Source organism: Jaculus jaculus, chromosome 6 (assembly GCF_020740685.1).
Source record: "Jaculus jaculus isolate mJacJac1 chromosome 6, mJacJac1.mat.Y.cur, whole genome shotgun sequence".
Lineage (NCBI taxonomy): Eukaryota > Metazoa > Chordata > Mammalia > Rodentia > Dipodidae > Jaculus > Jaculus jaculus.
Genome location: NC_059107.1, coordinates 76,973,959 through 77,094,193, shown reverse-complemented (window position 1 = coordinate 77,094,193; position 120,235 = coordinate 76,973,959). Strand labels below are relative to the sequence as shown.

At 40.6% G+C, this 120,235-nt stretch overlaps 2 protein-coding genes and 1 non-coding gene across 4 annotated transcripts; all 3 read right to left on the bottom strand.

The window, feature by feature from the left end:
- Positions 1-6,830: 6,830 nt before the first annotated feature.
- Positions 6,831-83,299, bottom strand: Ero1b (endoplasmic reticulum oxidoreductase 1 beta). 2 transcript variants are annotated; one of them, XM_045153239.1, is made up of 17 exons: positions 83,003-83,299; positions 73,089-73,208; positions 61,744-61,827; positions 60,837-60,878; positions 59,023-59,105; positions 55,526-55,599; positions 36,309-36,429; positions 36,161-36,207; positions 25,193-25,204; positions 21,698-21,724; positions 18,646-18,738; positions 18,270-18,516; positions 17,463-17,532; positions 16,357-16,443; positions 13,326-13,459; positions 9,525-9,581; positions 6,831-9,231 (listed from the first exon to the last, which is right to left on the bottom strand). In XM_045153239.1, the coding sequence occupies exons 1-17, from the start codon at positions 83,102-83,104 to the stop codon at positions 9,186-9,188; spliced, it is 1,446 nt and encodes a 481-aa protein (XP_045009174.1). In that variant the 5' UTR covers positions 83,105-83,299; the 3' UTR covers positions 6,831-9,185. The 2 variants fall into 2 exon arrangements, with proteins under 2 accessions (XP_045009174.1, XP_045009175.1); XM_045153240.1 differs by having other exon boundaries at positions 6,831-7,117.
- A 10,431-nt stretch (positions 83,300-93,730) lies between these two features.
- Positions 93,731-93,837, bottom strand: LOC123461822. The gene has a single exon (XR_006637887.1). It is a non-coding gene; the product is annotated as a U6 spliceosomal RNA (small nuclear RNA).
- Positions 93,838-102,847: 9,010 nt separating this feature from the next.
- Positions 102,848-109,418, bottom strand: LOC123461517 (thioredoxin-like). The gene is made up of 3 exons (XM_045152204.1): positions 109,396-109,418; positions 103,316-103,589; positions 102,848-102,910 (listed from the first exon to the last, which is right to left on the bottom strand). Exons 1-3 carry the CDS (start codon positions 109,416-109,418, stop codon positions 102,848-102,850), a joined length of 360 nt encoding a protein of 119 aa, XP_045008139.1.
- Positions 109,419-120,235: the final 10,817 nt, after the last annotated feature.

The window sequence follows — 120,235 nt, the reverse complement described above, 5'->3', positions numbered from 1 at the left end:
GTCCCCAGCCCCTGGTGGTACTTTTAAAAGGTGTACTTGCATTTAAAAAAAGTGTCTGGGGGCTGGAGAGATGCCTTAGCAGTTAAGGCGCTGGCCTGCAAAGCTAAAGGACCCAGGTTCAATTTCCCAGGACCCACACAAACCAGATGTATAAGGTGGTGCATGCTTTTGGAGTGTAGTATGCCAATCCTCTCTATAAATAAAAAATATTTTAAAATGGGTCTGAGTATTTGTAATTTTATCAGGATTTCTAAGTAAAGCTTTATTTTTTTTTTAAACTGTTTTTACTTTAGATTGCTGCCTGATAAAAGCATAGGTTTGCGTAGAAATAACGTGAGAACTGCAAAGAAAACATTCCCAGGGACTAGGCTGTAGCTCAGTTGGTAGAGCGGGTTTGATCCCCAGCACTATAAACCAGATGTGGCAGCACACGCCTGTAATCTCAGCACTCAGGAGGTGGAGGCAGGAAGATCAGAAGTTCACGATCATCCTGAGTACACAATTCAAGGCCAGCCTGGCCAGTCTCAAAAAAGCCATTTCCAGGTGTGTGCATGAGCTGCTTATGACTTCTGATGGGTCCATATGGGGCTGTTGTAAGGGAATAGGCAAAAAATCACAGAATTTTCATCAAAGACTAAATTACTAAGCCAGTTAAGTGAGAAAACAGCTATTTAAAGTGGGTGGTGTGGGGAGCCCCTGGGATGATGGCTTAGTAAAATGCTTGCCACATAAACATGAATATGAGAGTTCAGACCCAAACCTGCATGTGCTGTAATCCCAGTGCTGGGAAGGCTTGCTGGCAAGCTAGTCTAACCAAATTGGTGAGTTCCAGGTCCAGTGAGAGGTCCTGTCTCAAAGAAACCTTGGACAGCGATTGAGGATAGCTGACATCATCTCTGGCTTCCACATGAATGTACCTGCACAGGTACACATGCACAAGTGTGAGCCCATATGCATCACACACAGGCAAGATAAAAAAAAAAAAAAAAAAAAAAAAAAAACCAATGGGACTGCTATGCTGGACCAGGCAATTGTCACCTGTCTGGATTCTAAACTTGGGAGTGCACATATAACTCTTCTCTTAGCCCTTAGCAGGGTAACGTGTAAAACCCTATCTCCTAAGGGCATCTGCTGCAGATGTCCCTATGCCTCCACCTGTGCTTGAATCTGTACCTTCTATCCGTGGCCTGGTTCCTTGGCTGCTGTGTGGTGCAGCACATGTCCACTATGAAGTCAGGTCATCAAGTCCTTTCAAGTCTAGGCACTCAACAGCTCCTGCCTCCACACCTTGAAGTGCAGCTGGGCCTTGCCCCCTGTTCCCTAGTGCCAACACTTTGCCAATGACTTCTTTGCCTCACTACTCAAAACCCGAGTCTGTATATCCAGATCAGAAATTTAGCCTAGCCAGAACCAGAGTTCAGAGGTGCGTTTTGTTTTGCCCATGGTCCTCAAAAGTCCTCCCATGCCACTGTTTGTATGATCATGTGATGATCTCTGGTCACCAATTTATTAGGGTTTACAATCACCATGGAACCAAATCTCTGGGAATGTGAGTTTTCTAGATTAGTATAACTGAGGTGGGAGAACTCACCTTAGCTGTGGATGGCATCATGCCATAGGCTGGGATCCTGGACTGAATAAAAGTGGCAGCAGCTGTTGTCATTGCTTCCTCATGACAAACTAAATGTGACTGGCTGCCTTCCCTGCCAAGCTGGACCCTAACTTCAAATGGTAAGTCAAAATAAGCCCTTAAATTGCTTTGGTCAGGGACTGAGTCACAGCAGTGAGAAAGGTAACATAGATCATGACCCATGACTCTTAACATCTTAACAGTCCCTCCCCAGTCATGGTGCGCCTGGAAGGCTGTAAGGAACAGGGATTCACTTAGCTATTTGGACTCTTGATTGACCAGGATACCTGCATCTGTAACTGAGCATCCTTTGGGTGGTTCCCCTCAACTCCTCAGCCCTGAGTTCAGGCTTACGGTCTGCAGCGGAAGGACCTGGAAGGTTTCAGGACACTAACCCAGCTAGAGGTACATCCTGGGCAGAGTGGCTAGGCTGACCATACCCTGACCAGCAGGTTTCAAAGATGTCTTTCTCCATGTCAACCTACTAGCACTGTTAGGAGGCAATTGAGATGTACCTTCATAGAAGGCATTTGTACCACTTGTTTCTAGGTGGCACATCTTGAGCATTTTTTCCCCCTTCAGATGCATTCTCATGAACAGAATGGAATCTGGTTAGGCTATGGAAGTCTGGTGGCAGGATGATTCAGTTTTTCTTCACTACTACATTACTAGCTCCTAAAACAGTGAAGGAATAGTCTGATCTTGTTTATTCTTTTTAACTTTTACAATAACACTTTTTTTTTCCTGGTTTTCCAAGTTAGGGTCTCACTCTAGCTCAGCCTGACCTGGAATTCACTATGCAGTCTTGGGGTGGCCTCCAACTCACGGTGATCCTCCTACCTCTGCATCCCTGAATGCTGGGATTAAAAACGTGTGCCAGCACACCCGCCTTACACTAACACTTTTATCAAAAGAGCTCCCCCACTTCTTTAGCATATATCCAAATTTTGGTCAAACAGGGAAGAATTTTTTACTTTTTTCATAAAAGCTCCAAACCATTCTTATACACTGGCTTAGAAAATGAATCTTGACCACATGGGCACTGCGCCATGCCTATATGCTGTCTAATCTCAAGTAGTTAACACCAAAAGAATCTTTACTGTGAAGAGTTAAATTAGAATGATGTAAGATTAAAAGAGCAGCCCTTCTGGTAGCCCTGGCGCGCCCATTCTCTCTCTCTCCTTCTATCTGTCTTTCTCTCTGTGTCTGTCGCTCTCAAATAAATAAATAAATAATTAAAAAAAAAAAAAAAAGAGCAGCCCTTGACTGGGGATGTAGCTCAGTTGGTGGAGTGCTTGCCTATCATGCATGAAGCCCTGGGCTTAATCGCACATAAACCAGGAGTGGTGGTACATACCTGCAATCCTAGCACTCAGGTGGAGGCAGCAGGATTAGAGGCTCCAGGTTGTCCCTGGCTAGTGAGCTTGAGGGCAGCCTGGGCTATGACAGTATGTGATGAAGTGAATGAAATGTAATCCTTAAAACTGAATGATTCTGTCCTTGCAAATAAATAAAAACTTTTTTAAAAAAAGGGCTGAAGGGATGGCTCAGTGGTTAAGGTGCTAGCCTGCAAAGCCTAACAACCTGGGTTCAGTTCCCCAGTACCCATGTACAGCCAGATGCACAAAGTGACACATGTGCCTGGAGTTCTTTTGCAATGGCTAGAGGCCCTGGAGCACCCATTCTCTCAATCTTGTTCTCTCTCCCTGAATGGGTGTTTCAGCATGTTTCAAGGATTTTTTTAAAGATCATGTGAAACCATAAATGAAAACTGCTATGAAAATTATAAAACAAATGAGTATGAGCAAAAAGAATGAAAGGAACAAGGTCCTAGGTGTTAAGAAAATAAATCCATTAAAATACTGTGGTACTAGTACATATGTAAGTAGATCGGTGAGAAACAGGCCTACATAATGAGCTAAACCATGTGGATTTTAGATATCTGTTGTCTAAAATGTAGCCTCAAATTAGTGAAGAAAAGAACTATGAAAGCAACAGTACTGGAAAAACTGAGCCATCATCTGGGGAAACATTAAGCTGGATGGGGCAGAGGAAATGGCTTAGTGGCTAAAAGTATTGCTGAATGGCTTCAACAACCCAAGTTCAGAGTCCCAGATCCTACAAGCCACACATGTAGTGTCTGTAATCCCAGTGCACCTACAAGATGGGTGGTGGAGACAAGAATCCCCACTGAGCCTGCATACACACCCAAACACACAAGATCCCGCCTCCAACAAAGTAGATTGTTGTCCTCTACGTACATACATTCATACACACAATTTAAAAAATTAGGTTGCATCCTTAACTTACCTTTTGTATTAGGATACATCCCAAAGGATCCAAATTTAGATATAAAAAATTAAAGTTCTAGAAGAAAATGTTAGCTCTATTGCTTAGAGTGAGAAAAGTGTTCAATGATCAAAAAAGACGACAACAAACTGGGCGTGGTGGCACATGTCTTTAATCTCAACACTTGGAAGGCAGAGGTAGGAGGATCACCCTGAGTTCCAAGGCCACCCTGAGGCTACAGAGTGAATTCCAGGCTAGCCTGGGCTACAGTGAGACCCTACTTTGAAAAAACAAAAACAAACAAAAAGGGCTGGAGAAATGGCTTAGTGGTTAAGCACTTGCCTGTGAAGCCTAAGGATCCCAGTTCAAGGCTCTATTCCCCAGGACCCACGTTAGCCAGATGCACAAGGGGGTGCACGCGTCTGGAGTTTGTTTGCAGTGGCTGGAAGCCCTGGCGTGCCTGTTCTCTCTCTCTGTCACTCTCAAATAAATAAAAATAAACAAAAAATTTTTTGAAAAAAGAAAGAAAGAAAACACCCGAGAACTGAGACATCTAGTACCATTAAAAATAAAACAAAAAACTGGATGGTAAGGTCATAAGCAAGACCAAATGGCAACAAATTGGAAAAACAATAGGTAACTCAATACACTTGAAGGATTAATATTCTTAACAAAGTGCTCTTAGAAATTGATGGGGCAGGAGAGATGGCTTGGTGGTTAAAAGTTTTTGCTTACAAAGCCCACTTGCTGGCCTCGATTCAATTCCAACCACTTAACTACAAGCTGAACACAAAGTGGTGCATGCATTTGTGATTCCTATACACTGAACAATGGGAGGTGGAGCCAGGAGAATCTAAAGCTAGCTGGCCAGGTAGTCTGACTTGTTTGCTGTCTGGCAGTTCCTTTGCAGCACCAGGAGACCCTGTCTCAAAGGTAGAGCAGACACCCACCTCAGTTTTCCTGACATCCACACGTGTGCTATGGCACACATATCCATAAATGCACACATACACAAATTGGTATGATGGCTCAGTGGTTAAAGGCACTTACTTGTTTGTGAAGCCTGTCAGTCCATGTTTATTTCCCCCGTACCCATGTAAAGACAGATGCAAAAAGTGACATATGTGTCCCAGTACTCATGTAAAGACAGATGCTAAAAGTGACATGTCCGGTGTTTGTTTGCAGTGGCAAGATGCCCATACATACACATACAAACACATACACATGTACAAATATTTTAAAAAAGAAACTGATAAATAACCATGTGTTAGAAAAGTAGGCAATAGATATGAATACAAAGTACATATATTTGGTTCTTTATTATGTTAATAGTTAGCCAACTTTATTCATAATAATTTAAACTAAATATATGTTAAATGGATCAGAGTAGTCCAAGGTCAACATCTGAATATAATCTGTGATGGTGAGAATATTAAGTTTCAGATGTTTCATAAACTGATACAGCCCCCTATACTGGACAGAATCTTACTCAGTACCTCTTAAAAGCTACAAATGAGCCAGGTGTGGTGGTGCACGCCTTTAATCCCAGCACCTGGGTGGCAGAGGTAGGAGGATCACCATGAGGCCAGCCTGAGACTACATAGTGATTCCAGCCCAGCGTGGGCTAGAGCAAGATACTACCTCGGAAAACCAAAATTACAAAAGTACATGGTCTTTGACTTTTGGGTATTTATGCTATCACACACGTGAAATGACAATGAATAGTGTCATGTGAAACCTTGGGGAGACATGAGCGCATCTGTCTTGACCCAGTAGAGCACAAATGGCAGACCAAAGCATGATTGTCTGAAAATGAGTTTTGGTGAACCACTGGATTTATGGGAGTCACTGACCGAGCACAGGCATGGGGATGGTACAGGAATGATGATGCAAAGGCAGCTGCATCACCAAGAGGCCCACTCCAACACAGGTGATGCGCCCAAAAGTTGCACCCCCGAAGCTCGCTGCACACCCTGCAGGCAGCTCAGCTGGCTGCAGTCTCGCCCCCAGTAGTTGTTTGTGGCTTCTATAAGTTTGGGGAAGGAAGGGTCTTGTGACCTAAGTTTTAGCTCTCCAAACTTGTTTACCTCCTTAATTTCCTGAGCTTCCTTTCCCTCTTCAGGAGGGAATATTTCAATTTGGAGGAATTTGCTATACAACAAATAGAAAATTAAATGCCCATGATTAAATAATGGCCCCTCCATATAAAGACATACCAAGCAGCCACCCAACTAAAGTGAAAAAAAAATCTGGTGATATGTGAAGGCCACTTAAATATGTAAAATAAGCAAACAGTATGTGTATGAGGCCATTTTGAGTAAACATGAAAGAAAAAAATAAGACTATATTTGTGTACGTTTGTGTATACTATAAGGTACAGGTGGAAATACAAAAAACCAAGAGCAAAGGTTATACATTAGAAGGTGTGGGTGTGTACACTCTTCGAAGTTGGGCAACTTAAAAGAAAGACATCCACTGTATGTTGTTATAGTTGTTTTTTAAGCTGTGAAACTGTTCAAAGTTAAATAAAATAAGCAAATTAAAATCAGAAGATGCTAAGTCTACACGTTTAGATTTTTAGACTAAGTTCCTCCATGATACAGCATCATTTTCTGGCCTCAAATTCAGGCACTACACCTGGAATTTGTGACTGTGTGCAAATTACTGAGCTTCTCCTAGTCTCAATTTTGTGTTTATGGAAGAGAACTGTACTTACACACCAGTGCTCTGGTGAAGATGGGCAGATGTGTATAAAAGCCCTTGTCACACACCTTCCAAAGCATGCCATTGTGATAAGAAACCACCTCGGATTGTACATAAATATATTTCCCCTATAATCAGATCCTCATCTCAAAAGGGCACTTGAAAATGGAAGAACAACCACCACAAAAAAATCCACAAGACAAAAGACTGCAGAAACATGTACTTTAATTCACATTTTCTAGAATCTGCTCCAAATCAAAGCTGCTTCTGTAGATGTTATTTAACACTGAGAGCAGAGACTTGTAAGGAGTTTCCATGACACTGTGACCGCATCTGTGGTTGCTGGTGAACAGCTGCAGTTCTGCAGGCACTTCAGTATGCAAACCACTGGGAGGTGTATAAGACTGTGCTCACGTTTCAGATGACCAGATGACGGCAACGCTGAGGAAGACCAACACAGCTGTCCCTTCTTACATACAGTGGCACGAGGCAAAGCTGAGAAACACGTCACAGTGTTTTATACACACGGTTACAAAACTGACTCACTCACAATTCAGTGTCCAAACAGTTGACTTGTCAAATTTCAACACTGAAATCTATTATTTTGTCTGATCTTCCTTAGAAACTCAGAACCAAAGCAGGAGGAATGATGAAACCTACCAGTTAAAAGTTTGGTTTGTCTAATGTCTGAAGATACTACTAAAGGAAAAAAAAAACCCTGCAAGTCATTGAAAAAAATACTTCCCTTTCTTCATGTTCATGACTTCATCAGCAGGTACAATCATTTTGGTCTGTTTACCATCAAGTGCTGTATTTTTATATCAGGTGATGAGATGCAGACAAGATACCAAGAGATGCTCTCCAGCCAGCCAAGCATTTCCACAATGCAAATAGCACTCTGGTGTCCCTGCCCAGCAGAGGTGAGAGAACTAGAAAACAGTCCATATCATCACAAAGGCCAGAACCTGCTACAAAGGCTCATAAAACAGGCTCCTATGGTTTGCACAATCCTTAGAAATACACACAAAAAACACAGGCTACCCCTACAATCCCAGTTTGTAGTAAAATGAAGTTAATCAGATGAATTTCAGTTTAAGAATACTGTTTTCTTAGCCATGAAAAAAAAACCTTGAAACTTTAAACAGAACATTTTGCCCTACCTATTTAGTTCTTTTAATTTTATAGAACACAATCTAATTTAATGCTATGTTTCCTAAGCTTGAAACAAATCACAGTGAAGAAACATTCAACAAACGGAAATGACCAAGGGTTTTCTCTAATAAGTAGTTTTAAGCACTAGCCTTCAGTGGCAGGAATGGCAAAATGACACTAGCAAAAAGATCTTTCAATTTCTAATAAAAATAGACAAAGTGCAAATTTTTCACATTTTCCTAAATTCTGAATGAACACTAAGAATAGCTCTTACTATGTGCCTTTAGGTCACACTCCCACATGACATAATAACTGCAACCCTAAAACAGCAAAGAAAAGGAGGAATCCTGAAAGCTAGCTTTTAAAAATTCAATCTACAAAACCTACCGCCAACATGAACAAAATCCCACATTTAAGAAGGGTAGAAATCAGAAGACGAAGTAAATAACTAATGAGATCTCAGTCCTCCCGCTACACCCCTCTAGCAGATGGATGATATTTTTAAGAGAGGAGTGAAACAATGAAATAGACTTTGAAGTAAGCCATGAAACTGGCAGGCTTTGGCAGGATAAGACGTGGGTTTAAGAGCACTTATTATTTACTTCAGAAAAGACAGAAGTTTAAGGAGAAGCTAGACTTTGTTTTTGCATTACTTCCACACAGACAAAACCTTTCAAGCAATCCCATTACATTCACTACTACCTTTAAAAGAACCAAGACTTTTTAATAGTGTGTAAAGTCTTTAAATCCTAAGTTTAGAAAATGACAGTCTAGGCCTGTGAGTCTACCCCTGCTCTGAATCACAAAAAGGACCACCACATGGGATGAACTGGAGATGGAGAGGAGGTATAGAGACAATCACATGGAGAGGTAGAGGATTGCATAGATTCTATTCAAATTTAAATCCTTTTAAAAATGCTTACTTTAAAACAGCAAGGTCTGCATACATAATGCTTTTAATTAGCATTATAAATCCATATAATCCCATCCAAATTTCATTAAGAAGTAGTCCATTAAATAAATAGCTGTTTCCCCCGCCCCCATAAAGTAACTGAAAATGTCTACAATTAGGAGAGGAACAAAGGGGAAGTCAGAGGGAAGCTTTGGGCTCTAGTTAAGAATGCCCTTGGGCCAGCCTTATGCATAGAAGACATCTGTCTAGTGAGCATGTGGAAAGCACATATCTACTTCCACCTAGGCAGGCCTTTCAGACCAAAGCCAAATAGCAAGAGCAATGAAAAATCCTGGAGAATCTTCCAGAACCTCTGTCACTATTCACTGAAAGGATCATTCACTGCACTGAGAGCCTTGTATTCTACAAGGTGACACACTATGCCAGTCACTGACAAATTTCTGTCACACAGACCAGCCCTAGGCAACACCGGTTCTGGAGTTCTGGTTCTACAGCAGACTAAACAGTCTTCTCAGGATGGAGATAGTTGTTTAAAGTTTGACAACTAGAAATAAAGGAAAACACAATACAAATAAACCAGTTTCAAAGAAGAAACACATGAAATTAAGCACAGGATTAGTATAACTTACATATCTCAAAGTATATACTTCCTTTATAAATATCTCTAATTGACAATCTATTAAGGATCATAAATATTCAAGTGAACATTTGAATTTTCTCCTTTAAGAGTTCAGAATCCTTGAAGTCTTAGATTAGTCCTTCTGCTGAATGTCCAAGGCTAAAAGGCTTAGCACAGTCCTTTATGTCTTTAAGTAGACATAGAAAAGCTTTTATTACCTACTGTGTTGTAATAAGACTTTAAAGTTCTGTAATTCTCTTATACTTGTAGAAAGCCTATGGGGAGAAAGAAAACATATTAGTACATAGAGTGATGCAATGTGCGCACATTTCAATTTGTCATTACTGCTACTTGAGCTATTATTTGAAAGCAGAACAAAGGAAAAACATGTAAGTAATATTGAGCACTGAAGATTCGAGTTTTAAATGGTTCTGATTAAAACGACAGAACAAGGAGCTGTGGAACTTTGGTCTTGGCTTAGAAGGGGCAAAAGAAAGACTGATTGTTGTACAGCAGTGAGAGAAAGTGAAATGAATAATTTGGGAAGAATCTCAAGCCATATCTTCATTTATGTTGGCCTTGTAAATAAATTTGTATACTCATGTCCAAATGACCACCGCCTTTCACTGTTCCCTAAACATGCTAACTTACTTCCTGTTTTTAGCTCCTGGAGGGTAAAGAGTCCCTCCCTTGTCGTCCCCCCCCCCCATATACATACACATATGTACATACACACACACGTAGATATATTTATTTGAGAGAAAGAAGAGTAAGATAGAATGGGTGCATCAGGGCCTCCAGCCACCACAAACTCCAGACTCACATGCTACCTTGTGCATCTGGCTTTCCCTGGGTCCTGGGGAATCAAACGTGGGTCCTTTTGCTTTGCTGGCAGTGACTTAACTACTAAGCCATTTCTCCAGCCCCAACTTCCCCATATGTATTTACGGAATTCCAAAAGTGATTGTTGACTCCATGAGTAAGGAGCTTCATAGCCTAGGCCCAGAAGTAAAACTCTGGGATAGGAGCTACAACCATGCAAAAAACACAAAACAAAAAAGAACAAACAAACAAACAAAAAACCCTAACCTGCAAGCTTAATTCTCCTTATGTACAATTCAGAGTTAATGTAGAAAGAATTCTAGTATTTCTCTCCTACCCAGAGTGATGTAATACTAAACTCCTTTCTTTACTCAGTACTTAGAAAATTAGCATTTATTGAGAGTCAGGCAATGATATGAGCCCATCGTAGGTATAATCTTAATAAATTTAAATAATACAAGGTATATACAATTAACCTTAGGTTTCTATTTTTTGGTAAGATGAAGGTTAAATAAATCAAATATTTTCCTTACAGATGGGTTCTGAGAGCTTTTTATCCTCACATATCACAGGTAGGAAATTCACTAGCAGAGCAGCAGGGATTTGCTGAGTCTGCCAGCAAATGGACAGACCTGCTTTGGAGGTCTGCACTCCCTAGAGAATAGAGGAAACAGAGTAACAGCTGCAGGAACAAGGGTACATTTCTTTTTTTTCTTTTTGGTTTTTTTTTTTTTTTTTTTTTTTTTGTTTTTCGAGGTAGGGTCTCACTCTGGCTCCGGCTGACCTGGAATTCACTATGTAGTCTCAGGGTGGCCTCGAACTCTCGGCGATCCTCCTACCTCTGCCTCCCGAGTGCTAGGATTAAAGGCGTGCACCACCACGCCCGACTTCTTTTTGGTTTTTTTGAGGTAGGGTCTTACTCTAGCCCAGGCTGACCTGGAATTCACTATGGAGTCTCAGGGAGGCCTTGAATTCACAGAAATCCTCCTACTTTCTGCCTCCTGAGTGCTGGGATTAAAGGCGTGCGCCACCATGCCCGGCAAGGGTACATTTCTGAGACCCAGGGAAAATGTGATCAAACATTCACTTTATTTTTCTTCTTTCTCAATTTACTTTTATGTTTGAATTATTTAAAATCTTTTCATTTCAAATAATTTACATTTCATTCAGTTTCTCCTAGGTTATTTTCCTAGAGGCCTCATAAATGTGCTGACTAAATTTTCATGAAATCTAAATTAATAATCAACATTCTTTTGTTTCAAATTTCAACTAGTGTAATAGCCTTTAAGTACAGGGAAGAAGTAGGTACAATATTTGCTATTAAGATGTAAATAGGGACTGAGAAGATGACTCAATGGGCAAGAGTACTTGCAAAAGAAGCATGAAGGCCTGACAGGGCATAAGTTTTATCCCCAGCACCCACATAAAAAATCGGAGTATAGCCAGAAGTGGGTGGCACTGTGGCTTTAATCCCAGTACATGGTGAGGCTGAGCTAGGAAAATCTCCATGAGCCTGGAGCTACAGTGAGTTCTAGGATAGCTAGGATAAAATCATGCCATAAAAACAAACCTAAGTGTGGCCATACACAGCTGTAACCCCAAACCTGTGGAAGGTGAAAACATGAGAAATGCTGGGGTTTGATAGTCAGCTAGTCTGCTTAAAAACAACAGCCAGGCATGGTGGTGCCCACCTTTAATCCCAGCACTCGGCAGGCAGAAGTAAGAGGATTGCTGTGAATTCAAGGCCACTCTGAGACTACACAGTGAATTCCAGGTCAGCCCAGGCTAGAGCAAGACCATTCCTGGAAAAAAAGCAAAAGAAACAAACAAAAAGCAGCAGCAGCAAAAAAACAGTAGCTCCAGAGTCAGTCTATATGTGAGGAATGCATTTATGTTTATCTGTATACACATGTGCATACACATACCACACATATTATACACAGGCATGCCAAAAAAAAGATGGGACATATATAATTTATCTCTAAGTGATGCATCTTCTTTTAACATCAAATAATATTTATAAAACAATACCTATAACTTGGTCCCAGTTAAATTTTCCTTGAGTTGACTGCTCAAAAGCAGCATATATTATTTTCTGTAATTCTTTTCTTTCTATTTCATATCCTCATTTAGTTAACACTTCATGTATAGGTTAATTCAAATCACTTTTAAAGCCATTTGTAACATAACAAAAAAACAAACTCTATGTATATTGAAGAAATACCATATATCTAATGCTTCTAGCTTATGTTAGTTTGGATGGAGTATAATCAATGTATCTATAAGAAATGTAAATGTTCCTAGGACTTTCAGTGAAGCAATAGACGTTGCACTTCCCTCCTCTGAACCTGCAGTGGGGGAGATTCCTTTGATGGTAGCTAAAAAGAATTCTGTGACTCCAAGCCTGACCCCTTTGGACAGTATGTAACTACCACATCTCAGGAGACTGCTCCCTATACTTAATCTTGTTTGACAGAACCCTACATTCATGGATGTAAATCTCTCCCCTCTGCAAGCAAGGGAAAATTCAGACAAAGTGTTGTAAAAGTTATATAAATCTAACACAATTTGAGTTTAGGGCCTCTGTCTTTCTGGCGTTAGCTACCAGATGTCTGCATGTGAATTACAAGGCTCTCTTCCTCTCTCTGGAGTGGATTTTTGCCTGATTTTGCTCACTGACTCAATTATTTCCTATAACATGTACACAAAAAGATACACAGTAGAAATAAATGGGAGGACTCTTCAGTTTACTGAACAGAGCAGACACGAATGGTTTTCTTTTTCATTGACCTCGCTCTCAAACACATTTTTCTTACACCCCTCATGTACTTGAACATGCTGTCACCAGCTAAAGACAAGATCATTCCCCAGAAACTTGAGAAGGGAAACTGAGAACTTCAGGCAGCTAGAAAAGCAATCCTTCCTATGACCAACAGAGAAAGTGAATTGTCAGCCTTGAGGCCACATATGGGCGAAGCTTGCTACATAACCCAGACCAGACTGGCCTTGAGCTTATGATCCTCCTGCTTCAGCATCCTGATGCTAGGATTACAAGTGTGCACTACCACATCCTGCATTATTTTACATTTCTGTCAACAAACCAAATCAAAACATATCATGTTAGCAGAGAAGTCAATCTTTGCAGTTGGCTGTAACCTGCAAGGGAGTCAGTTCTTGGCTGGTGATCTGATTCTTACCTTCCAAAAGCATTTAAAAGAGCAACTATTTCCTGCCGAGTGAGCTGGAAGCCTTTAGATGGACTGTTCTCCGGGAGTTTTTGGATTTCTTTTTCAGAAAAGAGTATCTTCAAGGCAGTTCCTAAACCCTGAGTCTAAAGAAAATATCAAGAAACTTTACAATTAACTTTATATAATGATACCTACTATAAAGATCTGAGGGCTGCGGAGATGGCTCAGCAGTTAAGGCACTTGCCTGCAAAGTCTTAACAACCAGGGTTCAATTCCTTAGTAAGGCAGATGCACAAAGTGGTGTATATACCTGGAGTTCATTTGTAGTGGCTACAGGTCCTGGTGTGCCCATTCTCTGTCTCTTTCAAATATATAAAAAAAAAAGTTAAAAAAAAAAAAAAAGATTTGAAGGGCTACTTGGCCACTGTGATGACAGTCAAGAAATTCCTATGAGTTTTTCAATGAGTGACAAACTATGCACAAAACACTGTCTACTCCTTTGTAGGTTACTCTCATGGTGAACATAGCAACATTGTTGGACAATCCTTTAGTCTGATGCTTGTTAAACATACACGATTTCAAGTTACTAAAATGGTCACTTATTTATTTACTTGAGAGAGAGAGAATGGGTGCACCAGGGCCTTCAGGTGTTGCACACAAACTCCAGAAACATGTGCCACCTTGTGCATCTGGCTTATGTGGGTCCTGGGAAACTGAACCTGGGTCCTTTGCCTTTGCATGCATTCACCTTAACCGCTAAGCCATCCCTCCCCCTCCAGCCCTAAAATGCTCATTTTTAACCTTGAAAATATTATATCAGGACAACAATGTTCATAATCTATAATCTTCAAAGTATTATTTTTGCAGTGCTGGGAATCAACCCAGAGTATCATGCATGCTAGGCAAGTGTTTTACCCCAACCTATACCCTATCTCCAGTAGAAAAATTTGTTATAGCAATTTAAAAATCAAGACAGAATAAATAAGTGAGACCTACACTGAGTAACTTCTCAATTAGCAAGAGGGGAAAAGAAAATTTTGATTTCAGCACAACCCCCATTAAAACAATTAAGTGCACACCTGTAATCTTAACACTCAGAAGGCCAAGACAGAAGAATCAATGAGTTCAAGGCCTGCCTAGGCTACAAAGCAAGATTCTCATCTCAAGCAAACAGAAAATAACAATTCTGACTTCTGATTTTTTCTATAGCTTATCATTTTTGGAAGAAAATAAGACATAAAATATCAAGCAATCCTTTTTACACTGTATATTCAGGCTTGTTCTACAAAGGCTTTTGTATTTTGTGCCTATGAGACCTTCAGTTGACACTAAACCAAACTCAATGACAAAAAATTGGTATTTAACATTTATATATTTTACCATATGTATAATTCTCTATTCATAACAATTTCAGAAATGAATCTGAGGTGTTATCAGTAGACATAGATCTACAATAAAATTCAAAGCACTGACATAGAATACAAGAAAATAGCCTTATGCATGCACCATGTATATGTAGCACAGAGTTCAATATTTATTTTTTTCGTCACTAACACAGGAAACCCACACTTTGACTCTGTTTATAAACACTACTTCAAAGGACAATGAGATTATTTGTGTAAAAATTTTGAACTCAGTGGAAAAACTTAAAGTAAGTAAGTTTCAACAACACAGTAGTTATTGCCACTGTGCTTGGCTGCCCACTAAAATTAGATGGTAAGTCTCTAATGCTGAAGACATTATACATCTTAATTGCGTGACATAAGAGAAATCAAGTGGAAGCATCATTCCGGCTGGCTAGTTTTCACAGTGATAGAAGATGCTAGGTAGGTTGCTGGGAGAGAATAGTTATCAACAGTCTGACCCAGCTGAGGGCCCTGCATGCTACGCAACTGATCTGTCAAATCAAAAATGTGCCCATGGGCTGGAGAGATGGCTTACCAGTTAAGGTGCTTGCCTGCAAAGCATAAAGACCCATGTTCAACTCTCCAGATCCCACGTTAGCCAGAAGCACAAAAGTGAGGCAAGCGCAAGGTCACACCTGACCACTAGATGGCGCAAGCATCTGCCATTCAATTGTAGTGGTTGAGGCCCTGGAATGCCAATTGTCTATGTCTCCCGCTTTCTTAAAAAAAAAAAATTAAAAAATGTGCCCACTAGTATAATAGCATCATGACTGTTGTGGGAGTAAAAAACTGCTTTCTGATTAGATTTAGAGCTTTCTCCACAGGAAGGAATTGCATACCTTCTCAAAGGCCCAAGTCTGAGGAAATCGTAGGTCTTAGGGGGGAACCTGTTGTTTTGCTGAATGTGCACAATGCCAAACTGCCCTCTAAGTATTTATATTTGTACCCACATATCAATCTGCTGTCAGCATATTATTGCAGTGGGGACTGGCTAATGCACAGACTCAAAACTGGTTTAATTTCTGAGAATAAGCAATTGTTGATGAATAGCACTAAATAGGACATTTATATCACCCCCTCCAAGGATTAGGGACCATGAAGAAGAGAGGCAGAAAAAAATCTAACAGCCACAGGATGGGGAGGAGTGCTGTGGAATGCTGTCTTCTGGATATGCTGTGGACACTGCACTCAGAAGTCGCTGCAGCTGTAGTTACCTGCACAAGACCTGTGCAACTGGGCATATCAACACTCCATCACTGATGGAGAAAGGATTATGAGGCTCCAACCCTCCACAAGGAGCTATTAGCAGTTAATGGTTGCTTGGAGAAGGGAAGTCATTTGCTTCAGTAGTGGAGCCACTGGAATGTTGGCCCATGCTGCAGTAAATAACCCCCTTCTCATGGCATTATTATGCAAGCAACCCCAAAACCAAGTTCAGTAGGCTATCCCCACCTCACCCCAACCCAAAAAAATCATGAAAGCGGGAGGGGGCTAAATAGAAAGACAAAGGTGTTTAGCAACAGTGGAAGGGAAATAAGAGGATAAGGGTTGTGATCAAAATATATTACTAACATGAATAAAATTGTCAATAAATAGAAATATAACTGTAGCAAAAGGAAAGATAATACACACACCTGTAATTTCCCCCACAGCCTGCACTTGTCACATCCAACACAATCCATAATACGGGAGATATTCTTGAAATGTATCCGGAATTCCTCCTAACATGAAAAAACATGTTCAGACTAATTAGACAATTAAAATTAAGTTGTTTTGGGCTGACCTATACCTAAGTTTTGAAGTTTATAAATAAGTTGTTTTACAACAGTAAAAATATTAAAATTTGTATAGTATATTACAATAGACATTAGTAGATATTTATAAATTTCAATCACTCTGCACATTAATTCAACAAACTTTTTACCGTAGGTATGCAAAGCACCAAAATATGTAATATGGGGGAACTCAAAAGTTAACTATATGTGGTCTTTTAATTTTTTTTTTTTGTTTGTTGTTGTTGTTGCTTTGTTCTGTTTTTGAGGTAGGGTTTCACTGTAGCCCAGGCTGACCTGGAATTCACTGGTGGCCTTGAACTCACAGCAATCCTCCTACCTCTGCCTCCCAAGTGCTGGGATTAAAGGCGTGCGCCACTACGCCCAGCTTTCTTTAAAAAATTTTATTTGGAATATGTTTGTGTGTGCCTACATGTAGGCATGTGCATGGAGGTCAGAGGACAACTTTTAGGTTGGTCCTCACCTTCTATTTTGTTTGAGGTAGGGTGTCTGGTTGTTTACTGTTCCTTTTGGGAGATTCCCTAGGAAATTTTCTTCTGTCTCCCGTCTCACCTTGGTTACACTGGGATTACAGAAGTCCACCACAGCTTCCAGCTTTTATGTGGGATCTGGAGATCTAAACTCAAGGACTCAGAGTTGAACAGCAAATGCTTTATTTACTGAGTCATCTTCCCAGCCCCATTTGCTTTTAAGAACTCAACTGCTACTTTCATCTGAAGTATATATTACTATGCTAGTTGCTTCTAATAGTTTGTTCTGTGTGAGCTAACCCAGCATGCTCAAGTTTCAAACCATTCCCTAGTGACACACCAATCAATCAACACCAGTGATCACTGCATATAGCAAAATCCAGAAGGACTAACATTAAAAAGCTGGAAAACTAGAAAAGATTTTAGAGTAAGATTAAAGCACAACCAGTAATGGCTCCTTCCTCTGAAAGCAATTACCTTTAATGACTTGGCCCCCTTTTTGTCACCTGCAAACATGGATTTCTCATCAAAGTGCATGGGAAAGGACCTGATGAAATGATAGGATTGAAGTAAGTTACAAATGAAACTTAAAAGTTTTATATTAAAGCTTTGGTAGAACTTTCTATCCTTACAAATATTTAAAATCCATTATTTAATAAGGTAAGAAGGGGACAAATATTTCACATAGAAACTATTTAATGTAATACTAAAGCAAGCTAAATGTGTCTGTAATTTATAAGACTATAATGTTTTTAAAAATGAATGATTAAATAATCTAAAAGTGAAATACAAACTAGGAAAGTATGTATTGTTCAACATTCTTTTAAAATTTAGTCCATAATTTAGGTATTCCCTGATCTTAACTTCTCTCCCATGCTTGTATTATCATTCAGCAAACCTGAATTTACAGTGAAACATGTTTTTAATGGTTCATATTCTGGAAGGTAAGGCTAATGATCTCTTCTGTATTCTGTGTAATGCTTATATACTTATTGGAAGAATGCAAAATTGGTAGTAATAGCAATAAGGTACCATTAAATTTTGACACTACATAAAATCTTATGTCATATATTAAAACATAGCTTATTTTCAGGTATCAAAGTTTCTGAAACCAAGCCCAAGACAGCCTTTTGTCAGCATTTTTAGAAATACTTCTGTTCTGTTTGCTCTTGTGCCTTCTGGGTTCTGCTTCTCCTTTCCTAACTTGAGTCAGGTTTGGCTCACTTCTAGTTCCAAGTCATCTGAACACAGTGAAGGAGTGAAGATAGCTGAGAGAGTCCTTACTTCGTATCCTGAAAGATGCTTAGCAGAAGGGTCTTGGTGTCTGCATCATCTTCTCCATTTCCAGTGTAAAGATCGACAATTGATCGCTCAAAATAAGGGGCCACCTTTGACAAAGCACGAAGCTCAATCAAGTATAAGAAGTACAGATTCTTCAGCCTTCTTGGACCTTCCCCTTTGGTTTCCACAGGGTCAAAGCGGCGTTTAAATTCTTTGATATTAGGCCCCCAACTAGGTTTACCCCAGGTTTCTGAAGACAGAAATGCATTTATCTTTTTTAGTAAAGAGGATTTTTTTTTTTGCTCTTCAGAATATGTAATTCTTTCCTAATATTTTATTACACTATAATAGAAATAAAAATATTAAAAAATTTGATTACCTTCTAGAAGATAATTTGCACACAGATGTAAATTAATGCTGGCATGAAGTCCTGATATCAGTTTATAGAAGACTCTCTTCTCCAGACACAAACCTACTCAGAAAAATATTGGAAATCATGCCTATTATATAACAGAAATATTTAGTCAAGGAGATTCAGGACATAGGTTAAAGTTAAGATTCAAGGAGACTATAAGGTTTGAATATGAAATGTCCCTCACAGACTTAAGTTCTGGATGCTTATGCCTTAGTTTGTGGCATTATTATGAGAGGTCCTAGAAACTTAGGAGTAGGGTCTTACTGCAGGAAGGTCACTGAGGACAAGTCCTTGGGAGCTTATTATCTCAAGTCATTTCCTACCACCCTCTGCTTCTTATCTGCAGGGATATAAACAGCTATCTCCTACCATACACTCCTACTGCCTTGATGTTGTGCTCAATTCCTGGGGCCAAACAATCATGGACTGACCCCTTTGAAACTGTAAAATAAATGTTTCTGTCAGACATTTTGGTCACTGTGACCTAAAAGTGACTAACACATACATTAAAAATAAACCAAGAGGCTAATAAAAATTTAAAAATTAAAAATAAATAAATAAACCAAGAGGGGGCTGGAGAGATGGCTTAGTGGTTAAGTGCTTGCCTGTGAAGCCTAAGAAGCCCGATTCGAGGCTTGATTCTCCAGGACCCACGTTAGCCAGATGCACATGGGGGCGCATGCGTCTGGAGTTCATTTGCAGTGGCTGGAAGCCCTGGTGCACCCATTCTCTCTCTCTCTGTCACTCTCAAATAAATAAATAAATAAAAATGAACAATAAATAAATAAATAAATAAACCAAGAGGTATGTGAACTGTTAGATGGATATTCTTCCACGAGAAATCAAACTAAGATTCTTGCTTCAGAATGGACTTAACTATGATGGAAACTCAATACAGAAGACAAAACTGAAGGAGGGAGGTCCAAACACTATGGATGCAGTTGGCTAGTTCCTGTGTTACTCAGAAAGCAAATGCACAGGTTCTCTATGGACTAGACTAAGAATGCACTAATGCAAATGTAACAACAGTCACTGCTCTGCTCTGCACCTTTCCTCTATGTGTTCTTTCCTGGACCCTCCTAGATTGCAGGGAAAGAAGAGCTTTGAGCCTTTTACCCTCTAATTCTATCTAGTGATAAATTATTCTATTTAAAAAGAAGTAAAACTTGGAAAACAGACATCTAAGAGAGTTAATTTTAAAAATATGTTGACTGTTGATAAGTAGAGTACTCACAGATGAAATTCAGGGATGTGATGAAAATTATTTTATGTAGCTTCCTTAACTCAGCCATACAGGCTTTTGCTCAAAATTCATGGCAGATACCAAGAAAATCCTACCATCCTACCTACCCCTTCCATCCTTATAAAAGACTTTCTTTTAAAAAATGGTTTATTTGCAGCACAGGCAGAAAGGGCAGAAGAGGGAGAAAGTGCACACTGAGCTACTTGCCTACACACTCCAGATGAATGCACTGCTTTGTGCATGTGGCTTTCATGGGTACTGGCAAATCGAACCCAAGTTAGCAGGTTTTGCAAGCAAGCGTCTTTAACCACTGACTCATCTTCCCAGCCCTAGAATATTTTCCCTTAGAGTAACACACACTGTGAGTGTACTTAATGTACTACATAGTAAACTTAAAAAGGATGGGCTGAGTAAAGTTCAGTATGAGAGCACACTTTTATGATGCACAAGGCCCTGAGTTCAACTTCTAGCACCAAAAGCAAAAACAAAAAATTAAACTCAAAAGAGTAAGATGGGCTTGGAAGAGAGCTCAATAGATAAAGCATTCAAGGCTCAAACTGGAGTTCAATTATGTAATCCCAGCATGCTGATACTGACAGAGAGACGAGGCCAAGAAAAGAGGATTTCCTGGAAGTTTGTGGTGAGCATAGAAAAGAACAGCAGTAGCAGCAGCATCAGAGCAAGAATCCACAGTGGGATACCTTACCCCCAAAAATGACATATAAAGGTAAGGACTGACCCATAGGTTGTCAAGTTCTCTCAGGTTATTACTCTCTTCCTCTCCTACCACAAATGACTCAGAAGCAAGCAGCCTAGGGGAAAAAATTCTTTTGCAAGCTTATTCCCTAAATTTAGAATTCTTGCTAGAATATTCTAGCTAGAATTGTTGTGGATGGAGGCCAAGATAGAAATTAAATTCTACTTTGTGTCTTCCTCCTGATAGCACATGACCAATTTCTAATGTTTATGATAACAAGGGCTACAAACCAAATGAACAGAATTAAGAAAACAAGTACTGATCTCCTTAAGAAAATTTTCATTCAATCTTTTATTAACAAAATGATCAAATTTGAGGTTCACATACAAATATGCACATAGTTCATAAACAAAGGGAACTTATGCTCATAAGACAACATGGACAATTAGAAAACAGAACTGACTACTTAGTGTAGCAGTCTACTGAAGCTTACGGCTATATAACAATGATTTTCCTCTATCATATGGTTGCAAGATCATCTACTAATATAAAATGTTGGAGTAAAATTTCAAAAGTGTAATACACCTAGCTACTAATCTAAGTTACTAAACTCCCAGTACATTTAAGCTTCTATTATAACATTCTATATTTTCAACACTGTAAATAATATATGTGTAAAGTAATACATACATTGCTTTATATTTTAGATAAGTTTACCCTACACAAACATGGGCAAACATGTAGAATCTTCTGAATTCAGTTCACTTCCCTTGTTTTATACATAAGAAGGATTTTCTTCCAAAGTAAATGTCTCTACCCCCAAAACAGATTTGTTTGTTACTAGAAACATAATTTGGATGAGATAAAAGAAGACAGGGGAGTAGCTGGGAAAATCTGATGATAGCTCTAGTCTGTGTACTTATTTTGCACTAGTTTTTAGATGATCAATATCCTTGAAATTTTCACATTATTACCAAAAGAAAAACAAAGCCAAACAAACTAAAACATGTGTTATGCTTTTTCAAACACTGTAAAAACCAATTGTCTAGATAATAAAACACAGACATTATGTTTACCTTCTAGCCATGTATAGAATGATTCTCCTTAAAAAAGAGAGAAAAGAATTGTGTTAAATATTTTAAACTCTTCATATATAAGCTATAATTAATTAGCTCTTCAGCACATTATGAAAATTAAGGAATAACTCTAGAAATGTTTTACTTCAGATGAAATAGTAAATCCCATAGGGATGGGCTGGAGGGATTGCTTAGTAGTTAAGGTGCTTGCCTGCAAAGCTGAAGGACCCAGGTTTGATTCCCCCAGGACCCATGTAAGCCAGATGTACAATGTGGCACATGTGTCTGGAGTTTATTTGCAGTGGCTGAAGACCCTGATATGCCCATTCTCCCTCTTCATCTGCCTCTTTCTCTATTTCTCTCTCAAATAAATAAAAGTTCCATAGGGAACTTAAGTAACACTAGGAAAAGTTCTTACAAATATTTCTTACAGGTATATATGAGAAAACATGTCAGTATGAATATTATATGAATCAAATTCACTGGAGGTTTAAATATCCCATAGCATAGGAGCTATTAACAATCTTAAATTTGTCTGAGATAGCCACAGTGATTAATTCCAGAAAGTACAAAAATTATATATTAATGAAAAATTAAATTATAATTACATTCTCCTAAACCAATAAAGCAAACTAGGTATAATTCCTCAATTACCTAAGACTAAATTCAAAGGCTTTTTTTTTTTTTTTTTTAATCGAGGTAGGATCTCACTCTACCTAGGCTGACCTGACACTCATTCTCTAGTCTCTTCTCTAGTCTCAGACTAGCCTCCAAATCACAGTGATCCTCCTACCTCTGCCAAGTGCTGGTATTAAAAGGCATGTGCTACCACAACCAGCTTCAAAGGTTTTTTTTTTTTTTTTGGTTTTTCAAGGTAGGGTCTCACTCTAGCCCAGGCTGACCTGGAATTCACTATGTAGTCTCAGGCTGGCCTCGAACTCATGGCAATCCTCCTACCTCTGCCTCCCCAGTGCTGGGATTAAAGGCGTGCACCACCACGCCCGGATGAAAGGACAATTTTAAAAACCCTTAATTTTCAGTGGTTTTCTTTGGAAAAGTGAATGAATAGAACAGAAGCTCATGATTTACCTGTGTAGTAAGCCCTAGGAAATATTCCTGGGCTGAGGAGACAGTGGTTAAGGAATGAGAACTTCAGTTCCACCACAAGGATAAGTTCAACAGGTCTATTGCACAGCACGGTGATTAGCGATAGTAAGAAGATATTCTATATACGGACAGAAATTGGCCTCAATATCCAAGACCTTGCAGTGCCTAGCAATACCTACACAAGACACTCATAACTGGAGAATAAGATGATGACATCAAACTAAAAGAGAGACTAATGGAGAGAGGGAGAGGATATGACAGAAAGTAGAGTTACAAAGGGGAAAACGGGAAGGGAAGGGAAATACCATGGTTTGTTGTCTGTAAGTATAGAAGTTGTCAATAAAAAAAATTATATGTGTGTGTGTGTGTGTGTGTGTGTGTGTGTGTGTGTGTGTGTATAAAGTAAGGTATTCTATTCATGGAAACTGCTGAGAGGAAATTTTAAGTGTTTTTATCATATGGTGTAATGCAGTCATTTGCCAATGCACATATACTTCAAATCTCCATGCTGACAAATACACATAATTTTAATTTGTTAATTAAGGGTGAGAACTATAATCCTAGCTCAATACTGTTCTTCCAAATAAAAAAATTAAAAAAGGAAATTATTGATGCATTTTCTAAGTTCCTACTTATCTATTATTTTAATGGAGAGGAGGAGGACAGAAAACCCAACTCACAGAGGCATACGCACAGTCCCTGGGATAAATTCCTTTGTGGGAATCCCTGTGCTTCCTGAGTGCCACACTATGCAACAACAAAGTAACACCAGCATCTTTCTTGTCATCCCTTCCATATACTCTTACCAAGGATCATTACTATCATATGACATTATTCTAGTAACCCCAATTGTCAGCCAGCTCCCAAGCTGATCTTCAGGAATGGGGCCTCTGATCATCCCTTTAAATGACTACTATAGTTGTTCCCACTGCTAAGAGGGACATCCTACCAGTTTCTCACTGTGTTTGACTTTTCCTTGCTCAACTCCTAGGCCCAAGCCATCTCCTCCACTTGCAGATTCTAACAACCTACACTTACTTGCTGCTTGACTCAGAACTCATCTCAAAGGCCACCTCTTCCAGAATGTTCCCATATCATCCCAGGGAGGTGCAAGTTACTTCCCCTCTAGTGAACTACACCCCCTGCTGTTTGTTATATGCTATGACTATTTGGTTGTACTTGTGAACTATTATCTTTCCTCCTCAGTGGCCACAGGGCAGGCATACTGTCTTATCCATTTCCCATCCTGCACACTGCCCACACAGTGCCTTGAACACAGCGAAGACAATTATCTGAAATAATTGTTTTGGCTGTTTCATGGTTATCCTATTATGGATATTTGCCTGAAGTAACCAATTGCTGATGGTTTTCACCAGATTAGGTATTAGATTGAAAAATGAGGTTACAGCTTTCAAATTAAGAAAATAGAAGCCGGGCGTGGTGGCACACACCTTTAATCCCAGCATTCGGAGGCAGAGGTAGGAGGATCATGGTGAGTTCAAGGCCATCCTGAGACTACATAGTGAATTCCAGGTCAGCCTGGGCTAGAATGAAACCCTACCTTGAAAAAAAAAAAAAAAGAGAGAGAGAAAGAAAATAGATCACAAATTATCTGGTAAAACTCTTTTGTTGTTTTAAGTGCATGTCCCATGTTTATGCCATGAAGAGACCAGAGGAAGGCACTGGGTATCCTCCCCTATTGCTCTTCTGCATTGTTTCCCTGGGACAAGAGTCTCTCACTGAACCTGGAGCTCTCCATCTTTTTGTTAGACTGACCAGCAAGCCCTAATAATCCTCTGTCCCAACCCCTAAGGCTACAAGCAGGCAGGGCCCCATCCAGGCTTTTACATGGGTGTTGAGGATCAAACTCAGGTCTCCGTGCTTACACAGCAAACACTCTAACCTACTAAGCCATCTTCCCAGCCTCCAAACTATCTTAAGTTTGCTCCATTCCCTCATAATATATTCAAGTTCATTTCAATAACCAGAAAAGGGGAACTTCGAATGCAATCACAGTTTCTATGATTTTTAGGTAAACAGTCTTATTTAAATATTTTATTTATTATGAGAGAGAGGATATGAATATGAATGGGTGCTCCAGGGCCTCTAGCCACTGCAAACAAACTCCAAATGTGTGTGCCACCATGTATGTTTGGCTTATGTGGGTTCTAGGGAATGAACCTGAGTCCTTAGGCTTTGCAGGCAAGTGCCTAACCACTAAGCTATCTCTCCAGCCCATAGTCATTTTTTAAACAAGATAATTCTGTCATAGAAATAATCTTTGTGGTCATCTTTGAAAAAAATAGTTTAAGAATTTATTAACAAAATCAAATTTTGATAGTCAAAACAGCTTCTACACTTGAAGCAAACATAAGAGTTTCAACTCACCATTATCTTCACCTAAAAGAGAAAGTAAAAAATGAGATATAAGAAAATGTCTTTCACAGTTCAGATTCCATCCCTATTTTATTTTAATGCAAGACTATTAGCTGTTCAGGAAGTCTGCAATAAGGTAAGGAAGATATGTCTGGAGTGCAGGAGATCCTTTAGGGTGTCTCTTAGTGTTATCATGCCCTGTTATTAAAGACAAAGGACAACTGCAACAACCCAATTGAGGTAGTGTGATAATGGTCCAAATCCTTCAGGAATAAAGGTATGGGTCACCCCTCCAGGTGAAGAACCAGGACCTGCTGAGGTGCTTGCTGAAGATGGAGGAAATACAGAATTGGTAGTACAAAAAGATAGTTACCAATACCAGGTAAGGCATGTGACCAATTACAGAAACGAGGATTGTAATTGAAATGTTTCTGTCCTACCTTGATACAGAGTGTTTGTACATATCTTCACCAATATTAAGATTATATCACTAGCTAACTGTTGTTGAATTTATCTATTATATTAGAGACTAAGCATTGCTCAAGTAACCTTGCTTTGTGTTGGTGGAAGATTTTGCATTTCCAGTTTTATGTGGGATAGTTGTATACCATGTTAGGTGGAATTATGAGCTTGTTTATTCATTTGGAAATTAAGTATGATGTAAGTAGATATGGTTTGGTGTCAAGTTGACAAGGGGTTGACTTGTGATGGCTAAGGTGTTGTCCACTTGATATGTTTAGTAATACCAAGGTTGCTTCCAGAAAGGATTAACTAAAGGAGGAAGTCGTTCTGCCACAGTGAGCCCTTCCCCCAGAGCAACAGCCCCTGAGGGGAACTTTATATAAGGAAGCTCTAAATGAAAAGAGCCCTGTTCCTTCCAATTGGGTGCTTGTTGCCTTCCAGCATGGACTGAAGACCAGCGGTTTCTCAGGAAGTCTACAGTCCTTCAGTGCTGGATTGGGACTACTGAGGCATCTGGCCATGTGAACTGAGCAGCTACCGGGTTCCTTGATTCTTGGGTCTGCATCTGCTATTGGATTACCGTAAACTAATCCAATAAATTCCCTTTTTATTTTTGTTGTTGGTTTTGTTTTTCTTTTAAAAAATATTTTGTATTTTATTTGAGGGAGGGAGGGGGAACAGAATGGGCACTCCAAGGCCTCCAGCCACAGCAAATGAACTCCAGATGCATGTGCCACCTTGTGTACTAGCTTACGTGGTCCTGGGGAAGTGAACCAAGGTCCTTTGGCTTTGCAGACAAATGTCTTGACTGCTAAGCCATCTCTCCAGCCCTGTTTTTATTTTTCAAGGTAAGGTCTCACTCTAGCTCAGGCCAACCTGGATTTCACTATGTAGCTTAGGGTGGTCTTGAACTCATGGTGATCTGCCTACCACTGCCTTCTGAGTGCTGGGATGCACCATCAGACCTGGCTAAATTCCCTTTTTAATATAATTCATTCTAGCAGTACTGTTCTTCTAGAGAACCCTGACTAATACATAAGGCTTTTTCTCTTATGTGTCTGTGTGCATGGTATATATGCATATGTATCCATGTTGTATGTGTGAGTACAGTTGTATGTCAAGGCCAGAGGTCAACATTAGTTTTCTTCCTCTACTGCTTTCGACGATATTATATATATATTAATTTATTGGCTAGCAGAGAAAGATTGAGTATGGGTACCAGGGCCTTTTGACACTGCATATGGACTCTAGACATGTACCACTTTGTGCATCTGGCTCTACATGGGCACTGGGGAATGGAATAGGGGCTGGCAAGCTTTGCAAGCAGGTGCTCAAATCGCTTAACCATCTTCCCAGCCCCTCCACATTACTTTTTGAGACAGGGTCCCCACTGAACCTGGAGCTCACATGACTTGCCCAGATAAGCTAGCCAGCAAGCCTCTGCCTCTCCAGTTGTGCGGTTACAGGCATGCATCACCACACTCAGCTCTTGTATGGGTGCTGGGGATCTGAATTCAAGTAAAGCTCCTAACCAGAATACAGGCCAAAGAGTACAAAATTTCTATGTTCTACAAAACAAGAACTGGAGAGAAGAAAAGGGCTAGAAGGGGAGAAAAAGAAACCTTGCCTGGTAGCATAACAGGTATGTCATCCCAGCTGCTTGGGAGGTTGAAGAAGGAAAATCACCAAGTTCAAGGCCTGACTGGGCTACAGAGCAGGTTCAAATGAGCCTGGGCAGTTTTCTAGATGTTGCTTTAAAGTAAAAAAGGAGGGCTTCAGGGGACCAAAGACCTAAGAATCACCAGAGCCTCCCTCCCCGGGCTCCAGAATCTGTCAAAAAATACAGGCAAGACAAACCTGGGCTCAAAACAAGACCAGGCAAAAGGACAATAGAGCTGAACAACTGACATACTTCTCCAGTCTATACAAGTGAACTCCAGCTCCCACTGGAAGAAATCATATGGGTGCCACAAGGGGACACACATGTGCCTACACCATACAAACAGAAGCAAAAAAGAAAAAAAAAAAAAGAGGGCTGGAGAGCTGGGGGTGTAGCTCAGTGTCGGTTAGCATGTATGATATATGTGAGGACCGGTGTTTCATGCCATGCAGAGATTTAAAAAAAAGAATCTAAAGTAATCATAAGACTAATATCAGTACTTACAAAGACAATAAGCTACTCCTTCACACACACACCCCACCATTGTGAACACATAGCTGTTTCCACGTTGGGTTCTTTCTACTAGGTGGCTGCTCTTCTGCCTAGACAGTGCCCTGAACGAAAGGCTCAGGAAAACCCTCCCTGAACTGTACCAGGCTCCCCAGAGATGGGAGAGTCCAGAAGATTGGACTCTGGGCTCCATCCCAGCTCTGCCTCTGTCAGCTTTGTCTGATGGGTTCTGATGAACAGTCTGTTGTTTGGAAACATTTTTTTTTTTTTTTAAATTTTTATTAACATTTTCCATGATTATAAAATATATCCCATGGTAATTCCCTCCCTCCCCACCCCCACACTTTCCCGTTTGAAATTCCATTCTCAATCATATTACCTCCCCATTACAATCATTGTAATTACATATATACAATATCAACCTATTAAGTATCCTCTTCCCTTCCTTTCTCCACCCTTTATGTCTCCTTTTCAACTTACTGGCCTCTGCTACTAAGTATTTTCATTCTCACACAGAAGCCCAGTCATCTGTAGCTAGGATCCCCATATGAGGGAGAACATGTGGCGCTTGGCTTTCTGGGCCTGGGTTACCTGACTTAGTATAATACTTTCCAGGTCCATCCATTTTTCTGCAAATTTCATAACTTCATTTTTCTTTACCGCTGAGTAGAACTCCATTGTATAAATGTACCACATCTTCATTATCCACTCATCTGTTGAGGGACATCTAGGCTGGTTCCATTTCCCAGCTATTATAAATTGAGCAGCAATAAACATGGTTGAACATGTACTTCTAAGGAAATGAGATGAGTCCTTTGGATATATGCCTAGGAGTGCTATAGCTGGGTCATATGGTAGATCAATCTCTAGCTGCTTTAGGAACCTCCACACTGTTTTCCACAATGGCTGGACCAGATTGCATTCCCACCAGCAGTGCAGAAGGGTTCCTTTTTTTCCACATCCCCGCCAACATTTATGATCATTTGTTTTCATGATGGTGGCCAATCTGACAGGAGTGAGATGGAATCTCAATGTAGTTTTAATCTGCATTTCCCTGATGACTAGTGACGTAGAACATTTTTTTAGGTGCTTATATGCCATTCGTATTTCTTCCTTTGAGAACTCTCTATTTAGCTCCTTAGCCCATTTTTTGATTGGCCTGTTTGATTCCTTATTAGTTAACTTTTTGAGTTCTTTGTATATCCTAGATATTAATCCTTTATCAGATATATAGCTGGCGAAGATTTTTTCCCATTCTGTAGGTTGCCTCTTTGCTTTTTTCACTGTGTTCTTTGCGGTGCAAAATCTTTGTAATTTCATTAGGTCCCAGTGGTTAATCTGTGGTTTTATTGCCTGAGCAATTGGGGTTGTATTTAGAAAGTCTTTGCCAAGACCAATATGTTGGAGGGTTTCCCCTACTTTTTCCTCTAGCAGTTTCAAAGTTTCCGGTCTGATGTTAAGGTCTTTAATCCATTTGGACTTAATTCTTGTGCATGGCGAGAGAGAATAATCTATTTTCATCCTTCTGCAGATATTTATCCAGTTTTCAAAACACCATTTGCTGAAGAGGCTGTCTCTTCTCCATTGAGTATTTTTGGCATTTTTATCGAATATCAGGTGGCTATAGCTACTTGGGCTTACATCTGGGTCCTCTATTCTGTTCCACTGATCTACATGTCTGTTTTTGTGCCAGTACCATGCTGTTTTTGTTACTATGGCTCTGTAGTATAGGTTAAAATCAGGTATGGTGATACCACCAGCCTCTTTTTTGTTGCTCAGTATTATTTTAGATATTCGAGGTTTTTTATGATTCCAAATGAATTTTTGGATTGTTTTTTCTATTTCCATGAAGAAAGCCTTTGGAATTTTGATAGGGATTGCATTAAATGTGTAGATTGCTTTAGGTAAGATTGCCATTTTCACGATATTGATTCTTCCAAGCCAGGAACAAGGGATGTTTCTCCACTTTCTAGTGTCTTCTGCAATTTCTCGCTTGAGTGTCTTAAAGTTCTCATTGTATAGATTCTTTACTTCCTTAGTTAGGTTTATTCCAAGGTATTTTATTTTTTTTGATGCAATTGTGAATGGGAGTGATTCTCTGATTTCATCCTCTGTGTGTTTGTTGTTAGCATATATGAAGGCTACTGATTTCTGTGTATTTATTTTGTATCCTGCTACATTGCTGTAGGTTTTGATTAGCTCTAACAGCTTGCTAGTAGAGTCTTTAGGGTCCTTTATGTATAGAATCATGTCATCTGCAAATAGTGATAACTTGATTTCTTCCTTTCCAATTTGTATCCCTTTTATGTGTGTCTCTTGCCTTATTGCTATGGCTAAGACTTCCAAAACTATATTAAATAGAAGTGGAGACAGTGGACACCCTTGTCTTGTTCCTGATTTTAGTGGAAAAGCTTCCAGTTTTTCCCCATTTAGTAATATGTTGGCTGTAGGCTTGTCATAAATAGCCTTTATTATATTGAGATATGTTCCTTCTATTCCCAGTCTCTGTAGGACTTTTATCATGAAGGGATGTTGGATTTTGTCAAATGCTTTCTCTGCATCTAATGAGATGATCATGTGGTTTTTGTCCTTCAACCCATTTATGTAATGTATTACATTTATAGATTTGCGTATGTTGAACCATCCCTGCATCTCTGGGATAAAGCCTACTTGGTCAGGGTGAATGATCTTTTTGATATACTCTTGTATTCTGTTTGCCAATATTTTGTTGAGAATTTTTGCATCTATGTTCATGAGGGAGATTGGTCTGTAATTTTCTTTTTTTGTTCTATCTTTGCCTGGTTTTGGTATCAGGGTGATGCTGGCCTCATAGAAGGAGTTTGGTAGGATTCCTTCTTTTTCTATTTCCTGGAAAAGCTTAAGAAGCAATGGTGTTAGCTCTTCCTTAAAAGTCTGGTAAAATTCAGCAGTGAATCCATCCGGGCCTGGGCTTTTTTTAGTTGGGAGATTATTGATAACTGCTCGGATCTCCATGTTTGTTATAGGTCTATTTAAGTGATTAATCTCATTTTGATTTAATTTAGGTAGGTCATATAGATCAAGGAAATCATCCATTTCTTTCAGATTTTCATACTTTGTGGAGTATATGCTTTTATAGTATGTCCCTATAATTTTTTGAATTTCTCTGGAATCTGTTGTGATGTTACCTTGTTCATCTCTGATTTTATTAATTTGTGTCTCTTCTCTCTTTCTTTTGGTCAGATTTGCTAAGGGTTTATCAATCTTGTTTATCCTTTCAAAGAACCAACTCTTTGTTTCATTAATTCTTTGGATTGTTCTTTTTGTTTCTATTTCATTAATTTCTGCCCTAATCTTTATTATTTCTTCCCGTCTACTACTTTTTGGTTTGCCTTGTTCTTCTTTTTCCAAGGCTTTAAGGCGAAGCATTAGGTCGTTTACTTGCGACCTTTCTAATTTCTTAATATAGGCACTTAAGGCTATAAATTTACCTCTTAGAACTGCCTTCATTGTGTCCCAGAAATTTTGGTATGTTGTGTTCTCATTATCATTTGACTCTATAAATTTTTTGATTTCCTTTTTGATTTCTTCATTGACCCACTCATCATTTAGTAGTGTATTGTTTAGCTTCCATGATTTTGTGTATGCTCTGTAGCCTTTCTTGCTACTGATTTGTAGTTTAATTCCATTGTGGTCAGATAGAATGCAAGGAATTATTTCAATTTTCCTGAATTTGTTAAGATTTGCTTTGTGTCCTAATATATGGTCTATTTTAGAGAATGTTCCATGTGCTGCTGAAAAGAATGTATATTCTGCAGCCTTTGGATGAAATGTCCTGTATATATCTGTTAGGTCCATATCTTCTATGACCTCATTTAGTCCAGATGCCTCTCTGTTTATTCTTTCCCTGGATGACCTGTCAATTGATGAGAGTGGGGTGTTAAAGTCACCCACCACCACCGTGTTTGGTGTTATCTGTGACCTTAGTTCTAATAGTGTTTGTTTGACGAATTTGGGAGCCCCCATGTTAGGTGCATATATGTTTAGGATTGTAATGTCCTCCTGTTGGAGTGTGCCCTTAATCAATATAAAGTGACCTTCCTTATCTTTTTTGACTAACTTCGGACTAAAGTCCACCCTGTCTGATATTAGGATAGCAACCCCTGCTTGTTTTCTAGGCCCATTTGCTTGAAACACCGTCTTCCAACCTTTCACCCTAAGATAATGTCTATCCTTTGTAGAAAGGTGAGTTTCTTGAAGACAACAAATTGTAGGATCCTGCTTTTTAACCCAGTCTGCAAATCTATGTCTTTTCGTTGGGGCATTGAGACCGTTGATATTAAGAGATATTATTGAAAGGTGTGTATTTATGTTTGCCATTTGTGTGTGTGTGTGTGTGTGTGTTACTTGTTCTACCTGTGCTCTCTTCTGTTAACTGGTATTTGAGTATGGCTGGTTTTTTCTAGGTTCCTTATATGTGTGCTTTTCCTTTTGTTCAGCATGGAGGATTCTATCAAGTATTTTCTGTAGAGCTGGTTTTGTCTTCAGATATTCCTTTAACCTGCTTTTGTCATGGAATGTCTTTATTTCTCCATCTATTTGGATGGATAACTTTGCAGGATAAAGTAACCTTGGTTGACAGTTGTTATCTTTCAGAACTTGGAATATATCACTCCAGGCCCTTCTGGCTTTAAAAGTTTGTGTTGAATAATCTGCTGTAATCCTGATGGGCTTGCTTTTGTAGGTAACTTGATTTTTCTCTCTAACTGCTTTCAATATTTTTTCTTTGGTTTGTGTGTTTGGAAGTTTGAGTATAATGTGGCGAGGAGAGTTTCTTTCTGGGTTTTGTCTGGCTGGGGTTCTAAAGGCTTCCTGTATCTGTATTGGCACCTCTTTCCCAATTTGGGGAAAATTTTCCTCTATGATTTTGTTGAAGATGCCTACTATGCCTCTGGAGTGGAATTCTTCTCCTTCTACTATGCCCTGAATTCTTATATTGGATCTTTTCATAGTGTCCCGAATATCTTGAAATTCCCACTCATACTTTTGTATAAGTTTGTCTTTCTCTTTGTTGGACTGCATTAGGTCTGCCACCTGATCTTCTAGCTTAGATATTCTGTCTTCTCCCTCATCCATCCTACTGGTGAGATTTTCTACAGAGTTTTTTATTTCATTAACTGTGTTCTTCATTGCTAGTAATTCTGACTGGTTTTTCTTTATTATTTCTATTTCTCTATTTATGTCTTGTATTGCCTTCTTTATTTCATTAAATTGGTGTCCTGCCTCTTCTTTGATTCCTTTGATTTCCTCTTTGATTTCCTCTTTGATTTCTTCTTTGATTGTTTTCATGTGTTCTTTGACCTCTTTGAACATATTTATAATTATTCTTTTGAACTCTTTCTCAGGCATTTCCTCTAACTCTTTCTCACTGGAGGACATTTCTGATGCATTAATACTTTTAGGTGGATTTATATCGTCTTGCTTTTTAGTGTTTCTTGTGTTATAATGTATATATTTTTGCATCTTGGATTAAGTTAATGCTTGGATTTTCTAGCTAGCTGTGTATTCTTAGCTGTATCAATTGATTTGGTGTAATATATTTTCAGGGTAGGACCTTAAGGTATTAGGTGTGGCTCTTAAGACTTTCAGAGTATCTACAAAGATGTTCTTAGGGGTTGAGTTTCCCTGCTATAGGAGTATTCAAGCAGGCTGAGTGGAATAATATACTGGTAGATTCTAAAATTTAGCTAAACACTGTACCCATTCCATCAAAAACAGCCCCGAGTATGTATGCAAGAGTAGTTATTATAATGACCAGATCCTCTATCAACAAAGAGGTTTAGATTTCTGGTCTGTTGAGGTATCCAAGTCAGCTTGTGACCAAGTGAGACCCTTCCCTGGTGCAATCCCCGTTACCTTGGGTGATTGTGGTCTCAGTCAAGTTGCTGCCTGGGTCGTCGGGCTGCTGTTCTGATTTCTGGAGCTGGGCACTTGCTTTTCCTACGGGGCAAACTGAGCTGCTGCCGCCGCCTCTGCAGCTGTTGTAGGCGCCACCCCCGGAGCCCCCACCGCTGCTGAAGCTGCCGTTGCCGTGTCCACCGCTGCTGCTCACCCCGAAGCCGCTGCTGCGGGATATGTCACCGCTGCCGCTCCTGGGTCCGCTGCTGCTGGGGCCACTGGTACCGGTGCTGGAGCCGCTGAAGTTGCTGCCAAATTCTGCTCCTGCTTGGGTCCCGCCGTCAGCCCAAGTTGGCGTGGCCGGGTCCCGGGCCGCTGCTGTGTTCGCTGGAGCTGGGTTCAGGTGGCAGGGGAGGGGAGGGAGCCGCGCTGTTCTGGTTGTATCGTTTCTCCACGTGTGCTTTTACTTCGCGGTCTGCTCCTCCCTCCGTTGCTCGCTGCCGCTCTCCCCTCACGTTTCCCGAGTTGCGGAGAGCGCGGTGTGAGGGGAAAATCCCGCACCTGGCTTGTCCTGCGGCTCGAGCCGAGAGTCCTGCGGTTTTTCTGCCGCTCCGCGGTTGCGGCGGGTAGCCGAGCGGCCCAGAGCCGCTGTTCCCGCCTGTGCAGGCTCTGGATGCTCTGGAACTCTTCTACTTCTCCGCTGCCGCCTCAACTTCCTATACACCTCACTTTTTAGTAAAAGTGTGTATTTTGCTGAGTTTTTTTTGGTCTTCCCCCCCCAGGCTGTTTTGGCGTGGTACCTACGCCGCCATCTTAACCGGAAGTCTCCTGGAAACATTTTTTAAAAAGCTGTAGAAGTCTAGCTGCTGAAACTAGGGAGTAGTGGGAAGTAAACAGGGCTGAGAAAGCTGAAGGGCTCACTATGATTTTAGCAGGCAGCCATCAATGTCATTAGCAAGAGCTGCAGGCTAGTGCAGCATATGCCCTAACAGCTGGGCCCAGGCTTGCTCATCTTTAGTCTGCTCTTCATTCCCTCCCTCTTTTTCTGTGTAGTGGTTTCCTTCCTTCTTTCATCTTCTAGAAATTCATGTCTAATTTATCACAAAATAGAAACAAGTGTTTCTTTGTACTTGATGGTTGCCAGTAAGCAAACAATTAACGTCCTGCTTTGAAACAAAGTAATCACAAAAAAGTCTTAGAAGAATTCTTTCATAACTGTAACTTGGACCAGAAGCAGGAGTATGGGGTCCCTATTATCCTGTTACTGGTCTTTTATACTGATTCTGTAGTGTTTCTGTTTTTTTTTTCTTTTATAAAATTATAGGTAATAAAAAATTTAAATTAAAATGCAGAAGTTATAAAGTAAAAGCAGTGACTGAGACAAAGGACAAGAAGCCAAGCCAATCCTTTCAGGATCCAAGTTCTTCACCAGGCAGTTTCACGAGTTTGGAAAACATATGCCACATACTAAAAGCACAAGCAACTCAAAAGCAGTACATGTGCTTGATCCCTCCATGCCCATTTAGGCCTTAAACAGACCCAAAGAATCAAGTAAGTGAGGAATTCCAATTTCTCAGTTCAGCTCTGGTCAACTCCTAGGGACTGGTTTCCCCCAGAGAAGAGAATGAGGACATCAGAGGACCACAGCAAGCTGCCTCACTGAGAACAGCATGCAACTTAAAAGTGCATATGGTACTTCAAAACCAATGTCAATCACATGTTGTGAGCTAAACCAGACCTTACTAAAACAAGAAAGTTCTATTTGATGCCAAGATAGATTACATGACTTCCCTTTTTACAACTGAGTGAACTAAACTTAAAATTGAAAAACTCAGGGTCACACTGGCCACATACATGCTTACATGCAACTGGTTACTGCGTGGCACAGTACAGGTCTGGAGCAGTGCTGAGTGTGGCCTGAGCTCTGGCATGTTCACCATGCTTCTCCCACAGTGATGGACATGGGTCAGTTCCACAGACATCAGTGGGAGCTTTTTAGGAGGCTGGGCCCCACATCAGGCCTGTGGACTTACTGCCTGTGCTTACTCAGCTTCCAGGGAACTGAACATACACTGAGCTTAGAGAAGCACTCAATGAGCCACAGGCTCCCCTCCTTGGCACACCAGAACCATCTTAAGTGTTCAGAAACATGTTGCTCCAAATCCCAAGGTCTCTGAGTAGACTCCTGCGGGGCAGGGCCTGGCAGCCAGATTTCTACATTTCCAGGTAATCTCTGATATGTATGGATTACTCACATATTATATAATTCATTCTGTAGCCATTTCCTAGTTTAGGATCCCATACAACACAGGTCCTCAATAAATAACTATTGACTATACATCTAAGAATGGGACTTCTGTTAATCATTCAAATTAAGCATACTATAAAATATCTGACCATTTATGTATAAAATTTACTTACAAAGACATTTTATGAACAATCTCAAAAGCATGAAAATGTATGAAACTCACCTCGGCTGGGTGCCAAGGGATTCAAAGGCCGATATACAGATCGAGGCCTGAAAAAGAACACAGACCCAAACATAAAATGATTTGACTTACCTATCACCTTTTTCCAAGGGAAACAAACATCCCTTCTTTCCCCCACTTCCCCTGTTACTTGAAGCAGTTTTCTTCATAGATGCTGTTCCACACCCTCCATGCTGAGGAGCCCTTGTAGCCAGTGTAGCGCTCTGGGTTCAGCAAGAGGTCCACGTACTGTGCAGCAGGAGACCTCTCATCTGCCAGGAAAAAGCCACAAAGGCCTTCAACTTCACCATGCATTCACCTAGGAGTTACCACTGCAAAACAAACAGGACCCGTACCCCCAGTCTGCAGAAGTGCAATGCTTTCAAGTTACCTCCAACTCACAGCACCACTGGGTCTGCACTTGACCTGGATAAATTACTCGGGAGATACGAAAAAACAATTCCTCCCTTTCTTTTGGTTACTCAGAGATCTTTTAAGAAAGGTAGCATCCCTCACCTTAGTTTTAACTTCCTAGGAATGAAAAGACCCAACAGAATCAGAACCTGTTTTGCTATTTTATATGATTTCCCCCCCTAAATATATATCTAAGCACAGGGATGGAAACATTTATTTTGTTAAAATGGATTTCAGAAAGATTTTCCTATTCTTTACCTGTATCTATGAAATAACTGTCTCAATAACTGATTCAAATTTAATTATACAGGTTCAAAAATTCCTATTACTCTAGATTTAAAATCCGTATTACAATGTGGTATTTACCAATGTTTACATGCTGAAGTTCTTTTTACTTTCAAACTAGTGCATAGTAGGCACCACATTCAAATACTTGTTGGAACATTTAAAATTAAATAAATATTCTGTGATAAAACCCAAGTTAGTATACTGGCTAGACCTCCAATATTTGGACAACCTTTTAATATAAAATTTCTGATAAACATAAAATATTAAAAAATGAGCTAGTATTTGGTCTGCAAGGTCACTGAGAAATCTTGCTGTAGCTGAGCTGAAAACCTCCTCCCTATAGACCAACTGACAGAAAGCTGGCAAAAGCTATGCTGTATGCAGCTGTATGGGAGACAGAAGTCATCAGTGAAGATAAACACCAGTTGACATTGCAAGCCTTATGTTTGACCAGCCAGGTCAAATGAGGCAACAAGTGTAATAGTGACATGTCTATTATGGGGGAAACCAACTGCTCTCTAATTGGACTGCAGGCCCACTCCATGGGAGGGAATACCTGCCTGATACTGAAAGCCTATGATGGGGGAAGTCATGAACCCTAGCAGTATAATGCCTGCTGGTGTCTAGCTAAATAAATATATTATAAGCACCAAATTGCCCAGGTAAGCACTTCTCTTAATGCTTATACCCATATATTAATGCTACTCTCACTTTTGGTTAAAGAATTATCTCTTTTCAGGTGGCAATGACCTCTGGGATATCTCAAAAGGCACCACAGTGCTGAGAAGTGACAGAGGAGTGCTCAACACTGAAACGTCTCTATCTCAGGGTCCAATGTGGAGATGATGGAAAGAATGTAAGAGCCAACGAAAGGTTAGGACTCCTTACAATGTACTCTTCCAGACACAAATGGCCTGGGTATCCATGATCTCACAGTGCCTGGCACCACCAACACAAGGCCATCATAATAGGAAGAAGAAATGATGTTATCAAAATAAAGGAGAGACTGATTGGGAGGGGGATGGGATATGATGGAGAGTAGAGTTGTGAAGGGTAAAGTAAGGAGGTGGGGAGGGAATTATCATGGTTTATTATCTGTAATTATTGAAGTTGTCAATAAAAAGTGACATTGGGGCTGGAGATGACTTAGCAGTTAAGGTACTTGCCTGCAGAAGCCTAAGGACCCAGGTATGATTCCCAAGAACCCACATAAGCCAGATTCACAAGGTGGTGCATGTGTCTGGAATTCGTTTGCAGTGACTGGAGGCCCTGGCGTGCACAAAATCTCTCCTCTATCTGTGTCTTTCTTTCCCTCTCTCTAATAAATAAATTTTTAAAACTTTAAAAATGATCTTAACTCAAATTCTGGGTCAAAAATGGAAACTTTTCTTTCTTAAAGAAAATGATAGCAACCATGCTTCACCAATGTGTGGCCATCAAATGTACCAGCTCAGTGCTACATGTTAGCACAGAAACACTCCTTTATATGCATACTACTTTTGGTATCCTAAGAGTCAGTCAATAGTACAGATATACCTTGCTTAACATAGAGTATAAATATAGTCACTGAATGTCCTCCTTCTTTTCCTGTCAGTAAACAGTATTCAACATTCAATGACCACAGTATGAGATTAGTCTTAATCCCAGAGGGATACGGGCACCCTAAACCATGCCTAAGAGTTAACTGCCACATTCATGATGTATGAGGAATAACAAAAGTAACCACAAATTATTTTTATTAAATGGATTGATTATACCATATAGACAGGGGAACACACATTATATAAGCCCTATGGCTAGTTAGAATTATAAAGACATTTCACAATACAAAGCACAGGAAACAAGTTACAATTGCACAGACAAAAACTTCAAGTAAGCACTAAGTTTTTAAATTTAATGTAAAAATAAAGGCTCAGGACTGCAGAGATGGCTTAATGGTTAAGATGCTTGCCTATAAAGCCTAAGGACCCATGTTCAATTCCCCATGACCCATGTAAGCCAGATATACAAGGTGGAGCATGCTTCTAGAGTTTCTTTGTAATGGTTAGAGGCCCTGGCACACCCTTTCTCTATCTGCCTCTTTCTCTCTCTCAAATAAATAAAGGTTCAAATTATGGAATCATTCAAAGCAGTTTTTTAGGGCTAATGATGGAACTCAATGTCCCAGCTTTAATCCCCTACATGGCAAAACAAGCAAAAAACCTAAGAGCAAAAATAGTAATAAATAAAAAGTAAATTTGTATTAGGTAAACAACAAGAAGTTTTAAATTGACTTTGATTTTTTCAGAGTAGAAAAAGAGAAGTGTATTGAGTACACAGTCCCTTCCATTGCAAGGAGCAGTGAGCAAGGGCAGTAACAAAAAACTTGCCTGACTCATTATTTATTTCTAAATTGTGTCTTTAGTTTTTTTGAGCTGTTCTTAAATTCATTTTCAAAGCTGATTCATTTACATGTAAACTTTACAAATATTGCTGAATGTATCATTAACTAGTCTGGCATAAACACATGCATATATCTATCCATACTTTCTATGTGCACATTCATAGGAGCAGCTATGAATGTGCAGAATGGACCAGCACTAGCCTCCTATCCACACAAAACCAGGTCAACAACCATAAAACATCAGATTTTAAGAGGGTAATGAGAGAGGGTTATGTTCAAAATATATTATGTACATATATGAAAACTGTCAATAAAAGTTAATCTAAAAAAATCCAGATTCTAATTTTAAACTATAATGATTAAAATCTTGGGGCTAGAGAGATCACTTAGTGGTTAAAGGTATTGGTTTGCAAAGCCTACTGGCCAGGGTTCAATTCCCAAGCAAAGCCAGATACAAAAGGTGACACAAGCATCAGGGGTGGGGAAATGTCTCAGTAGTTAAAGGAACTTGCTTGCAAAGTCTGTCAGCCCAGGTTCAATTCCCCAGCATTCATGTAAATCTGGACCCAAAGTGGCATATGTGTTTAGCATTTGTTTGCAGCAACAGGAGACCCTGATGTGCGCGCGACACACACTGATTAAATAATTCACACACAAGTAAATAAAAATTCAAAAAAGGGCAGCAAAACAAAATAAGAAATATGTACTATAAGTGGGCTGGGTGATATAGCTCAATGACAGAGCACTTGCTAATATGTACAAAGCCCTAGGTTCAATACCGCCTACCTCCCACCACTTCATGTACCATAAAAAGCATTTAAGAGAGCTTAAAAAAAAAACAGAAGAAACCTTAAAGTATAATGAATCATATCAGGTTTTTTTGTTTGCTATTCTGTTTTTTACATTTTTCAAGGTAAGGTCTTACCCTGGCTCAGGCCTCAAACTCATGGCAATCCTCCTACCTCTGCCTCACAGGTGCTGCGGTTAAAGGCATGCACCATCATGCCTGGCTCTCAGTTTTTAATGATTATTTTCCCCAGTAAAACTTACATTCATAATGCAACTAATGTTTATTCCCTGGATTCAATCAATCAATAGTTTTCTTTTTAATCTTTAAAATCTTTTAATACTTTTTTTTTTCAAAATCATGAAAACAGTGGGCTTTGTTAACCTATCTAACGGGTTGGCCAACTATACTCACAGGTCAAACTGAGCTGTTGGGACAGTGCTCTGGGAACACTACAGTGAATTTACTCACATGCCACTCTCATAGGCAGACCTGTGAAGTTATCACAGATACAACACAGTCTATAAAAACTTTTAAACCCAGGCCCAGAAAGCCAAATGCCGCATGTTCTCTCTCATATATGGATCCTAGTTACAGATGACTGGGCTTTGGCGTGAGAATGAAAATACTTAGTAGCAGAGGCCAGTAAGTTAAAAAGGAGACATAAAGGGAATAGAAAGGAAGGGAGGAGGGTACTTAATAGGTTGATATTGTATATAGGTAAGTACGATGATTGTGATGGGGAGGTAATATGATGGAGAATGGAATTTCAAAGGGGAAAGTGTGTGTGGGGGGGAGGGAATTAACATGGGATTTTTTTTTATAATCATGGAAAATGCTAATTAGAATTAAAAATAAAAAAAAACTTTTAGTATTTACTGTTTACATATTTGATGAAAAATCTGGCCAACCCCTTTCCTACCCTGACAAGGATTTCCTGCCATCCCCAGCGAGCAATGCAGTCAGTACCCTAGGTCTGCACACTCTGCTGAGGCCTGTCCTCCCTGGGGCAGCTGACACTGGCTGCCATTGATGTGACTGTAACTTCTCCACATTTGGTACAGCTGCTTCACTCTTCACTCCTGTGATGGCTGCCTACCTCCCCGAAAGTTTTCTTCTCTTCGGCCCTCCACAAAGCTGTCTTTTCTATTTGGCCACCTTAACCATTATCAAAGGTTTCGAAGATTTCACTAGTCATAAGTCTTGGAATTCATCAAACTGGCTGATTATTTTTTTCTCTTCCTCAAATATACCATTTTTTCCAAAATGAATTTTATTTTCACAATCAAGGAGTTGTTGGTGGTAAAGGGGATAGGTGGAAACTAGCGGTGCAGTGTCTAGGATGAAACAAGGAGATGAAACCATGTGACTCTGGCAAGGTGACATCTGAGCAGAAACACAAAGAAAGAAGTAAGGCATGCATAAAGACAATAACAAAAAAAATAGGAAGAGCAGATTGTGTCCGTGGATATTAAGCTGCTGAATTATTTAAAACTTGTTTGACCTAGATGGCTCACCTTCCATCCAAACACAGAATCAGCAACAAAGCAGAGGGGCACATGGGGTGAATGTTGTTTAGCTTTTAATTCACTGAAATTATAAGAGGAATAATTAAACAATGATCTTAAAGCTTCCCTGACAGTAATAAAAATAATGACAGGCATAAGTGACTGAGCCACAGATGAACACCCTTACTCAAAAGAGCAGTGGAAATCCAACTAGCAAGTAGCATGGCTTTTGTGTGCATAAGAATTACATAATATCAATATTCCTATCTATCTCAAATACACAATCCTAAAAGTCTTAAAGAATGACTACGGAAATTCTACAGGGCACACCTTCCATTTTTACAATGTAAGAAGCCAGTGTTTTAAAACTGATTAGCACTACACTGGTGACAGGTAACCTAAGAACATCAATTTATTTATAGTAACTAATTCCATCAACTGATTAGCATTTTCAATGAAATGCCTATTATAAGAACACTACAAACCCAAAGAAATGAGTGATCTGAACGTCTATAAAATAAACATGACCATTTTAACTTAAATAGGTAAAAGAAGAAATTGAAAAGAAGTGACTATAGTGTTAAGTACTTAAAATAATTAGAATGACAACCAAAGAACAAACAGAAGAATGAAAAGTGATACAAGCGCCTGACATACTTCCATTCAAATAGAAATGATACCAACTATCAATAGTATGCAATGACAAAACTTTGCCAATTCTATACATTATAATGGGGATATTTCATTAATGGTCCACTTACTATATTCCAAAAGAAAAATCACTTAGGGTTTAAAAAAATTCTTGCTGAAAGGTGGCATGATATAAAATTAACATTCAAAATTCAGTACCTTTCTCATATACTAATGACAATGTATGGAGAAAGAAATCCCATTCACAATACCCTTTGGGGGGCTAGAGAGATGGTTTAGTGATTAAGGCCCTTGCCTGTGAAGCCTAAGGACCTAGGTTCGATTCCCTAGTACCCACGTAAGCCAGATGCACAAGGTGGCACATGTGTCTGGAATGAATTTGCAGTGGTTAGAGGCCTTGGCCTGCCCATTCTCACTCTCAAATGAATAAATACTAAACAAAAAAAATACCTTTGGGTCTGGGGAGATGGCTTAGCAGCTAAGGAACTTGTGCACAAAGCCTAACAACCTGGGTAGCCATGTAAAGCCAGATGCACAAATTGGTGCATGTACCTGGAGTTTGTTTGCAATAGCTGGAGGCCCTGGTGTACCCATTTTCTCTCTTCTATCTCTCTCTCTCTGCTTGCAAATAAATAAGCAAAATATCTAAAATATTTAAAATAAAAAAAAACATTTGAATAAACCTAACCAGGTAAGTAAAAGATCGCTATAACTGAAACTTTAAAACACTGAAAAAAAAATTGAGGAAGATACTAGAAGATGGAAAGATCTCCCATGCTTATGGATTAGAAGAATACTGTGAAGATGATCATCCTACCAAAATTAATTTAAAAACTTACTGCAATCCTAATCAAAATTGCAGCACCTTTTTCACAGAAATAGGAAAAAAAAATCCTGAAATTCATTATAGGTGCACAAAGGGTCCCAGGTGGCCAAAACCATCCTGAGCAAAAGAATAACAATGGTGGAATCATCATAGCCGATTTCAAGTTATGCTATAGAGCCATGGTTATAAAAGCAGTATGGCTAGCACAAAACAGGCATGTAGACCAATGGAATGGAGTAAAGGGTCCAGATATTAGTCCATGCAACTACAAAGCTTGATGGCCTGGGTTCAATTCTCCAGGACCAGCCTGGTGTGGTGGCAACAAACCTTTAATCCAAGCACTCAGGAAGCACAGGTAAGAGGGTTTCAGTGAGTTTAAGGCCAGCCTAAGACTACATAGTGAATTTCAGGTCAGCCTGGGACATAGCAAGACCGTACCTTGAAAAAACAAAAAACAAACAAACAAACAAACAAAAAAATCCCCAGTACCCACATAAAACCAGCCATATACACAAAGCACAAAGCGATGCATGTGTCTGGTGTTTATTTGAAGTGCCACTAGACCTGAGCATATCCATTCTCACACTCTCTCTCTGCTAACATATAAATTTTAAAAAAGAAGAAGAATGAAGCTAGACCCTTACTTCTTACCCTACATAGAAATCAACTCCAGACTTCCGGTTAAGATGGCGGCGTAGGTACCACGGCAAAGCAGCCTGGGGGGGGGGAAGACCAAAAAAAACTCAGCAAAATACACACTTTTACTAAAAAGTGAGGTGTATAGGAAATTGAAGCAGCAGTGGATAAGTAGGAGAGATCCAGAGCATTCAGAGCCCGCACTGGCCAGCAAAAGCTCTGGCAGGTCGGCCAACCGCGGTGGCAGCGGTGCACTAGAAAGCTGCCAAGCTCGGCTCCAGCCACAAGTAAAACCAGGTGCAGGAGCTTCCCCTCACACCACACTCTCCGCAACTCAGGACACGTGAAGGGAGAGCGGCAGTGAGCAACAGAGGAACAGAACTCGAGGTAGAAGACTACGTGGAGCAGGGAGAGAACTGGAGCAGCTGCGGCTCCCTCCCCTCCCCGACCACCTGAGCCCAGCTCCGGCAAACAGAGCAGCGGTCCCGGGACCCAGCCACGCCAATCTGAGCCGACAGCGGGACCCAAGCAGGAGCAGAGTTTGGCAGCAACATCAGCGGCTCCGGCACCTGTAACAGCGGCCCAAGCAGCAGCGGACCCACGAGCGGCAACAACAGCTGACCCAGCAGCAGAAGCTTCAGCTGCTGACAGACCCAGTGGGGGAGCTGATCTGCAGGGCCACAGTTGCCAGGCTCGGTTTGCCCCGCAGGAAAAGCCAGTGCCCAGCTCCAGAAATCACAACAGCAGCCTGACGACCCAGGCAGCAACTTGACTGAGACCAAACTCATCCAAGGTAACTGGGTTTGCACCAGGGAAGGGTCTCACTTGGTCACAAGCTGACTTGGATCCCTCAACAGACCAGAAATCTTAACCACTTTGTTGATAGAGGATATGGTTGTTATAATAATGACTCTGGCATACATACTTGGGGCTGTTTTTGATTGAATGGGTACAGTGTTTAGTTAACTTTTAGAATCTACCTGTATTTATTTCCACTCAGCCTACTTGAATATTCCCATAGCAGGGAAACTCAACCCCTAGGAGCACCTTTGTAGATACGCTGAGAGTCTTAAGAGCCACGCCTAACACCTTAAGCTCCTACCCTGAAAATATATAACATCAAATCAATTCATACAGCTAAGAATACCCAGATAGCTAGAAAATCCAAGCATTAACTTAATCCAAGAGGCAAAAATATATACATTATAACACAAGAAACACTAAAAAGCAACATGATATAAATCCACCTAAAAGTATTAATGCATCAGAAATGACCTCCAGTGAGAACGAGTTAGAGGAAGTGCTTGAGAAAGATTCCAAAAGAATGATTGTAAATATGTTCAAAGAAGTCAGAGAACAAATCAAAGGAGTCAAAGAGGAACTTAAAGAGGAAATCAAAGGAATCAAAGAAGATGCAGGACACCAATTTCGTGAAATAAAGAAGGCAATACAAGACATAAATAAGGAAATAGAAATAATAAAGAAAAAAACAGTCAGAATTACTAGCAATGAAGAACACAGTTAATGAAATAAAAAACTCTGTAGAAAATCTCACCAGTAGAATGGATGAAGGAGAGGACAGAATATCTAAGCTAGAAGACCAGATGGCAGACCTAATACAGTCCAACAAAGAGAAAGACAAACTTATAGAAAAGTATGAGTGGGAATTTCAAGATACTCGGGACACTATGAAAAGACCAAATATTAGAATTCAGGGCATAGTAGAAGGAGAAGAATTCCACTCCAAAGGCATAGTAGACATCTTCAACAAAATCATAGAAGAAAATTTCCCACAAATTGGGAAAGAGGTGCCAATACAGATACAGGAAGCCTTTAGAACCCCAGCCAGCCAAAACCTGGAAAGAACCTCTCCTCGCCATATTATAATCAAACTTCCAAACACACACACCAAAGAAAAAATATTGAAAGCAGTTAGAGAGAAAAATCAAGTTGCCTACAAAAGTAAGCCCATCAGGATTACAGGAGATTATTCAACACAAACTTTTAAAGCCTGAAGGGCTTGGAATGATATATTCCAAGTTCTGAAAGATAACAACTGTCAACCAAGGTTACTTTATCCTGCAAAGTTATCCATTCAAATAGACGGAGAAATTAGGACATTCCATGACAAAAGCAGGTTAAATGAGTATTTGAAGACAAAACCAGCTCTACAGAAAATACTTGATAGAATCCTCCATGTTGAAGAAAAGGAAAAGCACACATATAAGGAACCTAGAAAAAACAAGCAATACTCAAATACTAGTTAACACAAGAGAGCACAGGTAGAACCGGAACCGCACACACACACAAAAAAAGGCAAACATAAATACACACTTTTCAATAATATCTCTTAATATCGATGGCCTCAATGCCCCAACAAAAAGACATAGGTTTGCAGACTGGGTTAAAAAGCAGGATCCTACAATTTGTTGTATCCAAGAAACTCACATTTCTACAAAGGATAGACATTATCTTAGGGTGAAAGGTTGGAAGATGGTGTTTCAAGCAAATGCGCCTAGAAAAAAAGCAGGGGTTGCTGTCCTAATATCTGACAAGGTGGACTTCAGTCCAACGTTAGTCAAGAAAGATAAGGAAGGTCACGTTATATTGATTAAGGGCACACTCCAACAGGAGGACATTACAATCCTAAACATATATGCACATAACATGGGGGCACCCAAATTCATCAAACAAACACTATTAGAACTAAGGTCACAGATAACACCAAACACAGTGGTAGTGGGTGACTTTAACACCCCACTCTCATCAATTGACAGATCATCCCAGGAAAAAATAAACAGAGAGGCACCTGGACTAAATAAGGTCATAGAAGGAATGGACTTAACAGATATATACAGGACATTTCATCCAAAGGCTGCAGAATATACATTCTTTTCAGCAGCACATGGAACATTCTCTAAAATAGACCATATATTAGGACACAAAGCAAATCTTAACAAATTCAGGAAAATTGAAATAATTCCTGGCATTCTATCTGACCACAAAGGAATTAAACTACAAATCAGTAGCAAGAAAGGATATAGAGCATACACAAAATCATGGAAACTAAACAATACACTACTAAATGATGAATGGGTCAATGAAGAAATCAAGAAGGAAATCAAAAATTTCATAGAGTCAAATGATAATGAGAACACAACATACCAAAATCTCTGGGACACAATGAAGGCAGTTCTAAGAGGTAAATTTATAGCCTTAAGTGCCTATATTGAGAAATTAGAAAGGTCACAGGTAAACGACCTAATGCTTCACCTTAAAGCCTTGGAAAAAGAAGAACAAGGCAAACCAAAAATCAGTAGACAGGAAGAAATAATAAAGAGTAGGGCAGAAAATGAATAGAAACCAAAAAAAAAAAAAAAAAAAAAACCAATCCAAAGAATTAATGAAACAAAGAGTTGGTTCTTTGAAAGGATAAACAAGATTGATAAACCCTTAGCAAATCTGACCAAAATAAAGAGAGAAGAGACACAAATTAATAAAATCAGAGATGAACAAGGTAACATCACAACAGATTCTGGAGAAATTAAAAAAATCATAGGGACATACTATAAAAGCATATACTCCACAAAGTATGAAAATCTGAAAGAAATGGATAATTTCCTTGATTTATATGACCTACCTAAATTAAATCAAAATGAGATTAATCACTTAAATAGACCTATAACATACATGGAGATCCAAACAGTTATCAATAATCTCCCAACTAAAAAAAGCCCAGGATCAGATGGATTCACTGCTGAATTTTACCAGACCTTTAAGGAAGAGTTAACACCACTGCTTCTTAAGCTTTTCCAGGAAATAGAAAAAGAAGGAATTCTACCAAACTCCTTCTATGAGGCCAGCATCACCCTGATACCAAAACCAGGCAAAGATAGAACAAAAAAAGAAAATTACAGACCAATCTCCCTCATGAACATAGATGCAAAAATTCTCAATAAAATATTGGCAAACAGAATACAAAAGTATATCAAAAAGATCATTCATCCTGACCAAGTAGGCTTCATCCCAGAGATGCAGGGATGGTTCAATATACGCAAATCTATAAATGTAATACATTATATAAATGGGTTGAAGGACAAAAATCACTTGATCATCTCATTGGACGCAGAGAAAGCATTTGACAAAATCCAACATCCCTTCACGATAAAAGTCCTACAGAGACTGGGAATAGAAGGAACACGTCTCAATATAATAAAAGCTATTTATAACAAGCCTACAGCCAACATATTACCAAACGGGGAAAAACTGGAAGCTTTTCCACTAAAATCAGGAACAAGACTAGGGTGTCCACTGTCCCCACTTTTATTTAATATAGTTCTGGAAGTCTTAGCCATAGCAATAAGGCAAGAGACACACATAAAAGGGATACAAATTGGAAAGGAAGAGATCAAGTTATCATTATTTGCAGATGACATGATTCTATACATAAAGGACCCTAAAGACTCTACTAGCAAACTGTTAGAGCTGATCAAAACCTACAGCCATGTAGCAGGATACAGAATAAATACACAAAAATCAGTAGCCTTCCTATATGCTAACAACAAACACACAGAGGATGAAATCAGAGAATCACTCCCATTCACAATTGCATCAAAAAAAATAAAGCACCTTGGAATAAACCTAACCAAGGAAGTAAAGAATCTCTACAATGAGAACACTCAAGCGAGAAATTGCAGAAGACACTAGAAAGTGGAAAAACATCCCCTTTTCCTGGATTGGAAGAATCAATATTGTGAAAATGGCAATCTTACCAAAAGCAATCTACACATTTAATGCAATCCCTATCAAAATTCCAAAAGCATTCTTCATGGAAATAGAAAAAAACAATCCAAAAATTCATTTGGAATCACAAAAACCTCGAATATCTAAAATATTACTGAGCACCAAAAATAAGGCTGGTGGTATCACCATACCTGATTTTAACCTATACTACAGAGCCATAGTAACAAAAACAGTGTGGTACTAGCACAAAAAGAGACATGTAGATCAGTGGAACAGAATAGAGGACCCAGATGTAAGTCCAGGTAGCTATAGCCACCTGATATTCGATAAAAATGTCAAAAATACTCATTGGAGAAAAGACAGCCTCTTCAGCAAATGGTGTTGGGAAAATTGGATATATATCTGCAGAAGGATGAAAATAGATTCTTCTCTCTCGCCATGTACAAGAATTAAGTCCAAATGGATTAAAGACCTTAACATCAGACCTGAAACTCTGAAACTGCTAGAGGAAAAAATAGGGGAAACCCTTCAACATGTAGGTCTTGGCAAAGACTTTCTGAATACAACCCCAATTACTCAGGCAATAAAACCACAGATTAATCACTGGGACCTCATGAAATTACAAAGATTTTGCTCTGCAAAGGACACAGTGAAAAAAGCAAAGAGGCAACCTACAGAATGGGAAAAAATCTTCGCCAGCTATATATCTGATAGAGGATTTATATCTAGGATATACGAGCTCAAAAAGTTAAGTAATAAGGAACCAAACAAGCCAATCAAAAAATGGGCTATGGAGCTAAATAGAGCATTCTCAAAGGAAGAAATGCAAATGGCATATAAGCATCTAAAAAAATGTTCTACGTCACTAGCCATCAGGGAAATGCAGATTAAAACTACATTGAGATACCATCTCACTCCTGTCAGATTGGCCACCATCAGGAATACAAATGATCATAAATGTTGGCGGGGATATGGAAAAACAGGAACCCTTCTACACTGCTCGTGGGAATGCAATCTGGTCCAGCCATTGTGGAAATCAGTGTGGAGGTTCCTAAAACAGCTAAAGATTGATCTACCCTATGACCCAGCTATAGCACTCCTAGGCAAAAGTCCAAAGGACTCATCTCATCCTCTTAGAAATACGTGCTCAACCATGTTTATTGCTGCTCAATTTATAATAGCTGGGAAATGGAACCAGCCTAAATGCCCCTCAACTGATGAGTGGATAATGAAGATGTGGCACATTTATACAATGGAGTTCTACACAGCAGTCAAGAAAAATGAAGTTATGAAATTTGCAGAAAAATGGATAGACCTGGAAGGGATTATACTAAGTGAGGTAACCCAGGCCCAGAAAGCCAAGCGCCACATGTTCTCTCTCATATGTGGATACTAGCTACAGATGACTGGGCTTCTGCGTGAGAATGAAAATACTTAGTAGCAGAGGCCAGTATATTAAAAAGGAGACATAAAGGGGAGAGAAAGGAAGGGAGGAGGGTACTTAATAGGTTGATATTGTATATATGTAATTACAATGACTGTGATGGGGAGGTAATATGATGGAGAATGGAATTTCAAAGGGGAAAGTGTGGGTGGTGGGGAGGGAGGGAATTACCATGGGATTTTTTAAAATAATCATGGAAAATGCTAATAAAAACTTAAAAAAAAATCAACTCCAACTAGATCAAAGACATAAATGTAAGATCCAAAACCATGAAACTGCTAGGGAAAGTTGTGAGTACACAAAGCATAGGCAAGAATTTTCTGAATAGGATTCCAGTTGCTCCAGGAAATAAGGTCAACAACTGAAAGTAAAAAGCTTTTCCACAGCAGAAATGGTCAATCAAGTGAGGAGGCAACCTACAGAATGGGAGCAAAATCTTTACCAGCAATACATCTGACAGACCATTAATATGTACATAAAAAAGATGCAACTCAATATAAACATGTGCAATGTAATTAAACAAGAGAGTTTTTGTGCTTTCATATGAATGCTAGTATTTTTTCTATTTCTGTGAAGAATGGCATTCAAATTTTGATTGGGATTAACTTTCTTATACAAATGGCTAACAAATTTAAGAAAATGTTCAACATAGCTGGGCGTGCTGGTGCACGCCTTTAATCCCAGCATTTGGGAGGCAGACATAGGAGGATTGCCATGAGTTCGAGGCCACCCTGAGACTACATAGTTAATTCCAGGTCAGCCTGGACCAGAATGAGACCCTACTTCGAAAAACCAAACCAGAAAAAAAAAAAGAAAGAAAGAAAGAGAAAGAAAATGCTCAATATAAATAGCTATCAGGAAAATTAAAATTAAAACTACTTTGAGAGTCCCTCTCACTCTGGTAAAAATAGCTACCATTAAAAAAAAAAAAAAAAAAAAAAAGGACAACAAATGCTACAAAGATGTAGGGGAAGAGGAACCCTTCTTGACTGTTAGTAGAAATGCAAACTGGTATAGCCATTATGGAAATCAGTGTGGAGATTTCTCAAAAAGCTCAAAATACAACTTACCACGTTATGACCTAGCTATACCACTCCTGGGCACATACCTTAAAGACTCTACACTCTACTTCAGAGATACTTGCTCAACTATGGTTACTGCTGCTGTACTCACATTAGCTAGGAAATGCAATCAGCCTAGACACCTGTCAGTGGATTATGAACATGTGGCATATCTTCACACAATGGAGCTTGTTCAACAGTAAAGCAAAATGAAAATTTGAAAATTTCACAAAGATGGACGGAACTAGAAGTGTTCAAACTGAGTGAGGTAACAAGCTGAGGAAGAAAAATGATGCATGTTCTCACTCATATGTGGACTCTAGATTTGTGGCTATCAGAGTGTTGGTAGAGGCCTAGAAGACAGAATGGGAGCATGGCGGGAGGTTTCAAAAGCGGTAATAGAACATGTGTGACATGAAAGTAGAGGAAAGCAATAGTAGCAGGGAAAGGTTTATGCAGGGATAGGGAGATAAAGGGATGAGGAAGAGAAGAGATGGTGGGAAGAAGATGAAGCAAAACTAAGGGTATGGGCTAGAGAGATGGCTCAGCAGTTAAAAGCTCTTGCTTACAAAGCCCGATGGCCTGGGTTTATGTCCCCAGTAACCACATTAAGACAGAAGAACAAAGTGGCACATGCATCTGGAGTTTGTTTTCAGTAGCAGGAGGCCCTGATATATCCATACTCACTCTGTTTCTCTCTCTAGTAAATGAATAAAAAATAAGGATATGTTAATAAACCATACTAAAACATACTATTGTGTAAGCCAATTAAAATATAATTTTTAATTTATGAGAGAGAGACAGAGAGAGAAAGAATATAAATGAATGAGACTTGGTGTGCCAGGGCCTCTTGCCACTGCCAACAAAGTCCAGGCTCATGTGCCACTTTGTGCATCTGGCTTTATGTGGGTATTGGGGAAATGAACTTAGGCCAGCAGACTTTTCAAGCAAGTTCCTTTAACTGATAAGTCATCTCCCTACAGGCACTAAAATACAAATATTTTAAAAAGTATTTGGACAAAGGTCCCCTACGTGGGTGGATAAAGTTGCTCCCAGAAGCTACAGGCTAGTAATCATACATTCTAATGCCAGGGATGAGATACCTCCCAATGAACTGTTGGCCAGCGAAGTGATAGAAACCCTTCAACAATATAGGCTATTGTCACTGCTCTTGGTTGGCCCACCAAAGCTAGATGGTAAGCCCCATTGCTGAAGAAACCCTGTTTCAATTGAAGGACACAGGAAAAGCAAGCTGGAACTGAATTGGAAGTTTCCCCCCTGCCAGCTTTCTTTCTACCAGAAGGAACTATGCAAGCTGCTAGGGGAGAAAAGCCACCAACAGTCCTATCCAGCTGTGGACCCTGTGTATTCCACAAGCAACTTGCCTAGCAAGGTGAGCCCACTGATGAAATAGTGGCATAAATGTTATGGGAGTAACCAACCATTTTTAAACCTAGCATCTTAGACTTCTCAACCACACTACCACATCCCAGCTGCTTTCTGATTGGATTTGAGACACACTCCACAGGAGGGAATTCATGTCTAGTTCTAAAAAATCTAACCAAAATCACATGGTCAGGGACAGAGGCCTAATTGGCAACCTACTACTTTGGTTATACTAAATTAACAGCATGTCAAACTGCCTTCTACATATCTATGTTCCCATAAAACAGCACTGCTTGAGCCCTCCATCACAGAAGTTTCTTAATACAATGGGCAGTGATTAGTGCAGAAATCCCTAGCTGGCAAACCTGCCAAGAATAAGTGACTGCTATGAGCTCAGCCTCAAACAGGATATTCACACCAGTCCCTTCAAGGCTCACGGAACCTCATGGAAGAAGCAGAAAGAATGTTGGAGCAGGAGAATAGGGGGGAGGGCTGTGAAATGCTGTTTTCTGAATAATTTATTCACAGCAGCTGTGGTTTCCTGCATTAAGAGTGAGCTGGTCAATACCTCACCAATGATGGGGGAAGGATTCCTGAGGCCCACACACACTTCCCAGATTAGGTAATGGTTGCTGGGAGAGAAGTCAGGCTCATCAGCAGTATGGCCACCATTGAGCTGCCCATTCCACAGTAAATAATCTCCCACCCATGACCATGAAAGAAACCCTGATTAAACTCAATGGGTTTTAAAAAGGCATGAAAGTAAGAGGGGAAGAATATTAATGGGAGGAGGGATAAGAGAAGGTAATTGTGGGGAAGAAGACCAAAATATATTATATACATGTAGGAAATGTCACATATGGAATAATTTTTTTAAAATCTTGAATGGTCCCAATGGTGGCACATTAAGTTATGGGAGTAATCAACTGCAGTTTGACTGGACATGAAGCCTGCTCAGTGGGAAAGAATTCATGCCTGGTACTGAAAACCAAGTTTGCATCCTATGGCTTGGAAGATCAAAGACCCCCCAGAGTGAAGTTTCCATTTTTCCTTGGCTAAATGGAGGTTATGCCAATCAAACACCATTCTAGATGTGTTTAGCCCCTCTGATCAATGCTGCTCTCACCCTTTGTTAGAGAATCTGCTTTTTACAGATGGTGGCAAATACCAAGAGACTGAAGAATCCATCCAAATAACAGATAGAGAAAGCCTAGTGCGCAGTACTGAATAAGTCATTTCTATCACATCTGCCAAGGTCCAGGAAACATTATAAAGGAGCTAGCAGATTAACTATGAGTGCAGCTCTCACTGACAGTCAAAGAACCTTTTCTAGGAAGATGGCAATAGAAATTGAGGGACTCAAAACTCATCAAAGCAGAAAATAAGAAGCAGTTTCAAGCTTTTTTAGTGTAAAGGAGACTTCTAACATGCTTTCTAAGGATCAGGAAACATTATGAAAGAGGGGGAAGAAAGAATATAGAGCCACAGGGTGGAGAGTATATTGTGAGGTATTGTCCTCTCCAAGGAACCAACTACTGCCTTCATGACCCCACAGTGATTACCAATCCCCCACTAATGTAGGCTCTCAGTGGAATGGGGGGTGTGAGGAAGAGTGGACAAAAACCAATAACCCAATGGGAGTACAACCAATCTTAAGTGTGTTCATGTTTAAATCTCCCAATAAAAACTATTAAAAAATTATTGCTAGGCCAGAGAGATGGCTCAATGGTCAAGGCACCTGCCTGCAAAGCCTAAGGTCCCAAGTTTGATCCCCCAGTACACATGTTTTTTTTTTCTTGTTGTTTTTTTCGAGGTAGGGTCTTGTTCTAGCCCAGGCTGACCTGGAATTCACTATGAAGTCTCAGGGTGGCCTCAAACTTACGGCAATCCTCCTATCTCTGCCTCCCATCATGCCTGGCTCCAGTACCCATGTAAAGCCAGATGCATAATGTGGTGCATGCATCTGGAGTTTTTTGCAGTGACTAATGGCCCTAGTGTGCCCATTCTCTCTCTCTCTCATGTATTGTGTGTATGTGTATGCCTACCTCTTTCTCTTACATAAATAAATATTTAAAAATTATTGCTGAAATGATATAACATGGTATGTCCAACCTGCACCCCATGGACCACATGCATCCCAGAATAGCTGTGAATGTGGCCCAACACATTTGTAGAGGTCAATGTCATGTCACGATGTTAAAGGGACAGACACCCCGGCATAATAACAATGCTCTATCTCCCAGTATTCATCTTGATTTATTACCCTATATTACAAGCCCACTCTAAATTAACTCCACTTAATGTGCATGAATTCCACCTGGAATCATTTTTAAATCTTTAGAAAGCTATATGATCACTTTAGATCTTTAAAGAGTTCAGAGAAGTTTTTGTTGTCTATTACCCACTATGCAGGTTGAGTTCCAAACTCTTTCTGACCCAAAATTTAGCAACTCCAAGGTAAAACCGAACAGCCCAAATGAATGACTTTAGCCTGCACAGTATACTGAAATATCTTCCTACAGACCAACAATTTTGAATTCTTCCATTGTCTTTTGCTGAGATAAGTGGTGGTTACTGAGCTGGTCAGTGTCCTGTCTTCATATTCCCACGGGGTTCTTGGAGAGAGTGGTAGGAAATTCAAGTGAGAGATTTCCCCAGTACTATAGGACATCTTTATGAGTTTTAAGTGTAAACATTATTATAGTACATTCACAGAACTAGAACTGAAGGGGATGGCATGTTAGAATAGAAACAATGCAGTTTTGTTTTGTTTTTTTGAGGTAGGGTCTCACTCTGGTCCTGGCTGACCTGGAATTAACTTTGTAGTCTCAGGGTGGCCTTGAACTCACGGTGATCCTCCTACCTCTGCCTCCCAAGTGCTGGGATTAAAGGCATGCGCCACCATGCCCAGCTCCAATGCAGTTTTTGACTCAGATCTAGGACTAAATCCTGACTCAGTTTCCTGATATTATGTGATCCTGGAAAATTATTTCATCTGTGTGAGATTCAGATTTCTCAGGTATGAAATATTACATACTTACTAAGGTATTTCTAAAGATCACAAGAAATGTATTTAAGGCCCTTAATACAGGGCCTCAAACAGGCTTGCAATAAATGTCAGGAACAATAAGATCTCTGAAGCAAAATCCAATGTCAAAGCTGTAATTCACATCATGTGTTCACTGACTGTCTTATAAAAGGGTTAAAATAATTTAATCATAATAGTGTATTTTATTATTACCATCAAGTTCACAGAAGTGATCCTGTGAATCGTCGTATCTTGCCCAATCAATGAAAGCTTCTTTGCTTTGATTACTATGGAAAGGAGGAATTCAAAAAAAAAAGAATTACATTTCAAGTTGAAATTTTTATTATATTTTAATGTAATTAAAATAGAAGTCACTTTTTTATTAGATGACACAAATTCTTTTCGTAGTTATATAAAGGAATAAAAGCAAATTATATAAAAATAGACAATAATTTCCATGATACATTTAATTCTTAATTACATTAAAATATTGTTAGCCATAGTTCAATAATCATCTTAACTAAAATTTAATTAACAAGGACACTTAGTAGGTAACAAAATACAAAAATCAAGGTGACCTTTTCAAATAACATATAAATTTTAATAATGAGGCTCAGGAGATTGCTCAGTGGTTAAAGATAATTGCTTGTAAAGCCTGACAGCCTAGGTTTGATTCTCCAATACACACGTAAAACCTGCAGAGGCAAATGTCCCTAGCAGTGCCCCTTCTACAGCTGCAGTCTTTAGACTTCAAGAAATATCCTGGCTTTCTCATACCTCAGATGGAATTCTTCAGAAACCCTGCCAGCTCTGCCCTCACATACACCTTCACCATCCATTTCTTAGCACCTCCACTGCCATCACCCATCTAAGTTAGGCCATCAGTGCCTTCCCTGGATCCCTATACTCATCCATGGCCTGAATTCATTCACATGCCCTGGATCCTGTGCTCTAGCCACTCCCTTTGCTTTTCCTTCCACAGTTTAAAGACAATACTCTCACAAGTCCCATTAAGGTTGAACGAGATCAACCCCATCCTGACATCTGCCTCCATTCTGGCAGCTGTGGACCTTGTCCTCTAGGACTTTGCCCTTGATCCCTGTGTGGCCCCCAAGCCTCTTCACTAACATGTCACATCACTCCTGGGGTCCTCAAGCAGCCATGTGATGGCTTAAGCCTTCCCCTTCTTCAATGCTAATCCTCAGCCATGCAATTTAAGTGTCATCCCTTTTCAAGACCTCTATTCTCCCTTATTTTTCTCCTCAGAATTCAACATCTTGTTTACTTCTCATGTATTGTGCTATTGTGTGTTTTCCCTGAAAGGATTATACCACATGAGAACAAAAATCTGGCCCATCACATGAGCTACTATACTCCTAGTACACCACAACAGTGCTTGGTACATGTGGGCATTAATTTCTTGAACAAGAAAGATTCAAATGCCCCCAAGAGAGTTTTAAAATGTACCTTCTTACCAGCATCTAAATATTAATTCATCTCAAAACATGAGCAGTCTTCAGCAAGAATAGGTGAGTCCTGGGCTAGAGAAATGACTCAGCAGTTAAAGGTGCTTGCTTATACAGCCTGGTGGCCCAAGTTCGATTCCCTAGTATCCCCATACAGCCAGATGCTTAAAAGTGGCACACGCATCTGGAGTTTGTTTGCAGTGGCAAGAGGCCCTGGTGCACCAATTCATATTCATATTCTCTCTCTCTTCCTCATTGCATATAAATAAATAATATTAACATTTAAAAAAAGAATGGGCAAGGCCAAAACAAGCTCTCTGTCCCAAATGCAGCAAACAGAGACACAAGCACATTGGAGCACCACTAGGCAACATCAAGACCAGATGCAATGAACAGTGACAAGATTAGCTATTTTACTTCTGATGGGCAAACAAAACAAAAAATATTCAGGAATGCTCAAGGTGACATGGTTTTCAGAAGTTAAAAAAAAAAAAAAATGAGGGCTGGAAAGATGGCTTAGCAGTTAAGGCGCTTGCCTGTGAAGCCTTAAGGCTCATGTTCAACTGTCTAGATCCCATGTAAGCCAAATGCACTAGGTGATGCAAACATGCAAGGCTGCACATAAGCACAAGATGGCATACACACTGGAGTTCGATTACAGTGGGTGGAGGCCCTGGTGTGTCAATTCTCCCCCCTTCTCTCTTTTTGATAAAAATAAATAAAATGAAAAGAGCCTAAATGCCCACTGGGAGATCAGACAAAATATATTTTTTACATGATGAAAATATCCATCAGGAAAAAGAATGAGACAAATCTGTTCCAACATGGACAAACCTAAAAAAAAAACAAGTTTATAATCAAAGAGAAAAGATGCAGAATATTAGATATGGTACTATATCATTTACATAAGGAAAAATAAAACTACATATTTTTATAAATATAAAAGCAAAAACAAGGACTGTATACACACCAAATGTATAACAACAGTTACCCTAAGGACAAAGTTTTAAGAAAATAGGATTAGCGTATAACACCATACAGTATTTTAAATTTACCCATAATGTTTCTTGGTTCTTATAAAACATGACAAAAGATCTAGGGATAATGTTCTATGGTAGAGCACTTGCGTAATATGGTTGAGGCCTTGGGTTCAATGAACAGAACCACAAAACAAATTAAAAATAACACACAATATCAAATGTTTACTTTTAATTTGTAAGGCAGGTTACTATATTACCTTTTAACTTCTTACATTAAGAATTTTTTTTAATATTAAGGTAATAAGCTTTTAACAAATATGAGTTAGTTGCAATCATAATACATAAATATAAACCTAAACAAACGAAAGTTAAGAATATTTGTAATGCTGTATTCTTAATTACAGATTACATTCATTATTTTATTATCAGATTCTGTATTAATTATGGTAGCCCTGAAAAGTGAGTTTCTGCTTAGAATATTAAAAAAAAAAATCTGTAACACTTAAGCTAACAATTCTTTTTAGTGGAAATACAGACTGATTACTACTTGTAGATGACCTTGTATGAAGCTAATGCTCCTATTCCCAAAATGTTCAAGAATGGACCCATAAGTTCTAGCTAAGTAATCCAAATTTTTACTTTTTTTGAGGCAAGCCCAACAGACTGGCCTTTTTTTTTTTTTTTTTTGGTTTTTCAAGGTAGGGTCTCACTCTGGTCCAGGCTGACCTGGAATTAACTCTGTCATATCAGGGTGGCCTTGAACTCATGGCAATCCTCCTACCTCTGCCTCCCGAGTGCTGGGATTAAAGGCATGCGCCACCGCGCCTGGCTCCTTTTTTTTTTTTTTAATGAGAGAGAGAGAGAAAATGAATTGGTATGCCAGGGCCTTCAGCTACTGTAATGAAACACCAGATGTGTGTGCCCCCTTGGTGACCTTGCATGCTTGCATCACTACATCTGGTGTATGTGGGACCTGGAGAATAGAACATGAGTCCTTAGGCTTTGCAGGCAAAGGCCTTAACTGCTAAGCCATCTCTCCAGCCCTAAATTTCCACTTTCAAATAGATTTATTACTGATAATAAATTGTAGCAATCTGAGAACACATCAGTCAAAAAGAGGCAAAGCTTATGGAATTCTGGGTAAAAAGTAACTTTATTTTTAAAAGTTATTAGTTGAAAATAATGGTTAATAAACACATTTCATTAAAATCACAAAAAACTAACACAAGTAAAATATTCCTAGTATGACTAAGACCAAACTTGCCTTAATGTGCTGTTGACGGCTCCCAGCTTACTAGCTTGCTCACAGTCTTCTAGTTCTTTGGTGTTATTTGCCACCTTCAAGTACTATAAGGAAATTTGTAACAAATAAGTTGAGTAACACTGTCTTCTCTTCCTCAGCTTCCACTAGCAGAACCCAGTAATGGTGATATCCAGTACCTACAGATACCTGCTTATCAAAATCTTTAACACCTTTAAAATATACTAACAAAAACAAGGCACAAATTTTCCACCAACTAAGCAAGCAAAGATATTAAAGTTAAACAATTAGTATTAGTGTGCTGGTGATGGCATAAACTGAGAAAACGTGTTTGGGAAAAAATTTGCTAAAGATAAATATAGAATTATAAAAATACATAATAAACACATATATACAAATATGTCACACACATATATAAATCAAAAATACATAATCCTATTACTGAGACCTTATTCCTCAGTACACAATATATATGTATACAAAGTAATAGAGACAAAAATGTCAGTGCTTTGCTGTAACAGCAAGGACCTGGAAACAACAGAAATGTCCACCACCAGGGGAATGGTTACTCTGTGTCATAGTCACACAAATGGCTATTATACAGTTATGAAGGTGAATGAATGACATGTAGTACATGTAGCAACAGAAATAGACAAAACATACTTTTCAACCTGAGAAATATGTATTCCTAAAATTTTAGTTTTACACAGAATGGTGCCTATACAATAAGAGGAAAACCACATAACGACATTTCAGGAAAGTGGCTGGTTCTGGAGAGGGTGGAAGAAGAATAAATTAGAAAGGTGTTACAGGGCAGTTCAAGTGCATGCATCCAGCGTTCATTTGCAGTGGCTGGAGGCCCTGGTGTGCCCATTCTCTCTCTTTCTCTCTCTTTGAAAAAAAAAAAAAAAAAAAAAAAAAAACCTCTCTTATTTTCTCCATCCCATATAACCCTACATGTAACAGGTAGACTAGCCGAACAAAAGACTAAAAACAGCTATGGATAAAACACCAGATGAGGATTGGAGACATGGCTTAGTGGTTAAAGCACTTGCCTAAAAAGCCTAAGGACTCATGTTGGACTCTCCAGGTCCCCCATAAGCCAGACATACAGTGACACAAGCATGCAAGGTTGACCATGCACACAAGGGGCACACACACATGGAGTTTGATTGCAGTGGCTAAAGGACCTGGCATGCCAATTCTCTCTTCCCCTCTCGCATAAAAAGAAAAACTCCACTGGGTGTGGTGCTGTACACCTTTTATCTCAGCACTCAAGAGGCAGAGGTAGGAGGATCCCCATGAGTTTGAGGCCACCCTGAGACCACACAATGAATTCCAAGTCAGCCTTGTCTAGAGTGGAACCTTACCTTAAAAAAACCAATAAATAAATAAGTAAATAAATGAAAAAGAAAAACAGCCGGGCATGGTGGTGCATGCCTTTAATCCCAGCACTTGGGAGGCAGAGGTAGGAGGATCGCCATGAGTTCAAGGCCACCCTGAAATGACCTAGTGAATTCCAGCTCAGCCTGGGCTACAGTGAGATCCTACCTTGAAGAAAAAAAAAAAAAAAGAGAGAGTATATGATCATCACTGCAGTTATAGAGAGTTCTTCTAGCTATAGGTTCCACAAGCAAGTAATTTAAAGAAGCTAGGCACACATGTTTGTTTCAACAATTAGGGATCTGGAATTCTGACACCAAATGTCTCCATTCCCAATTAATGGTATTATAGTTATCTACAGTACCACTGGCAAGTATGGAAATTGTAAATTTGGCTACATAACCAGAAATATTCAAGGAAGAAAAGTGACTCACCTTATTAGAATGGCTGGCTTTAATTCCCACTGGAATTTTGCTCTTAAAGGAACAACAACAACATTACTTAGAGAATCAGTAAGAAGGTATAGTTGGGGCTGGAGAGAGGGCTTAGCGGTTAGGGCATTTGCCTGTGAAGCCAAAGGACCACGGTTTGATTCCCAGGACCCATGTAACCCAGATGCACAAGGGACACATGTGTCTGGAGCTTGCTTGCAGTGGCTACAGGCCCTGGTGTGCCCATTCTCTATCTGTCTCTCTTCTCTCTGCTTGCAAATAAATGAATAAATTTTTTTTTTAAAAAAAGGGATAGTTGTTGTTATTGGGGAAAAGAGAAGGGAAAGGAAACTTGATCTGTAAATGTATATGTATTTTACTTCCCATGTAGTTTCTTAGATGAACAAACATTTGTGCTTCCTACTGGAAATGGAACATAAGAGAGGATATAATCCATTGCAGACAGAAAATGACTGATTATTCTAATTTAAGAATAAACAATTTAGAAATATATACCAATATACTATGAGCTAGCCAGATATGGTGGGTAATGTGTGCAATACTAGGCCCATCTTTGTAAATACAGAGTAAGCCTTCAAGAATTTGATCAGAACAGCTAGAACCATGAGTCTGTCAATCCAGATCCAAAGATCTTAGCCTAAAACATAGAAGTTATATTTATCTAGAAAAGTCAAAGAAGGCCGGGTGGGGTGGTGCACACCTTTAATCTCAGCATTTGGGAGGCAGAGGTAGGAGGAGCACCATGAGTTGGAGGCCACCCTGAGACTACATAGTTAATTCCAGGTGAGCCTGGACCAGAATGAGACCCTACCTCTAACAAACAAACAAACCAAAAAAGTCAAAGAAAAAGCAAGTTTTCCCATATTGATTTTACTTTTCCTCATTATACCTCTGGACAGGGCTCCACATGACAGTCCTTTATTGAGCAGTGGCCATCTTCTGCCCAGAATGGACATGGTCGCTTCAGATTAACCTTGAGAGAAATAACAAATTTTTGTCAGTAAATGTGCATGATAACTACACAATGTTTCCTACAGGTCAATGTGCTGGGTGCCAATGACATGATGACTGTGAAGGACAAACGTCCTATCCTTGTCACACCTACACAGGTCAGATATTAAATAATCACATTTTTTAAAAAAAAATATTTGCACGGAGAGAGAAAGAGAGATAGATAATGGACACACCAGGGCCACTTGCTGCAAACAAACTCCAGATGCATGTGCCACTCTGCACATTTGGCATTACATGGGTACTGAGGAATAAAACCTAGTCCATCAGACTTTGCAAGGAAGTGATTCAACCACTGAGCAATCTCTCCAGCCCAAATGACAACTTTTCAGGCACCCTAAGAGCCCATAATTTTTTTAAAATAAGTGGCTAGGAATTGGGGTAATAGCTTAGCAAAGTGCTTGCCTTGCAAGCGTAAGGACCTGAGTTCTATCTCAAGAACCCATGTAAAATAGGTGTGGCAGGATGGTACATGCCTGTAACCCCAGCACTGGGGAGGCAGAGTCAGGCATATCGCTGGCCATCTAGTCTAGCCCAATTAGGTAAGTTCCAGGCCAGTGAGAGAGACTGTCCCAAAAAAATGGGAGTTCCACCTTAGGCTGAGTTTCCTGGCCTCTGCACTGATGTGCACATGCACCCCCACACACATACACCTGCATAAACACAAACATGCATACATATACAAAGTCTCAAAAGGGCATTAGTTCTCTGACGCTTGGAAAGAGAACAACATCAAGAAGTTCCCTGCTCACCTGGAGCACTGCTATCACTGGACAGTATCTGAGGATCACTTTAATGGCACCCAGCACCAAACCTTAGCATCAGGGTACCTTGGTGCAACCACTTCCATAACTATTGTGCACTAGCACCTACCATGAGTTAGACACTGGGCTAGCCTCAAGGACAAAGAGAAGTGGAAGAACTTTCCTGGAACATAATTTCCTGAAGAAAGCAGGTATCAATTATTTGCATATCCTCTTGATTGCAAGTTGTAGTTAATCCTCCACAAAAAAAAATCCAGAGTTTTCTAATGGGGCTGGTGGAGGGTGGGCTCTCAGATAGTCATGCTTTAGGATGAATGAAAGCTGGAGGAGGTGTGCATGTGGGTAAGGTGACTGAGAGCTTGGGCTGTGCTGAGAACTGACAACCAGCAGTCTGGCTGATAAGCTATAGGGAAAGGAGAGAGGGGTAGAGAGAGGGAGAGATTATAGGGTAACACTCTGAACTTCCATACTCTGCACACAATAGGGAACTAGCAATTCACCAGGATTTAGAGATGCACTGCCCATGTTCCTTCCTTTTTGTTCTTCCCCTTCACTAAGTGGGTTGTCTACTTTTCATCTCCATGGTCACCACTTGTCTCCTGTGGAAGCTACATGCAATAGTCTCCCTCCTCCTACTACAATGTATTGTACACAGCCAATAGTTACCTCAAAAAACAAAGATCCTACCAATCTCTGCTCAAAATTATCCTGTGACTCTCACTACCCTTATTATAAACTCAAATCCATGACAGCTCTACAAGCACTATAAACTAACCTGGCAGTTGCCAGCCTTTGACTCTGTCCATCACCTGGCCTTCATGCTAGGCACACCCCAATCTCCCAATGTCTCAAAGCTCTACACTAGCTATTCTGTTTGCCTGCAGTACTGTTCCTATACATGGCCTGCTGTTCCACTTCATTCAGATTTCTCTCCAGTATTACCTCAGCAGAAACAAACTCCCTAAAGCAGTACTTAGGATACAACTGCCATCTCAATGTTTGCTGCGTATTTTTACAGCACCTAGCACTGCCTGAGTATGACCTGTTTGCTTATGCATCATCTGCACTCTACCCTGTAATGACTGAAATTCTGCCTTATTACTTTATCCCCAGTGCCTAGGATCTACCACAGGCACCACAACACATATATGCAGGAACAATGCCTACACTAGACACAGAGAGGGAAAGGCAGGAGAGAGACTGGTAGCATGTAAGAGAGTCACCAACTCTACTTCTGGGGACAAGTGAATTGGGTAGGATTGGAGGTGCTCTACATGGAGATTTACAGGTAGGAAGTGAGACTGTCCACAGACGAAGGAGTGCGAAGCAACATGCCACATTTGGGGGACATCTCTCTTGAGCTCCTTCCTCCTTCACCTCTCCATGGGGCAGTCACAGCCCCTCACAGGTAGCAGACCCAAACTGGGCTTTTCCTCTGGTCATTCTTGCTTGCTTTCTTTCTTTTTTTTTTTTTTTTTTACTTTTTTTTTGTTCACTTATTTATTTATTTATTTGAGAGCGACAGACACAGAGAGAAAGACAGATAGAGGGGGAGAGAGAGAATGGGCGCACCAGGGCTTCCAGCCTCTGCAAACGAACTCCAGACGCATGCGCCCCCTTGTGCATCTGGCTAACGTGGGACCTGGGGAACCGAGCCTCGAACCGGGGTCCTTAGGCTTCACAGGCAAGCGCTTAACCACTAAGCCATCTCTCCAGCCCCATTCTTGCTTTCTTTATAAATGGTAACTTCATCACCGTAGCTCCTCAGCCTTAAAACTTGAAATGATCTTTTGACTCCTCCCTTTCTCACCTCAAATAAGACACTTCTGAAAACTTCAAAAAATACTTGAGGGCTGGAGAGGACTCAGTGAATAAAGTACTTGCTGCTCAGCGCAAGGATCCACAGAACCCAGGTGAAGGCAGATATGGTAGCAATGCATCTATAATCCCAGTGCTCCTACACAAAGATGGGAAGCAGAGACAGAGACTCCCTGAGCTCATGAGCCAGCTAGCCTGGTGAATACAACAGCAAATAAGGAATTCTGCCACAAATAAGGTTGGAAGCAAGGACCAACCTCCGAGGTTCTCTGACCTCCACATGCACATCAGGGTGCACATACACTCTACAATCACACATACATACATATGTCATACATACACATAGGTTGAAAAGTATACTTAGAACTAGGGATGACTTCAGCAACAGAGTGATGTCAGGATGGTAGATACACTAGGCAAACACCTACACACTGGATTAGAGCTCTTCAGAATGCAGGAAAAAAAATCCTACATGAAGCAAGCAGGAAAGTAGAGACTCATTACTACACTAGCACCATACTTTAGAGTCAGGAAGGAAACCAAACTACCAGCTGCTCCCCAAGGTGCAAGGGGCTTATACCACATAGAGATCTCAGTCTCCAAAGTCCCAGCCAGAGGGTTTGGCCCTGAATCAACAACTTGAGCAACAACAGGAACAAGGTACCATAAGACTTCTCTAAAGAACTCTAAGAACACAGAGATATTCTGAACCCAAACAAGTACAGCTCCAGGATTAAGCCCAGCTTCTAATTCACCACTGGAAAAGAGTTTGGTTGGGTGCTTTCTTAGCATCCTAGTGCCATTCAGCCCTCTAACATGCCAGTATGTGGAAGCCCTTCCAAGGCAAATCTAGCCCATCAGTCTTTCAGAGGAAATACTTCTATCAGCAAGGATGGGAGGGATACCCCCTGCCTTGCAACTAAGACATGTTTCTCTCTTCACAGAGAGACCTCTCTATGCTTGAAAGGGAGGTGGGCACTGGCTATGCCTCCCTCACAGTTGCCTTCAGTGATGAATTCCGACCAAAGGCTCCTCCTGTTAGAGGGCAAAAGACTTCTGGAAGTAGGCGCCTGCAAACTTTCCTTGGCTGGCTCTAGCAATAAATCCAGATCCTCTGACTCTCCTGCAATTTCTATATGTACTGACCATCCAGGACAGCCTCCACCCAAGGACCGGCTCCTAAATAACCTAACAGAACTCTTTAGCCCCAAGTCTCCTAGACCCAGAGAACACAAAAGGAACTTAATTTTTTTCTTTTTGTTTTTGTTTTTCAAGGCAGGATCTCACTTTAGTCTAGGCTGACCTAGAATTCACTATGTAGTCTCAGGGTGGCCTTGAACTCACGTAATCCTCCTACCTCTGCCTCAAAAGAGCTAGGATTAAAGGCATGCACCACCACAACCAGCTTAAAAAAATATTCTTATTTATTTATTTGCAAGCAGAGAGATAGAAGACAGACAGAATAGGTATGCCAGGGCCTCCAGCCACTGCAAATGAACTCCAGATGCATTTGCTACATTGTGCATCTGGCTTTACGTGGGTTCTGGGGAACTGAACCCGGGTTTTAGGCTTTTCAGGTAAGTACCTGAACTGCTGACCCATCTCTCCAGCCCCCCATAAAGGGAACTTTGGATCCTGTAAACATTCAGCAGCTCTTCCCCCAAAGGTCAAGTGAGCAATCTAATCTGGAAATGAGTATCTGCCACAAAACCGCTCCTTGATATGGGGTAGAATGAAGAGAAAATGAACTCTAGCTTTCTAGCTTCCTTGTAAAGAAACAATTAGGACACATACCTAACACACAGCCTGTGAAGTTTGCCCGAAGATACTGGCTTTGATCTCACATCTCTCAAGGCCACATCAGGACTTGACACAAACTTCCTGAGGGCACAAACAACAGAGTCGTTTGGAAAGCAGCAGAGCAGCATTCTCAGTATGTGGCCACACTGATGAGGAAGGAACATCTTTTACACAAGACTAGAGTCAGAAAGATAGATCATCACGGAAGGGATGGTTCTCCTATAGAGTGCACAGAGACCAACAACAGTCAAGAAACCTGAAGAAACAGAGGAACATGTTCCAAATAAAGTAATACACATCTCCAGAAGCTGATGCTAATTAAAGGGAGACGTGTGATTTGCTTGGCAGGATATCTGAAAGACAGTCATAAAGAGTCTTACTAAGGTAAAAGAACATTAAAAAAAAACAACTGCAACAAAGAAATAGGAAGCATTAAAAACAACAACAACAAGAAGGACTGGAGAGATGGCCAAACAGGTAAGGGTGGTTGCCTGCAAAGCCCAAGCACCTGGGTTAGATTCCCAGTACCTACATAAAGCCAGATGCACAAAATGGTGCATGCATCTGGACTTTGTTTGCAGCAACCAGAAGCCCTAGTGTGTCCATTCTCTTTCTTTCTTTCTCTTTCTCTCTTTTCTTGAAAAAAAAAAAAAAAAAAAAAAAAGAGCCAGGCATGGTGCCACATACCTTCAATCCCAGCACGTGGGAGGCAGAGGTAGGAGGATCTACATGAGTTTGAGGCCACCCTGAGATTACATGTCTACGTGAGTTCAAAGCCACCCTGAGACTGCATGAATTTCAGGTCAGCCTGTGCTAGAACAAGACCCTACCTTGAAAAATCAAAAATAAAATAAAATAAACAAAAACTCAACAGGATGAAGACTACAGTAACAATTTAAAAATTCAATAGAGGAATTCATTAGCAAACAAGCAGAATAAGGATTAGCAAACATGAAGACAGTGACCCAACCAGGCTAAGGAGTAAAAAGAAAAAAGAATGGAGACAACCTAAGTGAGTTCTAAGACAATCAAGCCAAATAACACACATTATCAGAGTACCACAAGAAGAGGAAACAGAAAATCTTACTCAAATAATCACAGAAAACTTCCTAAACCTTGGGAATAGAAATCCAGACCCAACAAGCTCAAAAGACAATTGCAAAGGGACACACCAAGATGTCACACTACAGTTGACATTTCTAACAAGGATTGAATTCTCCCTTTACATGACCTAACTCCTATACTTTTTTCTCCTTCTCCAAGTCATTGTGCAATTACCTAATTGCACACCAATCACTGACTTAGTTGGCTTCTCAGGAAACCTAGCTGGTGACAACTTGTCTAGCTTCATGAGACCATAAACACATTGGCACTTTTATAAGGATCACATTTAATTAAAATATTTACTTGGGGAGTGTGGTAGTTTGAATGTATGGCCCCATTAGACTTGGGTGTTTTATTAAAATTGAACTTCCTATTTAAGTCCCTAACAGGTAGAGATCCCTGCTTAGGGTGCATGTCACCATGGGCTGTGAAGTGCAGCCCAAAGGTGTATGGAGAGCAGTTTGAGTTCTGGTGATTTGGTTCATGCTTGCTGGTGGTGCTATCTGCTTGGATTTATGAAAGAAAGCCAGTTCCTTCTGCCATTGATTGTATTCCCTGGACTCTGTAAGTCTGAAATGAACCCCTTTCCTCCCAAAAGCTATGTCTAGTTGGAAGTTTGCCCCAGCAATGTGAGAGTTAATATTTTCAAGCTATGAGGATATCTTTTCACTTGGCCAAGCCTCCTTTGGGATCCTTCAGGAATGCCTTTGAAGCCACTTATTTCTATTTATTTTATCTTTTTCATTGTTAATTTAAGCAAGGTTTTATTTTTCACTCTATTTCCAAATGGTTGTTTTCATTTATGATATATTGATATTTTTATATATTAAGTTCATAGCTTATGTTTTAGGGCATTTAGTATGTTGTTATGTTCAATATTCTTTTGAGGCTTAATTTTTTTTCTCGAGAGGGCTAAATACTGGCAAGGGGAAGCTGGCTATAACATCCCATAGCCTGTCCCCTCCAAAATACACTGCCTCCAGGAGGATTTAATTATCAAATTGCCATCTGCTGGGAACCTTGTAGGAAAAAAGGGTTTATTTTGGCTTAAGATTCAAGGGGAAGCTCCATGATGGCAGGGTGTTTTCTGCCAGCAATGCAAACCTGACTAGAATAATGCTCAAACACAATGTTCATCACTTCTACCCTCCCACTTTATACTCATCCCATTGGAAAAGCTTAGTGCTACCTACCTTCTGATCACTTTCAACCTCTTACAATTCAGCACCCTTTTTTCAATATGTTCTACCTTTTCATAACAATTGAATAGGTTCTCTATTTTCTGTTTCATGTCCTTACTATCCATTTTGCACAAAAACCCCTGGGATAGTTTCTTGTCATGCTTAGAATAAAATACAGCATCCTTCTATTGACAACATGGCTCTGCTTACCAAAAACAATCTGCCACCCCACCTACCTTTTCAACCCTCACGCCCATTCACCTTCCTCAGTGACATAAGCCTCCACATTTCTCAAATACACTAAGCTTATTCTTGCATCAAGATGTTTAAATCTGCTCTGCCCAACTACAGCAGACTACTCTTTCTTTAAATCTTTCACAGCCCTCTAGTGCCATGCCACCCTGAATGTACCAGATCAGAGCTTGTCACAGGTCACCCTTTTACATAAGATGGACCTTCCCTCAAATACCATATTAGCATAAACCCTTTCTTTCCTGATCACTTCATGAAAGAAGTGTTACCTACCCCTTGTACCCCATTCCTCTCTGACTCTAGCTTTGCTTTATTTTTATCCACTGCATTTACTTTATAACCACTGAAATTACATTTTATTGTTTACTTCCTTATTGCTTGTCTCTCCCTAACTGGAACAAATGCTTTGTCATTCATTGCTGTTCCCATAGTGCCTAGACACGAGGGTGACACAAAGCCATCACTCAGTATTTGGCAAATAAGTGAACAGTACAAAAAAAAAATTGTAGGTATCAGCTACAGAAACCAACTCCCCAGCTGCAAAATAGGCCTCTGTTTCTACCTATGACAACCCCTTGTTCACTGTGCTAAGTATGTGTATGTGGTTAAAATGAACTTCTTTACCTTAGCTCTTTCCCCTTTCACAATACTGTACACAGTACACTATGAGTGGTTAAATTTCCTTCTTATTTCACAGGTTTGACAGGATTAGAATCAGAACAGCAAGTGAAGCAACTCTCCCTTAAATGCTCTAGACCTGGACTGAGGGCATTAGCTAAACCTGAGGTTTAATCCTCCACAATCCTCCAAGGATGAGGGGCCAAAGTAGTGTGGGTTATATATGAGCAATTTCATTGTACTGGTTGGAACTTTTAAAGTATACATCTGAGAAGATAAGATTGTATGTTGCATAGCCAAAGGTCACACTGTTATTTTTCCTATTCAACTTTCATTTTTCCTTCTTCTGTAACAGTTCCTAAAATTCCTCTCTAAGGAACAATGGCTCCTCTTATATTCGTGTGAATGATATTTTCATCCAAGGTGTCCTCATTCTTTTGGTGAAGACATCTCATGACTTCCTGGAACAATCATGATTCTCCTCCAGAAATTTGATTGTTAAGTAAAGTGTGACCAAAATATTTTAAAAAATGGTTAATTTGATCCAAAATTTTGGTAGCAGAATGAGGACAAATACTCAATGGTAAAATGCTTGCTAGTGGGCAAGACATTCTAGGTTCAATTCTCAGAACCACAAAATGCTGGTAGTGCCTTAAAGAGAATGGCCCTTATTGCCTGCTCTACTCTCATCTCTTTCAAAGTATACTTTTTCAGCTTGTCTTTCAACTCTATAAACTACTCAACTATCTTTTTAGTCAAATTTCCATTTTGTTTGTTAGCCAATAAAAGTACCCTACTTAGACACCTAAACCCTTACTTCATTTGAAAAGGGGGAGAATAGGGCTGAAGAGATGTCTCAGCAGTTAAGGCACTTATCTGCCAAGCCTAAACCAGGTTTAATTCCCTCATACCCATGTAAAGCCAGATACACAAAGGTATACACTAGGGACAGATACACAAAGGGACATCTAGAGTTTGTTTGCAGTGGCTGAAGGCCCTAGGCACACGCATTCTCTGCCTTTTCTCTTCTCTTTGCCTCTCCTTGCCTGCAAATAAATAAATGTGTGTGTGTGTACACACACACACATACATACATACATTCATACATACATACATACATACATATATAAAATTTGTTTTTTCAAGGTAGGGTCTTGCTATAGCCCAGACTGACCTGAAATTCACTATGTAGTCTCACGGGTGGCCTTGAACTCCTGGTCCTCCTACCTCGGCCTCTTGAGTACTGGGATTAAAGGCATGCACCACCATGACCAGTCAAAATATTTTTTAAAAGATAAACAATACTAACAGAATTTTGGGGTGAAGATTAAATGAGATATTCATTCACTCAAATATTTGAGTGCTGTATTAACCAGGCCTTGTAAGACACAGAAACAGAAGATGTAATATCAAAACTGAGGTGTGCAAGGTGTGCAAGCTTCAGTGGATATTATCTGGGTCTCTGACAGAAAATACACACACTTCCTCTGCTATGCTATGCAAAATCAGCATGGTCAACCACTTCTAAAATATAAAAATTAACAATTTCACAAGGCATGAGAAAGCTGCTACCAATACAGATATATGGTCTGTCATGGAAATTAAAAGAAGCACCTGTCCTATTTGCACATAAAAATGTCTAGATTAAAGACACTCAACAATTCTTTAGGTACAAATTTCTCTTTGAAATAAATTCATGGACTCTATTTCTAGCACTTGTATAGAGAGAAAATACCCTTTCCTGGTTATGTTTGGGGAAAAGGGATGGATTCTCAAATCTTTCTTTTTCTAACTTATATTCTTAGATGATCTAAAACCACCAAAAAGCTAAATTTTCTATCCTCAAAAATATTCTAAAACCTGACAATTCATAACCAAGGTTAAAAGAAAATCATGCTCAAAACTTAGAATAAACTACAAATGAAAATCAATTTGAAAAACATCAGGGAGGTAGTATACAGTTTTGCAAGCATGAAGACTTGAGTTTGAATTCTAGAACCCACAAAAAAATAAATAAATAAAGGCATGGTGATATGCACTAGTAATCAAAGCACAGGGAGGCAGATTCCTGGGGCTTACTGGACAGCCAGCCAAGCCTACTTGGCAAGTTCTAGGCCAGTGAGAGACCCTGTCTCAAAAAAAAAAAAAAAAAAAAAAAAAAAAGATGGAGAGATGGCTCAGCAATTAAAGGTGCCTGTTTGCAAAGCCTTCTAGTCCAGGTTTGATGTCCCAGCACCCATATAAAGATAGATACACAAGTGATGCATGTTTAAGACTTTGTGTCCAGTGGCACGAGTGGCCCTGATGTTCCTATACCCATCTTACCTCTCCTTCCATTCTCTCTTTCAAATAAATAAATGAAATATTTTTTAAAAAAATGAAGGTGGACAGTGGATGGCAACCTGAGGAAAGGTACCCATGGTTTTCCTCTGGGCTGCACACACATGCACACATGTGAACTTGTATGTACATCAACATGCACAAACACACAAATGTATCCTATTATAATTCCACAAACAAAAGAAGATAAAACAAAATGGAGCTTTAAAGTAGCTTACATATTTCACAACATGAAAACAGATGACACACTATTTGCAAAGAGAAAGACTGTCAGGATAAGGACAAGTTGTAAACATGGCCAAAGTACATAATGTACTTGATCAAAAGTGTAATTATGAAACCATAATATCTAAGTATGAAGTCATAATACATATACACTAATAAATTTTAAAAAGCTACTAGGTCTCATGGTATTTTCTTCTAAAGAATTTTCAAGTACTTGTTCTATGAAATTTTGCTGATTGTCAAGTTTAACAATTACTGCTACCTTTTCATTGGTATTGTAGAAAAATCTAGTCAACTCTTATTAGGTTTAAGAACCAATCTGTAGAATTCCTATGGAGAATGTTCTATTTGTCGGTTTACCTGGTTTGTAGCCCTTGCAGAGAGCACCCCAGTATAGGTCTGGTGCTCTGAAATGCTAACAACATAACCATTAACAGAAGCAACACAGCCCAACTCCAAGCCCGGGCAGGTGTGTCCACATCATAGAACCTGTGCTCATGGGAGACAAACAAAATCAGTCCCTGGCATTTTCAACTTCTATAAAGTGAGGTGTATCTGCTTCAAAACCAAAAGGAAGAGTAATTCCTCAAACACAAGAATAGGGTGCTGATAATAAGCATGTTACAGCGGGGCGTGGTGGCGCACACCTTTAATCCCAGCACTCGGGAGGCAGAGGTAGGAGGATTGCTGTGAGTTCGAGGCCAAGTGAATTCCAGGTCAGTCTGAGCTCCAGTGAAACCCTACCTCAGGAAAAAAAAAAAAAAAAAGCATGTTATAAAATAGGTTTTCTATTATAATAAACACATTCAAATATTAAAAGATATGCATAGGGTAATACAAAGAATCAAAATTGATTTTCAAAAGGCTCCTAACAGTCACATCTACAACTAGACATGAAGGCACATGCCTGTAATTCCCAGCATTTAGGAGGCAGAGGCAGAAGCATTGTAGCACATGCACAGCCAGCCTAACCTACATGGCAAGTTCCAGATCAGCGAGGGCTTTATGATGAGACCCTGTCTCAAAACAGACATACTGACAACCAAAATAAAATGAGTAACTTCTACAGATAACCATACAGAAATCTTGGCTATCAACACAATTAAAAATGACAACTTTACCTTGTAATAGCGAAAGTAATCTCGCTCTTGTAACTTTTTTATTTTGGGGAAGATTTTGTAAGTATTGAAGTTATCAATACTGTCAATGTCACACAAGCAATCATCCAGGACTCCAGTCACCTAGAATTGAGATATGTAAGATTTAAAAAATGAAAATCACTGATGTTTCCACCTTAACAACTCTGTGCTATTGTATTAAAAGATAATTTAGTTGTTCAAGTTGCCAGTATTTGCTAATTAAGAATAACATTGAAGCAATCACTTCCTTTTAACTTAGGACAGCTGAAATAGGAAAATTACATATACCTACCCCGAAATACCATACATATGTATAGTGCTCAAAATAAAAGAAGTTGGATTTGAAATCTCTTTGAATTCTTTTTCCCCTGCCCAAACATATATAAAACCCACCCAATTAACCACTACAACGTTCAAGTGGTCTTTTCCCAGACTGGACCAGAAAACACAGCCTGTAGTACCACCACTGCAACCACCCAAATCATTATTATAGGATACCACTTATGGAGCACTTATGTGGCAGCCATGGTGTTAAGAGCTTTAATATGCCTTCATTTACACCTGAAAAGTATCCTATAAATAAAACCTTATTACCTCATTTTACAAGTAAGGAAATTAAGGTTTAACAACTTTAAAATATTTTTTAAACGATTTTTACTTATTTGACAGAGAAAGAGAGGGATAAAGAGAGAATGGGCATGCCAGGGCCTCCAGGCACTACAGACCAAATCCAGATGCGTGTGTCCCTTTATGCATCTGGCTAACATGGGTCCTGGGGAATCAAACCTGGGTCCTTTGGCTTTGTAGGCAAACGCCTTAGCCACTAAGCCATCTAAAATAGTTTCTACTAAGGCTATGTGAACATATTCCCAAATCTTTGAGGCTTTAAAATACATGGCTTTTTCACAACTTAAAGTATAATATTAATCTAGGAAGAGAAGCTAGCTAGCATTTACAAGGTAAATTTATAGTCCAAAAATTCCATTAAAAAACACCAAAAACCTAGAACTCAATTGATATGCACAACCTTAACAAATTTATCCAGAATTATCCTGATTAAAAAATGTTAATCCCTCAAAATTCCATTCTATATGATTTCATTTACATACCATTTCTGAAATAAAATCTTTAGAAAGAAGAAAAGACTGCTAGTTGCCAGGCCTTAGAGATTAAGTAGGAGTGGGAGCTTGAGTAGAAATGATGTAGTACAGTTATAAAAAGCAACAGGACAGGTCCTTGTAGTGAAGAAACTTCTGTACTTTCACTGTGGTGGTGAATAAAGGAATCTACATGTGATGAAAATGTATATACACATAAGTGATGCAAATAGAGGTAAGTGAACACAAGTCAGTTGTCTATCTATGGCAATGTCCTTGCTCTAATATGGTGCCACATGTTTGCAAGACAGTCCCATTGTAATAATTGCGTAAAAAGTACATGGCACTTCCTGTATTATTTCCTTCAACTTCACATGAAATATCTCAATAACTCAGTTCAAATTTTTAACTAAAAACAAGAATAGGCCCAGTCTTTTAAAGGTTTTCTTCAGGAGGCCAATAGGAGATACACAGTGACTAGGAAGTGGCGGTGCTTGCTGGTTGTTTCTTTCTTGTCCTTGCTCCTGAGGAAGGGAAATGTGTTTCCAAAATCCTTACAATATGGAACCAGAGCTGTATTGCCTAGACATGGAACAAAGGATCATCAAGCATTTTAGCTCTGGAATTCTGGGCTTTACCAGACCACTTCCTAGGATCCTGTCAGAAATGCTTCCATTTCATTTGACTGCTCTCACTTCTTACAAGGGTTTGAATTCTAGCATCTTTTAAGTAACAACAGTTCTAAAATAAGAATAAATCAATCAATCAAAATATATACCAAAATACCTTTTAATTAAAAAAATAGTTTATCTAGTAAATCTTCCTTCTTAGGAATATTTCTGAAATTGTTGACTATCATATTTTCTTTCTTTCAATTATTTTTCTTGTGACAGAGAATGTTAATGTATACATTATCACGTATATATGTGTAGCTTTTTTTGAGGTAGGGTCCCACTCTAGCCCAGGCTGACCTGGAACTTACTCTGTAGTGCCAGGTTGGCTGCAAACTCACAGTGATCCTCCTACCACTGTCTTCTAAGTACTGAGTTTAAAGTTGTGCCCCACCATGCCTGGCCATACTTGTGACTTTTGTATGTGTGGTGTATGTGCTCATGTGGAAGTTACAGGTCAACACTGGGTTCCTTCCTCAATTATTCTCATTTTTGAAACAGGGTTTCACTGAACCTTGAACTCACTGATTCAGTGAGATGAGCTGGCTAGCAAAGCCCAGGGATCCTACTGTCTCCACCTCCCCAGGATTGAGATTACAGTCATGTACCACCATGTCCAATTCTTATGTTCCCAGTACACAGAACCATCCAAAGGTATGTTACAACTGAATTAGTATGTGGAATGAATTAGCAGATAGATGGAAGAGAAATGCAGATGAGTTATCCAGATGGAAATACAGAGATAATAAATATCAAGGAGGCTTTAAGAGATGTGTAGCACATTAAGAAGGTATGCTATGTCTTAGCTAGAGCTTCAGAACAACAGAACAGACAAGAAGCAATGGTAAGTCTTGCATATCAGTGAGAAAAATAAATGAACAAATGAGACAAATCCATAGACAGATGTACATAAAACATAAGTATAATACTTCATTAGTTGACAAAAAAAAGTCCACATACCCTTCAATGCTTACTAGATAGACAAAAATATATACTGGTATAAAATACTAGGGAGAATGTATTACAGCATTAGTGGTGAGATAGTAAATTGGTGCTATTCTAGAAGCTAATCTTACATTCCCTAATAAAGCTGAACATGTGCTTGGAGCAATGCCATGCCCAAGCACACCATCTTAAGAAACTTCCACATGCATGCTAGCACATATGTACAAAACTGTCTGTGAAGCAGTGCTCTTTAGCCAAGTCTAGAAGTAATCTAAGCATGAAGTGTACTGATTTTTTCTTGCTGCAATACCAAACCCCCACAAATATAGTCACCTGACAATATAATTTAATTTTTTAGTTTATTTATTGCAGTACTGGGATTGAACTTAACAGCCTTGCATATAGTAGGCAAATGCTCTACCACTAGGCTGTATCTCCAGCCCTATAATGTAATATTTTTACCTTACAGTTTTGAGGGCCAAAGCCTGAAAGTGTTTTTTTATTTGTGTACGTTGTGTGTTTGTGTGTGTGGGAAGGGGGTGTTCCTGTGTGTGTCTATGAGGCACAAGAATTTCCTGGAAGCTTGTGGACCAGCTAGCCTGATGACTGGAGCAGTGAATAACCAACAAGAGACCCTGTATCTATCAGGATATCAAAGGCAAGGACTGATACCTGAAAAGTTGTCTTCAGACCACCACACATGTGCTGTGGCATATGCATGTCCAGACACACAGAGAACATGTGCAGGTACATACACACGTTACCAAAAATAAATAAAATAATAAGATCAAAGCGTCAACAAGGTTGAAGTCTTTGTGGAAGTTGTATATGGGAATTGTTCCTTAGTTTTCCAAGCTTTGAGAGACATGTGTAACCTTTGGCTGGAAATTTCTTCTCATTTAATACCAGCAGTGTACCATCTTCTAATCTCTAGCTCCAGCACTCTTGTCTCCTCACAAGGGACTCTGTAACCACATTGGTCTTTCCTAAACAATCCAGTAGCTATCTCATTTTAAGATCCTTAATCACATCCTTACAGCCCCTTTGCCTTGTAAAATAATCGTATTAGATATTATCTAAAATAGTATCTTAGGAATCTGGACATACACATCTTGGGGAGAGCCATTCTACCCACTGTACGGATCAATAATGGAATGAATAAATTATAATACATTTATATTATACAGCACCTAAACCTGTGAAAGTGAATGGACTACAGTAAAACTCTTCATCATGGATGGATGCCAAATAAAATGTTAACAAAAGGAACACATTAAAGATGAATTTCCAGACTAGACTACATTAATATTACTGAAACAGGGGAAGCTCTAAGTATATTGCATGGGATGCATCACAAAAATAAAATTAATAGAGCAAGGTTTATTTCAACCTCTAGGTAGATATAACTGAGTAACTTCAAGAATGCTGGCAACATCCCATTTCTACATTTTGAAGTTTTGGTGCTACTCTGATCCTCCTAAATGCACAGCAAACATATCACCAACTAAGCCACCTCCCTAGCCTCCGTATTTCTAACTTTTAAAAACTACTAAAATATTAGGGGGTTCACAGTGTTCTTGGGAGTTTTCATGACTTCTCTCTACATGTTACCTCCTGTTAAGTCTGTGTGTTCACAAAACCAGCAGCTCATCAAACGCAGTGTTCAAGAATTGAATAATTTTGGCTCCTGGTGATCGGCCCCATCTTGGGGTATACAGAGCCCTCACTCTCTGCCATCTCATTTATTATGAGATTATTATTATTATTATATATTTATTATTACTCAGAAGTGACTGAAAGGGATCATTATAAACAACACAAGGCACTATTATCACTCAGGAATGTCTGGGCCAGGAATCAGAGACAAAGACTCAACATATTTTTGTAGTATATGACACACTGAGTGAGACAGGAGGGGTTTCTCTCTTATACTGTATAGTAAGGACACTTTAGATAAAGGGACATGCCAGATAAATTGACAATATAACAGAAAGTCGAAAACGAAGAGGAGTGAACAATATGAACACATCAGAAGAAAATGTACTAAGTAGAGAGAACAGCCAATGCAAAGGCCTTGAACAAGAACACACTGTGCTTGAGTAATAACTGGGAGACCAGTTTGGCTGAATGAGTCAAAGATGATCCTACAAGAGCAGCTTTGGGTGGGAAAGATCAGGATTTTGTTTCTGAAATTGAAATTTGAGATACTTCCGAGTTACCCAAGTGGAGATGCTGGGGTGGGAAAGGAAAAAAAAAAAAAAACTTGGCTATGGAGATCTAGAGCTGAGACTTCTACATTGGAGACAAACTTTAAATTTAGGTGTACATGGCATTTAAAACCAAAAGACCAGATAAGATGGCCAAGACAAGGTAAGAGAACAAAACTTGAACCCTAAGGTAAAGATGAATGGCAGTTCAGGGCAGAGGAGAACAAGTAAAGGACGCTAAGAAAGACTGGCCCTGCAGACAGGAAGGAAACCAGAAGTGTAGCATCCTGACATCAAAACAAGTATTTCAAAGAGAGTGAGTGATGAGCTGTGGGAAAAAAAATGGCATTAGTAGCTATAGTTTAAGAGCTATGGATCTGGGATGGAGAGAATTCTTAGTGGCTAAGGCACTTGCCTGCCAAGCCAAAGGACCCAGATTCTATTCTCCAGGACCCATGTAAGCCAGACACACAAGGTGGCGTTTGGAGTTTGTTTGCAGTGGCTAGAGGCCCTGGCGTGCCCATTCTCTCTCTCTTTTACACATACACACTCTCTAATAAACAGAAAATAAAAGAACTATGGGTCTAGGGCTAGGGATATAGCTCAGCTGTTATGGTGCCTGCTAGTATGAATGAGGCCCTGGGTTCAATCCCAAGCACCACATAAGCTGGACAAGATGAAGTTCAAGACCATTCTCGACTACATGAGACTGTCTTCAAAGTAACCACTACTAGTATTGGTCTTAGCAACAAGGACATTAGTGTCTTTGACAAGAGAGCAGTTTCAGAGTGCTAGGACAAAAGTCTGACTGAAATGGGATACACAGAGAACAGGAGGAAGAGGGGATGAGAGGCTCAGGAGAACTTGAAAACCATATAATTAGCATGTTTTATGATGAGAATAATGGTTCTTTACCTTTATAAAAGGAAAAGATGATGACCCACAAAGGAAAGGGAAGACTGTTGGAACCAAGTCCTTAGTGAGAAAGAAGAAATGGGACCTAACCCACTGTGTTCAAACAGCTGGTCTCTGTGACCAACACACGTCAGAACAGCTAGGTACAGAGACTCCTAAGTGTATTGGTTGGAGTTTTCTACTCTGAATGTGTTACTGAGGCATGAAATGGGGGGGGGGTGATGGAGTATTAAGTAGATTTCTAACTCAGTAATAATTTTTTCATCTCATGAACTAGAAACCTAGTACACTGTGGAGCATGACTGGTTTACCTTCATGATGGCATGGCTGAAAGGGAATTGTCATTCACCATCAGTGCCCAGCATTCAGAGACTATATAGGTAGCCAAGAAAAAGACCCAAAATTCAACATACAAAGTAGTTTCTGTAGATGCGGCTTTTCCTCCCCAGTAAAGAATCAAATCATGGTAAGTCAGGAACCATCAATATCAGATTCATGGTTCCTTGTTTCCCTGTGATTATTATGTTGCAGGGCTTGAGTTGAAAACAAATTTCTCTAGAGGGGATGGCTATTTGCTTTTCCTGGTCATCTTAAGGATATGAACCTGGGCCTGCTACAAATTCAGTTTTCTAACCAAATCTTACCCTCTTGCAAGTGGCACAAAGCTGTCATGTAAAGCTATGTAAGGGCTGCTCGTGAACACAGATTCAATAGAGTTCTCATCCCCCACCTCTTGCAAATTTCTTTATTTTTCACTCTAAGTGGATCTCAGTTCTTTCTTCTGTCACATTAAGGACACAGCTCTTTGGAGCCCAGGCTTTGTGGTGGGTCTCTTATTAGTTTCCTGTCTTCAAGCAGACACTGGTGTTATTTCTTGCTGGTTCCTCCCCATCCAGCTGTTAACTTAGAAGTTCAAATCCTCAGGGTAATAGAATGATAGGGCATTGTCAGTCCCTCATTTCTGGTTCACACTGAATGGGGGCTGTGTGCATTCCTTGATTTCATGCTGCCTCAGAAGGGCACTTCAAAGGCTTTAAAATGTATCTGACTGAAACTACCCCTTACAAGAAGATTGTTATAGTACTTGCACACACTGTGCCTCTCATACAGGTATTCCACTTCACCATAAAGCGCATTTGCATTTCATTTATAAGAAAATGGCATGCAATATACAAATGTACATCATTTCATATGCTCAAAAATATCCTCCTGCTTTCTTTTTAGGAAAACAAATTACTTATTTCCTTAAGTGACTTTGATTTCTTGTGAATAGAGGTGTTTTTCAAAAGTTCTAATTCTTCCCTTCATCTTTGCTGTTTTTTTTTTTTCTACCAAATTTAGTATCTGTAAAATATGAAAGAACCTAGTTAGTTCCTTTTTTTTTTTTAAATTTGCCTGGTCTCTCTCTGCTTTTCTATACAGAGAGGCAAATATTCTTTGTACTTTGTAGAACAGAATGAGGCCTGCATTAGGGCTCCAGTTTAATGTCACTTAACAAATAATTTAATCTCTCTTGAACTTCAGTTACCTTCCCACTTCTGAGAACTGTATCAAATAAAATGTGGTAATGTATAATTAAGCATGTGACAGGTTACAATCTAAAATCTGACCAAAAACTACATTAGAAAGTACGACTGAGCCAAACGTGGTGGTGTACACTTTAATGCCAGCACTCGGGAGGCAAAGTGAGGAGGATAGCTATGAGTTCAAGGCCACCCTAAGACTACACAGAATTTTCCAGGTCAGACTGAGCTAGAATGAGTCCCCTAACAATAACAACAAAAAAGTACAAATATATATCCACATGTAAAAGACTGCTTGGCACAATATTACTTTGAAATGTGCAAATCTTTAATTGTTGAAATATATATGTTCATTTGGATATAACAAAATTAGAATTATATGTGTACTTATAAAACATTATTTATAGCCAGGTATGGTGGCGCATGCCTTTAATCCCAGCACTTGGGAGGCAGAGAAGTAGGAGGATTGCTGTGAGTTCAAGGCCATCCTGAAATGCCATAGTGAATCCCAGGTCAGCCTGGGCTATAGTGAGACCCTACCTCGAAAAACAAACAAACAAACAAAAAACATTATTTATAGCTGGGTGTGGTGGCCCACACCTTTAATCCCAGCACTGGGGGGGAAGGGGCAGAGGTAGGAGGATTGCTGTGAATTCAAGGCCACACTGAGACTACACAGTGAATTCCAGGTCAGACTGAGCTAGAATGAGACCCTGCCTCGAAAAAAAAATAATAATAATTACTGGTAGCTGAAGTAACCTAAAGCAAAGCTTCTAGACTGGCTATAAAGTATACAATTAACATATGTTGTAGAAATTAAGAAAATATATTGCATTTTATAAAAATATCTAAATATAGGGCTGGAGAGATGGCTTAGCGGTTAAGCGCTGGCCTGTGAAGCCTAAGGACCCCGGTTCGAGGCTCGGTTCCCCAGGTCCCACGTTAGCCAGATGCACAAGGGGGCGCACGCGTCTGGAGTTCATTTGCAGAGGCTGGAAGCCCTGGCGCGCCCATTCTCTCTCTCTCTCACTCTGTCTTTCTCTCTGTGTCTGTCGCTCTCAAATAAATAAATAAAAAATTAAAAAAAAATCTAAATGTAAATTTCACTCAACATACACACAACTAGGAACTAGAAATGGTCTTGCCAAAGACAACTTGGAAAAATTTGTGTTTTAAAAGTCTGGCAGATATCCTCATAATTCTACTACACTGTTTTTCCAGGTTGGGCCCAGAAGTAGTGAAAAGAGTAACTATAGTATAGGTATATGCTCTGCTTGTTTTAAACAGTGATTCCTGGGTCAGTTCAAGATGGCCTCAAACATCTGGAAGTAAGGTCAGAGACCACATTTAACAAGTCAATACTAATAGTCTGTCCCCTTTCTTTTTAGTTCTATTATTATTAATACTTATTATTATTATTGAGACAAGGTCTTGCTATGTAGTCTGTCTAGCCTGGAGCTAGCTATGTAGACCAAAGCAGGCCTGGAACTTACAGTGAAAATCTTGCCTCTGCCTCCGAAGTACTAGAATTGCAGACATAAACCACTTACACCCAGGCGCTTTATTTTTATCAAATCATTCATTTAAAAAATCTTCAGGTGTAGGAACAAAGGGAATATTCTGTGTCCTGGGATTAGTGCTGAACACCAAAAAAGATCATGAAAATAAAAAGGATCCAAATAAAGTCGTAAAAACATGTTTACATTGTTATCCTCATAGTTACCATCAATATTCCTTAGCAGTGAACATTAATTGCTTGGAACAGCATACCCTTTATTATCAGGCCACCTGAGACACTTTTTTGTGTGTGTCTGTTTTTGACTCAGAGCTGACATTCTGCAGCAGGTGCAGACAGGCACCTGGCAGTCTATTCAAATTCTACCGAATAAAAACGAAGGAAATCCACTTCTCTTAAAGGCTCTGGCCATCCAGTATATTGAGAACATTTCTGTACTATCCTCTCCACTAAGACACTCAAGCTAGAGCTCCGTTTGCAAGCCCTGGGTCTCATACCTCAGCTCACCTGGCGGTGACACTGAATGATGTCACTTAAGACAGGTGGGTAAAAATAAAGCAGTGCCGAGCGCGGGTAAAGCCAGGTAATCTCTAGCGCACAAGCTCAAGGATGTTCAAGTCTTGTCCCACTGCCTTTCCACTTTAGGGGTGGCTGCTGAGAGTGCCACTAACCCTTGGCACATCCCAAGGCATGGGTGTCAAGGGTCTGCAAGCCTCTTCGCAACAGAGCTTTTCTCCACGTCCATCTCCAGCCACCGTCTGAGCGCTGGAAACATCGCCGGATAAAGCCTCGCTCTAGCGGCTCCGGGGCCCGTCACCGCGTAGCTCGGCCGACTGCCTGCCCCCGCGCACCAGTCGCCGTTCCCGCGCACGCCAGGCTTCGCGGACGTTCCCCGCACTGGCCCGAGCGCTCCCGGCCCGCGCTCGCCGCTCGCACCTGCGCCCGCCCGTCCGCCCGGCCTCTCGGCGAAACCGGCGCAGACGCCGCGTGGGGATGCCCGGCGGGCCTCCACCACGGCTTACCTGGGTCTCGACGACACTCGCGAGGAGGCTCAGGGTGACCAGCAGCTGCACTGCGGCCGCCGCCCCCTGCCCCGCGCCGGCCCTCAGGAAACCCGCGGTCATGCTGACTTCCTCCGCCGCGGCCTGCCGGGCCCGTCGGGGCCGGGAAACGGCGGGCAGACCGGGCGATGACCCCTGGGGACACCGCCGGGAGGAGAGTGACTCCAGGGGCAGAGGTCTGAGGCCCGGCCGCAGGAAGGTGACAAGCTCCCGCGCCTGGCAGCAGCGACTGAAGTACTAGCGCCGCGCGGCCCCGCTTCATCCCGGGCGGCCCCGCCCCCTGCGTCCTTGGTTGCGAACACGCCTCCGGCGCACAGCATTCTGGGAATTGTAGTCCCTGTGCCCCCGGCGGCCCCCGTGACCGGAAGGCGGAGCTGGAGGCCGCGCAAATGGGGAACTACCGATGTGGAGGTTGCTCCGCCTCTCTGAGGCGGGGCTCCATAAAGGCCAATGAGGCGGGACCACGAGGGCTCCAAAACACTAGGGAGTGGGCGGGAGAGTGGGGCTCTTTTTGCGGGGTTGGCTGGCAAGGACCACGCCCCTGTTTGGTTGCCCTGGAAACAAGAGAAGGGTCCGCTGCGCTTTGGGCCTCGGCAACGCCGCCTCACAGCCGGAAGGAGACCCGGAGGTGTAGGTTGTTTCTTGTAATCTCCTTCGTGTAACGCCTCACACATGAATGTCATCTCTTCCATACTCCTGTACTGACACATGGAAAGATGATGCACATTAAAACACGAACATAGCCAAATATTATTGTACAAAAAGTGACTTGTATAATTTTGTGTTCTGAAATGAATATTTCTGGAAAAGTCCTATGCGGTTTTTTTTTTTTTTTTACTTTGATGTAGCGATGAAATTCTGTAAGCTGGTAAAATATAAATACACAAACGAACTCACTGAAGATTTCAAATTACCCTGGAATAAATGTTAGTCAATGCAAAAAAAAAAAAAAAAACACGAACATAAACCCAATCTTGTACAGGGACACATGCACATGGGGATAAATGCAGAAAAAAACTCGGTGTGGCATAGGCATTCTCGGATCCCAAATCTGACCCATTCTAGTTACTTTTATGGCCTTAATTCCTCCTCAAGTATTGTCTAGGATTTTGCAAGATTATGCATATAAAGGGCTTTCTGTGCTGCCTAGCAAACAGGAAATGTTTAATGACGGATACTAACTTTCACATCCCTATCCTTCTCTAAGCTGATAATACATCACTGTTGCTGTACTGTGTATTAGTTTCTCGTTGCTGCTGTAACAAATTACCATAAATTTACTGTCTGGAAACAAACACAGTTGATTACTTTAGATTCTGAAAGGAAGAAGTCCAAAATAAATTTGTAGGACTACGTTCCTCTTGGAAGCTCTAGGGGTCAATATTTCCTTGATCCTACAGCCATTGCATCTAAGAAACAGATAGACCAAAAGTCATTCCCCTTGATATCTGTGGCCATCTGTTTTCATGTTCATTGTAATGAATAGTTTAAGGGGATTGTACCTTGGTGAATAGACTGCCCTTCTCTGTTTCCTCAGCTTAGCCTCTCTGTTTACCTCCACTTTCCCTAGAATCAACTATACCAAAACCAGCACTGAGTGAGGCATTGGCTGTGTGATATGACATCTTCCAGTGCTTTCTGTCTACTATGATGAAATAGGAAGGTCATACCAGTCCCCCTTGATGGTGAGCCACCAAAAAAATTCAGCACTAGCTAAATTGTAAATTAAAAAGAAAAAGAAAAATAGCAAATGGAAAAATATGTTCTCATGGAATAGAATACGTTTCACCACTAGGTAAATTCAGTACATAGTTCAGAGACCCTCAAGACAGCAATGCCCTTTTTGTCCAGTGCACTGTCATTGCATTGATCATTTGTAGTCTCTGTCCTATCAAAATTAAAATTCCGCCGGGTGTGGAATCCCAGCACTCGGGAGGCAGAGGTAGGAGGATCGCTGTGAGTTTGAGGCCACCCTGAGACTCCATAGTGAATTCCAGGTCAGCCTGGGCTAGAGTGAGACCCTACCTTGAAAAATCAAAACAAAAAAAATTCCTTCTAGAGTTGAGCTCAGGGAGAAAGAGACAAGGAGGGAGGGAGGAAGAGAGAGAGAATAGCTTGATGGACAATTCCACAAGGCTACAAAGGAATGGCAAGAGGAGAGTGCTCAAATGAAAAGAGGCCCATTGCCATCCATCAGCAACAGAGGGGAAGGGATGCTGGTAGACAGAAGCAACCAATGTTTTCCTCAGGAAGCTATGCTTTTGCTTAGTAGTTCATCCAAATCCACTTGTGTGTGTGTGTGTGTGTGTCTGTACTCATGTGCATAAGTATATGAGGGATTGAAACTAGGGTTTCACACATGCTAAGCAAGTGCTCTACCCCTCAACTATATCTCCAGTTGTTTCACTTTTTTTGAAGCAAGCCCAACAGACTGCCCCCCTTTTATGGGAGAAAACAAGAAAGAGAGAGAGAGAGAGAGAGAGAGAGAGAGAGAGAGAGGATTGGTGCACTAGGGCCTCCAGCCACTATAATCGAACTCCAGATGTGCGTGTGCAACCTTGTGCTCATGTACGACCTTGTACACTTGCATCACCTTGTGCATCTGGCTCATGTGGGACCTGGAGAGTCGAACATGGGTTCTTAGGCTTTGCAGGCAAGTGCCTTTACTACTAAGCCATCTCCCCAGTCCCTCTTTTTACTTTTTATTTTGAGATATGATCTTTCTAAGTTGTCCAGGCTAGCTTTGAACTTTTGATTCTTTTGCTTCAGCCTCCTGAGTAGCTGGGATTACAGGTCGTTGCCACTAGGCCCAGCTTTCAAATTTGCTTCTCTTTACCTCAGATTGTATTTTACACATTCAATAAATTATCACAAATGTTCTGGTCTGTGGTACACCAAAAAGGACACATCAGCACACTAATTGACCAGAAATAGCAGTGATATGCTCTTGTAGATAATATAATTTATGATTTACAAAGCACACCTGTGCTAAATAAACTTAATCATCTGGAAGTAAGGTTTAGAAAAATTACATTTTTTAAAAATGGAAACATCTATGAGCCTCCCAGATTGATTCTGAGAAAGATGAGAACTGGTTATGTCAATCAGCACCAACTCCTTCATGGCAAACAGTGGTCATGTGTTATTGATGTGGTTGACATACGTTGTGGGAAGAATTGATCATGTGGAATGAACAATTGGCAAAGATGGTGTATTAGTTACTTTCCTCAATGTTGTGAGCAAATGCCAGGCAAAAGGGAGTAAGGATTTGTTTAGATTCCTAATTTGAAGATATCATGGTGTAGTGGCACACACCTTTAAAATCTGATGGATGGCCTTAAATAAACGTCAAGGTAATGGGGTGGAAATTTGAATAACACCAGGCATTTTCTCTCCCAATAGTAAGCTGAATTGTGATTAATGAATCCGCAAGTATTGCCTACCTGTTGTTTAAACAACTGTGTTTATAGATAATCCTAGCGTGTCAACAATTGACCATGCCATTTAAAAAAAAAATAGATCTCCATCTGTGACTTAGTTATAAGGGAATTTTTGCTTGGTTCTCATGTTTCTGGATTTTATGGAAGGGATATCTTTCTCTTTTCTTTTGTAAGGAATTAGAATTAAAAGTAATTAAAAATCAAAGAATTTGGCTGCTCTATGCCTATTTACTAGATATTCTGCCTCCTAAAGTATTCCTTGTTCTTAAGCTATTTACTCAGCTGTGATACTCATGTGTTTTCACTTATGAGCATTAAAGCTGATAAACTTGACCAGTTGAAAGTACAGCTGTTTTTAAAGGCATTTACAGGGAGATTTATGTAGTTTGGATAAAATTTATTTTGTTTAACAAATTATGGTACTATACTAACAGGTACTATGTAACCTTTCCTTAAATGATACTGGAGATTGAATGTTGGGCCTTGTGTATGACTAGGCATGTGCTTTCCCACTGAGCTACATCTACAGCCCTCTTCCCACTCCTACTCTGAGATGGGTCTCACTTATGGTCGTCCTACTTCATCCTCACAGGTACCAGGGATTACAGGTCTGTGATTCTAGGCCTGGCAGTTATGTATGATTTGATAGAGAGAAAGTCAAATAATTGAAAAACCTAAAACCTTTCCTATTCCAATTTCTGCCTCCCATCTGATTTCTATAAGAGCTATCACAGAATTGTATGGGCCCTCCTACACACTGAGACAACTTGGACACTCCACACTTTCTTCTACCCCACTCCACACTTAGGGTCCAGGTATAATCCCAGTAAATATGAAATATGAAAATAAACATCAGAAGCAATAAGACAAGGCCGGGAAGATGGGGAATATACGGTATATTTTTACTTTTGGGGACCATCCAAAAGACTGAGAAAAATACAAAAGATAGGCAGAGATCAAAAAACTACCACAGGTTGTTAGTGGGGTGGTTCTATGTTGGTAACTGCCTAAGATCTTCCCTTTAGTCAGTCCCTACTCCAAATGATTGGGAAATTTGGTGGGGCATGTATGTATATGAGTGTTTGTATGTGTATGGGTTCATGTATATGCAGCTGTATGTGTGTGCATGTATGTAGAGGCCAGAGGATAACTTGGGATGTCAGCCACAGTAATGTTGTCTATCTTTTGGGGGCCAGAGTCTTTCATTCACCTGGAGCTCATCAAGTAGGCTAGACTGGCTAGCCAATGAGTCACCCCTATGCAGAACTGGGATTACAGTTGTGTAACCTCCATGCTCAACATTTTTTAAAAATGACTATTTTGGATTCCATTTTATTTTATCTGTTAACGTTATCTTTTTTTAAAAGATTCTTATTTATTTATTTATTTTTAATTAGAGATAGGGAGAGAGAAAGAGAAAGAATGGGCATACCAGGGCCTGTAGCCACAGCAAATGAACTCCAGATACATGTGTCATCTTGTGCATCTGGCTCACGTGGGACCTGGAGAATCAAACCTAGCTCCTTAGGTTTCGCAGGCAAGCAAGCACCTTAACTGCTAAGCCATCTCTTCAGCCCCATGCTGTTCATGGATACTGGGAATCGAAGTCAGGTCCTCATACTTACAAGGCAAGCACCTTACTTACTGAGCTATCTCCCCAGCCTTCTTTGGGAACCTTAAAAAGTTTACATCTCTAGATTAAATAGTATTTCCATGGATTTACTCAAACGTATGTGTTGGGCTGGAGAGATGATTCAGCAGTTAAGGCACTTGCCTGCAAAGCCTAATCTAGACCAGAGTTTGAATCCCCAGTATCCATGTAAATCCATATGCACAAAAGTGGCACATTTGTCCAGAGTTCATTTGCAGTGATTAGATGCATGCCCATTCTCATTCTTCTCTCTCCTCTCTCTCTCTCACTCTCCTTGCAAATCAATAAATAAATAGGGCTGAAGAGATAGCTTACTGGTTAAGATGTTTGCCTGTGAAGCTTATAGACCCAAGTTCAATTCCTCAGTACCCACATAAGCCAGATGTACAAGGTGGCACATGCATCTGGAGTTAGTTTACAGTGGCTAGAAGCTCTGACATGCCCATTCTCCCTCTCTCTCTCTCTCTCTCTCTGTATATACCTACCTCCCTGTTTCTCATGCTATCTCTCTCTAATAGATTAAATAAAATATTTAAAAATAATAAATACCTTTTTAAAAAAAGAGTATGTTTTTTTAATTTTTTTTAAACAAAGTGGAAATTCCCTGTGCCATTAGTAGGTTTGCCCAAGAAGAAGGCAAATTTGTCCTGAAGGTCTTTCCACCTCCTTTGCAAAGTATTCTACCTATTAGGTCTCAGACTGGTGGCTCATGGTCTCATGTGACTCCTGGCACTATTCTGTTTGGTTTGTAAAGTGGTGACCCACTGATCTATTTTATTTATTTGAGAGTGCGTGTGTATGTACATGTTCATGTGTGTGAATGTGGGTGTAGGTGTGATGTGGTACATGTGTGGAGATCAAAATACAACCTCAGGTTTCAGTCTTCACCTTCTACTTTGTTTTTGAAGCAAGTCTTTCATTGTTCAACATCATCATCAGGCTAGTCCAGGAGTGTCTCCAGTCTCTACCTCCCAGTTTACCATGGTGCTGTGGGATTACAGATGCCTGCTGTATGTAGGTTTGGGGGACTCCGACCTCAGGTTCTCATGCTTCCGTAGCAAACATTTTATCCACTTAGCTGTCTTCCAGTCTTTAAATTTTATTTATTTGTACAGATGTGTGTGTGTGTGTGTGTGTGTGTGTGTGTAATGGGTAGACTTTCTGGGTCTTTTACCACTGCAAGTGAATGCCCATATGGCTCTATGTGGGTGGCTAGGTAATTGAACCCTGGGGCTGGCAGGCTTTGCAAGCAAATGCCTTTAATCACTGAGCCATCTCCCCAGCCTCTCATAACCAGGCTCCCAGCCATTATTTTATATTTTAAGATAGGATCTCATGTAATCAAATATGACCTTGAGCTTTCTGATCTTCCTACCTCTGCCTCCCAAGTGCTGGGATTAAAGGTGTGTGCTACTATGCCCAGCTCCCATATTTTTAAAACATTGAATCAGTTAGCAACATTTAGCAGCCAGAGAAATTTACATTCATATCCAAGCTGTCAAATCAACAGATGTTGCTGACAGTAGAGTGAGAATGTGTGCCACTTCCCCATAGCCAGAGCTCCCTCTGGCTCCTGGCTGGTGTCTCTAATGACCTTACTTCACTGCTCCTAGTAGCAGCTGAAATGCTCACAGGTCTTTTCCTTGACATCAGCTTTTTCCCTTAGATGCCTAGCAGTTTTCTGGGTAGTATGTGTCTACTTCATTAACTCAATTGGATACTATATGCAGGTCTAAAAGAAAACAATTTAGGATTGAGACAATGCCAGTATCTCCTTAGAGGCCACAAAGAATCTGGAGTGAATTCTGAGGATTAGGTGCCAGGAGGGCTGTTTTATCAAGTGGTCTTTTGGGAACACTTGCTTGATAAGCTATCCTCAGAGAAAGTTATGTCCATTCTAAGGGTCTGGGAGTTATATGTGTTTGCTTATTTGTTTTCATTTTACAAAAGGCTCTTTTGAGAAATGACTAACTGAAGATACCAAAATTGTATTGATAATATGTCCCAAATGGCACTCTGGTAGAAAGCTATAATTATAATCAATTCTTGCTGACTTATGAAGGATTGTTACTCAGAAATTCTTGCAATCGTACTGACACAAGTGAATAAAACAGATTCCTACACAAAGACTTTGTTCCCTAAGAGACAGGTTCCTGCTATTATGCCTGGGTTGATCTTAAACACATGGGCTCAAGTGATTCTTCTGCCTCAGCCTTCAAGTATCTGGGACTACAGTCACACACCACCAGGTCCAGCTGAAAATTTATATCATGAGACTTCTTCATGAGAAAACTTTTTTTAATTATGTTTTTAGTTAGCATGTAAAATAATGGACTTCATTATAACATCTTCATACATGTATATCATACTTTGCTCACATTTGTATCTAATTATTCTCCCCCAACACCATAGGTCTCCTCCCCCCAAAAATAGTTCCACTTCTGTCTACACACACACACACACACACACACACAGAGAGAGAGAGAAAGAGAGAGAGAGAGAGAGAGAGAGAGAGAGAGAGAGAGAGAGAGAGAAGGAGGGAGGGAGAGAGGGAGAGAGAATCTAGATACTGCATGAGAGGATACATAAAATACTTGCATTTCTTCTCTATTACTCTCTCTTGTTCCTTCTCTCACTTTAGACTCCTTCCTCCCCCCCACAGTTCCCTCGAATTTCATTTCATATATATATATATGATTTATAAATAAAGATCCTCCACCACAGTCCCCTCTACTTTCACATCACATATATATGTAATTTTCAAGTCAAGATTCTGCATATGAGAGAAACATGTGATATTTGAGAATTACTCATTTTGCTTAACATCCATTTTTCTGCAAATGTCATTTCATTCTTCTTTATGGCTAAGTCAAACACATTAATATATATATATATATCACATTCATTAGAAAAATTTCAACCTCCAAATATGTGGACTGATATTTTCCCTGTCTTGATGTTTTTTTCTAAGAGAATATCCTATCCTTAAGACCTATTAGGTATATCTCACAACTCATAATTTTTGATAATAGTTAAACCATATTTAGAAAAGCTATCTAGAAATTTCTATAGTCCCATGCACAGTGAAATTCCATTCAGATTTAAGTGGCTATGATTCAATATCACAGAGCCCCAATTAAGAATATCACCTTTTGGGGGCTGGGGAGGTGGCTCAGTAGATAAAGTACTTGCAAATATGATTGCCTGCATTCAGATCCTAGAACCCATGTAAAGCTGGATGTTGTAATGCTAGCATCTATAATCCCAGTGTGCCTACAGCAAGAAGGAAGGTGGAGACAAGCCCACAGACCAGCTAACCTGGTGAATAGAGTGGAAAATAGGAGACCCTGTCTCGTAAACAAGGTGGAAGGCAAAGAACAAAACCCAAGGTTTTCCTCTGACCTTCACTGTGGCATGTGTATACACACACATACAGATACACACACACACACACACACACATACACATACATGATAAAAGAATATTATGTTTCCCACAAGTAATCAGATATCACAGATTTTTATTTAGCATTTCTTGTACTATATGACATGAAAAGCACAATTATTTACATTTTTTAAACTAGGAAAGAGAAAACATTGCTGGCAACTAGCTGTTCTAGCCAGAAAGAACAAGACATATATGGAGGAGTTTCAAGTCTTTTGTTTGAAATTCTAGTCCTTGAGCTATATATGACACAATGAAAATAACTTTCTGTCATTTAAAATAGTTGTAACATAACTCATGATCTTTGCTTGCCTTCAATTTTCATAAAATATTTTAATCATAGCATATAACATAGTATGAGAGAGAGAGAGAGAGAGAAAGAGAGAGAGAGAGAAGAGAGAGAGAGAGAGAAAGAGAGAGAGAGAGAGAGAGAGAGAGAATGGTGATTTATACCTATAATCCCAACACTCAGGAGGCTGAGGCAAAAGGATCATTGTGAGTTCAAATGCTATCTTAGGCTATAGAGTGAGACTGTCTCAATAAAACAAAAAAAGAATGAATGAAAAGGAAGAAAGGAAGAAGAGAGCAAAGGAAGTGGCTATATATTGTGTTTTATAGGACATTGGACATTACACCAACTAATTGCCAGGGACTTCAGTGGCCTTAAATTGCAGACTTTGGTGGTACAAGTTGCTGTCAACAAAATCTGCACCCTATTTTACCTTGGTTCCATTATAGTTCTTCAGACCACATAATACCACAAGTTGACCTGGATTGCAGTCCTGGTCACCTCTAATTTTATTTTTTAATATCATACCTGACAAGCAGTAGAAATGTATTGTTTCTTTATATCATGTTTGCCCATTAGATATTTTGTTACTATTGCTTGTATCTTCTGGGGGGGGGGGTTGTTTGTTTGTTTGCTTTTTGAGGTAGGGACTCACTGTAGCTCAGACTGACCTTGAAGTCACAGCAATCCTCCCACTTCTGCCTCCCAAATGCTGGGATTAAAGGTATGAATCACCACACCCAGCTGTATCTTCTACTCTATTTGGTAATTCCCAAACATTTTTAGAATAGCTTTATTGAGATATAATTTATATTCTATAAAATTCACTCATTTAACATGTGTGACCCATTGAATTGACTCATTTAAAATGTGTGGCTTCTCAACAATAGCATGAATAAGCAGGGGACTCTGCAGGCTACAGAATCAACCAGCCAGACAAGAAGTGCCTGCTTGTGCAATAGTGGCATGCAGCCTCTGCGGGTAACCAACTGTTCTCTGATTGGACATGAGGCCCACTCAGTGGGAAAGAGCTCATATCTGGTACTGGAAACCAAGTCAAAATCCCATGGTCAGGAAACTCAGACTTCAGAGAGAAGTCTCCACTGTTCTCTGGAGCAGAAGAGTAGATTTGCACACCAAATAATATAAATAACTTTGCATACCCCCTTTAACTAAGCTGCTCTCATTCTTGGTTGAAGAATCTGTTTTATCTTACAGATGGCACAGAAAACAGAGAAGAGCCAAATTCCATTGATAAGAAGACTGTCCACCATGACACTTGCCACTTCTACCACATCTACCAGGGCCCAGGAGAAATTACAAAGGACGAGGCAACATGAACACTGCTCTTACTGTTAATTAGCCTGAAAACCAGTTCCAGCATGATGGTGACAGAAAAGGTGATCAATCAAAATATATCAGAGCAGAAATCCAGAGGCTACAGAAATCCCAGCATTAATTCAGACTGCCAACAGGCCTGCCATGGCTCAAGGAACATTGCTGAACAGTGGGGGTGGAAAGATTGTAATAGCCTCAGGATGGGTAGGAATAACCTGAGACATGATTCCCTGCTACCCCATAGGGACTGACTGAGGCCTTCATATACCACAGTGAATACTACAGCCCCACTGAGGACAGCCCCAAGGGTAATGGGAACTGGTGTGAAGGGGGTAAAAGAGTATAACCTGTGATATAAAATAAAAAAAATTAAATGTGGCTTCTGATACATGCTCAGAATTGTAAAACCATCTCCACAACCAGTTTCAGAACATTTTTATCACTCCCCAAAGAAACTATCCACTGGCATTTATACTCTACCTCCCGTTAGTTATCTCAGTTCCTAGGGGTCATTAGTCTGTTGTTTTCCAAATATGGAATACTTCACGAATTTGCATGTCATTCTTGCACAGGAGCCATGCTAATCTTCTCTGTATTGTTCCAATTTTAGTATATGTGCTGCTGAAGTGAGCACCATTAGTCTATTTTTTGTCCCTATAGATTTGCCCACCCTGGACTTTTCATGAAAATGGAATCACATATGTGCCCTTTGGGGACTAGCTTCTTTCATTTAGCTGATATTATCAAGGTTCATCCATGTTGTAGTATGGATCTGTATTTCATTCCTATTCACTACCAATTAATATTCCATTATATATATCTAGTACATTTCATAATCCACAGATACCAAGTAATGCAGTAATGTGTGAAAGGATAGTAATAACCTTTATGGAGAACAACTGGCAATACCTAATATAGTTAAAATGTGGGTACCTTAGAAGGCAGCAAACATATTCAGGTATATATACTCTATAGAAATTTCCAGAGGTGCACAAAACATACATAAGTATACATAGGAAGCACTTTTGTAATTATAAGAAAGTGGAATCCTTATTGTTCACAAAAAGAATGGACCTATTGTGGTATAGCTATTCATAATGAATGGTAGACATGGATTAATTCTTAAATATGTCACTAAACATAAAATCCACTTTTCAGAAAAAGATGTATAATGTGAGATCTTGTATATTAATTTAAAAATTCTAAACAAGCTTGCATTGTTCTGTTTATCAATCATCTCTAAACCTGTGTGTATGTGTGTATGCATGTATGTACATATTACATGGAGAGAGAGTAAAATTTCAAACTAAAGGATGGAAAAGACAAACATCACAGAGCAGGTTGCAATGAGGCTCATACTCCCTCTCCTCTCCCCACTAACACTTTGGGAGCTTACAAGCAACAGAAAAGAATTCTAAAACATTGTCAAAACAGCTGGGCTTGGTGGTGCACGCCTTTAATCCCATCACTCAGGAGGCAGAGGTAGGAGGCTCTTCATGAGGTCAATGCCACCCTGAGACTACATAGTGAATTCCAGGTCAGTCTGAACTAGAGTGAGATCCTACCTCAAAAAATAAATAAATAAATAAATAAATAAAATAAATCAAAACAATGGGGCAGACCACAGAACTATCTATACTATCTTCATTCTAAAGACCATGTGATTTTAACCATTGACCAAACATCTGCTCATAAAAAAAGGAAAAAGAGAAGTGAAATTTAAAAAATAAATTAAGGGTAGGGCTGGAGAGATGGCTTAGCGGTTAAGCACTTGCCTGTGAAGCCTAAGGACCCCGGTTCGAGGCTCAGTTCCCCAGGTCCCACGTTAGCCAGATGCACAAGGGGGCGCACACGTCTGGAGTTCGTTTGCAGAGGCTGGAAGCCCTGGCGCACCCATTCTCTCTCTCTCCCTGTATCTGTCTTTCTCTCTGTGTCTGTCGCTCTCAAATAAATAAATAAGTAAATAAATATAAAAAAATAAATAAATAAATTAAGGGTAGACAAATTAAGGAACTAGAAACCAAGGTTGAGTAAAAGAGCACAGCTGGTAGTCCTGTCTTCCTTCCTCCATGGTCGCATCTGCCCAACAGCTCTACTGGAACCTGTGCTTGGTGGAAACTCTTTATTTCCATGATCTTGAGTCTGAGGACCCTTCTTCTGGTGCAAGGGTGGGAGTAGTCTCAAACGTCTTTGCTAACAGGGAAGCATATGAGGTAGAGTCCCAGGTAATTCTCAAGCCCTCACTGTTCCCTTAGAGGCCCCACAATGTATATGCATTATATGTCTTTGTATAGCAGATTCCTCTAAAGTGAAATACTCCCTCATGAAAGGAGGAGAGAGGCTTGGGAGATCCAGGATATGAAGTCTGGGAGAATTAAAACCTAAAAGGTCCCAGGACCACTCCTCAAAGTTATAGGAAAAGCAAACAACTGTTGAGGGGCAGTCTCTGACCACTTTTCTCTGAATTGAAATATTTCCATGACTTTGGAGGTTCAAGAAGTCGACACATCTGGGGAAAAGGTTTCAAGAATCCTTCCTAAAGATATATAAAGGGTAAACACTGCTTGGGAGAAGACTTTCCTACTGGCTGATCTGTCTACAAGGTGGGTAGTTTGCTCCAGAGATACAGCTTCTGTCAGTTGTCATGTATGTTGGGGTGATGCTGCCTTTGAGTCATCCACGCTCCTGTAAGACACCCCTCACCCTGCTTGGTAAGTAAGTCAAATAAATCCATTGGTTCACTAAAACTGGTTTTGGTGCAATCATACTTTGGTCTGTCACCTGGGATAAATAGACATGTGTTCACACATCAAGGGGAAAAAATTCATGTGACAGGTGACTTGGATAAAAAAAAAAATCCTGTAACTGGGACTGGGGAAATAACTTAGTGAGTAAAGTACTTGCCTTACAAGTATGAACACTCGAGTTCAAACCCAGAAACAACATTAAAAAAAACAAAATAAAACCTCAGTTGGCTTTCTGTTCTTGTCATTCTGGTGGGTCTTGGGTCTCCCCAATATTGTTGCCATCTGTAAAAAGCAGATTCTCTAGCCAAGAGGGAGAGCAGCATGGATCACACGGAATAATCACAGATATTTAGGAGACTTTTTTTCTGAAGGGCATAACCTCTCCTTTCAGCCAAAGAATAGTGGAAGCTTCCCTCTAGGATCCATGACCTTCCACGCCATAGGCTTCTGACTTGATTCCTAGAACCAGGCATGAATATTCCATCCCACTAAGGGGCTTTATCTCCAATCAGAGAGGAGCTGATTACCCTCATAACCTATATGCCACTACTGCATGGTTGGGTGCATTTTTCCTGGCTGATGATTGTTTGGCTTGTAGGATCTACTGCTTGTTCGCACTGCTGGTGATTTTTATCCCCCAGCAGTTTTCATAGTGCTTTCCAGCATTTGAGAGCTAGCCAGCAGGGAGGTGGCTTCCATCTCAGCACTAGATGAGTCATCTCTATCACACCCACCTGGACCCAAGATATACTTCAGAGAAAGTGGCAGATTACATATGAGTGCTGCTCTCATGGCTAGCCTGAGAACCTCCTCCAGGGAAATGGCAGTGGACACTGAGGAGACTCAAAACTCACTAGAGCTGGGGCTGGGGAGATGGCTTAGTGGTTAAGGCATTTTCCAGCAAAGCCAAAATATCCTGGTTTGACTCTCCAGGACTCACAGAAGCCAGATGCACAAGGGGGTACATGTGTCTGGAGTTCATTTGTAGTGGCTGGAGGCCCTGGCACGCCCATTCTCTCTCTCTCTCTCTCTCTCTCTCTCTCTCTCTCTCTCTCTCTCTCTCTCTCTCAAGTAAGCAAATAAAATATATTTTTAAAATACATGCCTGCAAAGCCAAAGGACCCAGGTTTGATTTCCCAGTAAGTCAAATGCACTTGGTGGTACATGGATCTGGAGTTCATTTGCAATGGCTAGAGACCCTAGAACACCCGTTCTCTCTCTTTCTCTCTCAAATAAATAAATAAAAATAAGCTTGAAATCTCAGCCAAAGCAGAAAACAGGCTGCAGAGAGCTCAACACTAAGGGAAACTTCTAACATGCCCTCCAAGGCTCAGGCAACATTGCAGAAGAGTAGGGTGGAAAGAATATAAGAGCCACAAGGTGGGAAGATGTATTTTGAGGCATTGTCCCCCACACAGAGATTGGATGATGCATCCAAGACCCCACAGTGATTACCAAAAACCCCACTTATGAGGGCCCTCAGTGCAATGGGGTCAGGGAGAAGGACCATAGGAGTATCATCTAATGGGAATATGACAAATTCTCAAAAATTGAAATGAAAAAAGAAGCGGAGCATGATGGTTCATGCTTATAATCCTGAACTTTGGGAGGCTGAAGCAGGAAAGTTGCCATCAGTTTGGGGCTAGCCTGGACTACAGAACAAGATACTATCCCCACACTCATGAACCTTTTTCTTAAGAACAGGAAAGTGGAAGGCCGACCAGGCTCGAGGCATACTTTGGTCAGAGTTCCTTTTCAGTTTCTGTCTTCTCTGCTCTGAGGGTCAATCTAGCAACACTACTGGGAGTGACACCGTGGGGCACTGCCTGTCACCTTCTAGTTTCAGGGCATGCTCTGAGTTAGTGTGAGTGACAAGTTTTATTTTTAACCCTGGCATAATGCCCAGCCAGACCCCAAAGCAGAGCTGGTAGTGGGAGAGACAAGAGGATTGTCTCCTGATTACAGCTCATGGCTTTCTTTCCTTTCTCCTGTTCTCTTGGTTCTGCGGATCTGACAGCCTCATTGCAAGACCACCAAGTTCCTTCCTGAAGCAAGAGCTGCCACTGCTGCCTGGTTGTGGCTGGCTTTGGATACAAACAGGAAAACAGACAAGATGGGAGTTGCGGTCACAGGGTTAGCAGTTATACTCAACCCTGTAGGGGAAAAGGCAGCCTACCATAGCCTTCCTCCTCCTTGGCATTGAACCCCTCAATTCAATTAATTATTCCTTTGTCTTCTCACAACTCATGTGACACAAGAGCTAACAGTCCCATTCCCAGCCACAGGTGTGAGACCTGATCAGTCCCAGTCCCAATTATAGTGATTCCATTGGCCTTATAATAGTCACACATCTCAGTTAAAGCAAAACAACACATGATAACTCCTAGCAACTGCTATTGATTCAGGTGTGGGGAAAGTGACCAACTCAGTCAGCAGGGAAACTTAAGGGAAATGCTTTTGTTCTGTAACTGGGATATAGGTAAGTGATGAAGTGTTTTGTCCTGTAAGGTGCTCTGTTGTTATAAGGAAAAGGAGAGTAGTCTAGTTTCTTTTTTTCTCTCTCCTTGTTTAAATATTTACCCATTTTATCAGATTCTTACTCCTATGTTTAAATAATGCATTTCGTTCTTGTGTTTTTCTTAGTAGATGGGATCTCATATCTCCCAGGTGGCCTCAAACTTGCTTTACAGTCAAAATGACCTTGAATTCCTGATCTTCTTGCTTATACTCCAGGGTGCTGGGATTATAGGTGTGTGTCACTACACTCAGTTTATGAGGTGCTAAGGCTTGAACCCAGGGCTCTTGGCATACTGGGCAAGCACTCTACCACCTGAGCTCCAGCCCTAACCAATTCATTTCTTTTTTTATAACTTTTATAATTTTATTTTATTTTTGAGGCAAAGACCCATAGAGCCCAGGCTGACCTAGAACTCATTCTGTAACCCCAGGCTGGCCTTAAATTTATGGCAATCCTCTTATCTCAGCCCCCCAAGTGCTGGGATGAAAGGCATGCACCACCATGGTTGGCACCAATTCATTTCTGATTTTTTTTAAAAGTTCAGTAGATAGGAGCACTTGCTGTGTAAGCATGAGGGTCTAAGTTCAATCCCCATCATCCATGTAAACACACCGTTGGGCATGGTCACACATGCCCTCAGCGCTGAGTGGGGCGGGAAAAGGCGGATCACTAGGACCCCCTGGTCATCTAGTCTAACAGAAAAATGGAGCACTCCAGGATTAGTGAGTGGCTGTCTCAGAGAAGTAAGGCAGAAGAGGGATTAAAAACATCCATTATCTTCCCTTGGCTTCCACACACACGTATACGCACATCTGCACATACACACACACACACACACACACACACCTGTGCATATGTACCATACATACTGCACACAAAAAATACCTGATTAAAGAAAAATTCCATTTTTATAAATTACCCAATAAAATGTTAATTTTTTTTTTTTTTTTTTTTTTTTTGGCTTTTCAAGGTTGGATTTCATTGTAGCTCAGGCTGACCTGGAATTCACTATGTAGTCTCAGGATGACCTTGAACTCATGGTGATCCTCCTACTTCTGCCTCCCAAGTGCTGGGATTAAAGGCATAAGCCACCATGCCTGGAAGAACTTTCTTTTTTATATAACATTTCAACTACCCAAAGGCAATAACACAGATTTCTTGCAGTTTTGTAATATTTTGCTTTCCATAAGTAACCAAGTTTGAACTGTCACAAAACTTTCTTTTTCCTGATTGAACATCTTTGGATCATTCTCTTTAATGTGTTCTATTGGGTTTTACAGCCCCAAATAACTTGTCACACTGCTTTATCCTTCATCATTTCACATTGCAGAAAAGAACCCATGGTGATGATGTTGGTAGAGGCAAGACAAATCCACTTGCTGAATTGGTATGTCCTGGGGAAGGAAAAATTGCTGCCTTTTCCCAGAAGAAAAAAGCCCAAAATTTCTGCTATACCACTAGGAAGCTGGCTGGTCACCTCAAGAAATGGTGCCAAATTGAAAACCAGAAAAATTAGGTGCCAGCAGTAACATCATCTTTAGTGATGGAAGGTCTGTATTTTTGAGCTTTCTCATAATTTGAAGCCCTGTTGCTAAGAATAACATGGTCTCCCATGGGAAAGAGGCAAGGGACAAGGAAGACACATCTAAACCTCAAATTGTCATACCTCCTTAATTAAAATAAAAACTTCCTCTGGGGGCCTCTGGAGTCTGTCCAGATCAGTCTGTAAAATGTTTGCCATACAAGCATGAGAACTGAGTGCAGGTCCCTAACACCCACATGAAAACCAGGCAGCTGTCATGTGCCCATTATTCCAACATTGGGGAGGCATGGCTTGCTGACAAGCAGGTCTCACTGAATCCATGAGCTATAGGTCCTGTGTGAGTCCTTGTTAAAGAAGATACCCAGTGTCAAACTCTGGCCTTCACATGCATGTGCATCACACATGTGTAGGCACCCATGTACATGGGGACATGTATACATATATGCACAAACACCACACACATATACACACCATAACAAAGAAGTCTTCTGTATTGGGATATAAATACCCTTCTTGGCCTTGTTGAGGGCAGGGCGAGAGTGTTGCACATATGGCTTGAAGCCACAATTGCTATCATTCCAAGTCTTGGCATTCTGTCTTCTATACTGTGGGCATGGACATTTTTGGCCAAAGATTTGTGGCTGGGTCAGAGTGAGAACGTTCTTCTCAGTAGATGTCTAGCAGCACCTCTGGCCTCTGTCCACTGAGGTCTATAGCCTCCAGTTTTAACAGCCAAAAATGACTACAGACACTGCCCAGTTGACTGACAGCCATTGTTCCACACCACGTAGGGGTTTCTCATCTACTTATATAATGTAGCAAGGTCCCCATCAGGACCGAGTTGCAATAGCTCATCCACAAAATCCCAACTGTCGGGCAGTATAGTGCGTGCCTATAATCCCAGCTGTTGGGAAGCTGAGGAAATCGCGGCCAGTTCCAGGACATCCTGGGCTACATAATGAGACACGGTGAGGGGTGGCTGGCTATAGGAGGTGGTACTCCAGAAACAGAGAACTCGGTGGAAAGCAGGAAGCAGCACCAGGTTACAACCCTGCAAGCCCTGCTCTCAGTGACCCCACTTCCTCCAGCAAGGCTCCACCTCCTAAATGTTCCATAACTTCCCCCAACAGCACCACCATGCGGGGACCAATAGTTCAAACACAAATACATAAGCCTGTGGGGGACTTTTCACAATTAAACCAGGACACACAGTCTGTCAAAGCCCAGCTCAGTTACTGCCTTTGCGCCGAGGGCCCGCCAGCCGCCTTGCTTAGGCCAAAACAATCTCTCTCTGAACTCTAAAGCCACACGTAAGCCATAGGATTCATTTACAACTTGATCCTGTCTCGTACATATGATTTATAGAGTCCATCCAGAAGGAAGAATTCTTTACTAATAACTCCCTATTGGTCACACAGTTGGTGAAATCAAATACTGTCTACTTGACTCCAAAGGGTGATTATCCCAGAAGTGGTGTCCTTCATAGCAAGAGAATTAAAACCCTAGACACTTTGATTTGGGTGTTATTAAATTTGAGATCGTGGGCAAAACGAAGTCAGGGCAGTATTTCGTTGAGAAAGCAAGATCAATGATGCAAGCACTCTTGAGAATGCAGTAGGGAACTTATCACAATGGGTACAGAAAAGGGAGAAGCTGAAAAATATTTACTTATGAGTTGCCATGGCAACATGGAGAGAAAAGCACATTCTCCAAATGGGGCAAAGTTCTGAATACATTCTGAGTCTTAGCATTGCAGAAGTGAATTTCTGTATAGTTTTGTTTGTTCTTCTTATAAAGGGCGAACCAATGAATTTACTAATTTAAGTGTCATTTTTTGTCTCCTATAGACATAATTTGACTCTAAGGTTACAGATTTGTTCTAACACACTGTATTTATTGCAGGGAAATACAACTTAATTATTCATTTGCTTAGAAATATAACATACTGGGCTGGAGAGAGGCCAAAAGGTTCGATTCCCCAGGACCTACGTAAGGCAGATGCACAAGGTGGTGCATGCATCTGGAGTTCATTTGCAGCGGCTGGAGGCCCTGACGCGCTCATTCTCTCCCCCCTCCTCTCTGCGTGCAAATAAACAAATAAAAATAAATTTTAGGGCTGGAGAGATGGCTTAGTGGTTAAGCACTTGCCTGTGAAGCCTAAGGACCCCAGTTCGAGGCTCAATTCCCCAGTACCCACATTAGCCAGATGCACAAGGGGGCGCACACATCTGAAGTTCATTTGCAGTGGCCAGAGGCCCTAGCACTCCCATTCTCTCTCTCTCTCTCTTCCCCTCTCTGTCTCTCTCTCTTTCTCTCTCTCTCTCTCTCTCTCTCTGCCTCTTTCTCTCGCTATCTGTCCCTCTCAAATAAATAAAAAAACAAACAAAAAAAATTAAAAAATAAATTTTTAAAAATGTAACATACCTATCTAAACTTGAATGTCTACACTATCTTTGTGATGCCATATATGATCTTAGTCCTTTTATTATAACTCTTTCCTTCCTTTTTTCTTCCTTTCCTTTTTGACAGGGTCTCCTGTGCCCAATACTGGTCTTGAATTCCTGGTCTATCTGCTTCTACCTGCTGAATGTCAGGATTATAAGTCTTCACTACCACACCTGACTATAAAGACTATTTCTAAATAAAAAGTGAACCCTATCTCTCCAATATTCTGGATATTTATTCTCTTTTTAAGAAAAGGGTAGAATTAACATTTTGTTATTTACAATTAGATGGCAGTTGGGTATAAGGTCTCCTCCATACATGATATGTTTCAAATTTTTAAAAAAATTACGTCTCAAACAGTTGATGGTTGGTTATGCTATGCAGAACACGATTAGACAAATTCATTAATAGTGGCTTCAAGTGTTTCCTTGTGAGCTCCAGAAAACTCAGCCACCTTTTAAGCCCTCCCCGACCTTTTTTTTTTTTTTTTTTTTGATGTAGAATCTCCCTACATCTCTCTATCCCAGGCTGACCTGGAATTCACTAAGTAGTCTCAAGGTGGCCTCAAACTCATGATGACCCTCCTAGTTCAGCCTCCCTAGTGCTGGGATTAAAGACATGCACCACCATGTCCATCCTCCCTTTCACCCTTTTAAAAATATTTTATTTATATGTTTATTACATGGGGGAGAGTGACAGAAAGAGAGCACCAAGGTCTCTAACCACTACAAACAAACTCCAGATGCATGCACCATCATGTGCATCTGGTTTACGTGGGTTCTGTGGAATCAAACCCAAGTCCTTAGGCTTCGCAGGTGAGCACCTTACCTGCTAAGCCATTTCTCTAGTCCCATTTCACCCTTTTGAAAAACTGGAAGGTTGGCATGCATTTGACTTCACAGTCTGCAGCAACATCCTGGCAATCATTCATGCCTGCTTTAAGGAACACCATGCTGAAATACTTCTCAGAAAGGGAATGAAAGAAAGGCTTGGCCATTTTGCAAGTCCCACACCATGTGGATGAGAAGTCCACCAAAATGAGCTTATCTCCTGCAGCTTTCAAGGCCTCTTGAAAAGCATCCTTGCTCTCCATCAGCTTCACCACTTTGTCTGCTGGAGGGGCTGATGGGTAACTGCAGATGGAAATGGATCTCAGGTGCCAGACCGAGCTTCCTGAATATTTCTTTTAGAAGGCTTAAATATAGCATTTCTTGAAAAGGTAGCAATATGGGAACTGGTCTTTTATTGATAAATATGTTATAACTTCTTCCCAAAAAGGCTTTGGTGGACATGACTGTGCAGGTAACTTTGCCGAGGTGTGACGCCATTTCTTTGGGTAGCTGTCCAGAAGAGAGTTTGCTGGTATGGAGGAAACCTAAGCATCTGTTGATGGGTTAATACATGAAGAAGCCATGGTACAACATAAGTAAGGTTGTGTTAGTTAGCTTTCACATTGCTGTGACCAAAGTGCCTGATAGAAAGAGCTTAAGGGAGAAAGGTTTATGTTGGCTCATGGTTTCAGAGAGTCTCAGTTCATCATGATGGGGAAGGCATGGTAGTCTTCATGGAGCTGGACGTGTTATTTACAATTAGATGGCAGTTGGGTATAAGCGTTGTTCGCATCGCCACAGTCAAGAAGCAAAATGCACTAGACCAGAGCTGTGGGCAGGCATAGCTTTCAAAGGTCTGCCTCTAGTGACCTACTTCTACCAATGAGGCTCTACCTCCTAAAGACGTTAACACCTTTAAAACAGTGTCAAAGCTGGACACCAAGCATTCAGAATGTGAATCTATGGGGGGCATTCCAGATCCAAACCCCAACAACAGTGGAACAATGTTCAACTCTAAATAACAGTGAGACCTTGTCATTTGTTGTAGCATGGATGAACTCAGAGCATATCTACATTATGCTACGGGAGATAAGCCAAGGAAGAAGGAGAAATATTGCATGATCTCACTTAGGTATGAAACCAGAAAGAAGGAAAGAAAAAAGAGCAGAAGGAAAAAGGAAGGAAAGGAAGGAAGGAAGAAAGGAAGGAATATGCAGTGAGTATAAGTATAGGATGGGGGAAAGGACAGGAAGGTGTAGGCCAATAATAGAAAGTAGGGGTAAGATGAGCCAGTCTAGACAGCTAATGTACAACATGAGGTGTATATGTAATAAAATTTTACTGCACTTGGGATCGATGCTAAATTATTTGATTTTATCTGCTTTTGTCACAAAAGCAAAATTAGGAACCACATGATATGTGGATAATGAACATTCAATATATTAATTTTCTTCAGAACCTTTCATTATCTGTATGCATCTCATACCATGTTAACTACCTTAAATATACACAACAAATTTAATTCTCTAACAAAAAAAGCCACAAGAGGCTGAGGATGTAGTTCAGTCCGTAAATGCTTGCTTGATAAGCATGAGGACCTGATTTCAATCCCCAGTACTCATCTGAAAATGCCAGGTGTGGTCGCATGCGCCTGTAATCCTAGTGCCTAGGAAGTGAGACAGGAGGACCCCTGGCGCTCACTAGCTATTCATTTTGGCTAATTGGTGAGCTTCAGACCAGTGAAAGACCCTGCTTCAGAAAGAGGTGGATGGTGTTCCTGAGGGTAATACGAAAAGCTGTCCTCTAGCCTCCGCATGTACCTCCCCTCCCCCGCACAAATGCATCCACACACACATCCAAACACTCATGCATACACACACCATGCACATACAAAAACTGAAGTAAAAATAAATGGCAGAAGACTAAAATTTTTAATATTTATCCTACATATTAGTGCTAACACACACAATCCTTTCAGTTCAAAGTTTTCTCTGAGGCACTCTTCTACATGGCTTGTTTTTAAAATTTATTTATTTATTTTGTTTTTTCGAGGTAGGGTTTCACTCTGGCTCAGGCTGACCTGGAATTCACTATGTAGTCTCAGGGTGGCCTTGAACTCATGGCGATCCTCCTACCTCTGCCTCCTGAGTGCTGAGATTAAAGGCGTGCCCCACCACACCTGGCAACATGGCTTGTTTTTAAACTATATTTTCATTTATTTATGTGCAAGGGGAGAGAGAGAGTGGAAAAGGAGGAGGAGGAAGAAGAAGAGGGGGAGGAACAGAAGGAGAAGGAAAAAGAGGAGAAGAGAATGAATGGGTGCGCCATGGCCTCTTAGCACTGTAAACAAACTCCAGATGCATGTGCCACTCTGTGCACTGGTTTTATGTGGGTACTAGCAAATCAAACCCAGGCCATCAGACATTGCAAGCAAGGGTCTTTACCCACTGGGCCATCTCCCTCGCCCATAGATGGGCTGATTTATTGTAGCAGAGGTTTTGGAATAGCAGTTAGATCACTACAGCGCATAAGAGAGTGTAAATTGCACTAAGTCGTTTCATTTGCCTGACAATAACAAATGTGTAGCCATTCTACCAGAACTAGGTTTTGGTTGGCTTGTCATTTTAATAAATAAGGAAATAGTTGATGAACAGTTCTATTTCAACACAAAGGGGTTAGAATGGAAAGATAACAGGCTTTTCATCTTTTGGCATGTGTGTAGTGAAGTGTGTGTGGCATATGTATGTATGTATAGTGTATGTGTGTTTGTGTGTATGCAGATATATGTGCCCATTGTATACCCATGAGAAGACCAGAGGAGAATGCCAGGTGTCCTGTTCATTTTCTCTCTCTCCAGCTTTGTTTCAAGATGGAGTCACTCACTGAGCCTGAAATTGATGGTTGGGTACACCCCCCCCCCCCCCCCGCCGCCCCGACTAGCTTACCAGCAAGCTCCAAGCAATTCTCCTATCTCCACACTCTCCAACACAGGGCTGGGGTGATGGGCACGCATGGTGTGGTGGTTTGATTCAGGCGCCCCCAATAAACATGTGTTCTGAATGCTAGGTCACCACCCAGCTGGTGGCAATTTGGGAATTGGAAACTCCTGGAGGCATTGTATTTTTTTAGGATGGGCTTCTGGGTGGTACAGCCAGTTCCCTTTACCAGTGTATGGCACACTCTACTACCACTGTTTGCCACCTGCTGTGGCAGAGGTGCTGTCCAGCCTCTGCTCATGCCATAGGTTTTTCCCTGCTACCATGGAGTTTCCTCCATAGTCTATAAACCAAAATAAACACTTTCCTCCCACAAGCTGCTTGTAGTTGGGTGCTTTCTGCAGCACAGGGCCACACATGGCTTTTTATGTTGGTACTAGGGATTGAACTGGGGCCCTTACAGGCTCTCATGCTTCCACTGGAGCCTTCATGCCTCTGTGGCAAGTGCTCTTATCCACTGAGCCATCTTCCTAGCCCACAATTTGCATCTCTGGATGGCAGCTGTGGTGGTTTGATTCAGGTGTCCTCCATAAACTTAGGTATTCTGAATGCTAGTCTCCCCAGCTGCTGGCAATGGGGAATTAACGCCTCCTGGAGGAAGTGTATTGTTGGGGCGGGCTTCTGAGTATTATAGCCACTTTTCTTTTGCCAGTGTTTAGCACACTCTCCTGTTCCTGTTGTCCACCTTATGTTGGCCAGGGGGTGACGTCCACCCTCTGCTCTTGACATCATTTTCCCTGCCATCACGGAGCTTCCCCCTCGAGCTTGTAAGCCAAAATAAACTCTATTTTCCCAAAGCTGCTCTTGGTTGGGTGATTTCTACCAGCAACGCAAACCTGACTGCAACAGCAGCTATGCTAACCACTATACCACCTATACACATTATAATTTGCATTTTAATTGTAAGATGTTAATAAGTGAACTAACTGAATGTTGGTGCTTATACATATTGGTTTTTTTTCCCGTGTGTGTACATAATGTGGTGACATAGTATATATGTCTGTGGTGTGATGTGGTGCTCCATATGCTGGCCTGCCATGGTGGGATGGGGAGGGGTCTCACCAGTGATGGCTGAAGCTGAATATCGGCTATCTTGCTCTATAGCTCTTCTCTTCTCCATCTTTGTTTTGAGCCTGCTGGGCTCCTGTGGGACTGGCTTGCATCCCCAGCTATTTAAGAGATCTGGATTTGAACTCTGGCAGTGTCAGGATCCCCAAGGCTCTCTTATGACAGCTGAGACATCTCCCCACCCCCACATACTACATTACAAAGAGGCCAGTGACTGGTTTCTTGGATATGCATCAGTGATTGATGTGCTCACTGAAGTTCCCAGGGAAAAAGCTGCACCTACGTTAAATGTCAGGCATGGCTCACTGAGTGACCAGAGCTTCAGTGACTGCAGAGGTAGAATATTGCAGGTCCACAGTCAAATTATCTGGGCTATGTTAGCCCCTCTAAGTAACCATTTATTAACTTCCTCTGTGTGTGACCTGATACCCTTGTGACTATTCAATAAATCTTTTTGGAATGCACTAATAGGCCCCTATCTTCCACCAACCCAATATCCAATAATGTCATCAAATAGTATCTGAGGCCTACAATGGAGAACTCCCCACTTTGCTATAACCCCTCCTACTTCATGTACCCCATCCAAGGTATTTGAAAAGTGTCTTGATTTACAATGTTGTTTGTTCTGTTACTGTAAAAACTTATGAAACTGTGACCATGTTGGAATTTAGGATAACCCAAACTTATGTTCCTGGGCCATAACACTCAAATTTGGCTCCAGAATAAACTTAGTCCCTTCAAGGTGAGAACTGTGTTCTTGCATCAACACACATGAAATCAACTCCTCGGATCGTTTCTCTTCTCTTCTTGTGCAGTCCTAAGAATAAAAACCTACAAAAGTAAAAAGAAACCTTCTTCTTGAAATATTTCTTGGGTACAAGACTTCCTTGACTGCACAACATAGAAATACATAATTCAGATTCATTAAAATTTCCAAAGGAATATATGTAATGACAAATGTGTGTCAAAAGACCATCCTAGGCACTGGAAAGATGGCTTAGCAGTTAAATGCTTACTTGTGAAGCCTAAGGACCCCGGTTCGAGGCTCGATTTCCCAGTACCCACATAAGCCAGATGCACAAGGTGGTGTATGCATCTGGAGTTCATTTGTAGTGGCTGGAGGCCCTGATGTGCCCTCTCTCTCTCTCTCTCTAGCTCTAAAATAAATAAATAAAAATAAACAAAAAAATTTTTAAAGGCCATCTTAAAATAATGGACATTGTGTGCCACAGTACAGTTTAGTATCCTAGGCTTATCCAGGAGACTCATACTCAAAAATCAGTAAAAGTGCTTTATTTATTCACATCTTAACTCTGATAATGCAAATCTCTATAAGACCAAAAGAAATCTAAAAAGAACACAACACAGCCAGCACATTACCGTATTATAAACCTTCCTTTAGGTCCCTCCACATTTCCTACTCCAGTCCACTAAGCCCAGGACCCATTGCAGACTTCCACCACTGACCTGTTGATGGGGTGGAATGAGCATCGGGGAGGCGTGGGACACGGACAGCCAGTCTGATTGCAATACTGTGCGGGTCTTATGTGCCTGGCAATATGTTCTCTCTTGACAATGACCCCAGGCCCTTCGCCCTGCCAAAGTGACCTCAGGTCATTGGAAATCTCATACAATTGAGTGTCTACAGTAGCCAAGAATTCTCAAAGTTCAATTACTTTTGCCTTGCTTCATTTGGAGTCACACTGTCTGAGGCTACAGATGTAGCTCGGTGACAGAGAACTTGCCTAGCTTGAGCTAGGCCCTGGGTTTGATCCCCAGCATAAAATAAATAAGAAGATGCATTTGCTGATTCTCTTTGGCTGTTTCTCTTTGCTCTGTGTTGCACGTTCTACAAGGGACTGAGCCTTGGAGGTACTAGCTGTCTGTGGAAGATATAGGATTCTCTTCCCAAGGGTCAGACCCTCTCAGGACTACCTTGCTAGAGTTAGGGCTTCTAGTGCTCTGTTCCAACCATGTTTGTGTCATGTCCTCAATTATATCAAGTCCCTTCTGTCTGCACAGAATCCTTGCTTTCTAGTTCTCACCTTTCCTCCAAGGACTTTGCCATGTTCTTAAGATGGTAGCTTGTATTTCCCGTGGTAGACTAATCCTGTTCTCCTGTCTGGAGTAAAGAGAAGCCACATGCATACTCTTCAACTCTTTAAAATGATCCTTTTACCTCATGTTCCTCCTCACTCCTCTTCCTTTCCATCTCCTCCTCTTTCTCCTTTCCTCATCGTCCTCCCCTCTTCCTCTTCCTCTCCTCCCCACGTTCTCCCCTCCTCACTTCCTCCACTTATCGTCCCCCTTCTTCCACTTCCTCCCTCTCTCTTCTTTCTCCCCTCGTCTTCCTCCCCTCTAGTCTTCCTTGCCTCCTATTCCTCTCCTCCTCCTCTTGTTCCTCCCCCTTCCTCTAATTCTCTTTTTCCTTGTTCTTTGGAAATGGGCTCCCACTACATTGCCCAGGCTGGTCTTGAAACTTCTGTGCCTAAGTGATCCTCCTGCCTCATTCTCCCAAGTAGCTAGGACTACAGGTATGAATTACAACACCCACCTTTTGCTTGCTCTTAATAAAGATTTTTATTTCCTGGTCTCACTAATGCAAGTGACTCTCAGGGCAGACCACAGTGGCAGGATGTGTGTATTCCTCAGTGTAGAGTAGTCATTGATATCCCACTTTGCTTCCCAGGCTCTTACCAAACATCAGCTATCCAGCACTATCAGTGGCTAATTTCTAACCTTATTTGGCTGTTAATGTATTTAAAATATGTATTTTAAAAATAAAATTCTCAATCATTTAATTAAAAAAACTTGGGCAGAAAGCAAAGTATAATTGTGATATACAAATAATGATCACTCTACCATATCATGATGAAAATGTGTACCTCCTGGAACACAAGTGCAGGATGAAGGAGTTGAGAGTTGTTTTCAAGGTGTTTCTTAGATAGCTGGTTCTGGTCATGGAGAGCTCTCTGGACATTCTGGTGGGTGACTTGGAAGCTCATGTGGACAGAGCTTGGTACATATGGTCCCAAGATTCTCCTCTAGACCCCAGTGGACAAGGTCCTACTTGGTCCATGAGAGCATTCATGGGCCAGGCACTGTTCTTAGTGCCTTCTATGCATTGAAAATGTAGTGCTTCAAGCAACCTGGAGTTCTCCCCTCGGAAAAGCAAAGTCACTTGCCCCAGGTGCATATCTAGTAAGTGCCTGTGATGGTAAATCTTAATTGTCAACTTTGTAGAATCAGTGATCATCTGGGAGACAAATCCTTGGACATGACTGTGATGGAATTTCTAGATTAAGTTAATTGAGGTGTCAAGACCCACCCTGAATATGAATGTGGGTGGAATCATTTCATAGGCCAGGGTCTTAGACTGAATAAAAAAAGAATGAACTGAGTACCAGCATTCCTTGCTCTCTGCCTCCTGACTGCATACTCAATGTGACCATCTCTGCTTCCTGCCTCTGCTGCCATGAGAGACTGTAACTTCCAACTGTAAGAAGAAATAAACCCTTCCTTAGACTGCTTCTTGTCAGGTACTTTCTCACAGCAACAAATAAAGTGAATAATACAGTGGGCCTGGAATTTATACCAATAAGTCTGACCCCAGCATCTATTCCTTGAATATCAATACTCCTTTGATTGTTATGCCTGGCACTGGCTATTTCCTTCCTAAGAGACCAGTGAAGAAGAAAAAAAAATATTTGTTTTCAAAGTATCAGTGATTTGGATGTACTTGCATTGATTTAGGGACAAATGCTTCTAATTTCTGTATTCAACTTCCAACTGGAAGAAAAAAATGCTTTCTTTGAAATACATTAACCTTCTTATATTTACTGTTTTGGCTGTTTAAACTGCCTTAGACAAATAAAAGTGCCAGGGTAGTTAATTCAAGGAATAAACAAGACATAAACTAAGGCTGCCAGGATTCATCTTCATTCCTATTTCTCTCTGTCCTCACTCTTTTTCTCTCTCTCTTTCTTCTTCCACCCCCATTCCTCTCTAATACTGTTTTACCCTCATGCCTTCAGGCAGACTAAACTTTCTACTTTCCAAACCTACATAATAGGTAGCTCTCAGGCTCCTACCACTCCTCCCATGTCCCTAAAACCCCAACTAACCTATAATGGGAAATGTTAGTCATCATTCCAAATCTCAGCAAAAGGACTTTGGTTAGCACAGCATGGGTCAAATGTTAACTCTTGGGTCAGCAGCCAGCACTGGAGCAAGGCCATGTGGAGAAATGCAGTGCTCCTCCTACAGACTTGTTGATATGAATGGGGATTTTCCCAGAAGTTGGGCATGGCTACAGATATGGATGAACAGACAACCCAAAAGTACTTGCTATTAGATCCAGTTATTTCCTTTCCTTTAGATTTTTTTATGGAGCTCAGGCCACCTTCAGTTGATCTTTCTGCCTCAGCCTCCTGAGCTCTGGGATTAAAGGCATATGCCATCACGACCAATTTCATTTGGATGTCACTGAAACTCAAATAAGAAAGAACTTTTGGACTCCTGTCTCTTCCTGCAGTCACCAGCTTAGGCTTTGAGTTCATGGAATACGCAGCAGCAATTTCTTTGTTTTTAATAGCAGAATCAACAACTCTTTGTCAGCTGGAGAGTCCTCAATGGCATTAGGTAATACCAATAAAAAATAACCAAGGACTACAAGAGATAACAATGAGCTTTATTACATTCCTTAACTGGACAGTGCCAGTCATGTTCTGTTAAACACACAGCATCTAGTAACTTGCTGACACACAACAAACATTAACCACTATTCTCATTTTGTAGAAAGTGCAACATTAGTAGCATTAATTATGGTTGAAATACATGCACACAAAAGAAAAGAAAAAAAGGCAGTGCTGTTATGAATTGAGCCAGGAGAACCGACACTGGCAAAGCCAGCTACAAGGGTCACAGGACTTACCATGTCCCTATGGGCATGCTGCAGCTTGACAGGCCGCAAGGACTTCCATCCTTTGAGTGACTACTCTTTCCTCCTCAGTAAGATCTGAAGAATTGTGTTCCTATTTCCATCTACTACTTAGCCAATAGCTAAGACAGCTATCCCTCTGATAGCCCACTTTATCCCAATGAGTCTGTGCCACAGGCACAGCCACCAAACAGAATTGGCCCTCCCTGAGGCTAGTCTCAGACTCTGAGGAACCCAGGCTTGGCAGAAAAAAGCTTCTATGGTTCCTATGGAACATGGACCTCACTGTCTTCACTCATTGAAGCTGATTTGAACAGACTATTGGCTTTTCCTGACTGCTCTTTGGAGGATCAAACCTTATGTCACCAAGGGTTCCTGAGTGATTGTTCATGAAGGTCAAATTGCAACTGTAACAAAACCTTCTAATCATGATGCAAAACTGACAGAAAAACTCCCAGGTGCTGAGTTCCCATGATGTCACCACTTAGCTCAGATTCTCATAGGATGACTCTGTTCTAATGAGCTCTTGACATGAGAGCCAACCAGTCATGGGTACAAAGTGCACTGATAAGTTATCTTAATATTGGAACATTTCTAGACTGCCAAGCACTTTGTGTGGTGTGGGCACATGCATGGTGCATTCTCTTAGAATTGTGATAAGTGTCTGACAAGACTGAAAATATTTAAAACTCACACGATGAGCTGGAGAGATAGCTCAGTGGATAAAGCATGAGGATTTGAGTTCAATTCCCAGTACCCATGTAAAACTGCCAGGTGTCGCCGCATGTGCCCGTCATTCCAGCACTGGTGAGGCAGAGAGAAGAGGATACTTTGAGTTTGCAGACTAGCCAGCCTAACCTAATTGGTGAGCTCCAGACAAATAAGAGATCCTATTTGGGAGTAGAATCAGATTTGCCTCATAATCTCATATGTTCTGAATGTGTGGTCCCAGCTGATGGCAACTTTTGAGGTGGAGCCTTGATGGAGGAGGTATGTCTTGGGAGGAAAGTTTAGGAGTGTTATAGCAGGTCTCCCTTGCTAGAGTTCAGCTCACTCTCTTGCTGCTGTTTTCCACCTGTTGTGCAGAGGTGATGTCCAGACTCTGCTCATGCCATGCTTTCTTCCTCTCAAGACTAGAAGCCAAAATGAAACTTTCTTCCTATCAGCTGCTTTGGGTTGGGTGCCTTATCCCAGTGATGAGGAGGTAACTACAACACCCTGTTTTGAAAAGATTTGCATGGCAATCCTGAGGATAGTACCCTTTGAGGCCAGAGGCATGTACACACACATGTATGTGAATATACATACACCACACATAAACACGTAGACAAAAAAAAACTTCCAGGTAAGTACCACTATGATCTTCATTTCATAATTTATGAAAAAGATCACAATTAAATAGCAAAGAGAAGAAGGCACATTTGACTCTAGATGGACTGATTTCACAGCCAGGCATAAGCAATAAGCATATAGTTTTGGTTAGTTTCAGTTCTGTCCCAACCTCAGATAAGCTGCTCATGTCTAAGTTTCTTCATTTGAAATTTTGGGGCATTCCCACAATGCTCCTGTGAACTCCATTCTTGTAAATTAATTGCCTACCTGACTTAAAACTGTTTTTCTTTTTGCCTTGCCTGTGTGTGTGCACATGTGCTAGGGCCTCTTGCCACTGCAAATGAACTCTAGATGTATGCGCCACTTTCTATATCTGGCTTTACATGGGTACTGGAGAATTGAACTCAGACTGGAAGGCTTTGCAAGCAAGTTCCTTTAACAACAGGGCCATCTCTTTAGCCTCTGACTTAAAAAAAATTTTTTAATTAGGCCGGGTGTGGTGGTGCACGCCTTTAATCCCAGCACTTGGGAGCAGATGTAGGAGAATCACCATGAATTCAAGGCCACCCTGAGACTACATAGTGAATTCCAGATCAGCCTGAGCTAGAGTGAGACCCTACCTTGAAAAATCAAAAAAAATTTAATTAACAATTTTCATATATGTGTGTACTATGCTTTGGTCATAATTCCTTCGTCTAACCTTCTCTTGTCCCCCTTCTCCCAGACCCCTTCCACTGAACCCCTTATTTCTAATTAGTTCCTCTCTACTTTGATGTTTTTGTTTGTTGTTTGTTTTGGCCTTCCTCCACCATCTCTGACTGAAAGTTGACAGCCCAATATTGTGCAGGTCTTGACAGTGAATATGAGACCATGATTGCAAGAGCCACTTCATGCTTGGAAGATAGAATTCCAAAGCATTCCTCCCTATCCTCTGCTCTTACATTCTTTCTGGCTTTTGGCAACTATTCCACAGTGCTCTCTGAGCCTTGGAGGGGATGATAAGGATGTCTTATTTAGCACTGAGCACTTTCTCAGCACTTTGATGAGTTTTGAATATCCTTAGCAGTCATGGCCAACTGCAAAAAGAAATGTTCTGACTAAAGGTGAGAGCAGCACTAATCTATGGGCATAAACATAAATATTCAGAGGGCAACTTCATTGGCATAACATATCCATCCAGACAAACAGTAGTAGTAAATTCCCTATTAGGACCTATGATCTCCCTAGCCATAAGATTTTGACTAGGTTTTCAATACAAGATGTGACTTCTCGCCCATGCAGCAGGCCTCAACTCCAATCAAAGAGCAGTTGGTCACTCCCTTAACAATTGTGTCACTATTGTCCCAATGGGCACGTCTTGCCTTGCTGGCTGGCTCTGTATCTCTCATGGTTCTGCTGGGTTCTACTGTTGATGACATTTCTCCCCATGAAGCCTCTACTGACTTTTTGTCAAGAACTAGAAAGGAGTTTGACTTGTTATCTCCCTGAGTTTAAAAGCTGACATGCTTCAGCTTCATGGATACTGGCAGACAATACAAGATGAGAGTCAAAGAATCTTATGACTTAGCACAGCAGGGAGTGGGAGCTTTGCCATCCACATGGCTTCTCCTTATTCCCAAGTAAGATCGAAGCCCGGGAGGAAGGTCAGGTGCGGCGGATTTGCCTCACAGCTGAGTGGTGACAAGCCTAGGAAACATGAGCCTTTTTAAATAGACAGTAACCTAGATATTTCTCCAGATGGTGACATGGGCTTTTTCTTATCATAATGTATAGTAAACAAACTGCTTTCTGCTTGCCAGAGACAGATACCTTCTCTAACGTTTTGGATCACAAAGCACACATTCTCTAAAGGTCCATATGTCAAAGACTTGGTCCTCAGGTTAGTGCTCTTGAGACATGGTAGGAGCTTTAGGAGGAAGGACCTAGTGGGAAGCCTTTAGGTCCAGCAATAGAAAGCTAACTACCTCCGTATTCCAATGGTACCCACAATGCAAGTACAACTGGAAAAATAGTCTGGAACAAAGGCTCGCAAGATGTGTAGAAACAGACCTGTGGAGAACTGTTTTCAAATATTATCCTCTCATTGTTCCTATGCTCCTAAGGCTTCTGGTACATTTTTGCATAAGTGAGCCACTCTGTCAGCCACTCTGATCACTTTGGCCAATATAGGCAGGGACTGATTTTTTCTCTGATACAGCACTTACACCTACATTCCCCTTCTCCCTGTGATCACAAAGATCCAATCCAAGGCCTTGTGCATGCTAGGCAAACACTACCACAGAGCCACATTTCCAGCCCCTAGAACTATTCTTGACAATATCCAGTTAACAGAATGAGGCCAACCTGCAGTATTGACTGGATCCAAGCAAATATGTCCCTTTTTTTGTGTCATTGTCATTAAGGTTGTACACTGGCCTTTCCAATGGCAGGAGGCCTTTATCAAAGTAATTTCACATTCTCTGATTTGTCCTACAGGAAGAAATCTGGAACAATTCTGCCACCATTAAAACCCAAGCCAATGGGTCTAAGAAACTTCTTGACTACCTCCAAATGTTAGAGATTACTTTATTAAATCAGAGAGAAATTTTGTACCACTTTTCTAACTGAATGACTCCTAACATAAAGAAAATTATCTGTAAAATGTGCATAAATAATGAGCCTTTTACTAACTGCTCTCTGGACTTAAAGCTTGCTCTATGAGAGGGAATTCCTGCCTTGGTACTGAAAACACAATCAAAAGTTTATGGCTGAGGTGGTAATGAGCCCTAGGAAGGAAAACTACTACTGCTTTCTGGCTAAATGGATATATTATGGCCGCCAAACTGTCCTCTAAATACTTATGTTTATACTAACATATCAATGCAACTCTCAATTTTGGTAAAAGAAGCTTCCTTTTTCAGATGGTAGTGACCACTGGGGTGACTCAAAACTCATCGAGGTGCTGAGAGGTAACAGTGGAGTGTTCAGCACTAAGTGAAACATCTCTATGACACTCTCCAAGGCTCAGGGACCATTGAGGACAAGATGGCGAAAGGAATTTAAGAGCCAACGGAAGGGAAGAAGTGCTTACAATACTGTCTTCCAGGCACAAAGTGCCATTGATATTTTTGACTTCACAGTGGCTGATGCTACCTACACAAGACCTGAAAGAGAGAATGAAAAAAAAAGTGTGACATCAAAATAGAAGAGAGACTAGTTGGAAAGAAGAAGAGTTTCAATGGAGGGGGAATTTGGAAGAGGGAAAAGGGAAGGTGAAGGGATTATGATCATGGTATTATTGGTATTTATGGAAATTGTCAATTAAAAAGTTTAAATAAATAACGAGCCTTCTGGAAGGTTTTTGTGGTGGTTTGATTCAGGTGCCCCCACAAACTTAGGTGTTCTGAATGCTAGGTTCCCAGCTGATGGAGATTTGGGAATTAATGCCTCCAGGAGGCAATGTATTGTTGGGGATGGGCTTATGGGTGTTATAGCCACTTTCCCCATGCCAGTGTTTGGCATACTCTCCTGTTGCTATTATCCACCTTATGTTGGACAGGGGGTGATGTCCACCCTCTGCTCATGCCATATTTTCCCCTGACATCTTGGAGCATTCCCCTTGAGTCTATAAGCCAAAGTAAACCTTTTTTTTCCTCAAAAGCTGGTCTTGGTTGGGTGATTTCTGCCAGCGATGTGAACCTGACTGCAACTATCCTCCTGAGTCTCTAGATCAGCCACTTTTTAGGAAGATATTTGCCTTTACTAAAGGGCTGTGTGATGGTCTGATGGTGTGTGTAGGTGAGGCAGTACTGTGTTTCCAAGGTTACAGATGGATAGAGTGTTTTCATATACAGGCAGGGTCATCCTGAAAGTCTACCAGGGCAGAAATACTCACAGTCCTGAGGGATATGACCAAGTCCAGTCAGGGCTATCTTTGTGGTTCTGGATATGGACAATGAAAATCCACTGTGGCTAATTCTGATGTTTCCCATAACAATCAGAATGTTTATGGAGCACAGCCATAGAAGAATTACTTGCAGTGTATCCAGACCCACATACCCCAATTCTGCAAAGCGTATCCTTTCATGGTTCTGCCTCTCAATTGTATTGTTTGACACCATGTATTCTTGAAATCTCAATACAAATTTACCCCTTCCTGAGGATCTAAACACCTCATTATGAAAGGTCTAAGTGGTTAATTCAAAACAGTTTTGAGTGGTTGCAGTGTGCTAGGTGCTATTTGATGGTAGGATACAGTGGTGATGAAGCAGGTCTTGTTCCCACAGAGCCCAACAGCAGTTGGCTCATTCCTCTGATTCTTTTTTTTTTTTTTTTTGGTTGAGACAGGGCCTCAAATTTACAATGTAGCCCAGGTTGGCCTTGGACTTGAGATTCTCCTACCTTAACCTCCAGAGTGCAGAGATTAAAGGTGAGTACCCTCATAACTAGCCTCCATTTTTAAAACATTTATTTATTTATTTGCATGTGTGTCTATGGGCATTCCAGGCTCTCATGCCACCACAGACAAAATGGCAGACACTTATGCCACATTGTTCATCCAGCTTTACATGAGTGGTAACTTTGACTACTGAAACATCTCTCGAGAAGCCCCCTACCCAACCTGATTTTTATAAGGAGAGAGAGAGAGAATAGTTGTGCCAGGGCCTCCTGCCACTGCAAATGGCATGTGCCACTTTGTGCATCTGGCTTATGTGGGTACTGGGAAGTTGAACACAGGTTACTAGGCTTTGTAGGCAAGCCCTTTAACCACTGAACCATCTCTCCAACCAGTCTGATTTTTATATTTGCCTTTTCTTCTTTTTATTGGGATACTCTGTTTTCTAAATTTTCTTTCCATATATGCATGAATTTTGCAATTAAGGAGAAATAGTTTTAAAATAACTATTAATAGACTTTTGATGAATGCTGTTTTGAATTTTGGTTTATGTTGGTAGTATCTTAGGTAACCCCCTTGGAGGTGGTTCTGAAAACTTCTTTAGTGAACTGTAACATAGAAGTTATAGGAGGCCATTATTTTGGATTAAGCTCCTGCCCTGCACACTAATGGACCATACTAAAAGCTAGAATGGAGTCACTCATGCTGAAGTTTCCTATGACCAAGCTGAAACTAAGCAATGTATCTGACCCGAGAAACCAGGATTAGAAACATAGCAACCATATTTCCCAAACAGAACAGTTGCAATTGGCAAAATAATGAAGTTCTCTTTGCCTTAACCCTTACATGAGAAAGGTATCCTGAAGTAACCTAAAGTTAGCCAATTGTTTATTTTTCTATTTCTCTGTCTCCCTACCTCTGCCTTACAAGGAAAGCTACTTTAGAGTACCAGTTCGTGTGTGTGTGTGTGTGTGCATGCAGGAACACATATGCGCATGTGCGTGTAGAGGCCAGAGGACAACCTGGGCTATCATTCTTTGTGCACTGTGCAGATTTTTTCAGATAGACTCTCATTGGCCTTGAGCTTGCCAAATAGTCTAGGCCATCTGTTCAGTGAGCCTCAGGCATCTTCCTGTCTCTGCCTCCCCAGTGTGGGGCTTACAAGCGCACTCCACCATGCCTAGTACTTTTGCATGGGCTCTAGGGATTGAACTCTTCTCACCATCCTTGCACAGCAAGCATTTGACTGACTGAGCTATTTTCCCAGCCCCCAACCACCACTTTTTTTCCTCTGTTTATTTCTGCTTTCTGTGTTTTGTTTTGTTTTTTTCCATCTATGGAGCCAATCCCCTGCTCAGGTTATTAGAACATTTATTTATTTTTTTAAATTTTTTTTAATTGGAGTTTTATTTATTTATTTATTTATTTGAGAGCGACAGACACAGAGAGAAAGACAGATAGAGGGAGAGAGAGAGAATGGGCGCGCCAGGGCTTCCAGCCTCTGCAAACGAACTCCAGACGCGTGCGCCCCCTTGTGCATCTGGCTAACGTGGGACCTGGGGAACCGAGCCTTGAACCGGGGTCCTTAGGCTTCACAGGCAAGCGCTTAACTGCTAAGCCATCTCTCCAGCCCATTATTTATTTTTTTTTAATAGGATGAAGAGTTTCCTGATCCTAGCATAAAAAATCAAAGCCATCTATGATTTATAAACTAAATTATAACTTGATCCTTTGAGTAAACCTTCTACTATATTTTGAATATGACGTGTCTTTCACAGGCTCATGTGTTGAACACTTGGCACAGTTTGGGAGGGCATGGAACCTTTGGGACTGTGGTCTTCCTAGCAGAAGTGGTTGGCCGTTGGTAGGTCTTAACATTAGCATTTATTTCTGATCCCAGCTTGAGCTCTCTGCGTTCTGACCCACCAAAATGTGAAGTGTTGCCACCTTGCATGCTGGTGGATCTGGATAGAGCCTCACCAATAGCCATGCCTTCTCTGCCATGATGGGTCATAGCCTCTAAAACTGTGAGTCAAAATCCGATACTCCTCCCCTACATTGCTTCTGTTAGGAATTGTATCTTAGCAACAATGAAGACTTAACTAATATAGCCAAGTCAGGAACATTCATGAAGACATGATAAAATGAAGTGGTAAAAGATACATTAAAAAAATAAAAAGAATTAGAGGACTGGGGAAATAGCTCAGTCACTAAAGTGCTAGTATTGCAAGTAAGAGGG

What these genes read in the sequence shown, in the direction of transcription:
- LOC123461517 (XM_045152204.1), bottom strand. Translation starts at nt 109,418, where the DNA reads ATGGCAAAGTCCTTGGAGGAAAG. An exon ending in GCAAAGTCCTTGGAGGAAAG is followed by an intron (nt 103,590 to 109,395) that starts GTGAGAACTAGA and finishes TTCCATCTGCAG; the next exon opens with TTACCCATCAGCCCCTCCAG. An exon ending in CCTTCCAGTTTTTCAAAAGG is followed by an intron (nt 102,911 to 103,315) that starts GTGAAATGGGAC and finishes AGGGCTTAAAAG; the next exon opens with GTGGCTGAGTTTTCTGGAGC.
- Ero1b (XM_045153239.1), bottom strand. Translation starts at nt 83,104, where the DNA reads ATGACCGCGGGTTTCCTGAGGGCCGGCGCGGGGCAGGGGGCGGCGGCC. An exon ending in CGAGTGTCGTCGAGACCCAG is followed by an intron (nt 73,209 to 83,002) that starts GTAAGCCGTGGT and finishes TCTCAATTCTAG; the next exon opens with GTGACTGGAGTCCTGGATGA. An exon ending in ATGTGGAGCCCTGTCCAGAG is followed by an intron (nt 60,879 to 61,743) that starts GTATAATGAGGA and finishes TGTTCCTTTAAG; the next exon opens with AGCAAAATTCCAGTGGGAAT.